The 144179-nt window shown below is 40.0% G+C and overlaps 1 protein-coding gene and 1 pseudogene across 1 annotated transcript; one reads left to right on the top strand and one right to left on the bottom strand.

Annotated features, from left to right (window-relative positions):
* Positions 1-5870: 5870 nt before the first annotated feature.
* Positions 5871-50996, bottom strand: LOC124722822 (annotated as a pseudogene).
* A 752-nt stretch (positions 50997-51748) lies between these two features.
* Positions 51749-113210, top strand: LOC124722823 (molybdenum cofactor biosynthesis protein 1-like). Its single transcript, XM_047247947.1, has 8 exons — positions 51749-51877; positions 53059-53279; positions 53486-53501; positions 57476-57691; positions 81205-81429; positions 91765-91937; positions 100750-100835; positions 113155-113210. Exons 1-8 carry the CDS (start codon positions 51749-51751, stop codon positions 113208-113210), a joined length of 1122 nt encoding a protein of 373 aa, XP_047103903.1.
* Positions 113211-144179: the final 30969 nt, after the last annotated feature.

The following is a 144179-nucleotide window of genomic DNA, read 5'->3' on the forward strand; positions in this document are numbered from 1 at the left end:
CATCTCCCAGTACCTACTGCAACCTACATCCTTCTGAATCTGCTTAGTGTATTCATCTCTTGGTCTCCCTCTACGATTTTTACCCTCCATGCTGCCCTCCAATGGTAAATTTGTGATCCGTTGATGCCTCAAAACATGTCCTACCAACCGATCTCTTCTTCTAGTCAACTTGTAGAGCTGCAAGTCCTCGGGAAAAATTACGGCTGTAGTTTCCCCTTGCTTTCAGCCGTTCGCAGTACCAGCACAGCAAGACCATTTTGGTTAATGTTACAAGGCCAGATCAGTCAATCATCCAGACTGTTGCCCCTGCAACTACTGAAAAGGCTGCTGCCCCTCTTCAGGAACCACCTGTTTGTCTGGCCTCTCAACAGATACCCCTCCGTTGTGGTTGCACCTACGGTACGGCCATCTGTATCGCTGAGGCACGCAAGCCTCCCCACCAATGGCAAGGTCCATGGTTCATGGGGGGAGTTCCTTCGTAGTCAACAGTTAAGGAATGGGTGGCTGAATTGATATGTGGCATATGTCTCTGTAAGATGACTCATGAACAACTTCCTAGAATTACAATCAAATATGAAAATGCTGAGAAAGAACACAGTGTGATATTGCAAGATCAGTAATTAAAAAGATGTGCAAAACAGTTGATGCCGTGGCCATACCAGAAAGCGAGTGGCATGTCTGTTGAAGCCTGACTACAGCCTAATGTGAAAAACAATTTGGGACAATGTGACACACAATTGATTCTATGCACCAATCTGTTCCCTTGGAAGAGAGACGACCGAAATGAAATAGCAGTCGCACAAAAATAGCCAAGGTGACTTCATCGGAGAGAAAGAGTGGTCATTGTTTTCTAGGATGCAAAAGGGATTTGTATTTTAGATTAGCTTGCAAGACTGAAACAATACCTCACAAATACTATGCAAGTATTCTGACTCAACTGGATGAAAAAATATGGAGCCAAGACCCAGAGGGAAAAAAAAAAGTTTATCGTCAGTGAAATGCATATGGTCATAAAGGCACTTTCACAATAGGAAAACTGGGAGTTTCAAGTGTGAAGTCTTCAAATATCTATTTTATTCTCCAATTTTTTCACATTCTGACTTTAGCTTCTTCTTCTTTTCTTTTTGTATGAATGATTCACTTAAGACTACATGCGTCACAGCTCAAAACCGTTTTGTGAGTCAACAACTGGATATGTTTTCACTGCTCTGTCTCTTGTAACTCCATTGGACATGGAGGTAGCAAATGAGGATGCAGGATGTCCATGACATACTGCTGTGCTGTCAGAGTGACCTGAAGTCATATCCAATGCTGCCCCACATGCCCTGTCCCTATGTCGTTGTCATACTCACTGACAACTGTCATCGCGGGTCTTGCAGAATGTGACTCACTGCTGATCACATGACAGGTGCAGGTGTGAAAGGGTTACAATGTGCTTGGCGTACATTACAGCAATTCTCCCATGGGCTCGTCAGACACGGTCAACCGGAAGCTTGCTGACAAGCACGCTGCCCTTACGTTCCCAAGCAGTCCAACATGGGGCCACTACCACATCTGAATGTCTCACAAATCTGCATATTGCATAATTCAATCAGCCTGGCAAATGGAGACACACAATTAGGCCCCTTCAAATTTTGTTATGTGCTGATAATGCTGACTCACAGAAGTACAGGGCATCTGTGCCCTTCACAGGGATCACTCAACATCTTACACTCTTCACATCTCTTATAGCTCCTACCATTCATGGTAACAATCCGAGACACAAACAAAGCTAATGCAATCTGGTGGCCTTTGTATCCATTTCAGAGAGTTGCGACTCTCATAATTTACCACTGGTACGCACACTCGTGAAACTATGTTGCTTCAGGGACCTTCCCTTTTTTCTCTTCAAGCAGTTTAGTTCTTTGAATCCATTTTTCTTGTAGCTCAGAATAATTATTTTATTGTGTAGCAAACTTACAGACTAGCATTCTGGTCTGAGCTGTCAGAGTTGGCGGTCATGTGTGTGTGAGGTGTGCTTGCTTGTGTGAATGAATGGTGTGTATTTCTATTTCTTTTTCTGATAAAGGTTGTGGCCAAAAGCTTATGTGTAAGTGTCTTAACTGTGCCTGTCTGCATTTTAACGTGCCATCTTTATGGTAATTAGCACTCTATCGTTTCCTACACTACTGATATTCCAACCTGGAGTTTCCATTGTTTGAACTTACGGTCTACTGTTTTATGTTGCAGTGCACTTCTACAAGTGTAATACACAAATGTTGCCTTAGGAAAGAGTCACAACAACATCCATGTCTACCGTTTGCTATTTTTTACGAAATAGCATGTCACACTCGAAATTTAACTTAGCCAATGAAATAAGTGTTCTGCAACATATTAAATTTGAAATGTTGTCTATGATGTTGAAGAGTGTAAGTTAAACTGATATCTGAGAATTTGTTGTTTTTGTGGCATTATCTGGAAAATGGCCTCTCTTGCAGCTCCAAGCATAAATGTCAAGTGAAGAAGAATAATTAGCACAGCACACTGGAACCAAGTAGGGATCCGGTTTACTGCTCGGCCACTAAATTAGCATATCGTGAGTGCACCTGAAGAGACGCTGTACACACTTGCATATACTACACACACAAGTACAAGCATCGATCAAGCTACTGTGAAACTGCACTCTGTGTGACTCATCACTACATCAGAATACTGTAAATGTGGTGATTCCAATTTCTTAAGGTCTCTTCCTGTTTGTTTTCATCAGTTGGATCTTATTTTTCAAGTATGTGGGAATCCAATGAGCTGCCTGTTTGGATACATTCTTTCTGTATGTCCCACAAGTTGGATTCTTTGGAGACACATTGTAACAAGAGTTTTTAGGATTTTGCCTGGAGATTTCACACTGGGTTCTGTGTGATGTATTCCATCTTTTATTCTTGGACCTAAGATTTTTACTACAATTTTACATTCTTGCTGTTTTCATGTCTTGTGTTGGACAAAGAGTCTCTCTCATGCATAAAGAAATTCTAATTTGATCACTGTTGTACAATGTTAGATTTTAGAGTTCCAGGAAAAATACTTTTAGTTAACTGAGAGACAGTTTGTATTTTCTGAAGTCTGGATTCTATGGCCTTCTTTTCATTATGATGTTCAGTGGTCTTTTTCACCTAACTATTTAAACTCTTTAACACCGAATACTATGTCATTTCCTATATAAGTTCACCCAGTGCCATTTTGGTATCAGCCAAGAATTTTTTCTCCAGGTGAAATTAGTAGTCCAATTTTCCTAGCTTGCTCCCTTAATATTTCAAATTGCTTTAGCACATCAGTGATGTTTTTGTCAATTAGTATTATGTCATCGGTATAGGTTACACAATATAATTCTATCTTTAAGTTTACGTTCTAGTCAGTGTAATAGTGCACCTCCTCTTCTCCATTATCTTACAATTTTCTTGGGGGTATAGTTGAATAGCAATGTGATATGCCATCCCATTTTCATATTCTTATGTCTGTCTTAAATTACACTGCTTGAAAAAAAGTGAGACACTCAGAAGGTGGGGAGAAAACAAATTGAAACATAGCGAATTTAGAGGGTATGTGATGTTATTTCAGTGATAACAAAACAGAGTCAAATTTACACGGAACTTATCAGTTTGAGCCCACTTATCAATACAGCAATGCACCCTGTCTGGCCTGGACAGTGCGGGAGGATGTCGTAAAGCTGCTGCATACCCTCCTGAGAAAGGTGATCCACAACTGTTGTAACTGGACATTGCAATCATGGATACAGGCAGTGGGATGGAGTTGACGTCCATGTTGGTCCCATAATGTTCTATCGGGGACAGATATGGGGATTTTGCTGGCCACAGGAGTATATCAACATCACGCAGACAATTTAAAGAGACACATACTACATGAGGACAAGCACTGGCCTGTTGAAAAATAGCACCACAATACTATTACACACTGCTGTACCATCAGAGTTCCCTCGGCCATTACAAGCCGTGACCTGAAGTCGTACCCAATGGCTCCCCACACCATGGGACTCCTTTGTGACCCCCTCCCCCCCCAAAATGTGGAAGAATGGGACCTCTCCCCATCTCCCCGGGTCACTGTCAAACTTCTCCACGATAGTCATTTGGAGAAGTGCAGGACTGGGACTCATTAGTGAACATAATGTGACACCATTCATTAGCAGTCCGTACTTCTCGATCATGGTACCACTTCACATGCAGTCATTTGCTTGGGTGTTAATGGCAGCCTATGCGCGGGACGGCAATTCCATAGTCTGGCTGCTCCTAGCTGCATGACACAGCATGTTGCAAGGAGTCTGTTACAGTGAACTCCTGTTTATCCGAAATGATTGGGACGGTGGCCGGTTCTGATAACGAAAATTTCAGATAAATCAAAGTCCCCCTGTTTTCATATGTGAACACTCCAAATTGCGTCAATATTGTGAAATACGATCGTAACACGTGCGTAGGGTATGTAAAATGTTACTGATACGGTTGCAATTAACCCTGCACTTTTTTACTGAAAAAATTGTGTTGACATGTTAAAAAGGCACCAAACTGTGATTGAAAACTCAAAGTTTTTAAATGCTGTATAACGAAGCTCGTTTATTTTGCATTCTTACAGAAAAAATCTCCCTTATTTGGCAGCAGGAAAAAAACAGGAGTTTTAATTTTATTACCTACTCTTTTTAATAAAAAATAAACTACTGAACAAAATTATGAAACAAATCTAGAGATTTCTCAAAGGAACGAAAAGTCTGTCTAGAGGAACTTTCAAGAAAAGTAAAAAAAAAAAACTTTTTAAGTTATGGACATAGAAGTTCTAGGATGCTTCATTAGAGTTTATTTTTTGGTAACGAAGTCACAAATGTTTTTTTTTTTTTTGTTTTTTGCTTGAGAAACTATTGCTGCAACAATACATCTCCAATGTTGAAATCAAACTATTTCAGGATAAATCGTCTCCTCCAGTTGGCTGATGTACTCCAGGGCAGTTTGGATCACTTTGTAACAGAATGTGTGAGGAATATTTTTCTCTGATTCATCATCAGAAACATAGTCTTCTGACGCTTTATGATCAGTCACAATTTGGACGATTTCATCCTCAGTCACATGAAAAAATGCCATTTTCCATCCACTCTTCAATGTCTCCGAAGTGTGTGTCTTTACAACCAGCTTCTCCAGTAAATTCACCAAAATTATGTCAGCTTGAGTTTCGGTGTTGCCTCCTCCTTCCCACCACTTAGGTTGCCTTACGATCTAAGAGTTTTTTCCAAGACCTAACAAGAGGAAGTGGAGGAATTAGATTCCAAGCTTCAGCAATCAATGAATGACACTTAAAACATCGATTTTTTAAGAGCTTCCACAAAATCATCTGCAGCATCAATCACATCTATTAAGTATTCCAGCATCTTGCGTCTGTAATGTTTTTCCATCGCCTCAAGAATACCTTGGTCCATCGGTTGACATAGAGATGTGACATTTTGTGGGAGAAATACAACTTTGATATCCCCATCTTGCAGATCACCAGGGTGAGAAGGAGCATTGTCCACAAGAAGTAGCGCTTTTCAAAGAAGTCCATTTCCTGCCATGTAATTTACTACAGCTGGAACAAACTCTGCCTGGAACCACTCTCTGAAGATGGCACTGTTCATACATGCCTTAAGACTGATTCGTGTACCTCAGTGGCAAAGCTGGTTGGTTGGTGTCTAAATGCTCTTGGTGTTTTGGATTTGCCAATTAAAGTAAGACACAGTTTATGATTGCCAGTGGCATTACTGCAAGCAAGGACAGTAAATATATCTTTGATTTTTTTGGATCCGGAAGCCATTTCTTCTTCTTTAGAGGCAAGGGTTTTCGTTAGCAGGATTTTGTAATTCAACCCAGTTTCATCACATTTGTAAAGTTGATTGCCAGTATAACATCCTTTGTCAATGATTGTGTGCAGTTTCTTCGTAAAATCAGCATAGCAACTTCATCCCCAGATAATGATTTGGCACTGATGGCAATTTCATGGATGCCATGCCGCTTCTTGAAACGATCCTGCCGGCCATTACTTCCGAGGAATTCTTGCTCCTTTCCTTCAATCAGCTCATCAGCTCATTTTGACAAAGTAGAGGACCTGAAACTGACACACCTTTGGCTCTTATTTATTCGTGCCACAAAAATAATGCCTCTTCTAACTGAGGATGTGCACCTTTTCTCATTGTTTTTCAAGATTTCACTGCGCTGCCCAATGTTTGGATGGAACAAAATTTTTCAATTCCTGATCGATTTGTCTTCCGATCAGTAATTGTACTCCTACTGTGCAGCCACTTCTGTGGGTGGCTCACCAGCATCAATTCTCTGCAAAGAGTGAAGCTCTTTTTCCAACAAGATCACATTCGTTTTATGTTTCATGCCCATAGTCACATTCAGTGTTCTTTTTACAGACACTCGACTGAGTCCTTTATGGTTTTTGGCCCCTTTTATCTCTGGACACTTTAAGGCACATAGTGGGAGCACAAAACCTCAAATCAGAAACACACAGATGCACAACTTGACAACACTCGAGATGCACTAGACAAACTTTTGACTTTTGAAACAAGGCTGTGGCAGCCATCAAATGAAAGCATTCAATACATCTATGCCATTTCCTCTGTTCTACCCAAACCCATGTCGCAACACAACAGGGTGTTGTACGTTCACTGTTAAACACTCAGCTTTGATGTACCGACAACAAGTGGAAAGTGTTAGGCGGCGCACTCTAATTGTCGGTTTCGACAGGGCTATGTTGCATTGCATAGAACAATACTGTATGTACTGTACTTACAAGGAGTTCCAATAGATGGCAGAGGCATGAAACCATGCAATACAAATAAGAAACACACTAGAGCTTCAACCAACACACGCACGAATTGACGATACTTGGACTTTTGACATGCACCAGTGCACTGATTAGCAGTAGATTGCCAAAAAACACCAGCAAATACTTGGCTCCAGGTGCACGCAAATTAAAACTTGTCAAGTGTCAATCTAGCTAGCCAAAAGTGTAGCTGCACGAGAGTTTACTGTACTTGTTCTCAGATGGCAGTCACAGACGTGAACAGGTTACAATGTACTCAGTACACTACACAGTGATGCTCCCTTGTAGTGGTCTGATGTAGTCAACTGGAACATTGATGATGAGTATGCCCTTACTTTCCAACATCAGGCCACTGTCAGATCCAAATACTCCAAAAATACAGATGTTGCAAGGTTTAACCAGGCGACCAAATGGACATCCACAATGAGGTTTCTTTCAAACTCTCATCAGATAATGCTGTCTCACACCAATATGCAGCACCTTCATATCCTCCAGAGTGATGATTCAACATCTGACGCTATTCGCATCCCTTATATACCACACAATGCTTGCTAAACAGCAATAAAAACAAAGAACACTAATGAATAATGAAGGAAAAGACAGCCTGTTACTTACCATAAAGAAGATACCTTAGGCTGCAGATGGGCAGAATTAAAAGACACTTACATAAAGCTTTCAGCCACAGCCTTCATCAGTAAGTAGTAATCTGTCTTTTCCAACATTGTTGATATTCCTACTGGAGTTTCCATTGTTTCAAGGACACTGATGCTTTTCTTTGAGTGTTTCCTTTATGATGTTTTCTGCATTTTAGCTTTTTTTTAAAAAAGAAAAAAAAAGAAAGAAAGAAAGAAAGAAAGAAAAAAAGATTTGTTGCTGGAAAACTTCTGAAGTCCAATAAAGGAGTTACAACAGCCATATATGGTTATCTGGTGGACCTTGCAGAACCAAATTCTAGGGCTGAAATGTACTGTTGACCAATGGGCATTAATCAGAATGAATACTAAATAAAAAATTAAATCCAATTTTACACAAAAAACACAGGTTCTATCACTGTTGTTTTTCATTCTATTTTGCTCTTATGTTTGCTATGACTTGTTAAGCAGAAATTTTCTTTCTATCTATAGAGTTACATTTGCTGTAATGTATCTTACCTGCATGTTGTTTCTTCTTTCTTCTCACTGCTGCCCCAGTCATGGCAAGCAAGTCATCCTCACTGCATTTGCTTCGTATTGCATCTCTGAAACAACAGTTAAAACACCCGTTAAACAGTACCAGGCAATTACCACACAGTGAAATGTTGGTACACTAAAAAGGAAGAAAAACTTTGCAGATATCTTCAACAGTAATCTTGTAGTCTGCAGTAGGCAACAGCAGGATAACAAACCCACTGGACAAAATGGGAAAGTCATGATAGAAGTTACTTTTATTTTTATAAATAAACAGGTATCTTACACAAATGCTCAAGAGTATACATAAGATCTCGGGCTGAGGAGGTGGAGCAGAAAGTGACATTAGTTTTGTTGAAGAGGGAGTAGTGGAACACAGCACAATTTCTTGCAAAATGAAGCCAAATTTATTGATAAACTGTTAATTAATTGCCAAGCTCACTAATGTGACCATTTTACAACAGGTACTTACTGCTTGGAGTATATGTGAATTTTCAGGCTTGCCTGATAGATCTGTTGCAAAAAGACTTTGGGTTCCCCACCAGATAACATTATGCAAGTCCCTCCCTCAATATTTCAGTGACACAACGTTTTGGCATCTTCAGGTGGTGGTGATTTCCACCATCACTGCTGCAAGATGCAACTGGCAATTTCCACGTGACAGCTTTGAAATTTATCATGTGGATGACTATGACCATCATATTTAGAATTCAGAGGATTTCATAGAATACCTGAAGATGCTTAAACTAGAACTTTCAGATCTTTTAGTTAGCTCAAATGTTATATCATTACTTACAAAAGTGCCCCTGCAGCCCTCATTAGAGGTTATTAGCAGCAAGTTTGAGAAAGAAATTGTGGTGCTGTTTAAACATGTGCATACCTCATCCTATTTCTTATGTAACACCAACTACTTTGATCAAGTGGACAGTGTTCCCATGGGAGATCCTCTATTTCCCTTAGTAAATATCCAACATTCCTCCTTCTGGCAGAATGCTGAAGAGACATTTGTGGTGTGGCCCACATAATACAGACACTACCTATGTTCCTGCAGCATTTGCACTCGCTCCATCTGAATATTCAGTTCACTGTGGAAGTACAAAAAGATAGCAGCTTACCATTCCTGGATGTCACGGTTAGAAGAAAAGCTGACAGAACACTGGGGCATAGTCTCTACTGAAAACTGATACACGCAGAGTTATATTTGCGGTCCAAAAGATGCCGTCACCCTGCACAATGTGGTAGTGTCTTACACTCCCTGGCACATAGAGCACACGTGATCTCAGATACCAACAGTCTGCCTGGTGAACTGTAACACCTAAGAACAGTGTTCCAGCAGAATGTTTATTCTTGTAAACAGATTTGAAATGTGTTCTGAGCAAAGCAAGTTCAGTGTAGGGATGTAAATGAAGATACTTAGACAAGCACTGCAAATGGCTTTTTTGCCATATTTCAGTGGCATGTTTTCAAAAATAGGAAGAATCGCTAAGAGAAACAGAATCAAGTGTGTTTTTCGTCTACCAGCAAAACTAAGGAATTGTTTGTGTTCAGTTAAAGACAATCTTGACCTTAGAAAACACAGATCATATATAAGATCTGATGCCATTATGGGAAATCTTATATAGGGCAGACACCTCACATTGTGCAAGAACACTGCGTTCAACAGCGCTGACAAAAGTGCCACCCAGTAAATTAGTGGTAGCAGAGCACTGCCTGAATACAGGGCACCACACGTTTCCCAAGAGGACTGAAATTTTATCCTCAGCATCATCACTCTAGGATTGTGTTTTTAAGAATGAGGCATGTATCCATACAATGGGCAATCTTACCAACAGGAATATGGAATTTTGATTAAGCACTGCCCAGAATCCAGCACTGACTGCCATGAAATTAAAACAGTAGAAACCAGATCCTCCGATGTATGACCTGATGCAGCACCTTGCAGAGAGTTAATTCAGCTTTTAACCACGCGAGTGTCCAGAAGTGCAGTCATTGCCCACAACACATAAGCAGAAGGCTACTATGAATGGAATTTCCATCCAACTGGGAGTGCCTGTCCACACATTCGTACTCCTGCTTCTAGCCTGACAAATTTCAATTCTGCTGTGCGAATATCACCAGCCACATCTTGCAGCAGTGATGACAGGACCCACCACTACCTGAAGATGATGAACAGTTGTGTTGGTGAAATATTGTGAGGCTTGCACAAAATTATTCAGTGGCAAATCTGAGAAGATTTGTATACTTTATTTTTCTGTGACGGAGGTAATGTGCAGCAAAATGTGATAACTTTCTGCATTTGCCTTTTTGTACATTTCAAAATACCCCAAAAATTGGTGAGAAACACTGAACATATGACGTAACCAGATGACATACCCCACAGCATGTGCAGCAGTTGGGGTTGAGTGTAAAGGAATGATTGAGCAGTGCAATACTTTCATTTGAGCAAACAGAGCAAATTTCGAAAACATTTTGTAAATATGATCTGTTGTAAATGTAGATGTTACAAAATTATTGTCCCTGCTGTAATCAAGCAAAAGCAGTTCTGATTTTGTGTTTTTTGCTTCTGTCCCTTCTCTTTTTGTTTACAGACATTAGTTAGTAAAGAAAACATAGGTCATTTAATGGCGATGATGCTATTCTGAAGTTTATACTCATCTACTTGTTATGCAATATGGTAGGTTTTCATTGTACTGTACTTTGCAAGAAATCAAGGAAACTACAAGACCGGTAAATAAAATAATAAACTTCAATATAAATACATAATTGTTTAACACAATGAAAAAATACTGCCTGCCAGATGCAAGACTCAAATCCTGAACACCATCACTAAAGTCGCACACGTGTGTCCGTAGCCACAATGATATGAATACTTGACTTGGGTTGGGATGATCAAGTGTGACAGACCGAGAGGCTCAACCACTGCAAGCATGGCAAGGTACATCATCTGGTGACATTTGTCATTCGCTTTTGACACATTTCCCAACATTTGTATCGTATCCAACATTTGTGATCCCATGTGTCTTGTATTAAATTACTTGTCTCAGGGTCATCTACAGTGCTTTGGAGGTTTTTAAATGTTAATACGCATCACCCTGTCTGTGTGTGTGTGTGTGTGTGTTTATATATAAGAAACAAATACTAACAAAGAGATAGAGGGCCTGACCAGTACTTACCTCAGCTCAGTACAGCCGATAGATACTCAAAACAGAACAGAAAATTGACGTATCCTAGCTTTCGGAACTTCGTTCCTTCATCAGGGAGGAGAGAGGGGAAAAAAGGGGAAGAAGGGAAAGTGGATTCAGTTATTCACAACCCAGGTTATGAAGCAACAGGGGAAAGGTAAACAGGGAGGGCAGCAAAGATGGAGGCATGGATGTCAGAGGGAAGCCAAAGATATTCTACTGTAATTACTGTGCCAGCTTCAAACCAAGGAGGATGAATACAGAAGTAAAGAGGCACATAGTATAAAGATAAACGCAACTATGTAGGATGAAAAGATGCATGAATGGCTAAAGAGGAAAGGGAAAGAGGAGAAGACTAAAGAGTAAATGGGAGTGAGGTTGGTTAACGTAGGTTCAGTCCAGGGGGATGGCGGGATGAAAGGATGTGTTGGAGTGCAAGTTCCCATCTCCGCAGTTCCGAGGTACTGGTGTTGGGCAGGAGAAGCCAAATGGCACATATGGTGTAGCAGGTTCCTAGGTCCCTAGAATTATGCTGGAGAGCATGCTCCGCTACTGGGTATTGGACATCTCCTAGGCGGACAGTTCGTCTGTGCCCATTCATGCGCTCAGCCAGTTTAGTTGTCGTCATACCAATGAAAAAGGCTGTGCAGTGCAGGCATGTCAGTTGATAAATGTCGTGTTGTCTCACATGTGGCCCTGCCTTGAGTTGTGTATGTTTTACCAGTAGCGGGGCTGGAGTAGTTGGTTGTGGGGGGATGCATGGGGCAGGTTTTGCATCATGGTCGGTTACAGGGGTAGGAACCGCTGGGTAGAGAAGGTGGTCTGGGAATATTGTAGGGTTTGACAAGGATATTACGGAGGTTAGGGGGTCGGCAAAAGGCAACTCTGGGTGGTGTGGGGAGAATATTGTCAAGGGATGATCTCATTTCAGGGCTTGACTTGAGAAATTCATATCCGTGGCGGAGTAATTAGTTGATGTATTCGAGGCCAGGATAATATTGGGTGACAAGGGGGATGCTTCTGTGTGGTCTGGGGGTAGTAACATTGTTGTTGGGTGGGGAGGAATGTATTGCTTGGGAGATCTGTTTGTGGACAAGGTCTGCAGGATAGTAGTGGGAGAGGAAAGCACTGATATATAATATAATACAGGGAAACATTCCAAATGGGAAAAATATATCTAAAAACAAAGATGATGTAACTTACCAAACGAAAGCGTTGGTATGTTGATAGATACACAAACAAACACACACACAAAATTCAAGCTTTCGCAACCCACAGTTGCTTCATCAGGAAAGAGGGAAGGAGAGGGAAAGGCGAAAGGATGTGGGTTTTAAGGGAGAGGGTAAGGAGTCATTCCAATCCTGGGAGTGGAAAGATTTACCTTAGGGGGGAAAAAGGACAGGTATACACTCGCACACACACACACACACACACACACACACACACACACACACACACACACACACACACACACACACACACATATCCATCCGCACATATACAGACACAAGCAGGGTATATGTGCGAATGGATATGTGTGTATGTGTGTGTGTGTGTGTGTGTGTGTGTGTGTGTGTGTGTGTGTGGCATACTGATCTGAACTATGCAGCCTTCAAATGGAAGTTTTTTTGATCACTCCTTATTTTGCTCCCTGCCACCTTGGCAATATGTACCGCAAATCATCAGACAGACGACCTTCCTGCATGCTTCGAGCATCCCCTGGTGCTGTTCCGAACCAATGCTAATCTTTGTAAGTGTGACGAGCAGTGTGCAGATTGCATGTTTGTATCCCACAAAGAGGTGACAGTTCCCAGTGGCATGAATGGTTACTGTTTATAGACTGTCACTGAGTTGGTGTGTCATTTGCTACATTGTGGCCCACCTGTTCGCTGCTAAAGCCATGCTAGTCAGTGGTAACCCCTGTCAATGATATCCTGTTGCCCATAGCAGTTCACTCTGCTGACTGTGGTAGTATTTTCCTTGAATAAATCTGCTTACAGTACACCTTTGACACTGTGGTACAAGAAAGCCCAATGACTACACACCCTTATAGAATAAGTGTCTCGAGCCATGGGTACCCACGATATGGCAGTGATAAAATCACCCTGTGATCAACTGTCACACTGCAGCTGTAAGCTGCACCTCCTTTTTCAGAATACTCAGGTTTATTAATTTGAAGTAAATCAGATCTTTTGAAGGAAGATTTAACAAAAAGAGCACATCCAGGAAAGGATGAAACCATGTCTAATTAACTGGAACACAAAATTAATAATTAGTGGTGACAAAGATCCTCTGCAGTAAAAAATAATGTCCACTGACTTCATGTATTAGTCTTCAAGTGACAGAATATATGTAACTGTGTCCTTCTTTAAATATTTACATATTAAACAATGGAAATTCCAGGTAGGAATATCAACAGTGCAGGGAAAGATAGATCACTATTTACCGTAAAGAAAACAAAGTTGCACACAGGCACAACACACAAGCAAGCCTACCGCGCGCGCACGCATGCACACACACACACACAGAGAAAAAAAAAAACTGCCAAGTCCAGCAGCTAGGGGCAAGCTGCTGGAGTTGACAGTCATATGTGTGTGACATGTGCTTGCCTGTGTGTATGAATGTGTGTGTTTCTCTGTATCTCTTTTGCTGATGAAGGCTGTGGCCGAAAGCTTTATGTAAGTGCCTCTTTAATTGTGCTTGTCTGCAATGTAACATGTCTCCTTTACAGTAAGCAGCAATCTATGTTTTCCTATATTTTTCATTTACACAGATGTAATTAACAAATCAGAGTCTATTTATTCCAGAGAAGTGACAGTTTGTTCATGACAGTTCAGCACAAATCTGATTTTTTATATACAGCAAGACTACCTATAAATTATTCTGTGTGCCAGTGTTCATGCTGACTATAGGGATTCACACTGATCATGTGTAATTTGACATCTGGTCCTGTAAACTTACTTCTGCTCAACGTGAAAAATTCTCCAATCCACGTTTTGTAATTAACCTTAACATATCAAATAATGCACCCTTCAATATAACTGCTTATTGTCCACTTCCCATCACTCTATTCCCACTGTCAACCCAGCTGACCTCTACTTCTAATCCAAAAACCATGGTTGACTCAATGTTTGCTATTGCAAGCTATTGCTATTGCAACACATAAGTGCCAGAGGCACCAGTAATGATATATAATTAAAAATACTAGAAAGTAAGGCTCACCGGTTAGTTCATGCTAAGACAAACACTACAAGTGTCTAAGACACTGCGCTCTCACACAACAAGTACGAGGTCTGAATACATTCCAGTTACGATACACTAAACTATTTCATTCACGTTGGAAATATACATACTCTCTCCCCAATAAACAGAATAGTTATAACTCAATTGTTCACAAGTGTATATTATGACTCTTGCCACAGCTATGCAGTCAGTATGCCACAGGTGTGCCATAGAAAGGGATCAGGTTCAATTCCTTGTAGAGCTGGGAAATTCTGCTCGGTGGACAGACCGGAATAGGGTACACTCTGCTTGTAGTTCCAGCTGAGGAGCTACTCAAGTGAGAAGTAGTGTCTTCAACTTCTGGAAGTTGATAACAGCCTGGAGAGTTGTGTACTGATCCCCTAACTCTCCATAGATATATAGTAGAGGACATCTCTCGAAGAGCATTGCGTGGTCTTTTGGGCCCAATGCAGAGTTCCTTTATCAATGTATATTGTATATCACCACTTGTACACACTCATCAGCACAGTACCATTTTGTCTCTTCACGTGGCAAATTTTTATTCCCTTGTTTCCAGATCAACATTTTTCCTCTTCTTCTTCTTCTTCTTTTTTTTTCTTACTATCATTTCTGGTACCACACATATTCCACACGGTTTATGCTTACTCCTTCAATGATACTGCCCATCCTTCTCTAGTGTGCGAGTTGTCCCTGCTTTCCTGCGTGTTTATTGGTTTAAACACCCTTGTTTCAAAAGAGAGTGACAGCTTAGATACAGTCTTGTCAACATTTTGTATTTTTATTTAGCAATTATTGTTTGAGCCTTATAGGCGAATGTCACAAGATATTGTCAACCACTGCATTCACTAGATTGGAATGGGGTTCATGGTAACTTATCAATTCATTTTTTAAGTTGCTGTTATCTTTTTCATCCTATCTTGGACTAGCTTTTCCATACTCCCACTCTATTGTACGTAGCCAAACAGTTATCTGCCCTTGCAAACTTGCTCCTTTACTACCAAGTTAACTAATACTGGGCAGCCTAACAGAAGTTCCAATATCCAGTCTTTCACCACAATTCACTTACACACACTTTTCACTCACTGATTTTCTTTTTTCAATGTCATAAATATTTTGCTTTCACAGACTGCTGTGCTTTGAACATAAAATTGTAGGAACATCTGCCTCACATGTCAGTTTCTTTTTTTTAATTATTTATTAAAGAATATGTTCCTTGCTTATTCCTATCTGCTTCTGATACATTTCCATTCTCACTTTTATTTTGTTTTGATCCATTTCTTTTTTCTTTGATAGACAAGTCAAACAACAATGGCAATATGTTGCAGCCCTCTGTGTTTCACCCTACTTACTATGAACTTACTTTTCTTAGCTTCCAATTTCATTAGTCATTTGGTTTTTAAGATACTTAAATTAGTTGTTTGACCGTGTATTTTTATATCTTATTTTACCTTGGGTTGATAAAGGATTTCTGGTATGCTCACAAAGAGAGAGCTGATTCTTCCCGCCCCCCACCCCCCTTACCTTGTCCTGAAACAAACTTATCGCCAAGTATCTTGCAGTATTTTACCTATTATTAATCTCTTAGTCTAGTCATCAATTTAAAAGTGTCAGTTGTTGGTCCCATTGTCTAATAATTTGTACATTTATACACATGAAGTTCCAATTTTTATTTGGAACATATAGACTCTGATAATCATGAATCACAGTTCAAATGGCTCTGGGCACTATGGGAATTAACATCTGAGCCAAGGCAGGATTCAAACCTGCGACCGTAGCAGTCGCGCGGTTCTGGACTGAAGTGCCTAGAACCGCTCGGCAACGGTGGCTGGCAAATCATAGTTACAATCACATGGACAGAAATACTGTGTTAACTTTATTAAAACCTAGGGTCATAGCTAAAAATGTCTTTACATAATTTCCAGTTCTGATTACTTTCCTTTAATTTAATCTCACAAATAGGTTAGTGTAACATGATGTTGACAGAGGCAAATTATATATACTCACAAATTATTTAGCTAGAGGTATCTGGTTTGTATGTCTGGGAGGGAGGAGGGTGCAAGCTGAAAACTTCAAGAAAAGATAACTCATTTCATACCTGCTGGATTTAACTGCAGTTTATCTCTTCCATATACCAACCACATACCTAATGTGCATGGCAAACAGTTTGAAAGTATTATTCTATACTCAGCATTTGGAACTATCAGTTCCTTCATGAGAGAGGAAAGAGGGATAAGTTCCTGAAGGTCTGAAAGGTCACTCGGACTCCACGACTAATGTGAGGACAAGAGGAACGAATGTGTCCATAAGAAGTTTTGGAATTTCACCTCCTGAAGGTAAAATACTGATCAGTCTGTCAGTCTTCTAGTAATTTTATGGTTTCCTCGCATGAATTTTCACTTGGACATGATTATTCTATGTTTCATCACTCACCTGAGAGATATCTCTGAATTCCCAAAGAGACACACCTCCAAATTGCCATCAGCTGTTATCCGTAAATGGTTGCATGTGCCACAGAAGTGTTCACTCATTGAGGTAATAAATCCTACGCATCCCTTGTAGCCCGGGACATGGTATGCCTGCAAAAAGAAATTGTAAGAAAATAGCTACTGCTGTTGTGAAAATACTATAAATGTGTAGCTCACCAAGTGGAGGAAGGAGAAAACGTGCATTAAGGGGAGTTTGAACACCCTATCCTGACAATGTTAAATTTAGTGACTTAACTTCCCCGTATTTCAGGAACAACTGTAGCCATTGACAAGAAACTTTTACAGGACATTAAACTATATGTTCTGAGTCTTACAATAATTGCATTTCAGCCACTGCTTTTGGAAATACAATTTTTTAATTACACAATTAAAATTTTGTGTACTTTTTTGTATGTTATTCTAAATCATTTTATTTATACATAACATTATGTTCTTCTTTTAGTTCAGAAGACTCAGGATACGTATGTTATTACTCCCTGAAAATTTGAATTCCCTACTCGAAGTAGTTTCTGAGATTTAGGGAAAAGTGCAAGAGAAAATGTAAATTTTCAGGAAGAGTTTTTAAAGTTTTAATAGACTGTAACTCAATATATGCTTAACATTTTATTTTTAGTCACTCAGAAGCACCCTGCACCATACTGTATATCATCCTCTTGATCTTTTTTAAGTTTTTTCTTGTTTTCTTCTTTCTGGACTCCGTAGTGGCCAACTGTGCTGCATACTCTGCTTTACCAGTGCAAACCTTGTCCATCCATTCAAATTCTCTGATGCAGTTTGCTCCAGAATTAATTCCCATATGTTGTAGCACTTTCACGCTACCAATGTTGCCATCATTAAAAGCAATAACAGCATGACTGACCCCCACTTTAGTGTCTTCATTACAAGAAAATCATTTTTTGGTCTACATCTACATCTACATCCATACTCCTCAAGCCACCTGGCGGTGTAGGGTACCTTGAGTACCTCTATTGGTTCTCCCTTCTATTCCAGTCTCGTATTGTTCGTGGAAAGAAGGATTGTCGGTATGCCTTTGTGCGGGCTCTAATCTCTCTCATTTTATCCTCATGGTCTCTTCGCGAGATATACGTAGGAGGGAGCAATATGCTGCTTGACTCCTCGGTGAAGGTATGTTCTCGAAACTTCAACAAAAGCCCGTACCGAGCTACTGAGCGTCTCTCCCGCAGAGTCTTCCACTGGAGTTTATCTAACATCTCCGTAATGCTTTCATGATTACTAAATGATCCTATAACGAAGCATGCTGCTCTCTGTTGGATCTTCTCTATCTCTTCTATCAACCCTATCTGATACGGACCCCACACTACTGAGCAGTATTCAAACAGTGGGCGAACAAGTGTACTGTAACCTAATTCCTTTGTTTTCGGATTGCATTTCCTTAGGATTCTTTCAATGAATCTCAGTCTGACATCTGATTTACCGACGATCAACTTTATATGATCATTCCATTTTAAATCACTCCTAATGCATACTCCCAGATAATTTATGGAATTAACTGCTTCCAATTGCTGACCTGCTATATTGTAGCTAAATGATATGGGATCTTTCTTTCTATGTATTCGCAGCACATTACACTTGTCTACATTGAGATTCAATTGCCATTCCCTGCACCATGCATCAATTCGCTGCAGATCATCCTGCATATCAGTACAATTTTCCATTGTTGCAACCTCTCGATATACCACAGCATCATCCGCAAAAAGCCTCAGTGAAGTTCCGATGTCATTCACAAGGTCATTTATGTATATTGTGAATAGCAACGGTCTTACGACACTCCCCTGCAGCACACCTGAAATCACTCTTACTTCGGAAGACTTCTCTCCATTGAGAATGACATGCTGCGTTCTGTTAACTAGCAACTCTTCAATCCAATCACATAATTGGTCTGATAGTCCATATGCTCTTACTTTGTTCATTAAATGATTGCGGGGAACTGTATCGAACGCCTTGTGGAAGTCAAGAAACACAGCATCTACGTGGGAACCCGTGTCTATGGCCCTCTGAGTCTCGTGGACGAATAACGCGAGCTGGGTTTCACACGATCGTCTTTTTCGAAACCCATGCTGATTCCTACAGAGTAGATTTCCAGTTTACAGAAAAGTCATAATACTCGAACATAATACATGTTCTAAAATTCTGCTACTGATCGACGTTAGAGATATAGGTCTATAGTTCTGCACATCTGTTTGACGTCCCTTCTTGAAAACAGGGATGACCTGTGCCCTTTTCCAATTCTTTGGAACGCTACGCTCTTGTAGAGACCTACGGTACACTGCTGCAAGAATGGGGGCAAGTTCCTTCACATACTCTGTGTAAAATTGAACTGGTATCCCATCAGGTCCAGCGGCCTTTCCTCTTTTGAGTGATTTTAATTGTTTATCTATCCCTCGGTCATCTATTTCAATATCTACCATTTTGTCATCTGTGCGACAATCTAGAGAAGGAACTACAGTGCAGTCTTCCTCTGTGAAACAGCTTTGGAAAAAGACATTTAGTATTTCGGCCTTTAGTCCATTATCCTCTGTTTCAGTACCTTTTTGGTCACAGAGTGTCTGGACATTTTGTTTTGATCCACCTACCGCTTTGACATAAGAGCAAAATTTCTTAGGATTTTCTGCCAAGTCAGTACATAGAACTTTACTTTCGAATTCATTTAACGCCTCTCGCATGGCCCTCCTCACATTACATTTCGCTTCGCGTAATTTTTGTTTGTCTGCAAGGTGTTGGCTATGTTTATGTTTGCTGTGAAGTTCCCTTTGCTTCCGCAGCAGTTTTCTAACTCGGTTGTTGTACCACGCTGGCTTCTTTCCATCTCTTACGATCTTACTTGGCACATACTCATCTAACGCATATTGTACGATGGTTTTGAACTTTGTCCACTGATCCTCTACACCATCTGTACTTAAAAAAAAACTTTTGTGTTGAGCCATCAGGTACTCTGAAATCTGATTTTTGTCACTTTTGCTAACCAGAAAAATCTTCGTACCTTTTTTAATATTTCTATTTACGGCTGAAATCATCGATGCAGTAACCGCTTTATGATCACTGATTCCCTGTTCTGCGTTAACTGTTTCAAATAGTTCGGGTCTGTTTGTCACTAGAAGGTCTAATATGTTATCGCCACGAGTCGGTTCTCTGTTTAACTGCTCAAGGTAGTTTTCAGATAAAGCTCTTAAAAAATTTCACTGGATTCTTTGTCCCTGCCACCCGTTATGAAAGTTTGAGTCTCCCAGTCTATATCCGGCAAATTAAAATTTCCACCCAGAACTATAACATGTTGGGAAAATCTACTCAAAATATTTTCCAAATTATCCTTCAGGTGCTCAGCCACAACAGCTGCTGAGCCAGGGGGCCTATAGAGACATCCAATTACCATGTCTGAGCCTGCTTTAACCGTGACCTTCACCCAAATTATTTCACATTTTGGATCTCCGTCAATTTCCTTCGATACTATTGCACTTCTTATCACTTTAAACATGCCTCCCCCTTCACTGTCCAGCCTGTCTCTCCGGTATACATTCCAATCTGAGTTTAGAATTTCATACTGTTTACATCTGGTTTCAGCGAACTTTCTGTCCCTAGTACTATGTGGGCATTGTGACCACTTATTAATGAGAACAGTTCTGGGACCTTTCTATAGACGCTCCTGCAGTTTACTATTAGCACATTAGTATTGTTATTCCCTGTTGCATTTTGTCTACTCCTACCTTGCCGCATCTCAGGAGGTGTCTTGTCGGCCCTAGGGAGGAAATTCTCTAACCTAAAAACCCACATGTGCACTCCACATATACTCTGCTACCCTTGTAGCCGCTTCCTGCATGTAGTGCACGCGTGACCTATTCAGGGGGACCCTACATTTTGCCACCCGATAGCGGAGGTCGAGAAATTTGCACCCCAGATCTCCGCAGAATCGTCTGAGTCCCTGGTTCAAGCCTTCCACTCGGCTCCAAACCAGAGGACCACCACTATCGGTTCTGGGAATGATACTACAAATAGCTAGCTCAGATTCCACCCCGCGAGGCTTTCCGCCTTCAACAACTCCGCTAACTGCCTGTACGAACTGAGGATGACCTCTGAACCCAGACGGCAGGAGTCATTGGTGCCGACATGAGCAACAATTTGCAGTCGGGTGCACCCAGTGCTCTGTATCACTGCCGGCACGGCCTCCTCCACATCTCAGATGAGACCCCCGGCTAGCAGACAGAGTGAACACTGTCCTTCTTCCCCGACCTTTTCACTATTTCCCTAAGGGGCTCCATCACCCGCCTAACGTTGGAGCTCCCAATAACTAATAAACCCCTCCCCCCATGTGCCTGCTCGGACCTTGCTGAAGGAGTGGCCACATGTCCACTCACAGGCAGAACGGGCGATGCCACACGGCCAGCCTCCACACTGACCCTCCGCCTCGTGCGCCGCAAACGCCGCTGAACCCGCCACTCCCCTGGGGAAGTGGGTGGCCCAATCGCGCCTGGTACCCGCAAAGATGTGTCGACAGCAGGGTCAGTGGGTGAAGCTTGTAACACCTGGGGTGTACCATGCAACGCACCAGACTCACCACTGCTTGAAGACGGCTAACCGCGGCCATCAACACGTTCAGCTGTTCGCGAACAGTGGCCAGCTCCTCCTGTGTCCGTACACAGCAGTCTCACATCCTATCCATCCTAAGAAATCAATTTACTGTAGAGAGTTAATCAACTTATAACTAGACTGCTAATTCACTAAAGGCGGCTGATAGTTGACTAAACTGTGGTTACTAGACACTTCCTGTAGAAAACAATGAAAATAGCACTACCTGTCTCTGGACTGTATTCAAAACAAACACTAGCACTACTGGCACTATGGCTGACTAAACGGACTCTCTCTGACTGTATTCAAAACAAACACAAAATCTATGGAACACTATTACTAGCACTCGACAATTAAAGCTTCCTAAAAGCAAAAACGCACGGAAGAAGAAGTGACAAGTAAGAAAAATAGAGTTAATACTTAAATTAGCGTAGCTCGCTGCACAGCAGATGTGACGCAGACGGCAGTTACGATGACACTGACACTATAAGATTATTGAACGACTCATTGGGATTTTGAGTCTGACAATGCAGACACTTCTTCAATAATTCAGGATTGGCAGGTCTCTGTAAACAGGTTTTATGATATCCACAACTGCTGCTGGGATAGAATGTTTATGGCTGTATGACCTGTTTGAGTACTGGGCATTGCGGTAATTGCACCATGAACCAGATCTAGGAGGGCAAAGATGGTGTACTGGTTTATTATCAGCTGACAGTCTCTGGAAGAAGGTAGCCCATACTGCCTGCTTCATTTTCAACAAATCCTCAGTATTATTTCTAATGGCAATCTCATAATACTGTTGTAGTTCATCAATCATGTTGTCTGTCAGCCTGCTTCATATGGTCTTACCACCTGAAAGTGTCTTGTCTCTCAAACTTTGTTTCAACTTCCTCAATCTGGTACCCATCCTCTTCTGGGCATGACCAACACATTCCATTTCTGTGACAAGCTTCTCACCATAAGGCTGAGTGGCTACTACACTGTTATATGCATTTGAGTCTGCATAACTTAAGAACTTAGTGTAACACACTCCCCTTTAGTTTACAGATCGATTATAAATTTCAACAGCTGCACGGGCCTCCGTACGACTAGTTGTCCTTCATAATTTCTGTCACAAATATGCCCTTCTTCATTCCCTGATTTATACTTATAACAATGTTTGGTTAAAGTCTGGAAATCTATTAGCTTTCCAGTATCCACACTGGTCACTGTAGCAACAGAATTCTTAGAACTGCAGCTGCACTTCTACCAAGTGCCCCAAAAGCTACTGATATGTCAATCATACCATCGTTTATTTCAGCAGCTTCATTTGCAGCACCCTTAATTGACTCACATGCAGCAGATCTCACAGCAGCTCCAATAAATCCTGCATACTTGTCCATTTTACAAAGTGGGCGTGGCATATACATCACGACACACATTGTTTCTGCTGCAGTGTGTCCTTTGCCAATAGCTCTCAATCCATAAAACCACCTAATATTTATTTTAAAATAATTATCTTTACACTTATCAGAACTCCAAAATGAATGAGTATATTTACAACTGGCAGAATTCATGATAAGTTTCCTGGCTAGTCCATTTGATACCTCAATGTCTTCATGTAAACTAACTGGCCCTCCACATACATACAGCACACACATTCACATAACACCCCTGTTAGGATGTGTAAATGTAGCAGAATATAACCTAACCTACCGTTTACATGAGTTTTGTTTTGAGATAACTGTGTTATCACTATGTTTTATTTTAATCTTCGAAGCACTAATGGGTGTTTCTCTAGATACTCATGAGTTTGCCAGTATTTCATTGTCTGTAACTTCACACACCACATGCTGAACACAATGTTTCTCTTTATTCAAAATTTTATTACCATGAAACCCACATTTCTTAAAAACACTTCATTTTGGAGTCATACTTTTTGAGAGATTTACCAGTCTATTCGTCACTTTTCCTCGGAAGAACGTTAGCACTTTGATATACAAAGCATGTTTATACTATGAAAAGATACGATACTATTTTTGACTGTGCTACCAATACAAACACATAATTTAACCTTTATAACACAGCAATCCACAGCTTTCTACAGGGTGGTCCATTGATAGTGACCGGGCCAAATATCTCACGAAATAAGCATCAAATGAAAAAACTACAAAGAACGAAATTCGTCTAGCTTGAAGGGAGAAACCAGATAGCGCTATGGTTGGTCTGCTAGATACCGCTGCCATAGGTCAAACTCATATCAACTGCATTTTTTAAAAATAGGAACCCCCATTTTTTATTAGATATTCATGTAGTACGTAAAGAAATATGAATGTTTTAGCTGGACCACTTTTTTCGCTTTGTGATAGATGGGGCTGTAATAGTCAAAAATGGTTCAAATGGCTCTGAGCACTATGGGACTTAACTTCTGAGGTCATCAGTCCCCTAGAACTTAGAACTACTTAAACCTAACTAACCTAAGGACATCACACACATCCATGCCCGAGGCAGGATTCGAACCTGCGACCGTAGCGGTCGCGCGTTTCCAGACTGTAGCACCTAGCATCGCTCGGCCACTCTGGCCAGCTGCTGTAATAGTCACAAACATATAAGTATGTGGTATCACACAACATTCCGCCAGTGCGGACGGTATTTGCTTCATGATACATTACCCGTGTTAAAATGTACCGTTTACCAATTGCGGAAAAGGTTGATATCGTGTTGATGTATGGCTATTGTGATCAAAATGCCCAAGGGGCGTGTGCTATGTATGCTGCTCGGTATCCTGGACGACATCATCGAAGTGTCCGGACCATTTGCTGGATAGTTACATTATTTAAGGAAACAGGAAGTGTCCAGCCACATGTGAAACATCAACCACGACCTGCAACAAATGATGATGCCCTAGTAGGTGTTTTAGCTGCTGGGGCAGCTTATCCACACATCAGTAGCAGACAAATTGCGCGAGAATTGGGAATCTCAAAAACGTCGGTGTTGAGAATGCTACATCAACATCGATTGCACCCGTACCATATTTCTATGCACCAGGAATTGCATGGCGATGACTTTGGATGTCATGTACAGTTCTGCCACTGGGCATAAGAGAAATTACGGGACGATGAAAGATTTTTTGCATGCGTTCTATTTAGCAATGAAGCATCATTCACCAACAGCGGTAACCTAAACCGCCATAATATTCACTATTGGGCAACGGAAAATCTACGATGGCAGTGACAAGTGGAACAGCAGCGACCTTGGCAGGTTAATGTATGGTGTGGCATTAAGGGAGGAAGGATAATTGGCCCCCATTTTATCGATGGAAATTTATATGGTGCAATGTATGCTGATTTCCTGCGTAATGTTCTACCAATGTTACTACTAGATGTTTCACTGCATGACAGAATGGCGATGTACCTCCAAAATGATGGATGTCCAGCACATAGTTTGTGTGCGGTTGAAGCAGTATTGAATAGCATATTTCATGACAGGTGGATTGGTCGTCAAAGCACCATACCATGGCCCGCACGTTCACCGGATCTGACGTCCCCGGATTTCTTTCTGTGGGGAAAGTTGAAGGATATTTGCTATCGTGATCCACCGACAATGCCTGACAACATGCGTCAGTGCATTGTCAATGCATGTGTGAACATTACGGAAGGCGAACTACTCGCTGTTGAGAGGAATGTTGTTACACGTATTGCCAAAGGCACTGAGGTTGACAGACATCATTTTGAGCATTTATTGCATTAATGTAGTATTCACAGGTAATCACGCCGTAACAGCATGCGTTCTTAGAAATGATAAGTTCACAAAGGTACATGTATCACATTGGAACAACCGAAATAAAATGTTCAAATGTACCTACATTCTGTATTTTAATTTAAAAAACCTACCTGTTACCAACTGTTCGTCTAAAATTATGAGCCATATGTTTGTGACTATTACAGCGCCATCTATCACAAAGCGAAAAAAGTGGTCCAACTAAAACATTCCTATTTCTTTACGTATTACACGAATATGTAATAAAAAATGGGGTTCCTATTTTAAAAAACACAGTTGATATCAGTTTGAGCTATGGCAGTGCCTTATAGCAGGCCAACCATTGCGCCAGCTGGTTTCTCCCTTCCAGCTAGACAAATTTCGTTCTTTGTAGTTTTTTCGTTTGACACTTATTTTGTGAGATATTTGGCCCGGTCATGATCAATGGACTACCCTGTATATAAAAAATTACCGATTTTATTAGGTCTTGAAATAATGCATGTAAAAATTTTAACATTTTCAACTGGTGTAGATTATATTTTAGAAAATAAAATAAAATACTTCCCACGCAAGTTTATAAGTAATATACATCTCATTTTATTTGGAAAATTGCAAATTTTATAATCAGATAAAAACCCGAAAAAGTGAAAAAGAATGTTTTACCCTTCTAACTCCCCTTAAAGTTACGGAACTGTGCAAGCTTTCGGAGCCAGTGGCTTCTTCTTCTGGCAGAAACAATGAAGGGGAAGGAAAAGGGAAGAAAGAAAAGGTTTGTCAAGGTTTAGGAAATGGGGAGAGTTGCAGAAAAGCTACAGAGAAACCCAGGCCAGGACAGACTTACTGAATGATATGAGAAATATATAACTAAACCAGTTCATCTCTCATACCACCAGCAGATGTGAAGTATTCTTGTGATTGGTAGTAAGTCATAAACATTAAATTATTTTCAATGTATGTTCATATGTAATACTGCACGTACCTTTGAGGTATCATTGGGCCCATTGGGAAGAGGATCGAAATTAGGCCACTGCTTTCTAATTATTTGGAGCATTTCACTAAATGAGACCATCTTCCCATCATTCCATTTGTTGCCGCTGAAAGGCATGTACTCGATAAATCTTACGTCAACATTACTCTCTTTTGTTAACTACACAAAACTGCACACTTCATCTTCATTAAAACCTCGCATTACAACACAATTTATCTGTGGAAGAAAGACACCATTAAAAACTTGGTATCAGATAAAGCATGGTTTAAACAGAGTTTGAAAGACTCTATAGATGAATATCTTAACAGTGTCTGTTAGGCCAGCTTAAATAAGAATGTCTGTTAGATTTCAGTTCTGAGAGCACTTTGTCATAACAGTCAAGATTATGTATTTTTGTTTGATAAATTTATTAATAGTGCATAACAATATTTCAGTCTGACGGCGTATCAATTCTGAAAAAAAAAGCTGTTCCAGTTTGTATTGTATTCACCTAGTTTGACAATCTCCTGACAAATGATCAGGGTATTCAAATGTTTTATATTTTTTATGTTATACTTTCTGGCATGTTACTCACCCATGAGAATCATCTCATGTTTTGGGTCTTGGAACAAAAGCTGAATCTAATCTAATCTAACCTACAAAATAATGGTTCTACAAGTCTGTTGTTATATTTGTATACCTCACTGATTCTGTTAAATTAATCTTTTTCTCTTTTTTTAGAGAATGTCTGAATTTATCTTAGCATGCCAAGCTGTTAACCTTCTTAACAATTTACAAAAATTAAACTGCATACATCTCCAATCTTTTTCCCCACTCCAAGGCACACATCTTTTGCTGAAGGTATTATTTTAACTATTACATTCAATTAAGAAGCTTTCTTGAAACTGTGCTGCCATTTGTGAAACAAAGTTAAAAGTGTTCTCAAGATAAAAGGTCTTCACAGAAGGAGCATTTAGTATCTGTGCAGGTGGTTAACGCTGACAGCCTTCATATAAACAAGCCCAAATGGTAGAACATCCTGCTTTACACATACATGCAATGGCAGAAAAAAGGAAAAGAGCACACCTTTCATTCAAGCATTGAATATATAAACTGATGAGACAAAACACTATGACCTCCTGTTTGATAATGTGTTTGTCCACTGTTGGAACACAATACAGCAGTGATTTTGTGTGGGACAAGTTCAACAAATTTCAGGTATGTTCCCAGCATTATGTGAGGTATGTTCCCAGCATTATGCAGCACCGCATGTCTAAGCACAGGTCATGTAATTCCCATAAATTGGAGATCAGTGGTTTCTGGGTGCAGAACTGGTATCTGATAGCATCGCAGATGTATTCCATCAGAATCAGAAGGGGTGAATTTGATTCTGGCCTCGTGACACTGAAAGTCATATTGTTGAAACATGTCGCCTTCATTAGGGACAGGGTGCGGACAGTGCACAATAATGTTCACACAGAACAAAGCTGTTATGGAGCCTTCAGTTACTACCACAGGACCCACAGAAGACCAGGTGAATGTCCTCCATAGCATAATATTGCTCCCACTGGCCTACGTCTGTAGCAAAGTGCACCTTTCAAGCACCAATTCACTCTGTTGACAGTGTATGTGCACAAAACCGCCAAGCAGGTGTAATGCGAAACATGAATGATTCAACCAGATGACACATTTCTATTGATTCACTGCCCAATCTCAATGCTCCTGAGCCACAGAAATTGTAATTCAACAGTGTTGTCAACATGGGAACATACAGGGGTTGTCTGCAGCAGAGCCCTATGTTTAACAATGTGCAATGGATGGTGTGCTCTGAAATACTCGTGCTTCCACCAGCACTGTGTCATCAGACCTGCCACAGAAATTAGCTTTCTCAGCCGAATGTCATCTTTTTTAAAGGAACCATCCCAGAATTTGTCTTAAATCATTTAGGGAAATCGAGGAAAACCCAAATTTTGGTGGCCCGATGGGACTCGGGTCCGTTGTCCTCTCGAAGGCAAGTCCACTGTCTGACCACTGTGGTGGCATGACCTAGTCTTAATTAAGCCAGAAAATCCTGGGAAATGCTGACATACTTATTGATTTAAGATATAACAATTTAAAACAATCCTTTCATGAATTTCACTACAATTTTCTGCTCTTTTGAAAAAAAATTTCTTTTGACTTATTTGATATTGTTTAGTATGTTTAAATAATGATGGCAGTCTCTATAAAAGGGCAGTTTGACTGTTAAGTTTAGTTATACTGTTTTAAACTACATCCTTCATCTATTTGTCCACACAGAAGTGCTATAGGATATAACTTGAAGACTATGGTGAGGTGGTGGGGGACAGTCATGTGTTGAGAAGGTGGTGCTGCCAGAAATGAAGTGTGACACTGCATACAGGGAGAATAAAAATACTCTATTCCATATTCATTTACAATCTAATTCTGTCCCCCATATGGTGTTACTTTTCTCCAATAAGAAAAAAGAAATTGTCAGTAACTGTCTTTATAAGGTCTTAAAAGGAAACAAACAATAGAAAATCTAGGCTGGAATAATGACCATATTATAAAAAAGATACATTGTTATTCACAGTATACAGGAGATATTAGGTCACAGACAAGTACAACAAAAAGACTACTAAACACGTAAGCTTTCGATCAGAAAGTCTTCTTCCAAAGTGGACAAAACACACACACACACACACACACACACACACACACACACACACACACACACACACATATGACCGTTGTTTCTCCCATGATGCGCAATTGCTCCCAGTCTGGCCCTAGCAGCCAGAGACAGTGGTCATGTATGTGTGATTTGCATTTGCGCGCATGTGTGTGTGTGAGTGTGTGTGTGTGTGTGTGTGTGTGTGTGTGTGTGTGTGTGTGTGTGTGTGTATGTGTGTATGTGCATTACTTCTGCAAACCTTTCAGAAAGGACACGGTATGCATTTCATTCAGCAAGATGAGTAATAAACAATATTAGCAATACTGCATCAAACTTGTTCACTTTCATCTTTGGATTAAACATTCGATTTCAGAGAGTACAGAATTTGGCAGAATCAAATTTTGGGGATATGTGGAACTGGGACAGTGGCATATTTTTCACCCATTCAACAAACTAAGCACTGCTGATTGCTACTTTTATTGTGTCTGCTGCTGCAATGCATATATGAAACTGTAAGTGCAGCATCTATGATGGAATAAAATGTTATACAAATGAAACAAACTCTCGTTCAGAACATTTTCTCTCATACACAGTCTATTATTTGGTTCTTGTTGATCATTATCAAAGAAAGCAGCAGTGTAAGTAACAAGAAATAGTAGTCTCTTGCCATTGTTTCGCTAATGAGACGATTTCTCTCTCTTTTCTTCTTTCACAAAGAAAAAGGAGCCACAATTGCACTTTGTGTGCCAGTTACTTTCCAATACATTGGCACCAGCTGATCTTATTTAAGAATACTCAACTTTCGTAGCCATACAGCACATCCTTTGCTTCCTGGCCTAAATCCAAGTTAACTCCCAGCCCCCCTGCCTCCCCCCCCCACACACACACACACGCCACTCCCCCCCCTCTCCCTCCCCCAAATCAGCTAGTTGTGTGCTGTTATCTCACGTCACACCCTAGTCTATGAGTGCCCAGCTGTCTGTCGCCTGACCCCTCTACCTGCACCCCTAGCTAGCCCACAGATGGCTCCCCACTCTCCCGCGAGCCACTAAATGCTTCCCTCCAAACCCCTCCCATCTCTCTCCATCTCTCACATTGCCTCAACCCACCCCATCCTACCCCACTCTAAAGCCCCACCTCACTCCAGAACACTCACCGTGGGCCAGTAAAGAGCTGGCAGTTGAGCGACCACAGCATAAGGAGACATGCATGCGCATGTGAGAATGTGTGTGTGTGTGTGTGTGTGTGTGTGTGAGTGTGCGGGCACGCGTGCGCGCGCGCGCATGTTTTCCCTACAGCTAGAAAAAGAAAGTGCATTCTGGAAGCTCGCCAAGCAACGTACCTTTGTTTGGAAGGTAGAAGGCGAGGTACTGGTGGAAGTAAAGCTGTGAGGATGGGTCGTGAGTCGTGCATGGATAGCTCAGATGGTAGAGCACTTGCCCACGAACGGCAAAGGTCCCAAGTTCGACTCTTGGTCCAGCACACGGTGTTTATCTGCCAGGAAGTTTCATATCACTGCACACTCCACTGCACAGTGAAAATCTCATTCTACATACCTTTTGTTCGTGTGCCTATCGATGAGACAGTGCTTCTGCCTTTTGGTGAGCCATCTCCTTTATTCCTAAATAATTTGTAATTTTCAACAGAAACCTTCCATACGTTATTATTGCATCCTACATTACAGTATGCAATTTCCACAATATGTGGTCATCTGTGAATATAATAGGGGTAACAACTGTAGGAGACCAAAAACTGACTGCAGTAAGCAAGTTCAAGTTACTGTACGCTGCAGTAGTTATGCGGAGGTGAAGAGGGTCACACAGGATAGGCTAGCATGGGCAACTCCATGAAACCAATCTTCAGATGGAAGATCACAACAATAAAAACATTTGATTCAGCATACACCAGACTCCAAACAGCGTACACAACCTGTATGCTCAGAAACACAGAAAATCATATTGGTTCCATCAGCAGGAAACTTCAGCCAGTAATTGATACGGAACACTGTGTCGATTTTGTTCATTAATAAAACCCAAAACTGGGGAGTAATAAGAGAGTATTGTTGTAACTTCTTATCAACCTGGTTACCAAAATACATATTAAGAAGAATGGTAAAGTGTTATTTTAAAGGGGTCACTCCAAAGCACCACAAAAGTATTTGAGCAATGTATAACATTAGAGAATCAGTGCGCAATATTGAAAGCCTATCTACATTATCTATATCTGCATGACTAGTCTGTAATTCACAATTAAATGCTGGCAGAGGGTTCAGAAAACCACCCTCAACCTATTTATCTACCATTCCACTCCCCTACAGCATTTGAGGAAAACCAAACACTTCAATATTTCCGTACAAGCTCTGATTTCTCTTATTTTATTACAAGATCATTTCTCTCTATATAAGAGGGCTCTAACAAAATGTTTTCACATTCGGAGGAGAAAGTTGATGATTGAAATTTTAAGAACCTGCTCCAGCAAAATGCTTTTGCTTTAATGACTGCTTTATGACACTGAGGAGAGCTACTACTAAGTTACTCACAGTTGCAGTTGTTCTTGATTTGAATACTGCAATATTTACTTTGTTGTCTTTGGTGAAGAAATTTCAGAAATCCGTGTTTAGTAACCCTGCTTTAGTAGCACTGTCATCAGTAACATTACCACAGCTATTGCGCAGTGAAGGTATCGGTTGCGTCTTGCCATTGGTGTACTACACATGCAACCAGAACCTCTTTGGATTTTCTTCCAGATTTCAAAACGAAGTTTCACTATGGGAACTATTAAACACATCTTGCACTGAAACCCACCCTAAGTTTCGAGCTTCAGTAAAACATCGCTAATCTTGGAGATTTTGCATTCTTTTAAACTTTTACATGCTTTTTTTCATTGCTTCTGCAGCTGAGTTTTGACATATTTTGTGCACCATCCTTTTAATTTATTTTGTATCCTTTCAATTTATTTGGTATATATCTCTTAATTGATGTCGATACTATTTCTCTGAATTTAAACCATGTCTGGTCTACTCTTACATAGTCAGACTTGAAGGAGTAGAGACTTAGTAGAGACCGTCTCCTTGGAAGGCATCAAGTTAATTTTTATCTGCTTTCTCATTAAATGCCCTATTGTGTAGGGCTGAAAATTAATAGAGATAAGGCAAACAGAATGTGCAAAGTAAGTGGTAATTACTCATCTCTTCCCCGATTACAGTGCAATAGAAGATACTACAAGATGTTGACAGATTTCCATATCTCGGTAGCTTTATATGTAATAATGAGGTCACAGATGCAGAAATCACCAGCAGAACTGGAAAATCAGTCCATATGGCAATTAGGTCTGTAATATGTCAACAAAGCTTTCACTGTACTCCTTTATCGTTTATATGTGTGAGACTTGGGAAATGTCAGTAAAATCAGCACACAGTCTCCATATTTTTCACCAACAATGCTACAGATGAATTCTGAAGATGTTAACCCAACCAAGTTACAAACGATGAAGTGCTGAGAATACAACGTCTAGACAGCCTGCACAAAATTATTGTTGAAAGAAGACTGAAGATTGCAGGTTATGTTCTACGCATGTAAGGTGGAAGAATCCCAAAATCAACACTGTTGTGGAAATCAATGGACAGATACAGATGTACAGGAAGTCCTTCTAACACCTGGAACTTTTGCAATGAATGGACTTGGAGGAAGGTGAGAACTTGGCAGCTGATCGAGTGAACTAGTGGAAACCAGTTCCTTGTATGGTACACACCAAATCTGAGTAGGTTAGTAAGTAAGTAAGTAAGTAAGTAAGTAAAGTAAGTACAACTAGGGATTTTGCAAAATTGTTGGATGATCGATATTATTGTCTAGATTTGACACTGTTGGACTTCTACCTTTTCCTTGATGTGTATTCTTCAAATTGTGAGTTTTATGAGAAAGCTGATAGGTACTTACCAATCAACATTCCCTCACACGAACTGACATTGTCTCTTTGTAAATTCTACTGTGCTAACAATTATCTACTGAGAATCCTCGCCTAGGTCTCCGCAGCTCAAATGAGCCAGTTTCTTTTAAATTTCTGTCTTTGGCTATAATTGTCTTCCAAGTATGGTGACACAACATCCTGTCGTGAAACTTTTGCCTCTTTACACTTGTTTACTTTTCTGGAAACTGCCTTTTTCTACACTGTGCACTAAATACATTATGTGAGTAACGCCCAATCTCCAAAAACCAATCGTGAACTGTAAACAGTTGTAAACTCTATCAGGGCACATAACAAACAATTAACATTTGTGTTTTAGTGTTCTAAGCTGTGAGGTCATCAATGGACAAATAATTTTAGTACCTATTCCTGGACAGCCGGAGTGGCCGTGCGGTTCTAGGTGCTACAGTCTGGAACCGAGTGACCGCTACGTTCACAGGTTCAAATTCTGCCTCCGGCATGGATGTGTGTGATGTCCTTAGGTTAGTTAGGTTTAATTAGTTCTAAGTTCTAGGCGACTGATGACCTCAGAAGTTAAGTCGCATAGTGCTCAGAGCCATTTGAACCTATTCCTGACGTGCTGTTGTTTGGAACAACAACTGACATGATCCAAAATATTACTTTCTTTTATTATAGCTTCACTTTTATTTTGTCTAATGATTACTACTTTCAGTATCAAATTCCATCATCAAGCCACTATATGATCAGAAAGCATAGTGTTTCGTTAAAATATTGTTTAATAAACAGATTACCATTATATCATCATTCCTTAAAGTAATGTCCAAAGTGGAAGGACAGATGATTAATTTTGAGTGTATACAAAAGTCAGAGTGCTGAACTGGATATGAAAGAAGGAAAACCAGAAGGGCAGTGAGAGACGGGTGCCTTCTATCACCTTACTTCCATAATATGTTCATCAAGGAAGTAATAACAACAACAAAGAGAAGATGACAAGAATCAAACGGTAATTTCTGGAATACTCCAAGGAAATGTGATAAGACCATTACATTTACAATGTATATAAATGATCCAGTAGAAATTGTCAGAGGCTCCTTAATATTGTTCACAGATACTACACTTGTCCATCAGAAAGTAGCAACAACAGAAGACAGTATCAATTTGCACAATGACCTGCAGAGGATTGGTGAATGATGCAGGCTCTGGCAGTTGACCCTGCACATAAATAAATGTAACATATCACACACACACACACACACACACACACACACACACACACACACACACACACAGGAAAAGAAATACAATACTGTACAACTACACTATTAATGACAAATTGCTGGAAACAGAATCTACCATAAAATATCTAGAAGTAACTATCCAGAGCAACCTTAAAGTGGAATGACCACATAAAACAGCAATAGAAAAGCAGATGCCAGACTAAGATTCACAGGAAGAATCTTAAGTGAATGTAAATTACCCCTGTGTCCTTACCCAGTAGGACTGACAGAAGAGAGAAAGAAGATCCAACGAAGTCTGGAGTGTTTTGTCACAGGATCATTTAGTCACTGTGAGATCATTACAGAGATGCTCAGCAACTCCAGTGGTAGATGCCATAAGAGAGCAGTTGTCCATCACGGAAAGATTTACTACCCAAATTTCGAGAGAGTAGTTTCCGAGAAGAGTCTGACAACATAATAGTTTCTCTCATATACAATTCACGAAATGATCACGAAAAGAAAATTTGAGAAGTTAGAGATAATACAGAAGTGGAACAAGGCAGAGGGGATCAGTTGGTGGCATGAGACGTACCCCCTGCCGCACACAGTTAGGTGGTTTTTGGAGCATGATGTCGATATGGAAACTTAATTGCATGCATATGCACTGCAGATTGACAACATCGCAATAGTAAATCAGAGTAGGAACTAAATAAAATGTTTCAGGCCTTAAATCAAGAAGTGGTAAAACTAAAGCTAAAAATGAATACAAAGAAGACAAAAGTTATGGCTACAGACAAGAAAGGAGGTGGAGGTAGGACTGACACAAGAACAGGCAATGAGCAACATTTCTGAAGGCAAGATCGTAGGTAAGAAAACAAGGGGATGACTGAGAACATCCTACTTAAACAATATGATCAATGAATGGGATTTTCTTCACACATGGAGATGAAGACAACTGCTGAAGAGAGAAAGCTGTGGCTGCAGAGACAAGGTTTAACCTTTTGGAAGAGTAAGGACAAACTAATACAAAATATGAGTCTGCATGGTAGCTACATATGGAATAAATGACAACTTCTTGTGTGCAGTCATCAAGTCACTTACCCCAGTAGGTGTCTTATCTACCGTAGCAGCAGCATGGTTCCGGACTGAAGTGCCTAGAACCGCTTGGCCACAGTGGTCAGCTTTTATTCTGCAAAGAAATTTTTGATAATAAGATGAACTGATGCTGGTACTTGCTACTGAAACCAGTAGTACTTAGACACAACAAAAATGTGACTACAGAATTAAGAATAATTTTTCCAAACAATCGAGTATTTTTTCAAAACAACACCACAATAGAGGAAACTTATTTTAAACTAAAGACACAAAAGAAAAAAAGAGAAACTGTAAAGATCTTGAGTCTCATAAGACTCTCTTGGGAGGAAAATATAAGATATTTAATTGGTAAACTTGCAAGGCATACTTTTTTATGTTGTATAAACTATGAAACTGTTAGCATCGTCAGCTAAAATTTACTTCTTCTGTCTTAATATACCTTCCTTCACTTACAGCTGCAGTGTGGAGACTGGGGTGAGGGTGGGAGCAGTGATGGGGGCGAGGGTGAGGGCGTACTGCTTTAAAATGGTGATTCTTGTATTGATATTCTTAACAACAGATTTATATCTTTTGCTTATGAAAGTCTGCATGCGATGACAGCTGCACTAGTAATACCTTCACAGGGTCGTATTCAAGTTGCAAGGCTAGATCTATGCCAGCCATGACACGCTCCCAGCCTTTCCTCCTCGTGATCTGGTTGTAGCGTTGGGACTGCGGGGTGTCTAAGCTGATGTTCAGACTGTCAAGCCCTGCCCTCTGCAAGGCAACCAGCTGTCTTGTCAACATGAGGCCATCGGTTGTCATTAAGACACTTTCGAGATCTTTTATTTTCTTCAAGGCACCTGTGAAACAGCAAATTATTCTAAAGAAACTGAAACAAATAATTTGTAACATTGCTGCTGCATATGAAACAAACCTCCAGTTGATAAATTGAAAATACAAATTCCTTAAAAGTTAACTGTACATTTGCCCTAATACAAAGAGATAAGAAGGGTTAATAAACTGAATTGAAGAATGCAAGTTAAGATAGCAATGAAAAATTAATTAGAGGCATGAGATCACCTACTGCAACAGGGAAATGGGAATCAATATGAACCATTACCCAGCTACTGTCAACTGATTCCATGTCTCCATGCACACTGTATAAACCACTGTTGGTTGTACGACAAAGTACATTGTTGAACCACACATTATGGTTTTTCCCCATTCAATGCTCATGTGGAGTGTGGGAAGAATGATTCTTTAAATGGTTCTGTGCATGCTGTAATTAATCTTGCCTTCATGGTCCCTATAGGAGTGATACATATGCGGTTATTGTATAATCCCTAAATACCTCACTTAATTCAGGTTCCTGAAATTTCATAAGTTGGGTTTTGTCATATATTTGGCGTCTATCTTCACTTGTCTGCATTTCCAATTTGTAGTAGCTTCTTGATGCTCTTCCATGCATCAAATAAATCTATGATCAATCATGCTACACTATTTTGTATACATTCAATGTCTGCCATTAGCCTTATTTGTTATGGGTCATACTTAAGCAATATTCTAGAATGGGCCACACAAGTATTTTGTAAGCAATGTCCTCTATAGACTGATTACATTTTCCAGTATCTTACCAATGAATTGAAGTCTGCATTCTGCTTTGCCTACAAGTGAGTCTATGTCACCATTTCATTTCATCCAGATATTTGTATGAGTTGACCAATTAAAACTGTGATTATTTGATAATGTAGTCATACAATACTGTCTTTTATTTGTTTTGTGATGTGCTCCAATTTACATTTCTGAAAACTTAAACTCAGTTGCCTATCTTTGGACCAATTTGAAATGTTATGATCTGACTCAAATTTGTGCAGATTTTTTTCAGGCAATAATTCATTATAGACAACTCTATCATCCAGGAAAAGTATGAGGCTCCTTATAATATCGTCTTCCAGAACATTAAGGTACAACATTAATGTAATGGTATAAATTACTATAAATGTATAAATAAGTTTATAAGTGTGTAAAATACATTGAACTATTTGTTACAACAAAACATTGTACTAGTATACTCAGCAAGATGTTAAATCAGCAGATAGCTACATTTTATGTTCAACATTTTGTGTACAGCGTATATGCTGGAAAGGATTTATACCCAAATTATATAAATCTGAAGAAATGGTAGGGTGTCTCTGGAAAAATAATCCATAAAAACTCATACAGTCCAATTTGCTATTATGTTACTGTTACTGAAATATAATACAAAGTAACTGAATTCGATGAACATTCTCAGAGTGCAATATGCCTCAGAGTGAATGCACAGTAATGTCAACATTATTTTTCAAGGCTATGTTTGTGAAAATGGATGAAAGCAAACCACACATTTTGTTCTCAATCTGCGGAAGCATTATGCACTGTGAAACACTGTACTGCTGTTCTACATAAAAGCTGTCTCATTGCCAACATCTTTCCCCTGCTGGCTGTTCTACACTTCTCATCACTGATTCAACAAGTTGTAAGATATTTTATGCTGTATGACACCACAGTCCAATCTGGTTAGGATAGCATAAAAATAATATATGAATTTCAGTATTGAAACTGGAACAGCAGAACAGCTCTCATCACACTGGATATCAAATCGAGGTTGGATTACAGCCATGGGTACATCATTTCATGCTACTCAACTGTATGTCATATGTCAGAGTTCATCAACTGTAGTGGCTGGCGACTGGTGGCATAGCCATCTCTTGTCAGTTGCACCGCTGTCAGTTCACCTCTCTCTAGAGCTGCATTAAGGGCTAGACAGTCTGTGCTGCTCCAGATGCCATCACATTGTCTGTGTGGATACTTGTCTCACTGTATACAAGCCCACTTCCTACCTAAATGTACACAACTTCACTGCAGGATCACGTACGCATGAGTGAACACTTGTCTGCCCTCTCAGGTGCTAGTTGGGTGGCACTACTGAGGCCCTGCAAGGCATTTAGCATGGCCCTCCTGAACCTACCAATTCTATGTTCGCACAAAATGAGATTCTGAGCAATGCAAGCAGCAATATAGTGAAACAATAAACCAGAGCCTCAGCAGACCATGAGCCTGCCACTGCCAAATCTGGAATGCTGATAAACATTTCTCCTTCTTCCATTATGCTTAACACGAACTTCGTGTAAACAACCAACACTGAAATAGAATTTCTAATTGAGAAACCTGCTCCATAAGCTTTTTCTTGCATACAGAATATGCATGGGAGTGCTGAAAAGTAATGCCTCTGAATTTTTTATTCTGTTCTCAATATCGGTCGAGGTATGACACGTCACGCATATTACTTGGTCAACTTTCCCACTTCACTGACTCGTGGCACACCCCCCTCCTGCAAACAAATGGAGTCGCAATAGGCAGCCCACTCTGACCAGAGATTGTGAATATGTTTACGGTGCACTTCGAGGAAGAGGCGCTGATGTCATCCAAATGGAAATCCATCTTCTTCTTCTTCTTCTTCTTCTTCTTCTGTTATGTGGATAACACACTTGTCATCTGGCCTCATGGAAGAGACAAACTTCTTGACTTCTTTGTACATCTGAACTCCACACGCCACAAAATCAAATTCACTATGGAGACCAAAGAAGAAGGAAGACTACCATTCCTGCACATCATAGTCAGGAGAATAATGGACAGCACCCTGTGCCACAGCGTGTATCTGACTCTATAAAACACATAAACTCAGTTCTCCCTATGGCACTGTGAATAATTTCAATAACAAAAAGTGAGATGAATGTTGCAGCGTACATTTAATTTCCACTTTGGCTTTGCATTCAAGATCAGTCTTACCTGAGAGTGCAACATTACATCTTTGGTTAATTTAATTATATGTTCATTAGATTTTGGTTATAAGGCACGTTTTGCTGCCTAATGTTTCATCTCCAAATACTGGAAACAATCCATGGAGGAAGAGGAGTATGTAAGACATTGGTGGACCAGGTTGGAAGAATCTGTGAATTTCAATACTCTGTAGAAGACCTCAATCATTTGAAAATAACTTTCAGACCTTGTGGCTATTCTAACAGATATACATAAGGCACTACATTCTAAAATATTTGCATCTTTCACTGAAAAACAAGCAACTAGAGGAAAAGTTCTCTTGCCATTTGTAAAAACAGTTGCAGATAGCGACCTCCGAGTGCTATGAAGAGAAGGTATTGACGCAGTGCTTAAACCAAACTGAAGACCACAACAGCAGCCATACTCAAGTAAATTGCTATGCAGTAGTTTCAGTGAATTTGACAATGATGTGGCTGCTTTCATGGTGGCCCAGTCATATTGTGGGGTAGGGAATGCCAGTGACAGGGCTGGAATTGTAGGTGACAGATGGATTTTTGGCAAAGCCTTGTATCAATACCTCCTTAATTATTGAGCTGAAAAACTGTAAAAAACATTCATACAGCAAAATCACACAAAAAAATTTCCTATTTCTGCAGGTATTGTGCCTTCTGTTTCTTTTTCATTACAAAAACATATTGATTCAAGTTTATAAAGTCACAACTATGTCTGTGATTAGTGTAACACACATTCTGGAACATGTTCCAGGAATGTCATGAAACAGACAGCTTTAAATACTTAAAGCTCATCTTTCAAGACTTGCATGCTAACAACAACACCATCTATCCAATCTGTTTTTATTTCACTTTCATGTAAAGATATCTCCACAAAGGATATCATCTGCCATGTAGGCAGTGCAAGAGGAAATTCCACACTCACATTTGGGTAATCAAGTGGATTCTGTGTCTTGTCAGAACCAAGTACAATCAACCCAATTTCATCTTTACCACTGGTAAATATCTGGAAACATATTAAATGGTAAAAATAAGTTTTGTTTATAACAAGTTGTATACCAATAAAAACATCACACACAGATACTCTTTATAAAATTATTTAATTGGATAGATAAAAAATCTACTCACCAAGCAGTGGCAGAACACACACATAAAAGACTGTTGTGATAGGCAAGCGTTTGGAGCCAGTGACTCCTTCTTCAGGCTGAAGGGTTGCAGGGGAAGCAAGAAGGGTGAAGGAAAAGGGCTGGAGAGGTCTAAGAAAAGGGGTAGATTTTGAGAAAGTTACCCACAACCGTGGGTCATGGGTGACTTACCGTACAGGATGAGAAGGAAAGACTAATTGTTGGGGACTGCATCGGGCAAGATTCGGAAACCTGAGAGCTTAAAGGTGGAAGACAGGGTAATATGCAAGACAGAGATTACTACTAAAACTGTACATGAGTTAATAAGAGTGAGAAGCTAAGTGTATTGTATGCAACAGCTGTGGGAGGGGGCAGTGAAAATAGATGGAAAAGACAATGAAAGATGTAGAAAGCTAAAACAGAGTGAAGCAAAGAGTAATTACAGTGAAGAAAAGCTGAGACAGGAGAAATTAACGTAAATTAAGGCAAGGTGGGTGGTGAGAACCAAGGACACGTTGTAGTGCTAGTTTTCACCTGCAGAGTTCTGAGAAACTGGTGTCTGGCGGAAGAATCCAGGTGGCATGTGTGGTGAAACAAGTGCCGAGGTCACGTATGCCATGTTGTAGAGCATGCTCTGCAACAGGATATTGCGAGTTTCCAGTATATACACTATGCCTGTGCCCATTTATCCTAACTGATAATTTGGTGGTAGTCATGCAGATGTAGAAAGCTGAACAGTGTTTACATAATAGCTGGTATATGACATGTGTCGTTTCTATTTTTCGCCTGATCCGCAGTTCTGGGTGACTTTCCCAAAATCTACAACTTTTCCTGGAACTCTCCAGGCCTTTTCCTTTACCCTTCTTCCTTCCCCTTCAACGCTTCTGTCTGGAGGAGCCACAGGCTCCGAAAGCTTGCCAATCACAACAGTCTTTTATGTGTATGTTCTGCTGCCGCTTGGTGAGTAGATTTTTTATCTATTCAATTAAATAATTTTATCAATAATTTATTGTTTATGTTGTTATAGTTACTCTTTATAACCTACTTAAAATACATCACGTACCCTCCTCTCCACAATTCTTCGAACACATAGTTTTGCCTTTTGTAAAAAATCACTGCGTTTCTGTATAACATACTTGGAGTCAAAGTGTCCAACATCTATTACAATTATAAACAGAAGAAAGAAAGTCATTGTATTTATTGGCAGTATTAAGCAATCAAATATTTTGAAAGAGTTCCAGTGGTATAAATTTACAATATCTTACAAATAAATATATACGTTTATTCTTTAAATCAATTCTTAGCAATAACATAATAGTATAAATTGCAGAATCAATATAGCCAATTTTAATGTAATGACTGCAATACAAATACAAAATAACAGCGGTAAGTTATAACAAATGAGAGAGAGAGAGAGAGAGAGAGAGAGAGAGAGAGAGAGAGAGAGAGAGAGAGAGAGAGGCATTTAGACAATGTTTCATTACAGTGTGAAACTTATTAGAATTAAAATGAAGCCATAGTGAGTTATTACATTCCAAAAATAATAATTATTGTGTTCTTTCACCCCAAAATAATACTTTCATTAGGTAATATATACTTTTAATTTCAGAAATTTTTATAACAGCTCTGGACTTCACTGCCTCGATGAATTTATTACATGTGTCAATGAATGAGGGTTGATAACACTGCTTTAGTCATTCAATTGTTCGTCATGTGATATTCGCAATGTTCTTAATAACTTCTTATGTAAAGTTCCATCATCAAAAAGATAATCTACGTAAGTTTTAAAAGTCGCGAATCTTTAAACAACAACTTGAAAATGGGTATATCAGTATTTTGTATACTTTCTAGCATTGCTAGATTTACTTTTAAATTTTAAAGTATATGGGCAGATTGAGCGACTTTCCATCCAGAAAATTTGCTGTTGGCAAGGCCTCACTACAAAGATAAATGGTCTTTCCGGAGTCAAATGCAAAAAAAATTCATAAATACCAGCATTGTAAGTGATACAAACAGGTATTAAGCAATGGGCATAAATATCGTTCTGCTTGACGAGAAAAAAAAGTAGGTAGATGAAAGAGTAAATTGGGTGCAAGGATTGAACATAAACTCACCCAAATTGCAAAGGTTTAAAAAAAAAAAAACAAAAAAAAAAAAAAAACCAAAAAAAAAAGAAACAAGAGGGTCACTGCCCAAGAATTGAGAACTGCCCCCCCCCCCCCCCCCCTTTCTTTTACAGGCTTGCTTTCACTTTTCAGATGAGACCATGTCCTGCATATGTGAAGAAAATAGTCAATATGTAAAGAGAATTACAGATAAAGAGTTTTCTAGAATGAGATTTTCACTCTGCAGCATAGTGTGCACTGATATGAAACTTCCTGGCAGATTAAAACTGTGTGCTGGACCAAGACTCAAACTTGGTGATCGTAACCCCAGACCTGTGTTGCCGTTTTGGGAGGTAGATCTCGTATCTGGAAAGAGGAGATGACAGTTAGGGTACTATGGGCGAGCAGCTGCCATCAATTTTTGATGGTGCAGAACCCACAATAGTGGAACTGCTGCCTAGTCCAAAGGCACCTGTTACCAGTCTTACCCCACAATAGTGTATCGAATCCAGACGTAATGTTGAAGCTGATAAAAAGTCATATGAGAGATTCCTGTAATCTAGGTGTGACTGCACCAATGCTGCATACAGCCATATCAAAGTAGAGTGGACCACACCGCGGTCGGTGTCGCTGAGGCATAGAAGAGCATTCAGGTGCGACCTACATGTCTGCTTTAGTTGACAAAGATGGGGAAGCCATGTCAACTAGGCATCAAAGACCGGTCCTAAAAAACACAATGACAGAAATGCATAACGTAGGTCATGGTAGCCAAAAAATGGATGCTATGAGTGAAAGCCCAGGATTGTGCTTGGTGTATTGCTCCCTGCATTCTGCCTCCAGCAATAGCCGTCGCGGACGAACAAAAAGGATGGGGACACCATATGTCATGCAGCTGCCGCCAGATCACTGATAGCCACAAAAAGGAGAGCGACACTCAAAACAGAACCTTGTGCAAGCCCCTTCTCCTGCAGGGGGGGATGCTACAGGAGGCACCAACCTGTACCCAAAAAGTGTGACATGGAAGAAAGTTCTGGATAAAAATCAGGAGTGGGCCACGGAGGCCCCACTCCTTTAAGGTGGCAAGGACGTTATGGCACCATGTGGTATCATAAGATATATACGCAGATCAATGAAAACTGCAACAAGGAACTGATGTTGAGCAAAAGCTGTTCAGATAGCACACTTCAAGTGGACTAAATTATCTTCAGTAGAGCGCCCTTGGCGAAAAGCACCCTGGATCGAAGCCAAAGATCCGGGGATTCAAGGACACAATACAGCCTTCGACTAACCATATGTTCAAGTAACTTGCAGGACACTGAGTAAACAATCTGGACGACAGCTGTCTGTTTGAAGAGGCAATTTATCTGATTTCAAAATTGGAATAACGGCATTTTCTCGCTACTGGGAAGAGAATTCTGCATTGCACCAGGGATGGTTAAAGAAAGGCCAGGTACATTGACAGAAAAATTTGCAACACCAAAAAATAATTAATGTAGAGTAATGAAATACCAGGAATATATTTGTTGAGACAACGTATGTAAAGTGATTAATGTTGCAAGATCAGAGATCAATGTGAGTGTGAGATAAGCCACTGCAAATGTAAATGTAAATGCTGGTACGCTGTTGTACACGTGTCATGTGTCAGTTTGTGGGATGGAGTTCCATGCCTGTTGCACTTGGTTGGCCAATATAAGGACAGTTAATGATGTTTGTGGATGGGATGAAGCTGTCATCAGATGATGTCCAATATGTGCTTGATTGGAGGTAGAGCTGGTTATCGAGCAAGCCAAGGCAATATGTTGACACACTATAGCATGTTGGCTTACAACAGCAGTATGTGAGCAAGTGTTATCCTGTAGGAAAACACCTCCTGGAATGCTGTTTGTGAATGGCAGCACAACAGGTCAAATAACCAGACGGACATACAAATTTGCAGTCAGCGTTCGTGGGATTCAGACAGACAGTTTTGTCAGTGGAAAAGCGAAAGCCATTGTCGATGCTCCAGGAGTAAGACAATCAAGACATTGCTGAAGATGCCACTAAGTGAGACAGGTTCATAGAGAACTGCAATAGATGGCAAAATCGTCAAAAAAAGGGAGCCGGAGATGCCCAGTGGGAGACAGGCCATTATAGGGTTAATGGCGACAGCAAAGAGAATGACACTCAGAATGGAACCCTGAGACACACCATTTTCCTGGATAAAGGTGTCCGACAAGGCAGACCCTTCATGCACCTCGAAAACTCGGTCTTTTAAAAATGTCTGAAGGAAACAGGGTAGGTGGCCATGGAAGCCCCACATTTGAAGAGTATGGAGGGTACTAGCTCTCTAGCAGGTGTCATAGGCCTTCTCCAAATCGAAAAACACGGCAACAGTCTGGGATTTCTGCAGAAAACCATTCTTGACATGGGTGGGCAAAATAAGGAGACAGTCAACTGCAGAATGCCGTGTTGAAAGCCACACTGTGCACCCATCAAAAATTGTGAGACTCGAGCCACCATATCATCCGGGCATGAATCATATGTCCCATCACCTTGCGAACACACTGGTAAGAGAGATGGAGTGGTAGCTAGAAGGGAGAGTGCGTGTGTGTGTGTGTGTGTGTGTGTGTGTGTGTGTGTGTGTGTGTGTGCGTGTGTGTGTGTGTGTTTTTGTGTGTGTGTGTGTGTGGGTGTCAGGGAGAGAGAGAGAGAGAGAGAGAGAGAGAGAGAGAGAGAGAGAGAGAGAGAGAGAGCTAATTTTGGCAAGAGCTGGATTTCCATCAATAAACTGAGTTGAAGTCTGCTGTTGTGGTCTTCATCCAACTACTCCTTTGGTGCATCTCACCAGCCTATTCCAGCCTTTGTAAGCCTCTTCATCTCTGCATAGTATTTCAACCTAAATCCACTTAGAATGGTGAACCACCATTCAGAGAATAACTTTTTAACAACACAGTTTGACTTCTGTAAAGGTTTCTATACTGAGAATCCAACATAATATCTCACAAATTCAATTCCAGTAGAATTAAATAGTGGAAATTATCCCCTCTGTCGTCTTGCCAAAGCCTTTGACTGTTTAGATTAAAAAATTCTGTGAGGGGGAGCTAAAATAGTATGGCATTAAAAGTCTTCCCCTTGCATGGATTGAGTTGTACTTTAACTACAGAGAATGGAAGGTCACATTAACAAATGATAAGACAGGAATAAGATTAAACTCAAAAAGGGAGAACATAAAATATGGTGTGGCACACAGTGGTTGCTGCCAAGTCCACAAAAATGATTTACTTGGGGCACTGGAGGGCTTTGGAAAAACTCTAATGTTTTGCAGTGTCACAAACTTATTGATGCAAGATCGAAACTCATCCATACCAGAAACATCCAGGAGAATAACAGAACAGGCTTGTACTGATCCACAGGTACCAGCTTAATGCCTAAAAACTTGTATTGTGCAGTTCTAAAGAAATAAAAGTGACTTACAGAGACGAATATCAAAAGTAGGGATAAATGGGCAGTTAGGCTCCCGTGTTCTAAGTTCCTGGGTATGCAGATACCACTCACGTGTGAGACCAGCATGTGAGTCAGCTAACTGAGAAGCTCAGTTCCGCCCATTTTGTGCTTAGAAATCTCTTACTGTATCAAACTGGACAAAGGATTGCTAACACACTTTCACTCAGTTTACTCATATGGCATAATCTTCTGAGGTACTTCAGCTAAGCGGAAAAAAATATTTATTCTACATGTTGTAAAAGCTTCTTCAGGGACCCATGGATTCTCACACTTACATGCCTATAGAAGTTATATTCCCTAATGGTATTTGTGATTAATAACAAGAGTTAGTTTAAGATAAACTCAGCAATTCAGAACTGCAATACTAGAAGCAAAAATAATTTCCATATATAAAACCTAAAATCAGGGTTGCCACAAGTTTCTCCAAGTGAAATTCCCTGATATTTCTCTGATTCCACAGACACGTTTTAGAATTTTTCCCCGACAAATTTTGAGGTCTCAAGGGGAGGTAAAGACATAAGTCGACAAAAGAATGTAAGGGCTTTGTATTTCTCCCCCATTTTGTTTTAGGGCGCAAAAACACCTAGGGTCATATGTGTCCATGCCAAAACTGTGAAACACAAAGATGAAGAGAGGAGTTAAAAATGATTACATGTCAACGTTTAATGACAGAAGAGAGGACAGCTACAAACAGGGACGTGGAGAAAGGTCTATGAAGTACGCAATAGGGAAATGGAGGCCCAGAACTAAAAATTAAATGGCCTTCACCATATTGCTACAACTGATAAAAAGTAAAACACGGTCGACAGTCCACGCATTGTTCACTAAAACGGCCAATAACTCAGATGGCAAACCCAAACGGGAATGTAAACGGTAAAAAAAAAGGGCATCCCCTCAGGAAACAGCAGACAGTTAAAAGTTGGGTGCACTGTGCACAAAGTAGTAGGGGAGCACCACTTAACAAATGGTGATGACTAAAAAGGCAGTGCCCAATATGCAACCTAGTTAAAATGACCTCCTCGCCACAGGAGGACTGAGAGGTGGTTGTCCAAGCCACTGGGAGAGGCTTAATAACCCAGAGCTTATTCCTATGAATGGAGGACCAGTGGCGATGCCAAAGTGACATCACCTCCTGACAGAAAGCAACAAGAGATCATCAGAGGGAATGCAAGAATTATTGGGCTGAAGTACGAGGAATGCAGCTTTGGCAGCAGTATCAGCAACCTCTTGGACCGATATGACCTGGAACCCACATAAACATCACAGTGGCTCCATAAAAAGTGAGCAAGTGGAAGCTTTCCTGGAACCGGTGCACTAAGGGATGGACAGTCTACAGTGCACAGAGGCTTTGAAGGGTGCCAAGAGAGTCTGAGCAGTGACACAGTTGAAAAGAGTATGTCACCAGATGTACTCCATGATCTGATACAGGGTGAAGAGCTCTGCTGTAAATACTGAGCAATGTGCTGGAAGTCAGTACCAAAAAATGTTGGTTGACGTTGAAGGCACACCCGACACCATGGTCAGTCCAAGAGCCACCAGTGTACACAAAGATACTATTGCAAAATTCCATGCATAGGTCATGAAACTGAAGGCAATAGACCGAGCCTGGTGCAGTGCCTTTAGAAAGTGAATGAAGGTCAAGGTGAAGATGGGCTGCCACACAAAGCCAAGATTGTGAAGGGTTCACACCCATCGAAAAAGCTGCAGGGAGCATGAAGTGGGAGGACCAAGATAGTTTTGTATAAAGCAGGAGCCTCAGGAATTTTGTAGTGTCAATGAATGGAAGAGCAACAGGCCCAAGATGTAAAAATGGTGGGAGAAACCAGCTGTGCTGCCAGAAATTCATACAAATGTTTTTGTCAGTAGAAAAACGAAAGCCACTGTCGATGCTCCGTGAGTAAAGACAATCGAGACATTGCTGAAGACACCACTCAATGAGACAGGTTCATGGAGAGCAGCAGTAGATAGCAAAATTGTCAACAAAAAGAGAGCTGGAGATGCCCGGCAGGAGACAGGCCATTGTAGGGATAATGGCGACAGCAAAGACGACGACACTCAGGACAGAACCCTGAGGTACACCATTTTCCTGGCTAAAGGTGTCCGAGGAGGCAGACCCCATACGTACTTCAAAAACTCGTCTTTTAAAAATTCCTCAAGGAGATGGGGCAGTTGGCCCCATGTGTAGAGAGCACAAATGATACTAGTCCTCCAACAAATGTTGTAGGCTTTCTCCAAATTGAAAAACACAGCCAGTCTGGGATTTCCACAGAAAACCATTCATGACATGGGTAAACAAAGTGGGTGATAGCCAGAAGGAAGTTGTTTGTCCTTACCGGGCTGAGGTGTGGGTATGACAGTGGCTTCACGACAGTGGCAGGAAAACATGCCCTCTGCCCAGGTCCGGTTGTACGTATTAAGCAAAAAGTGCTTGCCCACAAGAGAAATGTGCTGCAACATTTGAAAGTTAACAGTGTCTGGTCCAGGGCAGAGGATTGAGATGAAGTGAGAGCGTGACCTAGCTTCCTCATAGTGAAGGCAGCACAGTAACACTCACGATTCTGAGAAATCCAGCTCTTGCCGAAATTAGCTCTCTCTCTCTCTCTCTCTCTCTCTCTCTCTCTCTCTCTCTCTCTCTCTCTCTCTCTCCGACACCCACACACACACACACACACACACACACACACACACACACACACACACACACACACACACAAACACACACACACACACGCACACACACACACACACACACACACACACACACACACACACACACACACTCTTCCTTCTAGCTACCACTCCATCTCTCTTACCAGTGTGTTCGTAAGGTGATGGGACATATGATTCATGCCCAGATGATATGGTGGCTCGAGTCTCACAATTTTTGATGGATGCACAGTGTGGCTTTCAACACGGCATTCTGCAGTTGACCGTCTCATTATTTTGCCCACCCATGTCAAGAATGGTTTTCTGCAGAAATCCCATACTGTCGCCGTGTTTTTCGATTTGGAGAAGGCCTATGACACCTGCTAGGGAGCTAGTACCCTCCATACTCTTCACATGTGGGGCTTCCGTGGCCACCTACCCTGTTTCCTTCAGACATTTTTAAAAGACCGAGTTTTCGAGGTGCATGAAGGGTCTGCCTTGTCGGACACCTTTATCCAGGAAAATGGTGTGTCTCAGGGTTCCATTCTGAGTGTCATTCTCTTTGCTATCGCCATTAACCCTATAATGGCCTGTCTCCCACTGGGCATCTCCGGCTCCCTTTTTTTGACGATTTTGCCTTCTATTGCAGTTCTCTATGAACCTGTCTCACTTAGTGGCATCTTCAGCAATGTCTTGATTGTCTTTACTCCTGGAGCATCGACAATGGCTTTCGCTTTTCCACTGACAAAACTGTCTGTCTGAATCCCACGAATGCTGACTGCAAATTTGTATGTCCGTCTGGTTATTTGACCTGTTGTGCTGCCATTCACAAACAGCATTCCAGGAGGTGTTTTCCTACAGGATAACACTTCCTCACATACTGCTGTTGTAAGCCAACATGCTATAGTGTGTCAACATATTGCCTTGGCTTGCTCGATAACCAGCTCTACCTCCAATCGAGCACATATTGGACATCATCTGATGACAGCTTCAACCCATCCACAAACATCATTAACTGTCCTTATAGTGGCCAACCAAGTGCAACAGGCATGGAACTCCATCCCACAAACTGACACATGACACGTGTACAACAGCGTACCAGCATTTACATTTACATTTGCAGTGGCTTATCTCACACTCACATTGATCTCTGATCTTGCAACATTAATCACTTTACATACGTTGTCTCAACAAATATATTCCTGGTATTTCATTACTCTACATTAATTATTTTTTGGTGTTGCAAATTTTTCTGTCAATGTACCTGGCCTTTCTTTAACCATCCCTGGTGCAATGCAGAATTCTCTTCCCAGTAGCGAGAAAATGCCGTTATTCCAATTTTGAAATCAGATAAATTGCCTCTTCAAACAGACAGCTGTCGTCCAGATTGTTTACTCAGTGTCCTGCAAGTTACTTGAACATATGGTTAGTCGAAGGCTGTATTGTGTCCTTGAATCCCCGGATCTTTGGCTTCGATCCAGGGTGCTTTTCGCCAAGGGCGCTCTACTGAAGATAATTTAGTCCACTTGAAGTGTGCTATCTGAACAGCTTTTGCTCAACGTCAGTTCCTTGTTGCAGTTTTCATTGATCTGCGTATATATCTTATGATACCACATGGTGCCATAACGTCCTTGCCACCTTAAAGGAGTGGGGCCTCCATGGCCCACTCCTGATTTTTATCCAGAACTTTCTTCCATGTCACACTTTTTGGGTACAGGTTGGTGCCTCCTGTAGCATCCCCCCCTGCAGGAGAAGGGGCTTGCACAAGGTTCTGTTTTGAGTGTCGCTCTCCTTTTTGTGGCTATCAGTGATCTGGCGGCAGCTGCATGACATATGGTGTCCCCATCTTTTTTGTTCGTCCGGGACGGCTATTGCTGGAGGCAGAATGCAGGGAGCAATGCACCAAGCACAATCCTGGGCTTTCACTCGTAGCATCCATTTTTTGGCTGCCATGACCTACATTATGCATTTCTGTCATTGTGTTTTTTAGGACCGGTCTTTGATGCCTAGTTGACATGGCTTCCCTGTCTTTGTCAACTAAAGCAGACATGTAGGTCGCACCTGAATGCTCTTCTATGCCTCAGCGACACCGACCGCGGTGTGGTCCACTCTACTTTGATATGGCTGTATGCAGCATTGGTGCAGTCACACCTAGATTACAGGAATCTCTCATATGACTTTTTATCAGCTTCGACATTACGTCTGGATTCGATACACTATTGTGGGGTAAGACTGGTAACAGGTGCCTTTGGACTAGGCAGCAGTTCCACTATTGTGGGTTCTGCACCATCAAAAATTGATGGCAGCTGCTCGCCCATAGTACCCTAACTGTCATCTCCTCTTTCCAGATACGAGATCTACCTCCCAAAACGGCAACACAGGTCTGGGGTTACGATCACCAAGTTTGAGTCTTGGTCCAGCACACAGTTTTAATCTGCCAGGAAGTTTCATATCAGTGCACACTACGCTGCAGAGTGAAAATCTCATTCTAGAAAACTTTTTATCTGTAATTCTCTTTACATATTGACTATTTTCTTCACATATGGGGGACATGATCTCAACTGAAAAGTGAACACCCAATTTACTCTTTCATCTACCTAGTTTTCTTCTCGTCAAGCAGAACGATATTTATGCCCGTTGCTTAATACCTGTTTGTATCACTTACAATGCTGGTATTTATGTATTTTTTAGCATTTGACTCCGGAAAGACCATTTTTCCTCGTAGTGAGGTCTTGCCAACAGCAAATTTTCTGGATGGAAAGTCGCTCAATCTGCTCATATACTTTAAAATTTAAAAGTAATTCTAGCAATGCTAGAATCTACAAAATACTGATATACCCATTTTCAAGTTGTTGTTTAAAGATTTGTGAGTTTTAAAACTTACGTAGATTATCTTTTTGATGATAGAACTTTACATAAGAAGTTATTAAGAACATTGCGAATATCACATGACGAACAATTGAATGACTGAAGCAGTGTTATCAACCCTCATTCATTGACACATGTAATAAATTCGTCGAAGCAGTGAAGTTCAGAGCTGTTGTAAAAAATTCTGAAATTAAAAGTATATATTACCTAATGAAAGTATTATTTTGGGGTGAAAGAACACAATAATTATTATTTTTGGAATGTAATAATTCACTATGGCTTCATTTTAATTCTAATAAGTTTCACACTGTAATGAAACATTGTCTAAATGCCTCTCTCTCTCTCTCTCTCTCTCTCTCTCTCTCTCTCTCTCTCTCTCTCTCTCTCATTTGTTATAACTTACCGCTGTTATTTTGTATTTGTATTGCAGTCATTACATTAAAATTGGCTATATTGATTCTGCAATTTATACTATTATGTTATTGCTAAGAATTGATTTAAAGAATAAACGTATATATTTATTTGTAAGATATTGTAAATTTATACCACTGGAACTCTTTCAAAATATTTGATTGCTTAATACTGCCAATAAATACAATGACTTTCTTTCTTCTGTTTATAATTGTAATAGATGTTGGACACTTTGACTCCAAGTATGTTATACAGAAACGCAGTGATTTTTTACAAAAGGCAAAACTATGTGTTCGAAGAATTGTGGAGAGGAGGGTACGTGATGTATTTTAAGTAGGTTATAAAGAGTAACTATAACAACATAAACAATAAATTATTGATAAAATTATTTAATTGAATAGATAAAAAATCTACTCACCAAGCGGCAGCAGAACATACACATAAAAGACTGTTGTGATTGGCAAGCTTTCGGAGCCTGTGGCTCCTCCAGACAGAAGCGTTGAAGGGGAAGGAAGAAGGGTAAAGGAAAAGGCCTGGAGAGTTCCAGGAAAAGGTGTAGATTTTGGGAAAGTCACCCAGAACTGCGGATCAGGCGAAAAATAGAAACGACACATGTCATATACCAGCTATTATGTAAACACTGTTCAGCTTTCTACATCTGCATGACTACCACCAAATTATCAGTTAGGATAAATGGGCACAGGCATAGTGTATATACTGGAAACTCGCAATATCCTGTTGCAGAGCATGCTCTACAACATGGCATACGTGACCTCGGCACTTGTCTCACCACACATGCCACCTGGATTCTTCCGCCAGACACCAATTTCTCAGAACTCCGCAGGTGGGAACTAGCACTACAACGTGTCCTTGGTTCTCACCACCCACCTTGCCTTAATTTACGTTAATTTCTCCTGTCTCAGCTTTTCTTCACTGTAATTACTCTTTGCTTCACTCCGTTTTAGCTTTCTACATCTTTCATTGTCTTTTCCATCTATTTTCACTGCCCCCTCCCACAGCTGTTGCATACAATACACTTAGCTTCTCACTCTTATTAACTCATGTACAGTTTTAGTAGTAATCTCTGTCTTGCATATTACCCTGTCTTCCACCTTTAAGCTCTCAGGTTTCCGAATCTTGCCCGATGCAGTCCCCAACAATTAGTCTTTCCTTCTCATCCTGTACGGTAAGTCACCCATGACCCACGGTTGTGGGTAACTTTCTCAAAATCTACCCCTTTTCTTAGACCTCTCCAGCCCTTTTCCTTCACCCTTCTTGCTTCCCCTGCAACCCTTCAGCCTGAAGAAGGAGTCACTGGCTCCAAACGCTTGCCTATCACAACAGTCTTTTATGTGTGTGTTCTGCCACTGCTTGGTGAGTAGATTTTTTATCTATCCAATTAAATAATTTTATAAAGAGTATCTGTGTGTGATGTTTTTATTGGTATACAACTTGTTATAAACAAAACTTATTTTTACCATTTAATATGTTTCCAGATATTTACCAGTGGTAAAGATGAAATTGGGTTGATTGTACTTGGTTCTGACAAGACGCAGAATCCACTTGATTACCCAAATGTGAGTGTGGAATTTCCTCTTGCACTGCCTACATGGCAGATGATATCCTTTGTGGAGAAATCTTTACATGAAAGTGAAATAAAAACAGATTGGATAGATGGTGTTGTTGTTAGCATGCAAGTCTTGAAAGATGAGCTAGAGTAAGTATTTAAAGCTGTCTGTTTCATGACATTCCTGGAACATGTTCCAGAATGTGTGTTACACAAATCACAGACATAGTTGTGACTTTATAAACTTGAATCAATATGTTTTTGTAATGAAAAAGAAACAGAAGGCACAATACCTGCAGAAATAGGAAATTTTTTTGTGTGATTTTGCTGTATGAATGTTTTTTACAGTTTTTCAGCTCAATAATTAAGGAGGTATTGACACAAGGCTTTGCCAAAAATCCATCTGTCACCTGCAATTCCAGCCCTGTCACTGGCATTCCCTACCCCACAATATGACTGGGCCACCATGAAAGCAGCCACATCATTGTCAAATTCACTGAAACTACTGCATAGCAATTTACTTGAGTATGGCTGCTGTTGTGGTCTTCAGTTTGGTTTAAGCACTGCATCAATACCTTCTCTTCATAGCACTTGGAGGTCGCGATCTGCAACTGTTTTTACAAATGGCAAGAGAACTTTTCCTCTAGTTGCTTGTTTTTCAGGGAAAGATGCAAATATTTTAGAATGTAGTGCCTTATGTATATCTGTTAGAATAGCCACAAGGTCTGAAAGTTATTTTCAAATGATTGAGCTCTTCTACAGAGTATTGAAATTCACAGATTCTTCCAACCTGGTCCACCAATGTCTTACATACTCCTCTTCCTCCATGGATTGTTTCCAGCATTTGGAGATGAAACATTAGGCAGCAAAACGTGCCTTATAACCAAAATCTAATGAACATATAATTAAATTAACCAAAGATGTAATGTTGCACTCTCAGGTAAGACTGATCTTGAATGCAAAGCCAAAGTGGAAATTAAATGTACGCTGCAACATTCATCTCACTTTTTGTTATTGAAATTATTCACAGTGCCATAGGGAGAACTGAGTTTATGTGTTTTATAGAGTCAGATACACGCTGTGGCACAGGGTGCTGTCCATTATTCTCCTGACTATGATGTGCAGGAATGATAGTCTTCCTTCTTCTTTGGTCTCCATAGTGAATTTGATTTTGTGGCGTGTGGAGTTCAGATGTACAAAGAAGTCAAGAAGTTTGTCTCTTCCATGAGGCCAGATGATAAGTGTGTTATCCACATAACAGAAGAAGAAGAAGAAGAAGAAGATGGATTTCCATTTGGATGACATCAGGGCCTCTTCCTCGAAGTGCACCGTAAACATATTCACAATCTCTGGTCAGAGTGGGCTGCCTATTGTGACTCCATCTGTTTGCGGGAGGGGGATGTGCCACGAGTCAGTGAAGTGGGAAAGTTGACCAAGTAATATGCGTGACGTGTCATACCTCGACCGATATTGAGAACAGAATAAAAAATTCAGAGGCATTACTTTTCAGCACTCCCATGCATATTCTGTATGCAAGAAAAGCTTATGGAGCAGGTTTCTCATTCAGAAATTCTATTTCAGTGTTGGTTGTTTACATGAAGACCGTGTTAAGCATAATGGAAGAAGGAGAAATGTTTATAAGCATTCCAGATTTGGCAGTGGCAGGCTCATGGTCTGCTGAGGCTCTGGTTTATTGTTTCACTATATTGCTGCTTGCATTGCTCAGAATCTCATTTTGTGCGAACATAGAATTGGTAGGTTCAGGAGGGCCATGCTAAATGCCTTGCAGGGCCTCAGTAGTGCCACCCAACTAGCACCTGAGAGGGCAGACAAGTGTTCGCTCATGCATACGTGATCCTGCAGTGAAGTTGTGTACATTTAGTCAGGAAGTGGGCTTGTATACAGTGAGACAAGTATCTACACAGACAATGTGATGGCATCTGGAGCAGCACAGACTGTCAAGCCCTTAATGCAGCTCTAGAGAGAGGTGAACTGACAGCGGTGCAACTGACAACAATGCCAGATACAGGAATGGCACTGTGTCATCGTATCAGATGAGTCTCGGTTCTGCAACATCATCACAATTGATGTACTCGTGTGTGGAGGCTCTGATGCCAACAGACCTGGCCAGATTGTACCTGTCATTCTCATGTGGGTCCAGCATGTGATGTTATGGTATGGGGTGCAACTGGATACATGTCACAACCTCTGGTTCACATAGCCAGTAATTTGGACAGCAGCCATTGCATTTGTGTTTTGTTAAGGCCTATCGCTGTGCCCTATTCTCAAGGGCTCCGTGATGTTATCTTTTAACAAGATAATGCAAGACTACACATCACCTGAGCTGTACTGAGCTACCTCGATACAGAGAGTGTTCCACTGTTGCCGTATCCAGCATTTTCTTCAAATCTGTCACCTGTGGAGAACGTCTGTTCACTGGATGCCAAGAGATGGCTATGCCACCAGTCGCCAGCCACTACAGTTGATGAACTCTGACATATGACATACAGTTGAGTAGCATGAAATGATGTACCCATGGCTGTAATCCAACCTCAATTTGATATCCAGTGTGATGAGAGCTGTTCTGCTGTTCCAGTTTCAATACTGAAATTCATATATTATTTTTATGCTATCCTAACCAGATTGGACTGTGGTGTCATACAGCATAAAATATCTTACAACATGTTGAATCAGTGATGAGAAGTGTAGAACAGCCAGCAGGGGAAAGATGTTGGCAATGAGACAGCTTTTATGTAGAACAGCAGTACAGTGTTTCACAGTGCATAATGCTTCCGCAGATTGAGAACAAAATGTGTGGTTTGCTTTCATTTATTTTCACAAACATAGCCTTGAAAAATAATGTTGACATTACTGTGCATTTCACTCTGAGGCATATTGCACTCTGAGAATGTTCACCGAATTCAGTTACTTTGTATTATATTTCAGTAACAGTGACATAATAGCAAATTGGACTGTATGAGTTTTTATGGATTTTTTTTCCAGAAACACCCTACCATTTCTTCATATTTATTTAATTTGGGTATAAATCCTTTCCAGCATATATGCTGTACACAAAATGTTGAACATAAAATGTAGCTATCTGCTGATTTAACATCTTGCTGAGTATACCAGTACAATGTTTTGTTGTAACAAGTAGTTCAATGTATTTTACACACTTATAAAATTATTTATACAGTTATAGTAATTTATACCATTACATTAATGTTGTACCTTAATGTTCTGGAAGACGATATTATAAGGAGCCTCATACTTTTCCTGGATGATAGAGTTGTCTATAATGAATTATTGCCTGAAAAAAATCTGCACCAATTTGAGTCAGATCATAACATTTCAAATTGGTCCAAAGATAGGCAACTGAGTTTAAGTTTTCAGAAATGTAAATTGGAGCACATCACAAAACAAATAAAAGACAGTACTGTATGACTACATTATCAAATAATCACAGTTTTAATTGGTCAACTCATACAAATATCTGGATGAAATGAAATGGTGACATAGACTCACTTGTAGGCAAAGCAGAATGCAGACTTCAATTCATTGGTAAGATACTGGAAAATGTAATCAGTCTATAGAGGACATTGCTTACAAAATACTTGTGTGGCCCATTCTAGAATATTGCTTAAGTATGACCCATAACAAATAAGGCTAATGGCAGACATTGAATGTATACAAAATAGTGTAGCATGATTGATCATAGATTTATTTGATGCATGGGAGAGCATCAAGAAGCTACTACAAATTGGAAATGCAGACAAGTGAAGATAGACGCCAAATATATGACAAAACCCAACTTATGAAATTTCAGGAACCTGTATTAAGTGAGGTATTTAGGGATTATACAATAACCGCATATGTATCACTCCTATAGGGACCATGAAGGCAAGATTAATTACAACATGCACAGAACCATTTAAAGAATCATTCTTCCCACACTCCACATGAGCATTGAATGGGGAAAAACCATAATGTGTGGTACAACAATGTACTTTGTCGTACAACCCACAGTGGTTTATACAGTGTGCATGGAGACATGGAATCAGTTGACAGTAGCTGGGTAATGGTTCATATTGATTCCCATTTCCCTGTTGCAGTAGGTGATCTCATGCCTCTAATTATTTTTTCATTGCTATCTTAACTTGCATTCTTCAATTCAGTTTATTAACCCTTCTTATCTCTTTGTATTAGGGCAAATGTACAGTTAACTTTTAAGGAATTTGTATTTTCAATTTATCAACTGGAGGTTTGTTTCATATGCAGCAGCAATGTTACAAATTATTTGTTTCAGTTTCTTTAGAATAATTTGCTGTTTCACAGGTGCCTTGAAGAAAATAAAAGATCTCGAAAGTGTCTTAATGACAACCGATGGGCTCATGTTGACAAGACAGCTGGTTGCCTTGCAGAGAGCAGGGCTTGACGGTCTGAACATCAGCTTAGACACCCTGCAGTCCCAACGCTACAACCAGATCACGAGGAGGAAAGGCTGGGAGCGTGTCATGGCTGGCATAGATCTAGCCTTGCAACTTGAATACGACCCTGTGAAGGTATTACTAGTGCAGCTGTCATCGCATGCAGACTTTCATAAGCAAAAGATATAAATCTGTTGTTAAGAATATCAATACAAGAATCACCATTTTAAAGCAGTACGCCCTCACCCTCGCCCCCATCACTGCTCCCACCCTCACCCCTGTCTCCACACTGCAGCTGTAAGTGAAGGAAGGTATATTAAGACAGAAGAAGTAAATTTTAGCTGACGATGCTAACAGTTTCATAGTTTATACAACATAAAAAAGTATGCCTTGCAAATTTACCAATTAAATATCTTATATTTTCCTCCCAAGAGAGTCTTATGAGACTCAAGATCTTTACAGTTTCTCTTTTTTTCTTTTGTGTCTTTAGTTTAAAATGAATTTCCTCTATTGTGGTGTTGTTTTGAAAAAATACTCGATTGTTTGGAAAAATTATTCTTAATTCTGTAGTCACACTTTTGTTGTGTGTAAGTACTACTGGTTTCAGTAGCAAGTACCAGCATCATTTCATCTTATTATCAAAAATTTCTTTGCAGAATAAAAGCTGACCACTGTGGCCAAGCGGTTCTAGGCACTTCAGTCCGGAACCGTGCTGCTGCTACGGTCGCGGGTTCGAATCCTGTCTCAGGCAGGGATGTCCTTAGGTTAGTTAGGTTTAAGTAGTTCTAAGTCTGGGGGACTGATGACCTCAGACGTTAAGTCCCATACTGCTTAGAGCCATTTGAACCATTTTGCAAAATAAAAAGCTTCTGTACAACTGCAAACTAGACATACAATTTTCAGGGTGCAGTTCACATCTATTGAAAGCACAACAGTGACCTTTACTTTTAGTAGATAAGACACCTACTGGGGTAAGTGACATGATGACTGCACACAAGAAGTTGTCATTTATTCCATATGTAGCTACCATGCAGACTCATATTTTGTATTAGTTTGTCCTTACTCTTCCAAAAGGTTAAACCTTGTCTCTGCAGCCACAGCTTCCTCTCTTCAGCAGTTGTCTTCATCTCCATGTGTGAAGAAAATCCCATTCATTGATCATATTGTTTAAGTAGGATGTTCTCAGTCATCCCCTTGTTTTCTTACCTACGATCTTGCCTTCAGAAATGTTTTTTAAAAGATTATCGTCTCCAGTTAAGTGTCCAGTGTATTTTGCTTTGCCCTGGCCTATAACTTTCAGTGGTTCTTTCTTCTCTCCTATTTCCTTTAATTTTTCTGTCAATGCAGCTAGTTCTTGTACTTCTCCTCCAGAACCACATTTCAGCAGGTTTGAGGTGAGCTTCCTTTGGCTTTTCTAATGTACAGATTTTGCATCTGTGTGTCAGAACACTCCACACAAAGGTCTTTACAAATATTTTCTTAATGTGGAAGCTGATATGTTTATTCAGTTGCAGCTTCTTCTTATTTTGGAAGGAACTCTTCACCTGTGCTTTTCTTTTCTTGAATGCCTTGAAATATTGATTGTTTTCTTGCAAAATGCTACTGAGATAGTGAATTTCAGTTCCTTTCTTGAGTTGCTCATTGCCTGTTCTTGTGTCAGTCCTACCTCCACCTCCTTTCTTGTCTGTAGCCATTACTTTTGTCTTCTTTGTATTCATTTTTAGCTTTAGTTTTACCACTTCTTGATTTAAGGCCTGAAACATTTTATTTAGTTCCTAATCTGATTTACTATTGTGATGTCGTCAATCTGCAGTGTATATGCATGCAATTAAGTTCCCATATCGACATCATACTCCAAAAACCACTTAACTGTGTGTGGCAGGGTGTACGTCTCATGCCACCAACTGATCCCCTCTGCCTTGTTCCACTTGTGAACAGTGCTTGGGAAGAATGACTGTCAGTACGCTTCTGTATTATCTCTTAACTTCTCTAATTTTCTTCTCGTGATCATTTCGTGAATTGTATATGAGAGAAACTATTATGTTGTCAGACTCTTCTCGGAAACTACTCTCTCGAAATTTGGGTAGTAAATCTTTCCGTGATGCACAACTGCTCTCTTATGGCATCTACCACTGGAGTTGCTGAGCATATCTGTAATGATGTCGCAGCGAATAAATGATCCTGTGACAAAACACTCCGCACTTCATTGGATCTTCTTTCTCTCTTCTGTCAGTCCTACTGGGTAAGGACACAGAGGTAATTTACATTCACTTAAGATTCTTCCTGTGAATCTTAGTCTGGCATCTGCTTTTCTATTGCTGTTTTATGTGGTCATTCCTCTTTAAGGTTGCTCTGGATAGTTACTTCTAGATATTTTATGGTAGATTCTGTTTCCAGCAATTTGTCATTAATAGTGTAGTTGTACAGTATTGACAGTATTGGATTTCTTTTCCTGTGTGTGTGTGTGTGTGTGTGTGTGTGTGTGTGTGTGTGTGTGATATGTTACATTTATTTATGTGCAGGGTCAACTGCCAGAGCCTGCATCATTCACCAATCCTCTGCAGGTCATTGTGCAAATTGATACTGTCTTCTGTTGTTGCTACTTTCTGATGGACAAGTGTAGTACCTGTGAACAATATTAAGGAGCCTCTGACACTTTCTACTGGATCATGTATATACATTGTAAATGTAATGGTCCTATCGCATTTCCTTGGAGTATTCCAGAAATTACCTTTTGATTCTTGTCATCTTTTCTTTGTTGTTGTTATTACTTCCTTGATGAACATATTAAGGAAGTAAGGTGATAGAAGGCACCCGTCTCTCACTGCCCTTCTGGTTTTTCTTCTTTCATATCCGGTTCAGTACTCTGACTTTTGTATATACTCAAAATTAATCATCTGGCCTTCCACTTTGGACATTACTTTAAGGAATGATGATATAATGGTAATCTGTTTATTAAACAATATTTTAACGATACACTATGCTTTCTGATCATATAGTGGCTTGATGATGGAATTTGATACTGAAATTAGTAATCATTAGACAAAATAAAAGTGAAGCTATAATAAAAGAAAGTAATATTTTGGATCATGTCAGTTGTTGTTCCAAACAACAGCACGTCAGGAATAGGTTCAAATGGCTCTGAGCACTATGCGACTTAGCTTCTGAGGTCATCAGTCGCCTAGAACTTAGAACTAATTAAACCTAACTAACCTAAGGACATCACACACATCCATGCCCGAGGCAGGATTCGAACCTGTGAACGTAGCGGTCATTTGGTTCCAGACTGTAGCGCCTAGAACCGCACGGCCACTCCGGCTGTCCAGGAATAGGTACTAAATTATTTGTCCGCTGATGACCTCACAGCTTAGAACACTAAAACACAAATGTTAATTGTTATGTGCCCTGGTAGAGTTTACAACTGTTTACAGTTCACGATTGGCTGTTGGAGATTGGGCGTTAATCACATAGTGTATTTAGTGCACAGTGCAGAAAAAGGCAGAGTCCAGAAAAGTAAACAAGTGTAAAGGCAAAAGTTTCATGACAGGATGTTGTGTCACCATACTTGGAAGACAATTATAGCCAAAGACAGAAATTTAAAAGAAACTGGCTCATTTGAGCTGCGGAGACCTAGTCGAGGATTCTCAGTAGATAATTGTTAGCACAGTAGAATTTACAAAGAGACAATGTCAGTTCGTGTGAGGGAATGCTGATTGGTAAGTACCTATCACCTTTCTCATAAAACTCACAATTTGAAGAATACACATCAAGGAAAAGGTTGAAGTCCAAGAGTGTCAAATATAGACAATAATATGGATCATCCAACAGTTTTGCAAAATCCCCAGTTGTACTTACTTTACTTACTTACTTACTTACTTACTAACTTACTCAGATTTGCTGTGTACCATACAAGGAACTGGTTTCCACTAGTTCACTCGATCAGCTGCCACGTTCTCACCTTCCTCCAAGTTTGTGTCCATGCATTGACGATTCATTGCAAAAGTTCCAAGTGTTAAAAGGTCTTCCTGTACGTCTGTATCTGTCCATTGATTTCCACAACAGTGTTGATTTTGGGATTCTTCCACCTTACATGTGTAGAACATAACCTGCAATCTTCAGTCTTCTTTCAACAATAATTTTGTGCAGGCTGTCTAGATGTCGTATTCTCAGCACTTCATCGTTTGTAACTTGGTTGGGTTAACATCTTCAGAATTCATCTCTAGCATTGTTGGTGAAAAATATGGAGACTGTGTGCTGATTTTACTGACATTTTCCAAGTCTCACACATATAAACGATAAAGGAATACAGTCAAAGATTTGTTGACATATTACAGACCTAATTGCCATATGGACTGATTTTCCAGTTCTGCTGGTGATTTCTGCATCTGTGACCTCATCATTACATATAAAGCTACCGAGATATGGAAATCTGTCAACATCTTGTAGTATCTTCTATTGCACTGTAATCGGGGAAGAGACGAGTAATTACCACTTACTTTGCACATTCTGTTTGCCTTATCTCTATTAATTTTCAGCCCTACACAATAGGGCATTTAATGAGAAAGCAGATAAAAATTAACTTGATGCCTTCCAAGGAGACGGTCTCTACTAAATCTCTACTCCTTCAAGTCTGACTATGCAAGTGTAGACCAGACATGGTTTAAATTCAGAGAAATAGTATCGACATCAATTAAGAGATATATACCAAATAAATTGGAAGGATACCAAATAAATTAAAAGGGTGGTGCACAAAATATGTCAAAACTCAGCTGCAGAAGATATGAAAAAAAGCATGTCAAAGTTTAAAAGAATGCAAAATCTCCAAGATTAGCGATGTTTTACTGAAGCTCGAAACTTAGGGTGGGTTTCAGTGCAAGATGTGTTTAATAGTTCCCATAGTGAAACTTCGTTTTGAAATCTGGAAGAAAATCCAAAGAGGTTCTGGTTGCATGTGTAGTACACCAATGGCAAGACACAACCAATACCTTCACTGCGCAATAGCTGTGGTAATGTTACTGATGACAGTGCTACTAAAGCAGGGTTACTAAACACGGATTTCTGAAATTTCTTCACCAAAGACAACAAAGTAAATATTGCAGTATTCAAATCAAGAACAACTGCAACTGTGAGTAACTTAGTAGTAGCTCTCCTCAGTGTCATAAAGCAGTTATGTTTCTTTCAGAGAATGCTGATACAATAGCTCCATTAGAAATCATATATAGCCACTCATTTGATAAAGATCCATACCTAGAGACTGAAAAGTTGCTCAGGTCACACCAATGCTCAAGAAAGAAAAGAGGAGTAACCTACTAAATAACAGACTCATATCACTAATGTTGATTTGCATTAGGATTTTGGAACATATATTGTGTTTGAATATTATGAATTATCTCAAAGATAATGATTCATTGATAAATAGCCAAGATAGATTCAGAAATATCGACCTTTTAAAACACAGCTAGCTCTTTAGTCACACAAAGTAATAAGTGCTGTCGACTGAGGATCTCAAATTGATTCCATATTTGTAGATTTCCAGAAGACTTTTTGAAACAGTTCCTCACAAGCATTTTCTAATCATATTGTGTGCCTAGGGAGTATTGTCTCAGTTGTGCAACTGGATGTGTGGTTTCCTGTCAGAAAAATTGATGGAAAATCGTCAAGTAAAACAGAAGTGATATCTGACATTCCTCAAGGAAGTGTTACAGACCACCTGCTGTTGCCGATCTACATTAACAATTTAAGAGAGAATCTGAGCAGTCCTCTTAGATGATGCTATCATTTACAGTCTTGCAAATCATTTACTGTCTTGTAAAGTGATCAGATGATCAAAATGAACTGCAAAATGATTTAGGCTACCTATCCATATGATGCAAAAAGTGGTAACTGACCTTAAATAATAAAAATTGTTATGTCATCCGCTTGAGTAGTAAAAGGCATCTACTAAATTTTGGTTACATGATAATTCACGCAGATCTAAAGGCTGTGAAGTCTACTGAATACTTAGGAATTACATTTACAAATAACTTAAATTGGAATGCTCACATAGATAATGCGGTGGGAAAGCAAACAAAAGACTGTGATTTAATAGTAAAACATTTAGAAGATTAGGATTACTAAAGAGACTATCTACAACTATACTTGTCTGTCCTCTTTTGGAGTATTCTGCATGGTGTGGGATCCTTACCAGATAGGACTGACAGAGGACATCATTTAAAAGTTCAAAGAAGGGCAGCTCATTTTGTATTATTGGGAAACAGGAAAGTGCATGCCACAGATATCGCATGTGAATTGGGGTGGCAGTCATTAAAGCAAAAGCATTTTGCTGGAGCAGGTTCTTAAAATTTCAATCATCAACTTTCTCCTCCGAATGTGAAAATATTTTGTTAGAGCCCTCTTACATAGGGAGGAAGGTTTATCTGTTTAGCAAGAGTAATAGAAGGCAGATTTCAGACTACCTAACAGATCAAAACGAAAATTTCTGTTCCGACACTGACAATGTTGAGTGTTTATGGAAAAAGTTCAAGGCAATCGTAAAATGCGTTTTAGACAGGTACGTGCCGAGTAAAACTGTGAGGGACGGGAAAAACCCACCGTGGTACAACAACAAAGTTAGGAAACTACTGCGAAAGCAAAGAGAGCTCCACTCCAAGTTTAAACGCAGCCAAAACCTCTCAGACAAACAGAATCTAAACGATGTCAAAGTTAGCGTAAGGAGGGCTATGCGTGAAGCGTTCATTGAATTCGAAAGTAAAATTCTATGTACCGACTTGACAGAAAATCCTAGGAAGTTCTGGTCTTACGTTAAATCAGTAAGTGGCTCGAAACAGCATATCCAGACACTACGGGATGATGATGGCATTGAAACAGAGGATGACACGCGTGAAGCTGAAATACTAAACACCTTTTTCCAAAGCTGTTTCACAGAGGAAGACCGCACTGCGGTTCCTTCTCTAAATCCTCGCACAAACGAAAAAATGGCTGACATCGAAATAAGTGTCCAAGGAATAGAAAAGCAACTGGAATCACTCAATAGAGGAAAGTCCACTGGACCTGACGGGATACCAATTCGATTCTACACAGAGTACGCGAAAGAACTTGCCCCCCTTCTAACAGCCGTGTACCGCAAGTCTCTAGAGGAACGGAAGGTTCCAAATGATTGGAAAAGAGCACAGATAGTCCCAGTCTTCAAGAAGGGTCGTCGAGCAGATGCGCAAAACTATAGACCTATATCTCTTACGTCGATCTCTTGTAGAATTTTAGAACATGTTTTTTGCTCGCGTATCATGTCATTTCTGGAAACCCAGAATCTACTATGTAGGAATCAACATGGATTCCGGAAACAGCGATCGTGTGAGACCCAACTCGCCTTATTTGTTCATGAGACCCAGAAAATATTAGATACAGGCTCCCAGGTAGATGCTATTTTTCTTGACTTCCGGAAGGCGTTCGATACAGTTCCGCACTGTCGCCTGATAAGCAAAGTAAGAGCCTACGGAATATCAGACCAGCTGTGTGGCTGGATTGAGAAGTTTTTGGCAAACAGAACACAGCATGTTGTTATCAATGGAGAGACGTCTACAGACGTTAAAGTAACCTCTGGCGTGCCACAGGGGAGTGTTATGGGACCATTGCTTTTCACAATATATATAAATGACTTAGTAGATAGTGTCGGAAGTTCCATGCGGCTTTTCGCGGATGATGCTGTAGTATACATGGAAGCTGCTGCATTAGAAAATTGTAGCGAAATACAGGAAGATCTGCAGCGGATAGGCACTTGGTGCAGGGAGTGGCAACTGACCCTTAACATAGACAAATGTAATGTATTGCGAATACATAGAAAGAAGGATCCTTTATTGTATGATTATATGATAGCGGAACAAACACTGGTAGCAGTTACTTCTGTAAAATATCTGGGAGTATGCGTACGGAACGATTTGAAGTGGAATGATCATATAAAACTAATTGTTGGTAAGGCGGGTACCAGGTTGAGATTCATTGGGAGAGTGCTTAGAAAATGTAGTCCATCAACAAAGGAGGTGGCTTACAAAACACTCGTTCGACCTATACTTGAGTATTGCTCATCAGTGTGGGATCCGTACCAGGTCGGGTTGACGGAGGAGATAGAGAAGATCCAAAGAAGAGCGGCGCGTTTCGTCACTGGGTTATTTGGTAACCGTGATAGCGTTACGGAGATGTTTAATAAACTCAAGTGGCAGACTCTGCAAGAGAGGCGCTCTGCATCGCGGTGTAGCTTGCTCGCCAGGTTTCGAGGGGGTGCGTTTCTGGATGAGGTATCGAATATATTGCTTCCCCCTACTTATACATCCCGAGGAGATCACGAATGTAAAATTAGAGAGATTAGAGCGCGCACGGAGGCTTTCAGACAGTCGTTCTTCCCGCGAACCATACGCGACTGGAACAGGAAAGGGAGGTAATGACAGTGGCACGTAAAGTGCCCTCCGCCACACACCGTTGGGTGGCTTGCGGAGTATCAATGTAGATGTAGATGTAGATGTAGAGGGAGAAATGATCATTGTAATAAAATAAGAGGAATCAGAGCTTGTACGGAAATATTGAAGTGTTTGGTTTTCCTCAAATGCTGTAGGGGGGTGGAATGGTAGATAAATAGGTTGAGGGTGGTTCTCTGAACCCTCTGCCAGCATTTGATTGTGAATTACAGACTAGTCATGCAGATATAGATAGTGTATATAGGCTTTCAATATTGTGCACTGATTCTCTAATTTTATACATTGCTCAAATACTTTCGTGGCACTTTGGAGTGACCCCTTCAAAATAACACTTTACCAGTCTTCTTAATATGTATTTCGGTAACCAGGTTGATAAGAAGTTACAACAATACTCTCTTATTACTCCCCAGTTTTGGGTTATATTAATGAACAAGATCGCCGCAGTGTTCCATAACAATTACGGGCTGAAGTTTGCTGCTGATGGAGCCAATATGATTTTCTGTGTTTCTGAGCATACAGGTTGTGTACGCTGTTTGGAGTCTGGTGTATGCTGAATCAAATGTTTTTATTGTTGTGATCTTCCATCTGAAGATTGGTTTCATGGAGTTGCCCATGCTAGCTTACCCTGTGTGAACCTCTTCACCTCTGCGTAACTACTGCAGTGTACAATAACTTGAACTTGCTTACTGCAGTCAGTTTTTGGTCTCCTACAGTTGTTACCCCCATTATATTCACAGATGACCACATATTGTGGAAATTGCATATTGTAATGTAGGATGCAATAATAACGTACGGAAAGTTTCTGTTGAAAATTACGAATTATTTAGGAATAAAGGAGATGGCTCACCAAAAGGCAGAAGCACTGTCTCATCGATAGGCACAAGAACAAAAGGTATGTAGAATGAGATTTTCACCGTGCAGTGGAGTGTGCACTGATATGAAACTTCCTGGCAGATTAAAACTGTGTGCCGGACCAAGAGTCAAACTTGGGACCTTTGCCTTTTGTGGGCAAGTGCTCTACCATCTGAGCTATCCATGCACGACTCACGACCCGTCCTCACAGCTTTACTTCCACCAGTACCTCGCCTTCTACCTTCCAAACTAAAAGGTACGTTGCTTGGCGAGCTTCCAGAATGCACTTTCTTTTTCTAGCTGTAGGGAAAACATGCGCGCGCGCACACGCACACACACACGCACACACACACACATACACACACACACACACACTCACATGCGCATGTCTCCTTATGCTGTGGTCGCTCAACTGCCAGCTCTTTACTGGCCCACGGTGAGTGTTCTGGAGTGAGGTGGGGCTTTAGAGTAGGGTAGGATGGGGTGGGTTGAGGCAATGTGAGAGATGGAGAGAGATGGGAGGGGTTTGGAGGGAAGCATTTGGTGGCTCGTGGGAGAGTGGGGAGCCATCTGTGGGCTAGCTAGGGGTGCAGGTAGAGGGGTCAGGCGACAGACAGCTGGGCACTCATAGACTAGGGTGTGACGTGAGATAACAGCACACAACTAGCTGATTTGGGTGGGGGCGAGAGGGGGGGGAGCGGCGTGTGTGTGTGTGGGGGGGGGGGGGGGGGGGGCGGGGGGCTGGGAGTTAACTTGGATTTAGGCCAGGAAGCAAAGGATGTGCTGTAAGTATGGCTACGAAAGTTGAGTATTCTTAAATAAGATCAGCTGGTGCCAATGTATTGGAAAGTAACTGGCACACAAAGTGCAATTGTGGCTTCTTTTTCTTTATGAATTTTGAATAGTCTGCAGAGCAAATTGAATTAGGAGGATCAGGCATTTGTGTGGGTCTAGGAAAGTAAATTGTAGAGCCAGATAAAAGGCGCGCAAGACAGGAGGGGTACTACTACTCATCACTGCTGTATCGTGCTACTAGTACGTGTCAGCGTGAGTGCACCGAGAGTGGTGTTGCCGTACATGCGTCTTTAAATTGGTCACCGACTGATCATTGCAGGCTGGCTGCTGTATTCCGTCTCTGGGAGCCAAGCGTGCGGCGCGGTCCCTGCCGTGCCATCTGCTGATGACTCGCACATATATAAGTGTGGAACAGTGCTGACTGACTCTCTGTGTGATTCTAGTTTGTAATGTGCACATCAGTGTTCTGTGTCTTGTTGAGTCCTTAGAGGCATATTGTTTGGAGGTTATTATTAAAGCCATATTTGTGCGACTTGGATCACACTTCAGTATTTATTTATTTATTTAATTATTTATTTATTTCTTGTTCCATAGATCCAGTTAGTGAGTCAATCACAAGGATATAGAACGTGTCAAATTGTACAGGTTTCAATTTAAACTTACAATAAATACAAGGGCAATTCAATGGCAAATTGTACATAGTTTAAGTAAGACATACTATAAATACAGTAACAGATACACTGTCAGCTAGACAACATAACAACCGTTTGACAGAAAAAGGAGTTTCAAATAAAGGTTAAAGATAAGAGCACAAAGTTAAATCAGATATTAGGCCTACAAGAGTAAATACATGTACAGCCAATCTGTTGTTGCAAAAAGTGTGCTAATGCCCAAATGCACAATAAAATCAATTGAACTACTTCTAGACACAATAAGTTTAGTGATGGTATACATTTTATTTCAGGTATTCATCCACAGTATAATAAGATTTCTCTGTCAGGTAATCTTTGAGAACTAGTTTAAATTTTGGCAGTTCTGTATGAACACATTTGATATGTAGTGGTAGAGCATTGAACAACTTAATGCTGGAGTAGTAAACTCCTTTTTGTACCAGAGTGAGACGTTTCATTTCTAAATGTAGATTGTTTTTGTTTCTGGTGTTATAACCATGGAATTTACTGTTGTCTTGGTAGATGGAATAATTTTTGCACACAAAGGTCAGCAAGGAAAAATTAAACTGTGAGGCAGTTGTTAGGATATCTATCTTCTGAAACAAGTGCCTGCAAGAGTGTCTTTGATGGACCCCACACATTATTCTGATTGCTTTTTTTTGGATGGTGAAAACTTTTTTTGCAAGTAGTTGGTTCCCCCAGAATATGATAGCATATGACATCAATGAGTGGAAGTTGCCAAAGTAGGCAACCTTAATAGAGTCAACTTCAGCCACTGAAGAAATTACCCGTAATGAAAATGTTGCCGAGCTAAGTTTTTTACATAGATGAAGAATGTGAACTGACCAATTACATTTACTGTCTATGTAAGCACCCAGGAATTTTGTGTCTTCAACTTTCTGTATTGGTTGATCTCTACATTTTATGTCAATTTCATCGGGATTACTTTGTGATGTATGGAACCTCATATAATGAGTTTTATCTGCATTGAGTGAGAGACCATTTGAGGAGAACCAATTTAAGATGTCATTAAAAACAGTATTTGTAGTTTTTTCAAGATCATCATCAATCAAATCGTCAATTAGAATTGTGGTATCATCGGCAAACAGGGTAAATTTGCTGTTTGTCTCAGAACAAAGAGGAAGATCATTAATAAAGATGAGGAAAAGCAGTGGGCGCAAAACGGAGCCTTGAGGCACACCACACGTTATCGTGCCCCATTCAGACGAGGCAGGTTCTCCAGAAGAGCCATTTAGCATTACAGTCTGCTTCCGATCCTGTAGATATGATTGTAGCCGCAAGCCAACAGTACCACCTAAACCATAGTATTCTGCCTTTTTCCAAAGAATTTGGTGGTTTACACAGTCAAAGGCTTTCATAAGATCGCAAAAAATACCCACTGGAGACATTTTTTTGTTAATGGCTTCCAGAACTTGGTTGCTGAAAGAGAATATTGCCTGTTCACTACAAAGACCGGCACGAAAACCAAACTGATTTTTGCTTAAGATACTATGGTAGTTGAGATGGTCTACAATCCTCCTGTGCATGAGTTTTTCTAGAATTTTCGAGAAGGTAGTTAATAGGGATATTGGGCGATAGTTTGTAACAATGCTTTTATCCCCTTTTTTAAAGAGAGGAATCACTACAGCCAACTTAAGTCTGTCAGGGACAATCCCATCTTGTAGGGATGCATTGTATATGTTGCATAAGACGGGACTAACAAATTTATAACAGTGTTTCAGAATTTTACTAGAAATATTGTCCACACCAGCAGAATTTTTATTTTTTAATGATCTAATTACTCTTATGACTTCGCTTACAGTAACTGGAGATAAGGATAACTGTGGGATTCTGTTGCTAATAGCTTTCTGTAGGAGGGACAATGATTCTTCCATGGAACCATTACAGCCTGTCTTCTCTGCTGCTCTCAAAAAGTGGTTATTAAATATTTCTGCAACCAACTCAGGTTTCTTAATGATACTGTCCCCTGTTTTAATCTCTACCTGAGACATGTTCCCTGTTGTCCTGCCAGTTTCCCTCTTTATTACATTCCATATAGTTTTAATTTTATTTTCTGAGCTTTCAATTTCTGATTTTATGCACATATTTTTAGATTTATTTATAACCTTCTTGAGAATGCTACAGTAAAGTTTGTAGTGTTGTCGTTTCTTTGGATCATTACAAGTCCTGAGAGAACTTTATAACATCCTCTTTGTTCTACAAGATGTTGTTATCCCTGTAGTGATCCAAGACTTCTTGGCATTGCCTATATGACTATTTCTAACTACTTTTTTGGGAAAGATGGACTCAAATACAGACATGAATTCATTTAAAAATGAATTGTACTTTTTGTTTACATCTGTTTCCCTATAAACTCGGCTCCAGTCTATCTATTTTAGGCTATCATTGAATTTTTTAAGGCCCTGTTCATTTATTATCCTAAAAGATTTCCAAGAATGCTCGGAACTGTTGCACACACTGATGTAATTGAGCCTAAGCAATTGACCACCATGATCAGAAAGGCCAAGGATTGGATGTACAGTGATCTCATTCCATGTAGACTTATCTATAAATATATTATCTATCAGACTTTTACTGTTAACAGTAACCCGAGTTGGGAAATCTACTATTGCCATCAGATTATAAGACTCCATTAAATGTACTAAATCAGCTTTACTATTGCTCTCATTTAGGAAATCAACATTAAAGTCACCAGAAATTATCAAGTTCTTGGGCTTTGAGTACAGTATGGATAATGAAGAATCTAAGTGCTTAAGAAATACATTCAAATTCCCTGAGGGAGATCTATACAGTGCTAACACTACAGCCGTGAAGTCATTTACAGTAATCTCAACACCACATACTTCAATTTGTTGCTCTATACAATGGCTCTTTAAATCTAATGCATTGTAAGATATGTTGTTTTTTACATAAATTACCACTCTACATTCTTCCATGATGGTTCTTGAGTAATGCACTGCCTGACACACAGTATTACTTGGTTAGTACATCACCACAAACATATGCACCGGGAATGTACATCCTTTGACAGTTTGCTATGTCTCTCTCTTCTAGGACTGACATGGTAGCTGCCTTGCATTTCTTAATGACTCTGACCTTGTCAACCACAAACCGAATCTTAGTACAGTCATGATTTCCCTGAAGAGATTACATGACAGCAGAGACTTGTAAAATTGTGTTACCCATTTCTCTAGCCAGTGAAGATTCATTCTATACCTTCAGATACAGTGTCATGTAGGAGTAGAACAGCAAGAAATACGGAGCTCCTCTAACAGTAATGACAGTTTATCACCTCCCAACACTACATGTGCCAATGTTTCAGTGCATTTTTGAATATGTTTGTTAACAGATTCATCAACACAACAAAAATTTACGATCTCAGTAGCATCTTATTTCTTAACTCATACTTTACTATTCATCAGAATCTTCATTGCTGCTCTTTGATTCGTCAGAGCTCCCTGCTGTACTTTGTTTTATTTCATAGTTAGAATTAGTTGAAATACCACCTACCGTATTTACTCAAATCTAAGCCGCACTCAAACCTGAAAAATGAGACTCGAAATAAAGGAAGGAAAAAAAAAATTCTTGAATCTAAGCTGCACCTGAAATTTGAGACTCGAAGTTCAAGGGGAGAGAAAAGTTTTAGGCCACACCTCCAAATCGAAACAAAGTCGGTCCATTGTAATATGAGACACAACTTAGGTCGAATCATTGACGATACAGCTACAGTAGTTTGGTTCGAGTCGTAAGCTTAGCAGTTAAGCTTTACCAGGTAGCCTTTGCTATGCGTCGGGCGCTCCGTCCGTATTTATACTGGTACCCTTCCTTTTTCACATGCATCGTCTGGTTTGAATCGATTGCTTATTTTGCTTTGATCTGATAAGTGCCGTTTTCCTTGTTATAGGCGTTTATGTCACTCTAAGCTGAAAATGCATTACTGTACTGTGTCATGCATTGTTTGTCGCATTCTGATAGTGCGTGTTTGCGGACTGTCATCGCTCGCGGCATGGCTTGCTTTTGTGCACGCTACCGCCGCCTACAATTTTTTTTTAAAAAAAAAAAAAAAAAAAAAAAAAAAAAAAAAGAGAGAGAGAGAGAGAGAGAGAGAAATCATCTCATTAGCGGAACAATGGCAAGAGACTACTATTTCTTGTTACTTACACTGCTGCTTTCTTTGATAATGATCAACAAGAACCAAATAATAGACTGCGTATGATAGAACATGTTCTGAACGAGAGTTAGGCGAAAATTTTTCTCCATTTGAAAATCTTTGCGGCCGCTTCTTTAGTACATCAAATTCTGCACAGAAATTAGAGTCATCTTAGATTTAAAAATCTAGTCAGTTGCCGTACTTCATTTCGGACTGTATCACTATTAGGCATAAGAATAATACGAATATAAACATGACACGATACGTATATTCTTCCGCGTTTGCTGTTGTCTCACTCTAGTTTCGTAGTTTATTAGGCAGACAGGATTTAAATAAGATAGCAGCAAACACGAAAGAATACGTGGCAAAATGTTTATATTTGTATTACTCTTATGATGAAGAGAATACTGCATGTGATTCACATTTCATCAGGTTCCTATTAGCAACCATCTCTTCTCACAGGTAGGAAAAAATTCAGAACGTAGAGTTGGCCATATTGACAAACATCCCAAACACTCTTGCCCGTCGGATTTTCGTAATACATTGAAGTTCTGCTACATTCGAAGATGAACAATACGGAATTTGTATTTACTTCGTTGGATAATGTATGAAAATTGTCTTCCACCTTTTTTTTAAATTTATTTACTGACGCAGAGGTTTTGGCGCCAGTATTTATCTTTGTGCCTACGAAGCATGCCTGTGTAGCGCTACATATATTCGACGGCAGAAGTTAGTTGTGGCAGCACCTACCGACATTTTTCAGAACTTCCACTTGCTTTGCACTCGAATCTAAGCCGCAGGTGGTTTTTTGGATTACAAAAACCGGAAAAAAAGAGCGGCTTAGATTTGAGTAAATACGGTACATCCTCTCCTTTGGATTCAACTTCTTAAGTATTATCTTTCAAGTCAACACCTGCTAATCTGTGAGACCGAAATGATGAGCCATACTACTCTATTTCACTGTGCCTGTTTGTTTCATTTGTATAACATTTTATTCCATCACAGATGCTGCACTTACAGTTTCATATATGCATTGCAGCAGCAGACACAATAAAAGTAGCAATCAGCAGTGCTTAGTTTGTTGAATGGGTAAAAAATATGCCATTGTCCCAGTTCCACATATCCCCAAAATTTGATTCTGCCAAATTCTGTACTCTCTGAAATCGAATGTTTAATCCAAAGATGAAAGTGAACAAGTTTGATGCAGTATTGCTAATATTGTTTATTACTCATCTTGCTGAATGAAATGCATACCATGTCCTTTCTGAAAGGTTTGCAGAATTAATGCACATACCAGTTTTCTAAAAACTTACATTGAGATTGTGCTCTCCTCCCTCTTGTACAAATTAGTAGAGCCCTTCGGATTACTCCACAATATGCCTCTTGGCAAGGTGGTAACGACAGTATTATCAAATGATAGATTGGCACTCACTGTATAGTGTAGATGTTGTGTTGCAGGCAGGGGAAAAAAAAAAAAAAATACACCACCTATTAAACACGTAAGCTTTTGGTGCAAACCCCCCCCCCCCCCTTCCCACACACACACACACACACATGCGCGCAAATGCAGATCACACATACATGACCACTGTCTCTGGCTGCTAGGGCCAGACTGGGAGCAACTGCGCATCATGGGAGAAACAACGGTCGCGTGTGTGTGTGTGTGTGTGTGTGTGTGTGTGTGTGTGTGTGTGTGTGTGTGTGTGTGTTTTGTCCACTTTGGAAGAAGACTTTCTGATCGAAAGCTTATGTGCTTAGTAGTCTTTTTTGTTGTGCTTGTCTGTGACCTAACATCTCCTGTATACAGTGAATAGCAATGTATCTTTTTTATAATATGGTCATTATTCCAGCCTAGATTTTCTATTGTTTGTTTCCTTTTAAGACCTTATAAAGACAGTTACTGACAATTTCTTTTTTCTTATTGGAGAAAAGTAAAACCATATGGGGGCCAGACGTAGATTGTAAATGAATATGGAATAGAGTATTTTTATTTTCCCTGTATGCAGTGTCAATAACATCACCTCACACACTTAATTTCTGGCAGCACCTCCTTCTCAACACATGACTGTTCCCCACCACCTCACCATAGTCTTCAAGTAACATCCTATAGCACTTCTGGGTGGACAAATAGATGAAGGATGTAGTTTAAAACAGTATAACTAAACTTAAAAGTCAAACTGCCCTTTTATAGAGACTGCCATCATTATTTAAACATAATAAACAACATCAAAACAGTCAAAAGAATTTTTTTTTCAAAAGAGCAGAAAATTGTAGTGAAATTCATGAAAGGATTGTTTTAAATTGTTATATCTTAAATCAATAAGTATGTCAGCATTTCCCAGGATTTTCTGGCTTAATTAAGACTAGGTCATGCCACCACAGTGGTCAGACAGTGGACCTGCCTTCGAGAGGACAACGGACCCGAGTCCCATCGGGCCATCAAAATTTGGGTTTTCCTTGATTTCCCTAAAGGATTTAAGACAAATGCTGGGATGGTTCCTTTGAAAAAGATGACATTCGGCTGAGGAAGCTAATTTCTGTGGCACGTCTGATGACACAGTGCTGGTGGAAGCATGAGTATTTCAGAGCACACCATTCATTGCACATTGTTAAACATAGGGCTCTGCTGCTGACAACCCCCGTATGTTCCCATGTTGACAACACTGCTGAATTACAATTTCTGTGGCTCAGGAGCATTGAGATTGGGCAGTGAATCAATAGAAATGTGTCATCTGGTTGAATCATTCGTGTTTCGCATTACACCTGCTTGACGGTTTTGTGCACATACACCGTCAACAGAGTGAATTGGTGCTTGAAAGGTGCACTTTGCTACAGACTTAGGCCAGTGGGAGCAATATTATGCTATGGAGGACATTCACCTGGTCTTCTGTGGGTCCTGTGGTAGTAACTGAAGGCTCCATAACAGCTTTGTTCTGTGTGAACATTATTGTGCACTGTCCACACCCTGTCTCTAATGAAGGTGACATGTTTCAACAATATGGCTTTCAGTGTCACGAGGCCAGAATCAAATTCACCCCTTCTGAATCTGATGGAATACATCTGTGATGCTATCAGATACCAGTTCTGCACCCAGAAACCACTGATCTCCAATTTATGGGAATTACATGACCTGTGCTTACACATGCGGTGCTGCATAATGCTGGGAACATACCTCACATAATGCTGGGAACATACCTGAAATTTGTTGAACTTGTCCCACACAAAATCACTGCTGTATTGTGTTCCAACAGTGGACAAACACATTATCAAACAGGAGGTCATAGTGTTTTGTCTCATCAGTTTATATATTCAATGCTTGAATGAAAGGTGTGCTCTTTTCCTTCTTTCTGCCATTGCATGTATGTGTAAAGCAGGATGTTCTACCATTTGGGTTTGTTTATAAGAAGGCTGTCAGTATTACCACCTGCACAAATACTAAATGCTCCTTTTGTGAAGACCTTTTATCTTGAGAACACTTTTAACTTTGTTTCACAAATGGCAGCACAGTTTCAAGAAAGCTTCTTAATTTAATGTAATAGTTAAAATAATACCTTTAGCAAAAGATGTGTGCGTTGGAGTGGGGAAAAAGATTGGAGATGTATGTAGTTTAATTTTCGTAAATTGTTAAGAAGGTTAACAGCTTGGCATGCTAAGATAAATTCAGACATTCTCCAAAAGGAGAGAAAAAGATTAATTTAACAGAATCAGTGAGGTATACAAATATAACAACAGACTTGTAGAACCATTATTTTGTAGGTTAGATTAGATTAGATTCAGCATTTGTTCCAAGACCCAAAACATGAGATGATTCTCATGGGTGAGTAACATGCCAGAAAGTATAACATAAAAAATATGAAACATTTGAATACCCTGATCATTTGTCAGGACATGATGATGCGCAACGGTCGTGTGTGTGTGTGTGTGTGTGTGTGTGTGTGTGTGTGTGTGGGTTTTGTCCACTTTGGAAGAAGACTTTCTGATCGAAAGCTTATGTGTTTAGTACTCTTTTTTGTTATGCTTGTCTGTGACCTAACATCTCCTGTATACAGTGAATAGCAATGTATCTTTTTTATAATATGGTCATTATTCCAGCCTAGATTTTCTATTGTTTGTTTCCTTTTAAGACCTTATAAAGACAGTTACTGACAATTTCTTTTTTCTTATTGGAGAAAAGTAAAACCATATGGGGGCCAGACGAAGATTGTAAATGAATATGGAATAGAGTATTTTTATTTTCCCTGTATGCAGTGTCAATAACGTCACCTCACACACTTAATTTCTGGCAGCACCTCCTTCTCAACACATGACTGTCCCCCACCACCTCACCATAGTCTTCAAGTTATATCCTATAGCACTTCTGGGTGGACAAATAGATGAAGGATGTAGTTTAAAACAGTATAACTAAACTTAAAAGTCAAACTGCCCTTTTATAGAGACTGCCATCATTATTTAAACATAATAAACAACATCAAAACAGTCAAAAGAATTTTTTTTTCAAAAGAGCAGAAAATTGTAGTGAAATTCATGAAAGGATTGTTTTAAATTGTTATATCTTAAATCAATAAGTATGTCAGCATTTCCCAGGATTTTCTGGCTTAATTAAGACTAGGTCATGCCACCACAGTGGTCAGACAGTGGACTTGCCTTCGAGAGGACAACGGACCCGAGTCCCATCGGGCCATCAAAATTTGGGTTTTCCTTGATTTCCCTAAAGGATTTAAGACAAATGCTGGGATGGTTCCTTTGAAAAAGATGACATTCGGCTGAGGAAGCTAATTTCTGTGGCACGTCTGATGACACAGTGCTGGTGGAAGCACGAGTATTTCAGAGCACACCATTCATTGCACATTGTTAAACATAGGGCTCTGCTGCTGACAACCCCCGTATGTTCCCATGTTGACAACACTGCTGAATTACAATTTCTGTGGCTCAGGAGCATTGAGACTGGGCAGTGAATCAATAGAAATGTGTCATCTGGTTGAATCATTTGTGTTTCGCATTACACCTGCTTGACGGTTTTGTGCACATACACCGTCAACAGAGTGAATTGGTGCTTGAAAGGTGCACTTTGCTACAGACTTAGGCCAGTGGGAGCAATATTATGCTATGGAGGACATTCACCTGGTCTTCTGTGGGTCCTGTGGTAGTAACTGAAGGCTCCATAACAGCTTTGTTCTGTGTGAACATTATTGTGCACTGTCCACACCCTGTCTCTAATGAAGGTGACATGTTTCAACAATATGACTTTCAGTGTCACGAGGCCAGAATCAAATTCACCCCTTCTGAATCTGATGGAATACATCTGTGATGCTATCAGATACCAGTTCTGCACCCAGAAACCACTGATCTCCAATTTATGGGAATTACATGACCTGTGCTTAGACATGCGGTGCTGCATAATGCTGGGAACATACCTCACATAATGCTGGGAACATACCTGAAATTTGTTGAACTTGTCCCACACAAAATCACTGCTGTATTTGTTCCAACAGTGGACAAACACATTATCAAACAGGAGGTCATAGTGTTTTGTCTCATCAGTTTATATATTCAATGCTTGAATGAAAGGTGTGCTCTTTTCCTTTTTTCTGCCATTGCGTGTATGTGTAAAGCAGGATGTTCTACCATTTGGGTTTGTTTATATGAAGGCTGTCAGTATTACCACCTGCACAGATACTAAATGCTCCTTTTGTGAAGACCTTTTATCTTGAGAACACTTTTAACTTTGTTTCACAAATGGCAGCACAGTTTCAAGAAAGCTTCTTAATTTAATGTAATAGTTAAAATAATACCTTCAGCAAAAGATGTGTGCGTTGGAGTGGGGAAAAAGATTGGAGATGTATGTAGTTTAATTTTCGTAAATTGTTAAGAAGGTTAACAGCTTGGCATGCTAAGATAAATTCAGACATTCTCCAAAAGGAGAGAAAAAGATTAATTTAACAGAATCAGTGAGGTATACAAATATAACAACAGACTTGTAGAACCATTATTTTGTAGGTTAGATTAGATTAGATTCAGCATTTGTTCCAAGACCCAAAACATGAGATGATTCTCATGGGTGAGTAACATGCCAGAAAGTATAACATAAAAAATATGAAACATTTGAATACCCTGATCATTTGTCAGGACATGATGATGCGCAACGGTCGTGTGTGTGTGTGTGTGTGTGTGTGTGTGTGTGTGAGTGTGTGTGTGTGTGTGTTTTGTCCACTTTGGAAGAAGACTTTCTGATCGAAAGCTTATGTGTTTAGTAGTCTTTTTTGTTATGCTTGTCTGTGACCTAACATCTCCTGTATACAGTGAATAGCAATGTATCTTTTTTATAATATGGTCATTATTCCAGCCTAGATTTTCTATTGTTTGTTTCCTTTTAAGACCTTATAAAGACAGTTACTGACAATTTCTTTTTTCTTATTGGAGAAAAGTAAAACCATATGGGGGCCAGACGAAGATTGTAAATGAATATGGAATAGAGTATTTTTATTTTCCCTGTATGCAGTGTCAATAACGTCACCTCACACACTTAATTTCTGGCAGCACCTCCTTCTCAACACATGACTGTCCCCCACCACCTCACCATAGTCTTCAAGTTATATCCTATAGCACTTCTGGGTGGACAAATAGATGAAGGATGTAGTTTAAAACAGTATAACTAAACTTAAAAGTCAAACTGCCCTTTTATAGAGACTGCCATCATTATTTAAACATAATAAACAACATCAAAACAGTCAAAAGAATTTTTTTTTCAAAAGAGCAGAAAATTGTAGTGAAATTCATGAAAGGATTGTTTTAAATTGTTATATCTTAAATCAATAAGTATGTCAGCATTTCCCAGGATTTTCTGGCTTAATTAAGACTAGGTCATGCCACCACAGTGGTCAGACAGTGGACCTGCCTTCGAGAGGACAACGGACCCGAGTCCCATCGGGCCATCAAAATTTGGGTTTTCCTTGATTTCCCTAAAGGATTTAAGACAAATGCTGGGATGGTTCCTTTGAAAAAGATGACATTCGGCTGAGGAAGCTAATTTCTGTGGCACGTCTGATGACACAGTGCTGGTGGAAGCATGAGTATTTCAGAGCACACCATTCATTGCACATTGTTAAACATAGGGCTCTGCTGCTGACAACCCCCGTATGTTCCCATGTTGACAACACTGCTGAATTACAATTTCTGTGGCTCAGGAGCATTGAGACTGGGCAGTGAATCAATAGAAATGTGTCATCTGGTTGAATCATTCGTGTTTCGCATTACACCTGCTTGACGGTTTTGTGCACATACACCGTCAACAGAGTGAATTGGTGCTTGAAAGGTGCACTTTGCTACAGACTTAGGCCAGTGGGAGCAATATTATGCTATGGAGGACATTCACCTGGTCTTCTGTGGGTCCTGTGGTAGTAACTGAAGGCTCCATAACAGCTTTGTTCTGTGTGAACATTATTGTGCACTGTCCACACCCTGTCTCTAATGAAGGTGACATGTTTCAACAATATGACTTTCAGTGTCACGAGGCCAGAATCAAATTCACCCCTTCTGAATCTGATGGAATACATCTGTGATGCTATCAGATACCAGTTCTGCACCCAGAAACCACTGATCTCCAATTTATGGGAATTACATGACCTGTGCTCAGACATGCGGTGCTGCATAATGCTGGGAACATACCTCACATAATGCTGGGAACATACCTGAAATTTGTTGAACTTGTCCCACACAAAATCACTGCTGTATTTGTTCCAACAGTGGACAAACACATTATCAAACAGGAGGTCATAGTGTTTTGTCTCATCAGTTTATATATTCAATGCTTGAATGAAAGGTGTGCTCTTTTCCTTTTTTCTGCCATTGCGTGTATGTGTAAAGCAGGATGTTCTACCATTTGGGTTTGTTTATATGAAGGCTGTCAGTATTACCACCTGCACAGATACTAAATGCTCCTTTTGTGAAGACCTTTTATCTTGAGAACACTTTTAACTTTGTTTCACAAATGGCAGCACAGTTTCAAGAAAGCTTCTTAATTTAATGTAATAGTTAAAATAATACCTTCAGCAAAAGATGTGTGCGTTGGAGTGGGGAAAAAGATTGGAGATGTATGTAGTTTAATTTTCGTAAATTGTTAAGAAGGTTAACAGCTTGGCATGCTAAGATAAATTCAGACATTCTCCAAAAGGAGAGAAAAAGATTAATTTAACAGAATCAGTGAGGTATACAAATATAACAACAGACTTGTAGAACCATTATTTTGTAGGTTAGATTAGATTAGATTCAGCTTTTGTTCCAAGACCCAAAACATGAGATGATTCTCATGGGTGAGTAACATGCCAGAAAGTATAACATAAAAAATATGAAACATTTGAATACCCTGATCATTTGTCAGGAGATTGTCAAACTAGGTGAATACAATACAAACTGGAACAGCTTTTTTTTTCAGAATTGATATGCTGTCAGACTGAAATATTGTTATGCACTACTAATAAATCTATCAAACAAAAATACATAATCTTGACTGTTATGACAAAGTGCTCTCAGAACTGAAATCTAACAGACATTCTTATTTATGCTGGCCTAACAGCCACTGTTAAGATATTCATCTATAGAGTAGGATGAGTTGCCTATCAAAAAGTCTTTCAAACTCTGTTTAAACCATGCTTTATCTGATACCAAGTTTTTAATGGTGTCTTTCTTCCACAGATAAATTGTGTTGTAATGCGAGGTTTTAATGAAGATGAAGTGTGCAGTTTTGTGGAGTTAACAAAAGAGAAAAATGTTGATGTAAGATTTATTGAGTACATGCCTTTCAGCGGCAACAAATGGAATGATGGGAAGATGGTCTCATTTAATGAAATGCTCCAAATAATTAGAAAGCAGTGGCCTAATTTTGATCCTCTTCCCAATGGGCCCAATGATACCTCAAAGGTACATGCAGTATTACATATGAACATACATTGAAAATAATTTAATGTTTATGACTTACTACCAATCACAAGAATACTTCACATCTGCTGGTGGTATGAGAGATGGACTGGTTTAGTTACATATTTCTCATCCCATTCAGTAAGTCTGTTCTGGCCTGGGTTTCTCTGCAGCTTTTCTGCAACTCTCCCCATTTCCTAAACCTTGACAAGCCTTTTCTTTCTTCCCTTTTCCTTCCCCTTCATTGTTTCTGCCAGAAGAAGAAGCCACTGGCTCCGAGAGCTTGCACATTTCCATAACTTTAAGGGGAGTTAGAAGGGGAAAACATTCTTTTTCACTTTTTTGGGTTTTTATCTGATTATAAAATTTGCAATTTTCCAAATAAAATGATATGTATATTACTTATAAACTTGCGTGGGAAGTATTTTATTTTATTTTCTAAAATATAATCTACACCAGTTGAAAATGTTAAAATTTTTACATGCATTACTTCAAGACCTAATAAAATCGGTAATTTTTTATATACAGGGTAGACCATTGATCGTGACCAGGCCAAATTTCTCACGAAATAAGTGTCAAACGAAAAAACTACAAAGAACGAAATTTGTCTAGCTCGAAGGGGGAAACCAGCTGGCGCAATGGTTGGCCTGCTATAAGGCACTGCCATAGCTCAAACTGATATCAACTGTGTTTTTTAAAATAAGAACCCCATTTTTTATTACGAATTCGTGTAATACGTAATATCTTAGAAGAAAGATTAAGAAAAGGCAAACCGACATTTCTAGCATTTGTAGACTTAGAGAAAGCTTTTGACAATGTTGACTGGAATACTTTCTTTCAAATTCTAAAGGTGGCAGGGGTAAAATACAGGGAGTGAAAGGCTATTTACAATTTGTACAGAAACCAGATAACAGTTATAAGAGTCGAGGGACATGAAAGGGAAGCAGTGGTTGGGAAGGGAGTAAGACAGGGTTGTAGCCTCTCCCCGATGTTGTTCAATCTGTATATTGAGCAAGCAGTAAAGGAAACAAAAGAAAAATTCAGAGTAGGTATTAAAATTCATGGAGAAGAAATAAAAACTTTGAGGTTCGTTGATGACATTGTAATTCTGTCAGAGACAGCAAAGGACTTGGAAGAGCAGTTGAATGGAATGGACAGTGTCTTGAAAGGAGGATATAAGATGAACATCAACAAAAGCAAAACAAGGATAATGGAATGTAGTCTAATTAAGTCGGGTGATGCTGAGGGAATTAGATTAGGAAATGAGGCACTTAAAGTAGTAAAGGAGTTTTGCTATTTGGGAGCAAAATAACTGATGATGGTCGAAGTAGAGAGGATATAAAATGTAGGCTGGCAATGGCAAGGAAAGCGTTTCTGAAGAAGAGAAATTTGTTAACATCCAGTATTGATTTAAGCGTCAGGAAGTCATTTCTGAAAGTATTCGTATGGAGTGTAGCCATGTATGGAAGTGAAACATGGACGATAAATAGTTTGGACAAGAAGAGAATAGAAGCTTTCGAAATGTGGTGCTACAGAAGAATGCAGAAGATTAGATGGGTAGATCACATAACTAATGAGGAATTATTGAATAGGATTGGGGAGAAAAGAAGTTTGTGGCACAACTTGACCAGAAGAAGGGATCGGTTGGTAGGACATGTTCTGAGGCATCAAGGGATCACCAATTTAGTATTGGAGGGCAGCGTGGAGGGTAAAAATCATAGAGGGAGACCAAGAGATGAATACACTAAGCAGATTCAGAAGGATGTAGGTTGCAGTAGGTACTGGGAGATGAAAAAGCTTGCACAGGATAGAGTAGCATGGAGAGCTGCATCAAACCAGTCTCAGGGCTGAAGACCACAACAACAACAACGTAAAGAAATATGAATGTTTTAGTTGGACCACTTTTTTCGCTTTGTGATAGATGGCGCTGTAATAGTCACAAACATATGGCTCATAATTTTAGACGAACAGTTGGTAACAGGTAGGTTTTTTAAATTAAAATACAGAATGTAGGTACATTTGAACATTTTATTTCGGTTGTTCCAATGTGATACATGTACCTTTGTGAACTTATCATTTCTAAGAACGCATGCTGTTACGGCGTGATTACCTGTGAATACCACATTAATGCAATAAATGCTCAAAATGATGTCTGTCAACCTCAGTGCCTTTGGCAATACGTGTAACAACATTCCTCTCAACAGTGAGTAGTTCGCCTTCCGTAATGTTCACACATGCATTGACAATGCACTGACGCATGTTGTCAGGCATTGTCGGTGGATCACGATAGCAAATATCCTTCAACTTTCCCCACAGAAAGAAATCCGGGGACGTCAGATCCGGTGAACGTGCGGGCCATGGTATGGTGCTTTGACGACCAATCCACCTGTCATGAAATATGCTATTCAATACTGCTTCAACCGCACACAAACTATGTGCTGGACATCCATCATTTTGGAGGTACATCGCCATTCTGTCATGCAGTGAAACATCTAGTAGTAACATTGGTAGAACATTACGCAGGAAATCAGCATACATTGCACCATATAAATTTCCATCGATAAAATGGGGGCCAATTATCCTTCCTCCCTTAATGCCACACCATACATTAACCTGCCAAGGTCGCTGCTGTTCCACTTGTCACTGCCATCGTAGATTTTCCGTTGCCCAATAGTGAATATTATGGCGGTTTAGGTTACCGCTGTTGGTGAATGATGCTTCATTGCTAAATAGAACGCATGCAAAAAATCTTTCATCGTCCCGTAATTTCTCTTATGCCCAGTGGCAGAACTGTACATGACATCCAAAGTCATCGCCATGCAATTCCTGGTGCATAGAAATATGGTACGGGTGCAATCGATGTTGATGTAGCATTCTCAACACCGACGTTTTTGAGATTCCCAATTCTCGCGCAATTTGTCTGCTACTGATGTGTGGATAAGCTGCCCCAGCAGCTAAAACACCTACTAGGGCATCATCATTTGTTGCAGGTCGTGGTTGATGTTTCACATGTGGCTGGACACTTCCTGTTTCCTTAAATAATGTAACTATCCAGCAAATGGTCCGGACACTTCGATGATGTCGTCCAGGATACCGAGCAGCATACATAGCACACGCCCCTTGGGCATTTTGATCACAATAGCCATACATCAACACGATATCAACCTTTTCCGCAATTGGTAAACGGTACATTTTAACACGGGTAATGTATCACGAAGCAAATACCGTCCGCACTGGCGGAATGTTGTGTGATACCACATACTTATATGTTTGTGACTATTACAGCAGCTGGCCAGAGTGGCCGAGCGATGCTAGGCGCTACAGTCTGGAAACGCGCGACCGCTACGGTCGCAGGTTCGAATCCTGCCTCGGGCATGGATGTGTGTGATGTCCTTAGGTTAGTTAGGTTTAAGTAGTTCTAAGTTCTAGGGGACTGATGACCTCAGAAGTTAAGTCCCATAGTGCTCAGAGCCATTTGAACCATTTTTGACTATTACAGCCCCATCTATCACAAAGCGAAAAAAGTGGTCCAGCTAAAACATTCATATTTCTTTACGTACTACATGAATATCTAATAAAAAATGGGGGTTCCTATTTTTAAAAAATGCAGTTGATATGAGTTTGACCTATGGCAGCGGTATCTAGCAGACCAACCATAGCGCTATCTGGTTTCTCCCTTCAAGCTAGACGAATTTCGTTCTTTGTAGTTTTTTCATTTGATGCTTATTTCGTGAGATATTTGGCCCGGTCACTATCAATGGACCACCCTGTAGAAAGCTGTGGATTGCTGTGTTATAAAGGTTAAATTATGTGTTTGTATTGGTAGCACAGTCAAAAATAGTATCGTATCTTTTCATAGTATAAACATGCTTTGTATATCAAAGTGCTAACGTTCTTCCGAGGAAAAGTGACGAATAGACTGGTAAATCTCTCAAAAAGTATGACTCCAAAATGAAGTGTTTTTAAGAAATGTGGGTTTCATGGTAATAAAATTTTGAATAAAGAGAAACATTGTGTTCAGCATGTGGTGTGTGAAGTTACAGACAATGAAATACTGGCAAACTCATGAGTATCTAGAGAAACACCCATTAGTGCTTCGAAGATTAAAATAAAACATAGTGATAACACAGTTATCTCAAAACAAAACTCATGTAAACGGTAGGTTAGGTTATATTCTGCTACATTTACACATCCTAACAGGGGTGTTATGTGAATGTGTGTGCTGTATGTATGTGGAGGGCCAGTTAGTTTACATGAAGACATTGAGGTATCAAATGGACTAGCCAGGAAACTTATCATTAATTCTGCCAGTTGTAAATATACTCATTCATTTTGGAGTTCTGATAAGTGTAAAGATAATTATTTTAAAATAAATATTAGGTGGTTTTATGGATTGAGAGCTATTGGCAAAGGACACACTGCAGCAGAAACAATGTGTGTCGTGATGTATATGCCACGCCCACTTTGTAAAATGGACAAGTATGCAGGATTTATTGGAGCTGCTGTGAGATCTGCTGCATGTGAGTCAATTAAGGGTGCTGCAAATGAAGCTGCTGAAATAAACGATGGTATGATTGACATATCAGTAGCTTTTGGGGCACTTGGTAGAAGCGCAGCTGCAGTTCTAAGAATTCTGTTGCTACAGTGACCAGTGTGGATACTGGAAAGCTAATAGATTTCCAGACTTTAACCAAACATTGTTATAAGTATAAATCAGGGAATGAAGAAGGGCATATTTGTGACAGAAATTATGAAGGACAACTAGTCGTACGGAGGCCCGTGCAGCTGTTGAAATTTATAATCGATCTGTAAACTAAAGGGGAGTGTGTTACACTAAGTTCTTAAGTTATGCAGACTCAAATGCATATAACAGTGTAGTAGCCACTCAGCCTTATGGTGAGAAGCTTGTCACAGAAATGGAATGTGTTGGTCATGCCCAGAAGAGGATGGGTACCAGATTGAGGAAGTTGAAACAAAGTTTGAGAGACAAGACACTTTCAGGTGGTAAGACCATATGAAGCAGGCTGACAGACAACATGATTGATGAACTACAACAGTATTATGAGATTGCCATTAGAAATAATACTGAGGATTTGTTGAAAATGAAGCAGGCAGCATGGGCTACCTTCTTCCAGAGACTGTCAGCTGATAATAAACCAGTACACCATCTTTGCCCTCCTAGATCTGGTTCATGGTGCAATTACCGCAATGCCCAGTACTCAAACAGGTCATACAGCCATAAACATTCTATCCCAGCAGCAGTTGTGGATATCATAAAACCTGTTTACAGAGACCTGCCAATCCTGAATTATTGAAGAAGTGTCTGCATTGTCAGACTCAAAATCCCAATGAGTCGTTCAATAATCTTATAGTGTCAATGTCATCGTAACTGCCGTCTGCGTCACGTCTGCTGTGCAGCAAGCTACGCTAGTTTAAGTATTAACTCTATTTTTCTTACTTGTCACTTCTTCTTCCGTGTGTTTTTGCTTTTAGGAAGCTTTAATTGTCGAGTGCTAGTAATAGTGTTCCATAGATTTTGTGTTTGTTTTGAATACAGTCAGAGAGAGTCCGTTTAGTCAGCCATAGTGCCAGTAGTGCTAGTGTTTGTTTTGAATACAGTCCAGAGACAGGTAGTGCTATTTTCATTGTTTTCTACAGGAAGTATCTAGTAACCACAATTTAGTCAACTATCAGCCGCCTTTAGTGAATTAGCAGTCTAGTTATAAGTTGATTAACTCTCTACAGTAAATTGATTTCTTAGGATGGATAGGATGTGAGACTGCTGTGTACGGACACAGGAGGAGCTGGCCACTGTTCGCGAACAGCTGAACGTGTTGATGGCCGTGGTTAGCCGTCTTCTGGCTGCTGCCTCGGAGTGTAGTGGCAGTGGGGAGTCTGGTGCATTGCATGGTACACCCCAGGTGTTACATGCTTCACCCACTGACCCTGCTGTTGACACATCTTTGCGGGTACCGGGCGCGGTTGGGCCACTCTGTTCGCAAGGGGAGTGGCGGGTTCAGCGGCGTTTGCGGCGCACGAGGCGGAGGGTCAGTGTGGAGGCTGGCCGTGTGGCATCGCCCATTCTGCCTGTGAGTGGACATGTGGCCACTCCTTCAGCAAGGTCCGAGCAGGCACATGGGGGGAGGGGTTTATTAGTTATTGGGAGCTCCAACGTTAGGCGGGTGATGGAGCCCCTTAGGGAAATAGCGGAAAGGTCGGGGAAGAAGGTCGGTGTTCACTCTGTCTGCTTGCCGGGGGTCTCATCCGAGATGTGGAGGAGGCCATGCCGGCAGTGATAGAGAGCACTGGGTGCACCCGACTGCAAATTGTTGCTCATGTCGGCACCAATGACTCCTGCCGTCTGGATTCAGAGGTCATCCTCAGTTCTTACAGGCAGTTAGCAGAGTTGGTGAAGGCGGAAAGCCTCGCGGGGTGGAATCTGAGCTAACTATTTGCAGTATCGTACCCGGAAACGATAGTGGTCCTCTGGTTTGGAGCCGAGTGGAAGGCTTAAACCGAGGGCTCAGACCACTCTGCGGAGATCTGGGGTGCAAATTTCTCGACCTCCGCTATCAGGTGGAGAAATGTAGGGTCCCCCTGAATAGGTCACGTGTGCACTACATGCAGGAAGCAGCTACAAGTGTAGTGGAGTATGTGTGGAGTGCACATGTGGGTTTTTTAGGTTAGAGAATTCCCTCCCTAGGCCCGAAAAGACACCTCCTGAGATGCGGAAAGGTAGGAGTAGACAATATGCAACAGGGAATAACAATATTAATGTGCTAATAGTAAACTGCAGGAGCGTCTATAGAAAGGTCCCAGAACTGCTCTGATTAATAAACGGTCACAATGCCCACATAGTACTAGGGACAGAAAGTTGGCTGAAACCAAATGTAAACAGTAATGAAATTCTAAACTCAGATTGGAATGTATACCGCAGAGACAGGCTGGACAGTAAAGGGGGAGGCATGTTTAAAGCGATAAGAAATGCAATAGTATCGAAGGAAATTGATGGAGATCTGAAATGTGAAATAATTTGGGTGAAGGTCACGGTTAAAGCAGGATCAGACATGGTAATTGGATGTCTCTATAGGCCCCCTGGCTCAGCAGCTGATGTGGCTGAGCACCTGAAGGATAATTTGGAAAATATTTCGAGTAGATTTGCCCATTATGTTATAGTTCTGGGTGGAGATTTTATTTGCCGGATATAGACTGGGAGACTCAAACTTTCATAACGGGTGGCAGGGGCAAAGAATCCAGTGAAATTTTTTAAGAGCTTTATCTGAAAACTACCTTGAGCAGTTAAACAGAGAACCGACTCGTGGCGATAACATATTAGACCTTCTAGTGACAAACAGACCTGAACTATTTGAAACAGTTAATGCAGAACAGGGAATCAGCGATCATAAAGCAGTTACTGCATCGATGATTTCAGCCGTAAATAGAAATATTAAAAAAGGTACGAAGATTTTTCTGGTTAGCAAAAGTGACAAAAATCAGATTTCAGAGTACCTGACGGCTCAACACAAAAGTTTTGTTTTAAGTACAGATGGTGTTGAGGATCAGTGGACAAAGTTCAAAATCATCGTACAATATGTGTTAGATGAGTATGTGCCAAGCAAGATCGTAAGCGATGGAAAAGAGCCAGCGTGGTACAACAACCGAGTTAGAAAACTGCTGCGGAAGCAAAGGGAACTTCACAGCAAACATAAACATAGCCAACACCTTGCAGACAAACAAAAATTACGCAAAGCGAAATGTAATGTGAGGAGGGCCATGAGAGAGGTGTTAAATGAATTCGAAAGTAAAGTTCTATGTACTGACTTGGCAGAAAATTCTAAGAAATTTTGCTCTTATGTCAAAGCGGTAGGTGGATCAAAACAAAATGTCCAGACACTCTGTGACCAAAAAGGTACTGAAACAGAGGATGATGGACTAAAGGCCGAAATACTAAATGTCTTTTTCCAAAGCTGTTTCACAGAGGAAGATTGCACTGTAGTTCCTTCTCTAGATTGTCGCACAGATGACAAAATGGTAGATATTGGAATAGATGACCGAGGGATAGATAAACAATTAAAATCACTCAAAAGAGGAAAGGCCGCTGGACATGATGGGATACCAGTTCAATTTTACACAGAGTATGCGAAGGAACTTGCCCCCCTTCTTGCAGCTGTACCGTAGGTCTCTACAAGAGTGTAGCGTTCCAAAGAATTGGAAAAGGGCACAGGTCATCCCCGTTTTCAAGAAGGGACGTCGAACAGATGTGCAGAACTATAGACCTATATATCTAACGTCGATCAGTTGTAGAATTTTAGAACATGTATTATGTTCGAGTATTATGACTTTTCTGTAAACTAGAAATCTACTCTGTAGGAATCAGCATGGGTTTCGAAAAAGACGATCGGGTGAAACCCAGCTCGTGCTATTCGTCCACGGGACTCAGAGGGCCATAGACACGGGTTCCCAGGTAGATGCTGTGTTTCTTGACTTCCGCAAGGCGTTCGATACAGTTCCCCGCAATCGTTTAATGAACAAAGTAAGAGCATATGGACTATCAGACCAATTATGTGATTGGATTGAAGAGTTGCTAGATAACAGAATGCATCATGTCATTCTCAAGGGAGAGAAGTCTTCCGAAGTAAGAGTGATTTCAGGTGTGCTGCGGGGGATTGTCGTAGGACCGTTGCTATTCACAATATACATAAATGACCTTGTGAATGACATCGGAAGTTCACTGAGGCTTTTTGCGGATGATGCTGTGGTATATTGAGATGTTGCAACAGTGAAAAATTGTACTGCAATGCACGATGATCTGCAGCGAATTGATGAATGGTGCAGGGAATGGCAATTGAATCTCAATGTAGACAAGTGTGATGTGCTGCGAATACATAGAAAGAAAGATCCCATATTGTTTAGCTACAATATAGCAGGTCAGCAATTGGAAGCAGTTAATTCCATAAATTATCTGGGAGTATGCATTAGGAGTGATTTAAAATGGAATGATCATATAAAGTTGATCGTCGGTAAATCAGATGCCAGACTGAGATTCAGTGGAAGAATCCTAAGGAAATGCAATCCGAAAACAAAGGAATTAGGTTACAGTACACTTGTTCGCCCACTGTTTGAATACTGCTCAGCAGTGTGGGATCCATACCAGATAGGGTTGATAGAAGAGAGAGAGAAGATCCAACAGAGAGCAGCATGCTTCGTTATAGGATCATTTAGTAATCGTGAAAGTGTTACGGAGATGTTAGGTAAACTCCAGTGGAAGACTCTGCAGGAGAGACACTCAGTAGCTCGGTACGGGTTTTTGTTGAAGTTTTGAAAACATGCCTTCACCGAGGAGTCAAGCAGTATATTGCTCCCTCCTACGTATATCTCGCGAAGAGACCATGAGGATAAAATGAGAGAGATTAGAGCCCGCACAGAGGCATACCGACAATCCTTCTTTCCACGAACAATACGAGACTGGAATAGAAGGGAGAACCAATAGAGGTACTCAAGGTACCCTACACCGTCAGGTGGCTTGAGGAGTATGGATGTAGATGTAGATGTAGACCAAAAATTGTTTTTCTCGTAATGAAGGCACTAAAGTGGGGGTCAGTTATGCTGTTATTGCTTTTAATGATGGCAACATTGGTAGCGTGAAAGTGCTACAACATATGGGAATTAATTCTGGAGCAAACTGCATCAGAGAATTTGAATGGATGGACAAGGTTTGCATTGGTAAAGCAAAGTATGCAGCACAGTTGGCCACTACGGAGTCCAGAAAGAAGAAAACAAGAAAAAACTTAAAAAAGATCAAGAGGATGATATACAGTATGGTGCAGGGTGCTTCTGAGTGACTAAAAATAAAATGATAAGCATATATTGAGTTACAGTCTATTAAAACTTTAAAAACTCTTCCTGAAAATTTACATTTTCTCTTGCATTTTTCCCTAAATCTCAGAAACTACTTCGATTAGCGAATTCAAATTTTCAGGGAGTAATAACATACGTATCCTGAGTCTTCTTAACTAAAAGAAAAACATAATGTTATGTATAAATAAAATTATTTAGAATAACATACAAAAAAGTACACAAAACTTTAACTGTGTAATTAAAAAATTGTATTTCCAAAAGCAGTGGCGGAAATGCAATTATTGTAAGACTCAGAACATATAGTTTAATGTGCTGTAAAAGTTTCTTGTCAATGGCTACAGTTGTTCCTGAAATACGGGGAAGTTAAGTCACTAAATTTAACATTGTCAGGATAGGGCATTCAAACTCCCCTTAATGCACGTTTTCTCCTTCCTCCACTTGGTAAGCGACACATTTATAGTATTTTCACAACAGCAGTAGCTATTTTCTTACAATTTCTTTTTGACGGCATACCATGTCCCGGGCTTCAAGGGATGTGTGGGATTTATTACCTCAATGAGTGAACACTTCTGTGGCACGTGCAACCGTTTACGGATAACAGCTGATGGCAATTTGGAGGTGTGTCTCTTTGGGAATTCAGAGATATCTCTCAGGTGAGTGATGAAACATAGAATAATCGTGTCCAAGTGAAAATTCATCTGAGGAAACCATAAAATTACTAGAAGACTGACAGACTGATCAGTATTTTACCTTCAGGAGGTGAAATTCCAAAACTTCTTATAGACACATTCGTTCCTCTTGTCCTCACATTAGTCGTGGAGTCCGAGTGACCTTTCAGACCTTCAGAAACTTATCCCTCTTTCCTCTCTCATGAAGAAACTGATAGTTCCAAATGCTGAGTATAGAATAATACTTTTAAACTGTTTGCCATGCACATTAGGTATGTGGTTGGTATATGGAAGAGATAAACTGCAGTTAAATCCAGCAGGTATGAAATGAGTAATCTTTTCTTGAAGTTTTCAGCTTGCACCCTCCTCCCTCCCAGACATACAAACCAGATACCTCTAGCTAAATAATTTGTGAGTATATATAATTTGCCTCTGTCAACATCATGTTACACTAACCTATTTGTGAGATTAAATTAAAGGAAAGTAATCAGGACTGGAAATTATGTAAAGACATTTTTAGCTATGTCCCTAAGTTGTAATAAAGTTAACACAGTATTTCTGTCCATGTGATGGTAACTATGATTCGCCAGCCACCGTTGCCAAGCGGTTCTAGGCGCTTCAGTCCAGAACCGCGCGACTGCTACGGTCGCAGGTTTGAATCCTGCCTTGGCTCAGATGTTAAGTCCCATAGTGCCCAGAGCCATTTGAACTGTGATTCATGATTATCAGAGTCTATATGTTCCAAATAAAAATTGGAACTTCCTGTGTATAGATGTACAAATTATTAGACAATGGGACCAACAACTGACACTTTTAAATTGATGACTAGACTAAGAGATTAATAATAGGAAAAAAACTGCAAGATACTTTGGCGATAAGTTTGTTTCAGGACAAGGTACGAGGGGGGGGGGGGGGGGTGAGAAGAATCAGCTCTCTCTTTGTGAGCATAACAGAAATCCTTTATCAACCCAAGGTAAAATAAGATATAAAAATACAGGGTCAAACAATTAAGTATCTTAAAAACCAAATGACTAATAAAATTGAAAGCTAAGAAAAGTAAGTTCGTAGTAAGTAGGGTGAAACACAGGGGGCTGCAACATATTGCCATTGTTGTTTGACTTGTCTATCAAAGAAAAAAGAAATGGATCAAAACAAAATAAAAGTGAGAATGGAAATGTATCAGAAGCAGATAGGAATAAGCAAGGAACATATTCTTTAATAAATAAAAAAAAAAAAAAAAAAACTGACATGTGAGGCAGATGTTCCTACAATTTTATGTTCAAAGCACAGCAGTCTGTGAAAGCAAAATATTTATGACATTGAAAAAAGAAAATCAGTGAGTGAAAAGTGTGTGTAGGTGAATTGTGGTGAAAGACTGGATATTGGAACTTCTGTTAGGCTGCCCAGTATTAGTTAACTTGGTAGTAAAGGAGCAAGTTTGCAAGGGCAGATAACTGTTTGACTACGTAAAATAGAGTGGGAGTATGGAAAAGCTAGTCCAAGATAGGATGAAAAAGATAACAGCAACTTAAAAAATGAATTGGTAAGTTACCATGAACCCCATTCCAATCTAGTGAATGCAGTGGTTGACAATATCTTGTGACATTCGCCTATAAGGCTCAAACAATAATTGCTAAATAAAAATACAAAATGTTGACAAGACTGTATCTAAGCTGTCACTCTCTTTTGAAACAAGGGTGTTTAAACCAACAAACACGCAGGAAAGCAGGGACAACTCGCACACTAGAGAAGGATGGGCAGTATCATTGAAGGAGTGAGCATAAACCGTGTGGAATATGTGTGGTACAAGAAATGATAGTAAGAAAAAAAAAAGAAGAAGAAGAAGAAGAGGAAAAATGTTGATCTGGAAACAAGGGAATAAAAATTTGCCACGTGAAGAGACAATATGGTACTGTGCTGATGAGTGTGTACAAGTGGTGATATACAATATACATTGATAAAGGAACTCTGCATTGGGCCCAGAAGACCACACAATGCTCTTCGAGAGATGTCCTCTACTATATATCTATGGAGAGTTAAGGGGTCAGTATACAACTCTCCAGGCTGTTATCAACTTTCAGAAGTTGAAGACACTGCTCCTCACTTGAGTAGCTCCTCAGCTGGAACTACAAGCAGTGTGTACCCTATTCCAGTCTGTCCACCGAGCAGAATTTCCCGGCTCTACAAGGAATTGAACCTGATCCCTTTCTATGGCACGCCTGTGGCATACTGACTGCATAGCTGCGGCAAGAGTCATAATATACACTTGTGAACAATTGAGTTATAACTATTCTGTTTATTGGGGAGAGAGTATGTATATTGCCACCGTGAATGAAATAGTTTAGTGTATCGTAACTGGAATGTATTCAGACCTCGTACTTGTGTGAGAGCACAGTGTCTTAGACACTTGTAGTGTTTGTCTTAGCATGAACTAACCGGTGAGCCTTACTTTCTAGTATTTTTAATTATATATCATTACTGGTGCCTCTGGCACTTTTGTGTTGCAATAGCTTGCAATAGCAAACATTGAGTCAACCATGGTTTTTGGATTAGAAGTAGAGGTCAGCTGGGTTGACATTGGGAATAGAGTGATGGGAAGTGGACAATAAGCAGTTATATCGAAGGGTGCATTATTTGATATCTTAAGGTTAATTACAAAATGTGGAGTGGAGAATTTTTCACGTTGAGCAGAAGTAAGTTTACAGGACCAGATGTCAAATTACACATGATCAGTGTGAATCCCTATAGTCAGCATGAACACTGGCACACAGAATAATTTATAGGTAGCCTTGCTGTATATAAAAAATCAGATTTGTGCTGAACTGTCATGAACAAACTGTCACTTCTCTGGAATAAATAGACTCTGATTTGTTAATTACATCTGTGTAAATGAAAAATATAGGAAAAGGTAGAGTGCTGCTTACTGTAGAGGAGACATGTTACATTGTAGACAGGCACAATTAAAAAGGCACTTGCACAAAGGTTTCGGCCACAGCCTTTATCAGCAAAAGAGATACAGAGAAACACACACATTCATACACACAGGCAAGCACATGTCACACACATATGACTGCCAACTCCAGCAGCTTGCCTCTAGCTGCTGGACTTGGCAGTTTTTTTTTCTCTGTGTGTGTGTGCGTGCGTGCGTGCACACGCGGTGTGCTTGCTTGTGTGTTGTGCCTGTGTGCAACTTTGTGTTCTTTACGGTAAATAGTGATCTATTTTTCCCTGCACTGTTGATATTCCCACCTGGAATTTCCATTGTTTAATCAGTGTAAATAGGAAGGACACAGTTACATATATTCTGTCACTTGAAGACTAATACATGAAGTCAGTGGACATTATTTTTTATTGCAGAGGATCTTTGTCACCACTAATTATTAATTTTGTGTGCCAGTTAATTAGACATGGTTTCATCCTTTCCTGGATGTGCCCGTTTTGTTAAATCTTCCTTCAAAAGATCTGATTTACTTCAAGTTAATAAACCTGAGTATTCTGAAAAAGGAGGTGCAGCTTACAGCTGCAGTGTGACAGTTGATCACAGGGTGATTTTATCACTGCCATATCCTGGGTACCCATGGCTCGAGACACTTATTCTATAAGGGTGTGTAGTCATTGGGCTTTCTTGTACCACAGTGTCAAAGGTGTAATGTGAGCAGATTTATTCAAGGAAAATACTACCACAATCAGCAGAGTGAACTGCTATGGGCAACAGGATATCATTGACTGGGGTTACCACTGACTAGCATGGCTTTAGCAGTGAACAGGTGGGCCACAATGTAGCAAATGACTCACCCACTCAGTGACAGTCAATAAACAGTAACCATTCATGCCACTGGGAACTGTCACCTCTTTGTGGGATACAAAGATGCAATCTGCACACTGCTCGTCGCAGTTACAAAGATTAGCATTGGTTCGGAACAGCACCAGGGGATGCTCGAACCATGCAGGAAGGTCGTCTGTCTGATGATTTGCGGTACATATTGCCAAGGTGGCAGGGTGCAAAATAAGGAGTGATCAAAAAACTTCCATTTGAAGGCTGCTTAGTTCAGATCAGTATGCCACACACACACACACACACACACACACACACACACACACACACACACATATCCATCCGCACATATACCCTGCTTGTGTCTGTATATGTGCGGATGGATATATATGTGTGTGTGTGTGTGTGTGTGTGTGTGTGTGTGTGTGTGTGCGTGTGCGAGTGTATACCTGTCCTTCCCACCCCCTACCCCCCCCTAAGGTAAGTCTTTCCACCCCCAGGTTTGGAATGACTCCTTAACCTCTCTCTTAAAACCCACATCCTTTCGTCTTTCCCTCTCCTTCCCTCTTTCCTGATGAAGCAACTGTGGGTTGCGAAAGCTTGAATTTTGTGTGTGTGTTTGTTTGTGTGTCTATCAACATACCAATGCTTTCGTTTGGTATGTTACATCATCTTTGTTTTTAGATATGTTTTTCCCATTTGGAATGTTTCCCTGTATTATATTATATATCAGTGCTTTCCTCTCCCACAACTATCCTGCAGACCTTGTCCACAAACAGATCTCCCAAGCAATACATTCCTCCCCACCCAACAACAATGTTACTACCCCCAGACCACACAGAAGCATCCCCCTTGTCACCCAATATTATCCTGGCCCAAATACATCAACTAATTACTCCGCCACGGATATGAATTTTCAAGTCAAGCCCTGAAATGAGATCATCCCTTGACAATATTCTCCCCACACCACACAGAGTTGCCTTTTGCCGACCCCCTAACCTCTGTAACTTCCTTGTCAAACCCTACAATATTCCCAGACCACCTTCTCTACCCAGCGGTTCCTACCCCTGTAACCGACCCCGATGCAAAACCTGCCCCTTGCATCACCCCACAACCAACTACTCCAGCCCCGCTACTGGTAAAACATACACAACTCAAGGCAGGCCCACATGTGAGACAACACGTCATTTATCAGCTGACATGCCTGCACTGCACAGCCTTTTACATTGGTATGACGACAACTAAACTGGCTGAGCGCATGAATGGGCACAGACGAACTGTCCGCCTAGGAGATGTCCAATACCCAGTAGCGGAGCAAGCCCTCCAGCATAATTCTAGGGACCTAGGAACCTGCTACACCATATGTGCCATTTGGCTTCTCCCACCCAACACCAGTACCTCGGAACTGCGGAGATGGGAACTTGCACTCCAACACATCCTTTCATCCCGCCATCCCCCTAGACTGAACCTATGTTAACCAACCTCACTCCCATTTTGCTCTTTAGTCTTCTCCTCTTTCCCTTTCCTCTTTAGCCATTCATGCATCTTTTCATCCAACATAGTTGCGTTTATCTTTATACTATGTACCTCTTTACTTCTGTATTCATCCTCCTTGGTTTGAAGCTGGCACAGTAATTACAGTAGAATATCTTTGGCTTCCCTCTGACATCCATGCCTCCATCTTTGCTACCCTCCCTATTTACCTTTCACCTGTTGCTTCATAACCTGGATTGTGAATAACTGAATCCACTTTCCCTTCTTCCCCTTTTTTCCCCTCTCTCCTCCCTGATGAAGGAACGAAGTTCCGAAAGCTAGGATACGTCAATTTTCTGTTCTGTTTTGCGTATCTATCGGCTGTACTGAGCTGAGGTAAGTACTGGCCAGGCCCTCTATCTCTTTGTTAGCATTTGTTTCATATATATAAAAACACACACACACACACACACACACACACACACACACACACACACACACACACACACACACACACACACAGACAGGGTGATGCCTATTATCATTTAAAAACCTCCAAAGCACTGTAGATGACCCTGAGACAAGTAATTTAATACAAGACACATGGGATCACAAATGTTGGATACGATACAAATGTTGGGAAATGTGTCAAAAGCGAATGACAAATGTCACCAGATGATGTACCTTGCCATGCTTGCAGTGGTTGAGCCTCTCGGCCTGTCACACTTTATCATCCCAACCCAAGTCAAGTATTCATATCATTGTGGCTACGGACACACTTGTGCGACTTTAGTGATGGCATTCAGGATTTGAGTCTTGCATCTGGCAGGCAGTATTCTTTCATTGTGTTAAACAATTATGTATTTATATTGAAGTTTATTATTTTATTTACCGGCCTTGCAGTTTCCTTGATTTCTTGCAAAGTACAGTACAATGAAAACCTACCATATTGCCTAACAAGTAGATGAGTATGAACTTCAGAATAGCATCATTGCCATTAAATGACCTATGTTTTCTTTACTAACTAATGTCTGTAAACAAAAAGAGAAGGGACAGAAACAAAAAACACAAAATCAGAACTGCTTTTGCTTGATTACAGCAGGGACAATAATTTTGTAACATCTACATTTACAACAGATCATATTTACAAAATGTTTTCGAAATTTGCTCTGTTTGCTCAAATGAAAGTATTGCAGTGCTCAATCATTCCTTTACACTCAGCCCCAACTGCTGCACATGCTGTGGGGTATGTCATCTGGTTACGTCATATGTTCAGTGTTTCTCACCAATTTTTGGGGTATTTTGAAATGTACAAAAAGGCAAATGCAGAAAGTTATCACATTTTGCTGCACATTACCTGTGTCACAGAAAAATAATGTATACAAATCTTCTCAGATTTGCCACTGAATAACTTTGTGCAAGCCTCACAAGATTTCACCAACACAACTGTTCGTCATCTTCAGGTAGTGGTGGGTCCTGTCATCACTGCTGCAAGATGTGACTGGTGATATTCGCACAGCAGAATTGAAATTTGTCAGGCTAGAAGCAGGAGTACGAATGTGTGGACAGGCACTCCCAGTTGGATGGAAATGCCATTCATAGTAGCCTTCTGCTTATGAGTTGTGGGCAATGACTGCACTTCTGGATACTCGTGTGGTTAAAAGCTGAATTAACTCTCTGCAAGGTGCTGCATCAGGTCATACATCGGAGGATCTGGTTTCTACTGTGTTAATTTCATAGCAGTCAGTGCTGGATTCTGGGCAGTCCTTAGTCAAAATTCCATATTCCTGTTGGTAAGATTGCCCACCGTATGGATACATGCCTCATTCTTAAAAACACAATCCTAGAGTGATGATGCTGAGGATAAAATTTCAGTCCTCTTGGGAAACGTGTGGTGCCCTGTATTCAGGCAGTGCTCTGCTACCACTAATTTACTGGGTGGCATTTTTGTCAGCGCTGTTGAACACAGTGTTCTTGCACAATGTGAGGTGTCTGCCCTATATAAGATTTCCCATAATGGCATCAGATCTTATATATGATCTGTGTTTTCTAAGGTCAAGATTGTCTTTAACTGAACCCAAACAATTCCTTAGTTTTGCTGGTAGACGAAAAACACACTTGATTCTGTTTCTCTTAGCGATTCTTTCTATTTTTGAAAACATGCCACTGAAATATGGGAAGAAAGCCATTTGCAGTGCTTGTCTAAGTATCTTCATTTACATCCCTACACTGAACTTGCTTTGCTCAGAACACATTGCAAATCTGTTTACAAGAATAAACATTCTGCTGGAACACTGTTCTTAGGTGTTACAGTTCACCAGGCAGACTGTCGGTATCTGAGATCACGTGTGCTCTATGTGCCAGGGAGTGTAAGACACTACCACATTGTGCAGGGTGATGGCAACTTTTGGACCACAAATATAACTCTGCATGTATCAGTTTGCAGTAGAGACTATGCCCCAGTGTTCTGTCAGCTTTTCTTCTAACCGTGACATCCAGGAATGGTAAGCTGCTATCTTATTGTACTTCCACAGTGAACTGAATATTCAGATGGAGCGAGTGCAAATGCTGCAGGAACATAGGTAGTGTCTGTATTATGTGGGCCACACCACAAATGTCTCTTCAGCATTCTGCCAGAAGGAGGAATGTTGGATATTTACTAAGGGAAATAGAGGATCTCCCATGGGAGCACTGTCCACTTGATCAAAGTAGTTGGTGTTACATAAGAAATAGGATGAGGTATGCACATGTTTAAACAGCACCACAATTTCTTTCTCAAACTTGCTGCTAATAACCTCTAATGAGGGCTGCAGGGGCACTTTTGTAAGTAATGATATAACATTTGAGCTAACTAAAAGATCTGAAAGTTCTAGTTTAAGCATCTTCAGGTATTCTATGAAATCCTCTGAATTCTAAATATGATGGTCATAGTCATCCACATGATAAATTTCAAAGCTGTCACGTGGAAATTGCCAGTTGCATCTTGCAGCAGTGATAGTGGAAATCACCACCACCAGAAGATGCCAAAATGTTGTGTCACTGAAATATTGAGGGAGGGACTTGCATAATGTTATCTGGTGGGGAACCCAAAGTGTTTTTGCAACAGATCTATCAGGCAAGCCTGAAAATTCACATATACTCCAAGCAGTAAGTACCTGTTGTAAAATGGTCACATTAGTGAGCTTGGCAATTAATTAACAGTTTATCAATAAATTTGGCGTCATTTTGCAAGAAATTGTGCTATGTTCCACTACTCCCTCTTCAACAAAACTAATGTCAGTTTCTGCTCCACCTCTTAAGCCCGAGATCCTATGTATACTCTTGAGCATTTGTGTAAGATACCTGTTTATTTATAAAAATAAAAGTAACTTCTATCATGACTTTCCCATTCTTGTCCAGTGGGTTTGTTATCCTGCTGTTGCCTACTGCAAACTACAGGATTACTGTTGAAGATTTCTGCAAAGTTTTTCTTCCTTTTTAGTGTACCAACATTTCACTGTGTGGTAATTGCCTGGTACTGTTTAATGGGTGTTTTAACTGTTGTTTCAGAGATGCAATACGAAGCAAATGCAGTGAGGATGACTTGCTTGCCATGATTGGGGCAGGAGTGAGTAGAAAGAAGAAACAACATGCAGGTAAGATACATTACAGCAAATGTAACTCTATAGATAGAAAGAAAATTTCTGCTTAACAAGTCATAGCAAACATAAGAGCAAAATAGAACGAAAAACAACAGTGATAGAACCTGTGTTTTTTGTGTAAAATTGGATTTAATTTTTTATTTAGTATTCATTCTGATTAATGCCCATTGGTCAACAGTACATTTCAGCCCTAGAATTTGGTTCTGCGAGGTCCACCAGATAACCATATATGGCTGTTGTAACTCCTTTATTGGACTTCAGAAGTTTTCCAGCAACAAATCTTTTTTTTTTCTTCTTTCTTTCTTTCTTTTTTTTTCTTTTTTTAAAAAGAGCTAAAATGCAGAAAACATCATAAAGGAAACACTCACAGAAAAGCATCAGTGTCCTTGAAACAATGGAAACTCCAGTAGGAATATCAACAATGTTGGAAAAGACAGATTACTACTTACTGATGAAGGCTGTGGCTGAAAGCTTTATGTAAGTGTCTTTTAATTCTGCCCATCTGCAGCCTAAGGTATCTTCTTTATGGTAAGTAACAGGCTGTCTTTTCCTTCATTATTCATTAGTGTTCTTTGTTTTTATTGCTGTTTAGCAAGCATCGTGTGGTATATAAGGGATGTGAATAGCGTCAGATGTTGAATCATCACTCTGGAGGATATGAAGGTGCTGCATATTGGTGTGAGACAGCATTATCTGATGAGAGTTTGAAAGAAACCTCATTGTGGATGTCCATTTGGTCGCCTGGTTAAACCTTGCAACATTTGTATTTTTGGAGTATTTGGATATGACAGTGGCCTGATGTTGGAAAGTAAGGGCATACTCATAATCAATGTTCCAGTTGACTACATCAGACCACTACAAGGGAGCATCACTGTGTAGTGTACTGAGTACATTGTAACCTGTTCACGTCTGTGACTGCCATCTGAGAACAAGTACAGTAGACTCTCGTGCAGCTACACTTTTGGCTAGTTAGATTGACACTTGACAAGTTTCAATTTGCATGCACCTGGAGCCAAGCATTTGCTGGTGTTTTTTTGGCAATCTACTGCTAATCAGTGCACTGGTGCGTGTCAAAAGTCCAAGTATTGTCAATTCGTGCGTGTGTTGGTTGAAGCTCTAGTGTGTTTCTTATTCGTATTGCATGGTTTCATGCCACTGCCATCTATTGGAACTCCTTGTAAGTACAGTACATACAGTATTGTTCTATGCAGCGCAACATAGCCATGTCGAAACTGACAATTAGAGTGCGCCGCCTAACACTTTCCACTTGTTGTCGGTACATCAAAGCTGAGTGTTTAACAGTGAACGTACAACACCCTGTTGTGTTGCCACGTGGGCTTGAGTAGAACAGAGGAAATGGCATAGATGTATCGAATGCTTTCATTTGATGGCTGCCACAGCCTGGTTTCAAAAGTCAAAAGTTTGTCTAGTGCATCTCGAGTGTTGTCAAGTTGTGCATCTGTGTGTTTCTGATTTGAGGTTTTGTGCTCCCACTATGTGCCTTAAAGTGTCCAGAGATAAAAGGGGCCAAAAACCATAAAGGACTCAGTCGAGTGTCTGTAAAAAGAACACTGAACGTGACTACGGGCACGAAACATAAAACGAATGTGATCTTGTTGGAAAAAGAGCTTCACACTTTGCAGAGAATTGATGCTGGTGAGCCACCCACAAAAGTTGCTGCAGAGTAGGAGTACAATTACTGATCGGGAGACAAATCGATCAGGAATTGAAAAATTTTGTTCCATCCAAGCATTGGGCAGTGCAGTGAAATCTTGAAAAACAGTGAGAAAAGGTGCACATCCTCAGTTAGAAGAGGCATTATTTTTGTGGCACGAATAAATAAGAGCCAAAGGTGTGTCAGTTTCAGGTCCTCTACTTTGTCAAAATGAGCTGATGAGTTGATTGAAGGAAAGAAGCAAGAATTCCTTGGAAATAATGGCCGGCAGGATCGTTTCAAGAAGCGGCATGGCATTCATGAAATTGCCATCAGTGCCAAATCATTATCTGGGGATGAAGCTGCTATGCTGATTTTAAGAAGAAACTGCACACAATCATTGACAAAGGAGGTTATACTGGCAATCAACTTTACAAATGTGATGAAACTGGGTTGAATTACAAAATGCTGCCAACGAAAACCCTTGCCTCTAAAGAAGAAGAAATGGCTTCCGGATACAAAAATATCAAAGAAAGATTTACTGTCCTCGCTTGCAGTAATGCCACTGGCAATCATAAACTGTGTCTTACTTTAATTGGCAAATCCAAAACACCAAGAGCATTTAGACACCAACCAACCAGCTTTGCCACTGAGGTACACGAATCAGTCTTAAGGCACGTATGAACAGTGCCATCATCAGAGAGTGGTTCCAGGCAGAGTTTGTTCCAGCTGTAGTAAATTACATGGCAGGAAATGGACTTCCTTGAAAAGCGCTACTTCTTGTGGACAATGCTCCTTATCACCCAGGTGATCTGCAAGATGGGGATATCAAAGTTGTATTTCTCCCACAAAATGTCACATCTCTATGTCAACCGATGGACCAAGGTATTCTTGAGGCGATGGAAAAACATTACAGACGCAAGATGCTGGAATACTTAATAGGTGTGATTGATGCTGCAGATGATTTTGTGGAAGTTCTTAAAAAATCGATGTTTTAAGTGTCATTCATTGATTGCTGACGTTTGGAGTCTAATTCCTCCACTTCCTCTTGTTAGGTCTTGGAAAAAACTCTTAGATCGTAAGGCAACCTAAGTGGTGGGAAGGAGGAGGCAACACCGAAACTCAAGCTGACATAATTTTGGTGAATTTACTGGAGAAGCTGGTTGTAAAGACACACACTTCGAAGACATTGAAGAGTGGATGGAAAATGGCATTTTTTCATGTGCCTGAGGATGAAATCGTCCAAATTGTGACCGATCATAAAGTGTCAGAAGACTATGTTTCTGATGATGAATCAGAGAAAAATATTCCTCACACATTCTGTTACGAGGTGATCCAAACTGCCCTGGAGTACATCAGCCAATAGGAGGAGACGATTTATCCTGAAATAGTTTGATTTCAACGTTGGAGATGTATTGTTGCAAAAATAGTTTCTCAAGCAAAAAAACAAAAAAAAAAAAAAAAGACATTTGTGACTTCGTTACCAAAAAATAAACTCTAATGAAGCATCCTAGAACTTCTATGTCCATAACTTAAAAAGTTTTTTTTTTTACTTTTCTTGAAAGTTCCTCTAGACAGACTTTTCGTTCCTTTGAGTTATCTCTAGATTTGTTTCATAATTTTGTTCAGTAGTTTATTTTTTATTCAAAAGAGTAGGTAATAAAATTAAAACTCCTGTTTTTCCTACTGCCAAATAAGGGAGATTTTTTTCTGTAAGAATGCAAAATAAACGAGCTTTGTTATACAGCATTTAAAAACTTTGAGTTTTCAATCATAGTTTGGTGCCTTTTTAACATGTTAACACAATTTTTTCAGTAAAAAAGTGCAGGGTTATTTGCAACCGTATCAGTAACGTTTTACATACCCTACGCACGTTTTACGATTGTATTTCGCAATATTGATGCAATTTGGAGTGTTCACATGTGAAAAAAGGGGACTTTGATTTATCTGAAATTTTCGTTATTGGAACCGGCCACCATCCTGATCATTTCGGATAAACAGGAGTTCACTGTAATAGACTCCTTGCACATGCTGTGTCATACAGCTAGGAGCAGCCAGACTATGGAATTGCCGTCCTGCGTATAGGCTGCCATTAACACCCAAGCAAATGACTGCATGTGAAGTGGTGCCACGATCGAGAAGTACAGACTGCTAATGAATGGCGTCACATTATGTTCACTAATGAGTCTCCCAGTCCTGCACTGCTCCAAATGACTATCGTGGAGAAGTTTGACCGTGACCAGGGGAGATGGGGAGAGGTCCCATTCTTCCACATTTGGGGGGGGGGGGGGTCACAAAGCAGTCCCATGGTGTGGGGAGCCATTGGGTATGACTTCAGGTCACGGCTTGTAATGGCCGAGGGAACTCTGATCGTACAGCAGTGTGTAATAGTATTGTGGTGCTATTTTTCAACAGGTCACTGCTTGTCCACGTGTAGTATGTGTCTCTTTAAATTGTCTGCGTGATGTTGATATACTCCTGTGGCCAGCAAAATCCCCATATCTGTCCCCGATAGAACATTATGGGACCAACATGGACGTCAACTCCATCCCACTGCCTGTATCCACGATTGCAATGTCCAGTTACAACAGTTGTGGATCACCTTTCTGAGGAGGGTATGCAGCAGCTTTACGACATCCTCCCGCACTGTCCAGACCAGACAGGGTGCATTGCTGTATTGATAAGTGGGCTCAAACTGATAAGTTCTGTGTAAATTTGACTCTGTTTTGTTATGACTGAAATAACATTACATACGCTCTAAATTCGCTATGTTTCAATTTGTTTTCTCCCCACCTTCTGAGTGTCTCACTTTTTTTCAAGCAGTGTAATTTAAGACAGACATAAGAATATGAAAATGGGATGGCATATTACATTGCTATTCAACTATGCCCCTAAGAAAATTGTAAGATAATGGAGAAGAGCAGGTGCACTATTACACTGACTAGAACGTAAACTTAAAGATAGAATTATATTGTGTAACCTACACCGATGACATAATACTAATTGACAAAAACATCACTGATGTGCTAAAGCAATTTGAAATATTAAGGGAGCAAGCTAGGAAAATTAGACTACTAATTTCACATGGAGAAAAAATTCTTGGCTGATACCAAAATGGCACTGGGTGAAGTTATATAGGCAATGACATAGTATTCGGTGTTAAAGAGTTTAAATAGTTAGGTGAAAAAGACCACTGAACATCATAATGAAAAGAAGGCCATAGAATCCAGACTTCAGAAAATACAAACTGTCTCTCAGTTAACTAAAAGTATTTTTCGTGGAACTCTAAAATCTAACATTGTACAACAGTGATCAAATTAGAATTTCTTTATGCATGAGAGAGACTCTTTGTCCAACACAAGACATGAAAACAGCAAGAATGTAAAATTGTAGTAAAAATCTTAGGTCCAAGAATAAAAGATGGAATACATCACACAGAACCCAGTGTGAAATCTCCAGGCAAAATCCTAAAAACTCTTGTTACAATGTGTCTCCAAAGAATCCAACTTGTGGGACATACAGAAAGAATGTATCCAAACAGGCAGCTCATTGGATTCCCACATACTTGAAAAATAAGATCCAACTGATGAAAACAAACAGGAAGAGACCTTAAGAAATTGGAATCACCACATTTACAGTATTCTGATGTAGTGATGAGTCACACAGAGTGCGGTTTCACAGTAGCTTGATCGATGCTTGTACTTGTGTGTGTAGTATATGCAAGTGTGTACAGCGTCTCTTCTGGTGTACACACAATATGCTAATTTAGTGGCCGAGCAGTAAACCGGATCCCTACTCGGTTCCAGTGTGCTGTGCTAATTATTCTTCTTCACTTGACATTTATGCTTGGAGCTGCAAGAGAGGCCATTTTCCAGATAATGCCACAAAAACAACAAATTCTTAGATATCAGTTTAACTTACACTCTTCAACATCATAGACAACATTTCACATTAATATGTTGCAGAACACTAGATTAGTGTTAAAATTGCCAGAGTAAACATTGTTCTCCATGTGACAGATTGTCACCCGACGTCCAAAATCGATAAATTTTATATCTCTGCACAGACAAGCAGCTGGTTGCTCATTGTCATCTGTGGTGCTAATCAATGGGTTGAGCTCGTTGCTGGCACAGCGCCACCACAGAGTAAGTGGCCCCTCATCCCAGCAGGTGGCGTTGTTTTAACACCCGTATAGCTCCCCAGACTTACCGCGTCTGTGGATAACTCCGTCTCTGCACAGAACTTCACACATTTCCCACACAGTGGGCCCTCGTGTCTTTTACACACAATAAATCTTCAAACTTATTTCATTGGCTAAGTTAAATTTCGAGTGTGACATGCTATTTCATAAAAAATAGCAAACGGTAGACATGGATGTTATTGTGACTCTTTCCTAAGGCAACATTTGTGTATTACACTTGTAGAAGTGCACTGCAACATAAAACAGTAGACCGTAAGTTCAAACAATGGAAACTCCAGGTTGGAATATCAGCAGTGTAGGAAAAGAAGAAGAAGCTAATTACCATAAAGATGGCACGTTAAAATGCAGACAGGCACAGTTAAGACACTTACACATAAGCTTTTGGCCACAACCTTCATCAGAAAAAGAAATAGAAATACAAACCATTCATTCACACAAGCAAGCACACCTCACACACACATGACCGCCAACTCTGACAGCTCAGACCAGAATGCTAGTCTGTAAGTATTGCTACACAATAAAATAATTATTCTGAGCTACAAGAAAAATGGATTCAAAGAACTAAACTGCTTGAAGAAAAAAAAAGGGAAGCTCCCTGAAGCAACATAGTTTCACGAGTGTGCATACCAGTGGTAAATTATGAGAGTCGCAACTCTCTGAAATGGATACAAAGGCCACCAGATTGTATTAGCTTTGTTTGTGTCTCGGATTGTTACCATGAATGGTAGGAGCTATAAGAGATGTGAAGAGTGTAAGATGTTGAGTGATCCCTGTGAAGGGCACAGATGCCCTGTACTTCTGTGAGTCAGCATTATCAGCACGTAACAAAATTTGAAGGGGCCTAATTGTGTGTCTCCATTTGCCAGGCTGATTGAATTATGCAATATGCAAATTTGTGAGACATTCAGATGTGGTAGTGTCCCCATGTTGGACTGCTTGGGAACGTAAGGGCAGCGTGCTTGTCAGCAAGCTTCCGGTTGACCGTGTCTGACGAGCCCATGGGAGAATTGCTGTAATGTACGCCAAGCACATTGTAACCCTTTGACACCTGCACCTGTCATGTGATCAGCAGTGAGTCACATTCTGCAAGACCCACGATGACAGTTGTCAGTGAGTATGACAACGACATAGGGAGAGGGCGTGTGGGGCAGCATCGGATATGACTTCAGGTCACTCGGACAGCACAGCAGTATGTCATGGACATCCTACATCCTCATTTGCTACCTCCATGTCCAACGGAGTTACAAGAGACAGAGCAGTGAAAACATATCCAGTTGTTGACTCACAAAACGGTTTTGAGGTGTGACGCATGTAGTCTTAAGTGAATCATTCATACAAAAAGAAAAGAAGAAGAAGCTAAAGTCAGAATGTGAAAAAATTGGAGAATGGAATAGATATTTGAAGACTTCACACTTGAAACTCCCAGTTTTCCTATTGTGAAAGTGCCTTTGTGACCATATGCATTTCACTGACGATAAACCTTTTTTTCCCCCCCTGGGTCTTGGCTCCATATTTTTTCATCCTGTTGAGTCAGAATACTTGCATAGTATTTGTGAGGTATTGTTTCAGTCTTGCAAGCTAATCTAAAATACAAATCCCTTTTGCATCCTAGAAAACAATGACCACTCTTTCTCTCCGATGAAGTCACCTTGGCTATTTTTGTGCAACTGCTGTTTCATTTCAGTCATCTCTCATCCACGGGAACAGATTGGTGCATAGAATCAGTTGTGTGTCAGATTGTCCCAAATTGTTTTTCACATTAGGTTGTAGTCAGGCTTCAACAGACATGCCACTCACTTTCTGGTACGGCCACGGCATCAACTGTTTTGCACATCTTTTTAATTACTGATCTTGCAATATCACACCGTGTTCTTTCTCAGCATTTTCATATTTGATTGTAATTCTAGGAAGTTGTTCATGAGTCATCTTACAGAGACATATGCCACATATGAATTCAGCCACCCATTCCTTAACTGTTGACTATGAAGGAACTCCCCCCACGAACCATGGACCTTGCCGTTGGTGGGGAGGCTTGCGTGCCTCAGCGATACAGATGGCCGTACCGTAGGTGCAACCACAACAAAGGGGTATCTGTTGAGAGGCCAGACAAACAAGTCTTTCCTGAAGAGGCGCAGCAGCCTTTTCAGTAGTTGCAGGGGCAACAGTCTGGATGATTGACTGATCTGGCCTTGTAACATTAACCAAAATGGCCTTGCTGTGCTGGTACTGCGAACGGCTGAAAGCAAGGGGAAACTACAGCCGTAATTTTTCCCGAGTACATGCAGCTCTACAACTTGACTAGAAGAAGAGATCGGTTGGTAGGACATGTTTTGAGGCATCAAGGGATCACAAATTTAGCATTGGAGGGCAGCGTGGAGGGTAAAAATCGTAGAGGGAGACCAAGAGATGAATACACTAAGCAGATTCAGAAGGATGTAGGTTGCAGTAGGTACTGGGAGATGAAGAAGCTTGCACAGGATAGAGTAGCATGGAGAGCTGCATCAAACCAGTCTCAGGACTGAAGACCACAACAACAACAACATGAAGGAACTGACTCCTAATTAGTAAGATGATGCCTGTAGAAAAGTACAACAAAACAGTAATCTCAAAAAAGGACAGGATAGACAGTACATTCTGTAGGACATATTAAAAATGATTGGTAAAAGAGACTTGGTGTGTTAAATGCAGCTTTTGATTACATGATAATTGAATTGGATAGATAAACAATATACTCGCTAAGTGGTGGCAGAACACACACATAAAAGAAGATTATAATTAGGCGAGCTTTCAGAGCCAGTAGCTCATTCTTGAGGCAGAAGGGTTGAAGTGGAAGGAAGAGGGGTGAAGGATAGGTCTAGGAAAAAGGGTAGATTTTGAGAAAGTTACCCAGAACTGCAGATCAGGGGAGACTTTCCAGATGGGATGAGAAGGAAAGACTGATTCCACATCTACATACATACTCCACTAGCCACCATATGGTGCATGGCAGAAGGTACCCTGTCTCACTACAATAGTCTGAATAAAATTACTTGATAGTTGACATCAATCACTTGCTGCAACAATGTTGCCACATTGGCTACCAGCTACCGTTTGGTTACAGGTGACAACAAACAAGCGGCTCACTTCACAAATTATGTTAAATGTTTAACACAGAGCAATTTTTCTAGTGGCTGGTGCAAGGTATGTCAGAAATGTTGGATACTCTGTTGACTATTGATTTAAAGTGACCAGTGACTGAACTGGGGCAGACGACCCGTTTTGTATCCCTGACTGTAAACTTGTGTCCTAACCCAGCCGAGAAAATTGTGGTCAACAGTCTGCAGCAGTACTAATATCATGATCGCTTTGTTCATGGCAATTAAAGCTAACCCTTAAGGGTAAACTCAAGACAACAAAAACTCAATTTCAGGGCTGAAAGCAAATTGAAATTTCTCCATGTCATTTGTTACCTGTAACTATCCTTACACTAGCTGCACATGCTGACATGTTAGAAACCAGTGAACAGCCCGTGTGGGCACTTGTTCGTGGATTATAGATGACTGAGGCAGATTCCAAATGAAGAAATAATGACAGGAAGAAAAATAAGACCAAATAGAACAGTCAAAACAATGATGAAAAATGATGCAGCAAAGTATTAAAAATAAAAAAAATACATTTAAACCAATTAATTGAATGAAAATAATAATCACACTCTTTTGGTTAGATTTAGAAATAAAAATTTTGCTACATTGATGAGATTCAAACCTATGACATGCTACACATTAGATTAATCTGCTAACCATTGTGCTATGCCACAGCACTGCATGAAGTATTTATATATGTGAATGTAGTGACCCAGTTGCAACTATGAATTGCAGCCTTAAAAATTTCAGTTTCACGCAGTGTAGTGAAAAGCTTATCTAATGTAAGATGATCTCTGTGAATATGATAACTATATGTATGATACTGAATTACACCTTGTGCTGAGTTATTCGGTAGTGTTTGGTTAGTGCTATGAATGAAATGTGTGTCTTTCATTAGCATTGTTAATGTGTGTTGTTTTTGGTGTAGTTATCGCGTGTCATGAAATACATAATAAAAGTGTCGGGCTCATAATTCGGGATACAAATACATCAAGAAAGAATGCTGAACCAGGAATTGGAAGTGACTGGCCAATTTTGGTGGAGTTTGGCAACAGCAGACAGTTCAAATGTGACGCTGACTACTCTTATTGGCGTTGAAGTGCCAACTATCAAGTAATTTTAATTCGACTGTAGTCAGTTCCTTTCCCGTTCCATCTGCCAATCGAGTGAGGAAAAAGTGAATGTCTATATGCCTCTCTACGAGTCCTAATTTGTTGTCTCTTATCTTCGTGGTCCTTATGCATAATGTATGTTGGTGCAAGCAGAATTGTTCTGCAGTCAGCACAGTGTTCCTCAAAATCCCTCCAGGGATTCCCATTTGAGTTCCAGAAACATCTCCATAATACTTGTATGTTGTTGTTTCAACCTACTGTTAACAAATCTAGTATCCTGCCTCTGAATTACCTCAATGTCTGCTTTAATTCGACCCCTTGCGGATCCCAGACACTCAAACTGTACTCAAGAAGAGATCACACTAGCATCCTATATGTGATGTCCATCACAGCTGAGCCACACTGCAGTAAAATCCACCCAACAAACGAAAGATGATTATTCGCCTTCCCTACCATGACCCTCACAAGTTTGTTCCATTTCATATCACATTGCAACGTTACGTCCAGATATTGAAACAATATGACTTCTTCATTCATGACACTACTAATGCTGGATTCTGGCATTATGGATTTGTTTTTCCAACTCATCTGCAGTAACTTATATTTTTCTACATTTAGGGTTAGCTGTCATTTATCACACCAACTGGGAACTTTGCCCAAGTCATCTTTTATCCTCCAAAATCACTCAACAATGACACCTTCCATACACCACAACATCATCAGCAAACAACCACAGATTACTGTCCACTTTGTCCATCAGATCAGTTATGCACATAGAAAATATGAGTAATAGCGCTCCTATCACACATCTCTGGAACGATCCTAATGATACCCTAGTCACTGATGGACACTCACCGTCAGGATAATGTAGTGGGTTCTATTACTTCAGAAGTCTTTGAGCCACTCACATGTCTGGGAACCTATTCCATGTGCTTGTACCTTTGTTAAGAGTCTGCAGTGAGACACTATGTCAAATGCTTCTCGGAAATCAAGAAATATGGAATCTGGGTTTGTGAATTTTGTGATGTCAAAGTTAGAGGAGCAATGCATCTGCATTAAATTTTGCGTGAAACTCAAGAAAACCTTTACAGAGACACACCAAATGATGCAGGGAGCCTATAGCGATGAGTGCTTAAGCCATACTTGGTGTTATGTATTATTCACACGTTTTAAAAATGGCTTTACAAAAGTCAAAAATGATCCTTGTTCAGGACGCTCTTAGATGTCCCCTGATGACGCTTGTGTCAGGAACGTCAACGAAATTGTGTGTTCCAGTCAAAGATTCACTGTCCGAGAGATTGTAGAAGAATGTAACATTTCAATTGGATCATGTTATGAAATGACACAGCATCTTGGAATGCATTGTGTTGCCGCCAAGTTCATTCCACGGCTCATGAGTCAAGACCAAAAAAACTTTTTGGATCTCACAAATGAGAATGAGATGTTCCTTGCGAGAATAGTATGACCCCTGCAGACTTCTTTTTATTTCCAAAGTTGAAAAGGATGAAGTTTTGCAATGGTAGATGAGATAAAAGAAAATTCGCAAACGGCAGTTTATGCAACCCAGCAAGAGGTGTGTCAAGACTGCTCCTGGAAGTGGAAATGATATTGGGAGCAGTGTATCAATTGTGGAGGAGAGTATTTCAAAGGAGACAATCCATAGTAACTAAAAGATAAGCATAGAAAATTTTGTGGACTAAGTTCTGGAATTTTTTGAACAGACGTCATATGACAAAAGGGCATGCTGAGTTGCCCATGAGCGATGCTTTGTACTGATTTGTGGACATAAACTTATTGGTCTCTATGAAACTGATTAGATTCAAACCCAGAATATGTTCATGAATTCTGCAGCAAACTGATGTTACGGGAATTGGTCTGTAATTTCGCGAGTCTGTTCTTTCGCCCTTTCCCTGTTGCTTCATAACCTGGGTTGTGAGTAACTGAATCCACTTTCCCTTCTTCCCTTTTTTCCCCTCTCTCCTCCCTGATGAAGGAACAAAGTTCAGAAAGCTAGGAATGTAAATTTTCAGTTCTGTTTTATGTGTATCTATCGGCTGTACTGAGCTGAGGTAAGTACTGGCCAGCCCCTCTATCTCTTTGTTAGTATTTGTTTCACATCTTATATGAGATTTTCCATTAATCATTTATGTTTGTATAAGCATTTATTAAATTTAAAAAGTTGGATTTCATATGTTAATACAAAAGATAATGTTTTGCATTGCAGGCATGATGAACCTGTCAAAGATGAAGAATCGGCCAATGATTCTTATTGGAGGATAACAATACGTATAACTTAAACTTGAGATTCTTGAAAATAAAGCTAGTCAGTATTTCTTAACAGTACTGATTGACGAGCAAAGTCTTAGTGGACATTTGTATAAAATTGTCATAGGTGTTATACAAGAAGAGTAAATAGTTTCAATAGGAATGTGGTGAGACATTTAACAAATGTCATGACCACACATTAATAGGACCTTATAACACTACCATTATGATATTAGTATGCTTTTACGTAAATAACAGAAACCTTGTCTCTATGTTGCCACATATAACCCTCTTACTAAAATTTAGTTTAGTTTCCAAATAAAATACACTATGGAAGGATAGTCCTGTTTATAGGAAAAGATAATCAATAGAGTTATCCTTCTTACAGGATTTACCGTGTGTTGCGTCTAATGGATAAGTAAATTGGACTATTCACTCCTTTTCCTAAGATCTTACCCAGTGGCTAGATAGAAACACAGTATGAATATATACTGAATATATACTGAAGCTAGGACAACTCATTTCCAAGTTCATTTAGTGGTTTAAAACATGTACTTAATGGTCACCAACCTATCCTGGCAATGAAATAGTGAAGTATTGGAGAAGCAGAAATTTGAATTTTGCCTACTTTCTTGCTACTGTTTGGTTTGGCTCTTCAAATAAATTACACCACTTAAACAATTTTGGGCTACATCTTTATACATTATGTTTTTAAAAAAGAAAAAGCCCAGTAGATAACTTCAAGGAAGGTAAAAAAAATTAGCCGGGGTGGGGGGGACAACCTTTAGAAAAGCATTTTCCATAATCAAGAAACTTAAATACTTAGACACTAAAGCACACACTTTTTAACTGAACATTTCACTTAAAGAAAACCTCTTTCTTGGTGGAATTTACTTTCAAAAGCTATTATTCTTTGAACTAATTCTGTATAGCCATCTAACAGGTTCTAGTAATTTGGCTTCACTCTGATTAAATTTTATGTAAGCAAACTATAACACTTTGCAATAGTTATGAAAAAATTTTTAATATTTACACTAAAGCAATTTAAATGGTGCCTCTTTATATTAACTTGGCACTTCAAAAGTCTGTAAAACAGGACACTCGGATTAATCAAACACCAGGAAGGAACCCTATACAGATGTATGATTAGGATGAAATAACAGGGTGAGCCAGTTTCCGTAAAGTTCAAGAATGATTATTAAAACACAGTTTAAATTAATGGTTCATGCTGTACAAAGGTAAAAATAGAAAAAAATCTTATCTGGTGGCTGCAGGCTTGGGTGTGGCGAACAGCTATGACGGCTACACTACCCACACTACGGCCTGCAAGTTTCTTGCTGTATGGGCTCAATTTCTCTTCTTGGCTTCATTCAGTTTTACATACAGTAGCTCAACAACTCGCAGCTATGCTGTAAGCTGTTTGCAGTCTTCAACCGAGGCATTTTTATGGAAATTTACAGGCAAAGCTTCTGCTCCACAAAGGAGTTACATCAATCACTGCTGCCTACAAAATGTGTGACTTACTTCCCGCACTTGCTCAAGGTAGCACGCCAATTCGCCTTTCGCACCTTTTCCACTCCCCACAACCATTTTCGTTTCAAACAAAAGCACACTGGCTTTTACATAACACCTATTTCTTACATTGTTCCTAAGCATGACCATTTCTTAAATTGTCAAATTTACATCAACATGAACAATTTATACACACAAATATTTTTAAATACAAAATGTTATCAAAACATTATTTAGACCCTTGGTATCCTTTGTAGAGGACTTGGGCAGGTTTGTCCCATCCTAGTACACATTATTTTGTTACATCCATTCAGATATTCCATTTAGCTACATCTACAATAATTCCCAATGTTCTGCCTTTTGAGGTGTCCAGTGCGGGTTGCTCTCCACTTCCTGGGTGTATTGTATCGAGTTAGTTTTTTCAAATTTCCATGTGGGTTTATCAATGTATTTTGTAACTGATATTTCAGCACCAATGATAACTTTTGTGAGCCAATGTACACTCCTTGAAAAATGTTTCAGTACTACTATTGAGTGATTCAGTGGTAATTTGTTCTCATCAGTGGAAAAGATGGATGGGTCAGGTTTTGTATCAGTTTCCATCTGCCTGCCCAAAACGTTTTAAATTCCTTGGCATCAAACTTAGATAATTTCTTGTGTGTTGATCCATTCGAACAATGGTTCTCTATTTTTGTCTCTATTTATGTATCTCCGGGTTGTGTTTTGGAATTAAAATCTTAAACATATACGTGCTGTCTAGTTGCTGTGTGTAAGACTAGTGTCAGACACTTTCCGTTAGGTGATTTGTGGACTGATGTAATAACCAGGCCTTTAAGTTTTATCCTAATTACTTCTACATCACTAATTTTCTGACAGCTTAAGCCAGCATAATCCAAGAGCTGTTTCTTTTTTCATTTATTGTGGATGTACCTAACAATTGAGAGGAGTATTGATATTGCTTTATATTGCATAATCTTGCATGTAGCTGCTGAATTATCACCTAAATGCATTTACTATAGAGCTATAATACTGATGGCATGCTCATCATCTAATTTGCTTTGGTAACTGCATTTGTCACTTGTTAATCCTACGTTAATTTGCATAATATGGACACCTTGCCTGATAATTTTTGACTGTAAGCTCTGAGAAGTGCTGGACCATCTTTTGTGTAGAGCTTTTGCTGGCTGCTCCTGCAGTCACACTGCCTTGGTGCACCATCTCGGGGGTTGTCTACATGCCACACAACAGTCTTTTTGGTGTCCAGTGTGAATGATTCACTGGTAAATATCCTGTCCCATACACTTTTGTTTGTAGACAATACTTCTGTGTTAGCTGAAAATAGAAACCCTGAGCCAGGAAGCAGTAGTCTCAGTACCTCAGAGAATTAGTTTCAGGTAAAGTATATGGATCTAACATATCTAAAATGCACATGGTTTAGTTTGGAAACCACACAAACACCCAAATGTACACACCCGCACTAGCTGCAGGGGGGGGGGGGGGGGCAGAGTGATTGGAGAAGACAGTACATGGTCTGAATGGGAAAAGATTGGTGTGTACAGAAGAGAAAAGGTAAAGTGATACAGTGGGAAACAAATTAGCAGAGGTTTAGGTCAGGTGGATGGCACTAGATGTGCTGGAGAGACAATTTCCACCTGTGTAGTTCAGAGAAACTTGCACTGGAAGGGAATATCCAAATGGTATGTCTAGTGAAGCAGTTGTTGAAGTGGTGTACAGCCTCTTGGCAACTGGAATGTCAAGTCTGTGGTTTGCCACAGTTTGGTGCTAGACATTACTGTGAGTGAACAGTTGGTTACTTGTCATCCCTACATGGAAAATTGTAAGGTAATTGCAGCATAGCTGATTTTTAACAGGTTGCTTTTGCACATGATCGTGCCTTTTATATGGTGGGAGATGCCTGCAACTGGACTGCTGTAGGAGGTGGTGGGTGGATTTGTGGGACAGGTCTTGCACCTGGGTCACTCACAGGATTAGGGGCGGACAAGGATGTTCTCTAGATTGTGCGGGCAGTGGAACACTACTTTGCAGGAAGTGGGTAGTATCTTGAGTACAGTATACCCCATCTGAGATAGTCAAAGCCCCAGTGAAGAATGTGGTTGAGCTTTTCAAGGCCTGGGTGATTAGATGAGTGCTGACCATTGTCTGGTTAACAGGGTTACAGGTGTGAGATGAGGAGATGGCACGGGAGATCTATTTATGAATGAGACGGGTAGGATACTGTGGCTCTGGTAGTGCTATTGCCATATTTAGACAACTCCTGCTTTCCACTGGGGATAGTGAGTCCACGTGCGACAAGGCTGTATGGAAGAGACTTTTTGACATGGAATGGGTGACAGCTGTCAAAGTGGAGGGAGGTACTGTTGGTGGTTGGTCCACTTGACATGTGTTTATGGATATCGACGTCTAGTGATATGGCGCATTGAGTTGAGAATAATCGGGTTAAGATGATTTGGGAGTAGGTTTTTAGGTTATGGAAGAAGCAGTCTATACCATGAGTCCAGATCATGAAAATGTCTCAATTGCTCTGAATCAGACAAGGGGTTTTAGGTGTTGACTGGATAGGAAGGACTTCTGATGGCCGATAAAAAAGTTGGTATAGGATGGCACCATGCAAGTACCCATGGCAGTACTACAGATTTGTTTGTACAGGGATAATTGCTTAAAACCTGCACCACAAACATTGCAGAAATGGAAAGTGCTATTGATGTGTGGTTTTCACACGATGGATTGGTAGTTGGGGGCTTATGCTAGTAACCAACCAACAGATTGTAGTGATATTAGAAAGTGCATTTTTTGTGCAAACATACACTTTTTTAAATGAAACTATGCCTATTGGTATTAACTAAAAGTAGGGTAAATTAGTCTATCAGGGGTGTTTGTTGCAGGAGTCTAGTGTGAGCCATTCACGAGATATCATATTTTGAAAAGTTCCCACGCCAACACTTGTACATTAGCTGAGGTAGCACACACCAAAGAACAGTCCAAGTCCATACACTAGTTATGTGGATTGTGACCAGTAATGAGACAATTGACCATCACAGGCTGTGTTCAAAATGACCACTGGCAGCAACAGTATATGCTCCCATTCTGGTATGGAAAGACTGCTGCACACATACCAGTATTTCAGCAGGGACAATCCGACAGGCTGCAGTAATACATCATTGCATATCATCAGATGTAGTTGGTATGCCCTTGTAGACAGTATTTCAGCTTTCCCCATAGAAAAAAAGTCTGCAGGCATGAAATTTGGTGAATGGGTCAACCGAGATACAGGTCCTCTGCATCCAATCTAATGATTTGTAAACAGTTTGTGAAGCCATGTTGTACTCCGTGCACTGTGGGTTGTACAGCCATCGTATTGGTACCACAAGTTGCTCCTAGTCTGCAGAGGAATCTCTTCTAGCATCCGTGGAAGATGATTTGTTAGGAGGCTGTGATACTTGTGCACATTCAGTGTTCTTTCTAAGAAAAATGGGCCTATGAGCTGATGGTTCACTGCCCCACACCACACGTTTACACTCCAAGGATGCTGACATTCCACCTGCCACAGCCAAAGAGAATTGTTAACAGACCAATTGTGCTTATTTCAGCACTTTAGCAGGCCACGATTGTTAAAATTTCCTTCACCACTAAACAAGATACATGATACATCTGGAGTATCCTGTCTTAATGCCCATGTATGGAAGTTAACACAATTCTCTTGATCAATTCCATGCAGCTCTTTATAGAAAGGGATAAACCTATGTCAATGGAGAATGCATAGGACACTTGCCCGATTAATGCCATTTCCACATGCGATTGTGCAAGAGGTAACATGTGGATCAACTACTTGTTTCGTCTGTTATGTTGCTAAGATTTAGGCTATGACTTCCATATAACTGGTTGAAGAGGTTGATAAATGATTGCCGAGATGCTTGACATTTATTGGTATTTATTGCCGCATATACTGTAGAAGAATGAACTGCATTCTTCGTACACTCTCCATACACCATGAGCATGTCACCTTTTCCTGCGTTGGTAAATCCCATCGTCCACTGACGACCTACTGATTGGACTGTCACGCACTTACTGACTTGCAAGTCACAATGAACTCGAGGAACACACACGCAAACACACTGCAAGGAAACAACATCATACCTAGCAACTACCCACACACACAAACACACTGTAAGCAAACAACATCATACCTAGCAACTACCCACACACACAAACACACTGTAAGCAAACAACATCATACCTAGTAACTACCCAGATTGAGTGGCACAAACTAGTATTGGTGTGGAAACTTTTAAAAATACTGTATCTCATTGACAACTTGTACTAGAATCCTGCAACAAACCCCACTGACATTCTGATTTACCATATTTTTAGTTTGTTAATGTCAGTAAGCACAGTTTCATTTAAAAAGTGTACATCTGCACAAGAAAGGATTTTTACAATCTGATGATTGGGTAACAATAATGAGTCCCTGACTACCAATCCATTCTGTCAAAGCCGCAAATCAATAGCACTTCATACTTGTGATGCAAGCTTTAGGCATTTCACCCTGTGACTTGGTCTTCAAAAGTGAAATAATTGTGGGTCAGGATGTGATTGGGTAAGGGGATTAGGAAAGAGGTGATGGGTTTGGTATCAGGAGGATGTTTGGAAAGTGAGGCCATGGGCATGGGGGATGTTGCATCCGTAGTAACCAGCAAGGAGTCATGTGGTAGCAAAACAGGAACTGCAGAAAGGCGGTGAAGGAAGTGAGCATTGTCTTCACTGTAGGATGGGAGGTTACAGACAATGGTTTGCATGTGATGTTCAGTGGGAGGATTGTACCCAGCCACAGTTGGACAAGTGGAGAGACCTGTGTAGTTGGGTTTGTGTAGTTTTTATGGGGTGGACTTAAGGTCTTGGAGAGCTGCTGGCGTCTTGGAATTCTAGGATGTGATCATGGTTGTAAGGTTTGTATGCAGAGGTGTTAGAAAGTTGGTGAAGACTCTCAGCCACATAGTCACTATGATTCATGAACACTGTGATGAAGCTTTTATCTGTGGAAAGATGATAAGGCACGGATTAATTTACAGGATATGGGTAGCTGTGTGTTACATAGGAGTGATGTTGGTCTCATTAGGGAGGATTTAGGAAAGGAAAGTAAGGCCGGGTTAGAAGTGACGAATTCCTGAACGATAACCAAGAGATGACTGGCTGGAAGGGGAGGTTCAGGGTGGGAGGGAGGCTGGAACTGTTTTAAGCAAGGTTCTATGTGAGGTTTTTGTTGGCTGTTATTAGTGGGATGCATCATCATCATCATTTAAGACTGATTATGCCTTTCAGCGTTCAGCCTGGAGCGTAGTCTTGATCTATTTCTACAGTTTTTATACCCCTTCCCTTCCAACACACACACACATTAGCCACCAAGGAAGAGCCTACAGCTTTGATTCAACACCCCCCCCCCCCTTCCAGTCATACCCTCATACCTCCCTAATGCACATTGAAGAAATTTCCACTACAGAGATTAGGTAAGGAAAGAAGGTCCTTTACAAGTCCAGCACACTTGAATTTAGGTTTTGGGCTAAAGGTGAGGCCTTTAGAAAGTACCAAGACCTCTGCAGGGCTAAGAGTTGTGGCAGAAAGGTTGACAACAGTTTTACAGGATTGGTGTTTAGGATGTATATATCTCATGGAGGATGGAGGAATTCGTTGCGATTGTGGAAGATGGAGTAATGAACAAAGCATAGTTAGGGAGGTATGATGGTATGACTGGGGGGGGGTTTGAATCAAAGCTGTAGGCTCTTCCTTGGTGGCTAGTGTGTGTGTGTGTGTGTGTGTGTGTGTGTGTGTGTGTGTGTGTGTGCGTGTGTGTGTGTGTGTGTGTTGGAAGGGAAGGGGTATAAAAACTGTAGAAGTAGATCAAGACTTCACGACAACTAACAGGTTTAAATGGGTGGGTGTTGTAATAGATATGTGGAGGTGGAGGTGATGAGGCTTGCACAGGATAGATTAGTATTGAGAGCTGCAGCAAACCAATCTTCAGACTACCACAGCAACAACAAAAAGGTCATAAGATGGAAACAATTTTGCGTTGTAGTATCTCCCTCTGTTTCCACTCCATGTAGTTTTCACTTGTGGTAATGTGGCGTGTGTACAGAGATTTATCGGGTGTTATTATTTTTTATTGTACTGTATTAACAGGATTTATCAAGAGTGGTGATAACATCAATTTGTGACAATAAATCTTTGTCATGTGCAATCTATAATACTGTTGTTCCATTTGTAATAAACAATTTCTTTGATGCTGTTTTCCCAAATAAGCCTAAATTTTACTGTTATTCACATGGACAGAGGCAGAGTAAGACATGGGAGATAACTTCAGCTGATCTTCGAAGATCAGTTTCTTGAGACAGAGATAGTGTCATTATTATTATTGTTATTGTTATTGTTATTATTATTATTATTATATTGAATTATTGTTAATTAATACCCCCTTAAGGAGAGCAGTAAAGCACCATCAATTTTGAAGGGTTTTTTCCTGTCTCTTTCGTTTGTCTTTCAAAAACTTCTCATATATTCATTGTGATTCTTCTTCCTCTCTTCTGTACCGTTCTTCCTCATTTTCTTCTCTTTCAACATCTGCTGATATTTCTGTTTTCCAGTTTTTTACTCTGTATTTTTTCCCGTCTGTGATGTCTTCTGTGGAGATGTTTAGTTTCTTGAGGTCCTCCATGGTTTCGTATACCCAGTTGGTTTTCCCTTTATTAGTCATAACGATATAAAAAATATTCTTGGTAAGTCTGTTTTTGTGCATAATTTGTATGTGTCTCTAGAACCTTGTCCTTCTTTACCTGGTGTTGTTTTTAATCCTCTGTTTGTATTTGTACAGTTCTTTTGTCAATATGTTTATTCAGATCCCCTCTCTCTGAACTGGCCTGTAGATCTTTCCTTCTGTTTTTCCATCTCGTTGATTTTTGTTCTTCCCTTCATTGCTGTTGTTCTGAGGTGTACAAGGCCTGTGGTAACTACTGTACTACAGTGTCTTAATTTGGCATTGATGGAAAAACTTCTTTTGTTATAATTGTTCGATATAAGTCTGAATACCTTATGTAGTTTTGTGATTCTTTTTTCATTGGATGTTGAGTTCAGTCCCATTTTCTGTGTAATCTCTTCCAGGCACTGGAAACTTCCTTCATGTGATATCTTTCCATACTTTGTTACCAGTGGGTGTCTGTCTCTTTACATTGTGTCAATGTACAAGTTTTTTTAATGTGAGATTTGTAGTCCCGTTTTGACTGAGATTTGATAAAGAGTTTGTAGAGCTTTTTTGTCTTCTTTTCTGTTATTTGCTCTACAACATGGCATACATGACCTCGGCACTTGTTTCACCACACATGCCACCTGGATTCTTCCGCCAGACACCAGTTTCTCAGAACTCCGCAGGTGGGAACCAGCACTACAACGTGTCCTTGGTTCTCACCACCCACCTCGCCTTAATTTACGTTAATTTCTCCTGTCTCAGCATTTCTTCACTGTAATTACTCTTTGCTTCACTCCGTTTTAGCTTTCTACATCTTTCATTGTCTTTCCCGTCTATTTTCACTGCCCCCTCCCACAGCTGTTGCATACAATACACTTAGCTTCTCACTCTTATTAACTCATGTACAGTTTTAGTAGTAATATCTGTCTTGCATATTACCCTGTCTTCCACCTTTAAGCTCTCAGGTTTCTGAATCTTGCCCAATGCAGTCCCCAACAATTAGTCTTTCCTTCTCATCCTGTACGGTAAGTCACCCATGACCCACGGTTCTGGGTAACTTTCTCAAAATCTACTCCTTTTCTTAGATCTCTCCAGTCCTTTTCTTTCACCCTTCTTGCTTCCCCTGCAACCCTTCAGCCTGAAGAAGGAGTCACTGGCTCCAAATGCTTGCCTATCACAACAGTCTTTTATGTGTGTGTTCTGCCACTGCTTGGTGAGTTGATTTTTTATCTATCCAATTAAATAATTTTATAAAGAGTATCTGTGTGTGATGTTTTTATTGGTATACAACTTGTTATAAACAAAACTTATTTTTACCATTTAATATGTTTCCAGATATTTACCAGTGGTAAAGATGAAATTGGGTTGATTGTGCTTGGTTCTGACAAGACACAGAATCCACTTGATTACCCAAATATGAGTGTGGAATTCCTCTTGCACTGCCTACATGGCAGATGATATCCTTTGTGGAGAAATCTTTGCATGAAAGTGAAATAAAAACAGATTGGATAGATGGTGTTTTTGTTGGCATGCAAGTCTTGAAAGATGACCTAGAGTAAGTATTTAAAGCTGTCTGTTTTATGACATTCCTGGAACATGTTCCAGAATGTGTGATACACAAATCACAGTGACATAGTTGTGACTTTATAAACTTGAATCAATATGTTTTTGTAATGAAAAAGAAACAGAAGGCACAATACCTGCAGAAATAGGAAATTTTTTGTGTGATTTTGCTGTATGAATGTTTTTTACAGTTTTTCAGCTCAATAATTAAGGAGGTATTGACAAAAGGCTTTGCCAAAAATCCATCTGTCACCTACAATTCCAGCCCTGTCACTGGCATTCCCTACCCCACAATATGACTGGGCCACCATGAAAGCAGCCACATCATTGTCAAATTCACTGAAACTACTGCATAACAATTTGCTTGAGTATGGTTGTTGTTGTGGTCTTCAGTTTGGTTTAAGCACTGCGTCAATACCTTCTCTTCATAGCACTCGGAGGTCGCGATCTGCGACTGTTTTTACAAATGGCAAGAGAACTTTTCCTCTAGTTGCTTGTTTTTCAGTGAAAGATGCAAATATTTTAGAATGTAGTGCCCTATGTATATCTGTTAGAATAGCCACAAGGTCTGAAAGTTATTTTCAAATGATTGAGCTCTTCTACAGAGTATTGAAATTCACAGATTCTTCCAACCTGGTCCACCAATGTCTTACATACTCCTCTTCCTCCATGGATTGTTTCCAGCATTTGGAGATGAAACATTAGGCAGCAAAACATGCCTTATAACCAAAATCTAATGAACATATAATTGAATTAACCAAAGATGTAATGTTGCACTCTCAGGTAAGACTGATCTTGAATGCAAAGCCAAAGTGGAAATTAAATGTACGCTGCAACATTCATCTCACTTTTTGTTATTGAAATTATTCACAGTGCCATAGGGAGAACTGAGTTTATGTGTTTTATAGAGTCAGATACAGGCTGTGGCACAGGGTGCTGTCCATTATTCTCCTGACTATGATGTCCAGGAATGGTAGTCTTCTTTCTTCTTTGGTCTCCATAGTGAATTTGATTTTGTGGCGTGTGGAGTTCAGATGTACAAAGAAGTCAAGAAGTTTGTCTCTTCCATGAGGCCAGATGACAAGTGTGTTATCCACATAACAGAAGAAGAAGAAGAAGAAGAAGAAGAAGATGGATTTCCATTTGGATGACATCAGCGCCTCTTCCTCGAAGTGCACCGTAAACATATTCACAATCTCTGGTCAGAGTGGGCTGCCTATTGCGACTCCATCTGTTTGTGGGAGGGGGGTGTGCCACGAGTCAGTGAAGTGGGAAAGTTGACCAAGTAATATGCGTGACGTGTCATACCTCGACCGATATTGAGAACAGAATAAATAATTCAGAGGCATTACTTTTCAGCACTCCCATGCATATTCTGTATGCAAGAAAAAGCTTATGGAGCAGGTTTCTCATTCAGAAATTCTATTTCAGTGTTGGTTGTTTACACGAAGTCTGTGTTAAGCATAATGGAAGAAGGAGAAATGTTTATCAGCATTCCAGATTTGGCAGTGGCAGGCTCATGGTCTGCTGAGGCTCTGGTTTATTGTTTCATTATATTGCTGCTTGCATTGCTCAGAATCTCATTTTGTGCGAACATAGAATTGGTAGGTTCAGGAGGGCCATGCTAAATGCCTTGCAGGGCCTCAGTAGTGCCACCCAACTAGCACCTGAGAGGGCAGACAAGTGTTCACTCATGCGTACGTGATCCTGCAGTGAAGTTGTGTACATTTAGGTAGGAAGTGGGCTTGTATACAGTGAGACAAGTATCCACACAGACAATGTGATGGCATCTGGTGCAGCACAGACTGTCAAGCCCTTAATGCAGCTCTAGAGAGAGGTGAACTGACAGCGGTGCAACTGACAACAATGCCAGACACAGGAATGGCACTGTGTCATCGTATCAGATGAGTCTCGGTTCTGCAACATCGTCACAATTGATGTACTTGTGTGTGGGGCTCTGATGCCAACAGACCTGGCCAGACAAGTATCCACACAGACAATGTGATGGCATCTGGTGCAGCACAGACTGTCAAGCCCTTAATGCAGCTCTAGAGAGAGGTGAACTGACAGCGGTGCAACTGACAACAATGCCAGACACAGGAATGGCACTGTGTCATCGTTTAAGTCCAGCATGTGATGTTATGGTATGGGGTGCAACTGGATACATGTCACAACCTCTGGTTCACATAGCCAGTAATTTGGACAGCAGCCATTGCATTTGTGTTTTGTTAAGGCCTATCGCTGTGCCCTATTCTCAAGGGCTCCGTGATGTTATCTTTTAACAAGATAATGCAAGACTACACATCACCTGAGCTGTACTGAGCTACCTCGATACAGAGAGTGTTCCACTGTTGCCGTATCCAGCATTTTCTTCAAATCTGTCACCTGTGTAGAACGTCTGTTCACTGGATGCCAAGAGATGGCTATGCCACCAGTCGCTAGCCACCAGTCGCCAGCCACTACAGTTGATGAACTCTGACATATGACATACAGTTGAGTAGCATGAAATGATGTACCCATGGCTGTAATCCAACCTCGATTTGATATCCAGTGTGATGAGAGCTGTTCTGCTGTTCCAGTTTCAATACTGAAATTCATATATTATTTTTATGCTATCCTAACCAGATTGGACTGTGGTGTCATACAGCATAAAATATCTTACAACATGTTGAATCAGTGATGAGAAGTGTAGAACAGCCAGCAGGGGAAAGATGTTGGCAATGAGACAGCTTTTATGTAGAACAGCAGTACAGTGTTTCACAGTGCATAATGCTTCCGCAGATTGAGAACAAAATGTGTGGTTTGCTTTCATCCATTTTCACAAACATAGCCTTGAAAAATAATGTTGACATTACTGTGCATTCACTCTGAGGCATATTGCACTCTGAGAATGTTCATCGAATTCAGTTACTTTGTATTATATTTCAGTAACAGTGACATAATAGCAAATTGGACTGTATGAGTTTTTATGGATTTTTTTTCCAGAGACACCCTACCATTTCTTCAGATTTATTTAATTTGGGTATAAATCCTTTCCAGCATATATGCTGTACACAAAATGTTGAACATAAAATGTAGCTATCTGCTGATTTAACATCTTGCTGAGTATACCAGTACAATGTTTTGTTGTAACAAATAGTTCAATGTATTTTACACACTTATAAAATTATTTATACAGTTATAGTAATTTATACCATTACATTAATGTTGTACCTTAATGTTCTGGAAGACGATATTATAAGGAGCCTCATACTTTTCCTGGATGATAGAGTTGTCTATAATGAATTATTGCCTGAAAAAAATCTGCACAAATTTGAGTCAGATCATAACATTTCAAATTGGTCCAAAGATAGGCAACTGAGTTTAAGTTTTCAGAAATGTAAATTGGAGCACATCACAAAACAAATAAAAGACAGTATTGTATGACTACATTATCAAATAATCACAGTTTTAATTGGTCAACTCATACAAATATCTGGATGAAATGAAATGGTGACATAGACTCACTTGTAGGCAAAGCAGAATGCAGACTTCAATTCATTGGTAAGATACTGGAAAATGTAATCAGTCTATAGAGGACATTGCTTACAAAATACTTGTGTGGCCCATTCTAGAATATTGCTTAAGTATGACCCATAACAAATAAGGCTAATGGCAGACATTGAATGTATACAAAATAGTGTAGCATGATTGATTATAGATTTATTTGATGCATGGGAGAGCATCAAGAAGGTACTACAAATTGGAAATGCCAGACAAGTGAAGATAGATGCCAAATATATGACAAAACCCAACTTATGAAATTTCAGGAACCTGTATTAAGTGTGGTATTTAGGGATTATACAATAACCGCATATGTATCACTCCTATAGGGACCATGAAGGCAAGATTAATTACAACATGCACAGAACCATTTAAAGAATCATTCTTCCCACACTCCACATGAGCATTGAATGGGGAAAAACCATAATGTGTGGTACAACAATGTACTTTGTCGTACAACCCACAGTGGTTTATACAGTGTGCATGGAGACATGGAATCAGTTGACAGTAGCTGGGTAATGGTTCATATTGATTCCCATTTCCCTGTTGCAGTAGGTGATCTCATGTCTCTAATTATTTTTTCATTGCTATCTTAACTTGCATTCTTCAATTCAGTTTATTAACCCTTCTTATCTCTTTGTATTAGGGCAAATGTACAGTTAACTTTTAAGGAATTTGTATTTTCAATTTATCAACTGAAGTTTTGTTTTATATGCAGCAGCAATGTTACAAATTATTTGTTTCAGTTTCTTTAGAATAAATTGCTGTTTCACAGGTGCCCTGAAGAAAATAAAAGATCTCGAAAGTGTCTTAATGACAACCGATGGCTTCATGTTGACAAGACAGCTGGTTGCCTTGCAGAGGGCAGGGCTTGACGGTCTGAACATCGGCTTAGACACCCTGCAGTCCCAATGCTACAACCAGATCACGAGGAGGAAAGGCTGGGAGCATGTCATGGCTGGCATAGATCTAACCTTGCAACTTGAATACGACCCTGTGAAGGTATTACTAGTGCAGCTGTCATCGCATGCAGACTTTCATAAGCAAAAGATATAAATCTGTTGTTAAGAATATCAATACAAGAATCACCATTTTAAAGCTGTACGCCCTCACCCTCGCCCCCATCACCGCTCCCACCCTCACCCCTGTCTCCACACTGCAGCTGTAAGTGAAGGAAGGTATATTAAGACAGAAGAAGTAAATTTTAGCTGACGATGCTAACAGTTTCATAGTTTATACAACATAAAAAAGTATGCCTTGCAAGTTTACCAATTAAATATCTTATATTTTCCTCCCAAGAGAGTCTTATGAGACTCAAGATCTTTACAGTTTCTCTTTTTTTCTTTTGTGTCTTTAGTTTAAAATAAGTTTCCTCTATTGTGGTGTTGTTTTGAAAAAATACTCGATTGTTTGGAAAAATTATTCTTAATTCTGTAGTCACACTTTTGTTGTGTCTAAGTATTACTGGTTTCAGTAGCAAGTACCAGCATCAGTTCATCTTATTATCAAAAATTTCTTTGCAAAATAAAAGCTGACCACTGTGGCCAAGCGGTTCTAGGTACTTCAGTCTGGAACCGTGCTGCTGCTACGGTCGCGGGTTCGAATCCTGCCTTAGGCAGGGATGTCCTTAGGTTAGTTAGGTTTAAGTAGTTCTAAGTCTGGGGGACTGATGACCTCAGACGTTAAGTCCCATACTGCTTAGAGCCATTTGAACCATTTTGCAAAATAAAAAGCTTCTGTACAACTGCAAACTAGACATACCATTTTCAGGGTGCAGTTCACATCTATTGAAAGCACAACAGTGACCTTTACTTTTAGTAGATAAGACACCTACTGGGGTAAGTGACTTGATGAGTGCACACAAGAAGTTGTCATTTATTCCATATGTAGCTACCATGCAGACTCATATTTTGTATTAGTTTGTCCTTACTCTTCCAAAAGGTTAAACCTTGTCTCTGCAGCCACAGCTTCCTCTCTTCGGAAGTTGTCTTCATCTCCATGTGTGAAGAAAATCCCATTCATTGATCATATTGTTTAAGTAGGATGTTCTCAGTCATCCCCTTGTTTTCTTACCTACGATCTTGCCTTCAGAAATGTTTTTTAAAAGATTATCATCTCCAGTTAAGTGTCCAGTGTATTTTGCTTTGCCCTGGCCTATAACTTTCAGTGGTTCTTTCTTCTCTCCTATTTCCTTTAATTTTTCTGTCAATACAGCTAGTTCTTGTACTTCTCCTCCAGAACCACATTTCAGCAGGTTTGAGGTGAGCTTCCTTTGGCTTTTCTAATGTACAGATTTTGCATCTGTGTGTCAGAACACTCCACACAAAGGTCTTTACAAATATTTTCTTAATGTGGAAGCTGATATGTTTATTCAGTTGCAGCTTCTTCTTATTTTGGAAGGAACTCTTCACCTGTGCTTTTCTTTTCTTGAATGCCTTGAAATATTGATAGTTTTCTTGCAAAATGCTACTGAGATAGTGAATTTCAGTTCCTTTCTTGAGTTGCTCATTGCCTGTTCTTGTGTCAGTCCTACCTCCACCTCCTTTCTTGTCTGTAGCCATAACTTTTGTCTTCTTTGTATTCATTTTTAGCTTTAGTTTTACCACTTCTTGATTTAAGGCCTGAAACATTTTATTTAGTTCCTACTCTGATTTACTATTGCGATGTCGTCAATCTGCAGTGTATATGCATGCAATTAAGTTTCCATATCGACATCATGCTCCAAAAACCACTTAACTGTGTGTGGCAGGGGGTACGTCTCATGCCACCAACTGATCCCCTCTGCCTCGTTCCACTTGTGAACAGTGCTTGGGAAGAGTGACTGTCAGTACGCTTCTGTATTATCTCTAACTTCTCAAATTTTCTTCTCATGATCATTTCGTGAATTGTATATGAGAGAAACTATTATGTTGTCAGACTCTTCTCGGAAACTACTCTCTCGAAATTTGGGTAGTAAATCTTTCCGTGATGCACAACTGCTCTCTTATTGCATCTACCACTGGAGTTGCTGAGCATATCTGTAATGATGTCACAGTGACTAAATGATCCTGTGACAAAACACTCCGCACTTCATTGGATCTTCTTTCTCTCTTCTGTCAGTCCTACTGGGTAAGGGCACAGGTAATTTACATTCACTTAAGATTCTTCCTGTGAATCTTAGTCTGGCATCTGCTTTTCTATTGCTGTTTTATGTGGTCATTCCACTTTAAGGTTGCTCTGGATAGTTACTTCTAGATATTTTATGGTAGATTCTGTTTCCAGCAATTTGTCATTAATAGTGTAGTTGTACAGTATTGGCAGTATTGGATTTCTTTTCCTGTGTGTGTGTGTGTGTGTGTGTGTGTGTGTGTGTGTGTGTGTGTGTGTGTGTGTGTGTGTGTGTGTGTGATATGTTACAGTTATTTATGTGCAGGGTCAACTGCCAGAGCCTGCATCATTCACCAATCCTCTGCAGGTCATTGTGCAAATTGATACTGTCTTCTGTTGTTGCTACTTTCTGATGGACAAGCGTAGTACCTGTGAACAATATTAAGAAGCCTCTGACACTTTCTACTGGATCATTTATATACATTGAAAATGTAATGGTCCTATCGCATTTCCTTGGAGTATTCCAGAAATTACCTTTTGATTCTTGTCATCTTTTCTTTGTTGTTGTTATTACTTCCTTGATGAACATATTATGGAAGTAAGGTGATAGAAGGCACCCGTCTCTCACTGCCCTTCTGGTTTTCCTTCTTTCATATCCAGTTCAGCACTCTAACTTTTGTATACACTCAAAATTAATCATCTGTCCTTCCACTTTGGACATTACTTTAAGGAATGATGATATAATGGTAATCTGTTTATTAAACAATATTTTAAAGATACACTATGCTTTCTGATCATATAGTGGCTTGATGATGGAATTTGATACTGAAATTAGTAATCATTAGACAAAATAAAAGTGAAGCTATAATAAAAGAAAGTAATATTTTGGATCATGTCAGTTGTTGTTCCAAACAACAGCACGTCAGGAATAGGTTCAAATGGCTCTGAGCACTATGCGACTTAACTTCTGAGGTCATCAGTCGCCTAGAACTTAGAACTAATTAAACCTAACTAACCTAAGGACATCACACACATCCATGCCCGAGGCAGGATTCGAACCTGCGAACGTAGCGGTCATTCGGTTCCAGACTGTAGCGCCTATAACCGCACGGCCATTCCGGCTGTCCAGGAATAGGTACTAAATTATTTGTCCGCTGATGACCTCACAGCTTAGAACACTAAAACACAAATGTTAATTGTTTGTTATGTGCCCTGGTAGAGTTTACAACTGTTTACAGTTCACGATTAGCTGTTGGAGATTGGGCGTTAATCACATAGTGTATTTAGTGCACAGTGCAGAAAAAGGCAGTGTCCAGAAAAGTAAACAAGTGTAAAGGCAAAAGTTTCATGACAGGATGTTGTGTCACCATACTTGGAAGACAATTATAGCCAAAGACAGAAATTTAAAAGAAACTGGCTCATTTGAGCTGCGGAGACCTAGTCGAGGATTCTTAGTAGATAATTGTTAGCACAGTAGAATTTACAAAGAGACAATGTCAGTTCATGTGAGGGAAGGTTGATTGGTAAGTACCTATCAGCTTTCTCATAAAACTCACAATTTGAAGAATACACATCAAGGAAAAGGTAGAAGTCCAACAGTGTCAAATATAGACAATAATATGGATCATCCAACAATTTTGCAAAATCCCCAGTTGTACTTACTTTACTTACTTACTTACTAACTTACTCAGATTTGCTGTGTACCATACAAGGAACTGGTTTCCACTAGTTCACTCGATCAGCTGCCACGTTCTCACCTTCCTCCAAGTTTGTGTCCATGCATTGAAGATTCATTGCAAAAGTTCCAAGTGTTAGAAGGACTTCCTGTACATCTGTATCTGTCCATTGATTTCCACAACAGTGTTGATTTTGGGATTCTTCCACCTTACATGCGTAGAACATAACCTGCAATCTTCAGTCTTCTTTCAACAATAATTTTGTGCAGGCTGTTTAGACGTCGTATTCTCAGCACTTCATCGTTTGTAACTTGGTTGGGTTAACATCTTCAGAATTCATCTCTAGCATTGTTGGTGAAAAATATGGAGACTGTGTGCTGATTTTACTGACATTTTCCAAGTCTCACACATATAAACGATAAAGGAGTACAGTGAAAGCTTTGTTGACATATTACAGACCTAATTGCCATATGGACTGATTTTCCAGTTCTGCTGGTGATTTCTGCATCTGTGGCCTCATTATTACATATAAAGCTACCGAGATATGGAAATCTGTCAACATCTTGTAGTATCTTCTATTGCACTGTAATCGGGGAAGAGACGAGTAATTTCCACTTACTTTGCACATTCTGTTTGCCTTATCTCTATTAATTTTCAGCCCTACACAATAGGGCATTTAATGAGAAAGCAGATAAAAATTAACTTGATGCCTTCCAAGGAGACGGTCTCTACTAAGTCTCTACTCCTTCAAGTCTGACTATGTAAGTGTAGACCAGACATGGTTTAAATTCAGATAAATAGTATCGACATCAATTATGAGATATATACCAAATAAATTGAAAGGATACCAAATAAATTAAAAGGGTGGTGCACAAAATATGTCAAAACTCAGCTGCGGAAGCAATGAAAAAAAGCATGTCAAAATTTAAAAGAATGCAAAATCTCCAAGATTAGCGATGTTTTACTGAAGCTCGAAACTTAGGGTGGGTTTCAGTGCAAGATGTGTTTAATAGTTCCCATAGTGAAGCTTTGTTTTGAAATCTGGAAGAAAATCCAAAGAGGTTCTGGTTGCATGTGTAGTACACCAATGGCAAGACACAACCAATACCTTCACTGCGCAATAGCTGTGGTAATGTTACTGATGACAGTGCTACTAAAGCAGGGTTACTAAACACGGATTTCTGAAATTTCTTCACCAAAGACAACAAAGTAAATACTGCAGTATTCAAATCAAGAACAACTGCAACTGTGAGTAACTTAGTAGTAGCTCTCCTCAGTGTAATAAAGCAGTTATGTTTCTTTCAGAGAATGCTGATACAATAGCTCCATTAGAAATCATATATAGCCGCTCATTTGATAAAGATCCATACCTAGAGACTGAAAAGTTGCTCAGGTCACACCAATGCTCAAGAAAGAAAAGAGGAGTAATCTACTAAATAATGGACTCATATCACTAATGTTGATTTGCATTAGGATTTTGGAACATATATTGTGTTTGAATATTATGAATTATCTCAAAGATAATGATTCATTGATAAATAGCCAAGATAGATTCAGAAATATCGACCTTTTAAAACACAGCTAGCTCTTTAGCCACACAAAGTAATAAGTGCTGTCGACTGGGGATCTCAAATTGATTCCATATTTGTAGATTTCCAGAAGACTTTTTGAAACAGTTCCTCACAAGCATTTTCTAATCATATGGCGTATTGTCTCAGTTGTGCAACTGGATGTGTGGTTTCCTGTCAGAAAGGTCACAGTTCATAGTAATTGATGGAAAATCGTCAAGTAAAACAGAAGTGATATCTGACATTCCTCAAGGAAGTGTTATAGACCACCTGCTGTTGCTGATCTACATTAACAATTTAAGAGAGAATCTGAGCAGTCCTCTTAGATGATGCTATCATTTACAGTCTTGCAAATCATTTACTGTCTTGTAAAGTGATCAGATGATCAAAATGAACTGCAAAATGATTTAGGCTACCTATCCATATGATGCAAAAAGTGGTAACTGACCTTAAATAATAAAAATTGTTATGTCATCCGCATGAGTAGTAAAAGGCATCTACTAAATTTTGGTTACATGATAATTCACGCAGATCTAAAGGCTGTGAAGTCTACTGAATACTTAGGAATTACATTTACAGATAACTTAAATTGGAATGCTCATATAGATAATGCGGTGGGAAAGCAAACAAAAGACTGTGATTTAATAGTAAAACATTTAGAAGATTAGGATTACTAAAGAGACTATCTACAACTATACTTGTCTGTCCTCTTTTGGAGCATTCTGCATGGTGTGGGATCCTTACCAGATAGGACTGACAGAGGACATCATTTAAAAGTTCAAAGAAGGGCAGCTCATTTTGTATTATTGGGAAACAGGAAAGTGCATGCCACAGATATCGCATGTGAATTGGGGTGGCAGTCATTAAAGCAAAAGCATTTTGCTGGAGCAGGTTCTTAAAATTTCAATCATCAACTTTCTCCTCCGAATGTGAAAATATTTTGTTAGAGCCCTCTTATATAGAGAGAAATGATCTTGTAATAAAATAAGAGAAATCAGAGCTTGTACGGAAATATTGAAGTGTTTGGTTTTCCTCAAATGCTGTAGGGGAGTGGAATGGTAGATAAATAGGTTGAGGGTGGTTCTGTGAACCCTCTGCCAGCATTTAATTGTGAATTACAGACTAGTCATGCAGATATAGATAATGTAGATAGGCTTTCAATATTGCGCACTGATTCTCTAATGTTATACATTGCTCAAATACTTTCGTGGTGCTTTGGAGTGACCCCTTTAAAATAACACTTTACCAGTCTTCTTAATATGTATTTTGGTAACCAGGTTGATAAGAAGTTACAACAATACTCTCTTATTACTCCCCAGTTTTGGGTTTTATTAATGAACAAAATCGACACAGTGTTCCATATCAATTACTGGCTGAAGTTTCCTGCTGATGGAACCAATATGATTTTCTGTGTTTCTGAGCATACAGGTTGTGTACGCTGTTTGGAGTCTGGTGTATGCTGAATCAAATGTTTTTATTGTTGTGATCTTCCATCTGAAGATTGGTTTCATGGAGTTGCCCATGCTAGCCTATCCTGTGTGACCCTCTTCACCTCTGCATAACTACTGCAGCGTACAGTAACTTGAACTTGCTTACTGCAGTCAGTTTTTGGTCTCCTACAGTTGTTACCCCCATTATATTCACAGATGACCACATATTGTGGAAATTGCATACTGTAATGTAGGATGCAATAATAACGTATGGAAGGTTTCTGTTGAAAATTACAAATTATTTAGGAATAAAGGAGATGGCTCACCAAAAGGCAGAAGCACTGTCTCATCGATAGACACACGAACAAAAGGTATGTAGAATGAGATTTTCACTGTGCAGTGGAGTGTGCACTGATATGAAACTTCCTGGCAGATAAACACTGTGTGCCGGACCAAGAGTCGAACTTGGGACCTTTGCCGTTCGTGGGCAAGTGCTCTACCATCTGAGCTATCCATGCACGACTCACGACCCGTCCTCACAGCTTTACTTCCACCAGTACCTCGCCTTCTACCTTCCAAACAAAGGTACGTTGCTTGGCGAGCTTCCAGAATGCACTTTCTTTTTCTAGCTGTAGGGAAAACATGCGTGCGCGCGCACGCGCGTGCGCGCGCACGCGTGCGCGCACACTCACACACACACACATTCTCACATGCACATGCATGTCTCCTTATGCTGTGGTCGCTCAACTGCCAGCTCTTTACTGGCCCACGGTGAGTGTTCTGGAGTGAGGTGGGGCCTTAGAGTGGGGTAGGATGGGGTGGGTTGAGGCAATGTGAGAGATGGAGAGAGATGGGAGGGGTTTGGAGGGAAGCATTTAGTGGCTCGTGGGAGAGTGGGGAGCCATCTGTGGGCTAGTTAGGGGTGCAGGTAGAGGGGTCAGGCGACAGACAGCTGGGCACTCATAGACTAGGGTGTGACGTGAGATAACAGCACACAACTAGCTGATTTGGGGGGGGGAGAGGGGGGGGGAGTGGCGTGTGTGTGGGGGGGGGGGGGGAGGCAGGGGGGCTGGGAGTTAACTTGGATTTAGGCCAGGAAGCAAAGGATGTGCTGTATGGCTACGAAAGTTGAGTATTCTTAAATAAGATCAGCTGGTGCCAATGTATTGGAAAGTAACTGGCACACAAAGTGCAATTGTGGCTCCTTTTTCTTTGTGAAAGAAGAAAAGAGAGAGAAATCGTCTCATTAGCGAAACAATGGCAAGAGACTACTATTTCTTGTTACTTACACTGCTGCTTTCTTTGATAATGATCAACAAGAACCAAATAATAGACTGTGTATGAGAGAACATGTTCTGAACGAGAGTTTGTTTCATTTGTATAACATTTTATTCCATCATAGATGCTGCACTTACAGTTTCATATATGCATTGCAGCAGCAGACACAATAAAAGTAGCAATCAGCAGTGCTTAGTTTGTTGAATGGGCGAAAAATATGCCACTGTCCCAGTTCCACATATCCCCAAAATTTGATTCTGCCAAATTCTGTACTCTCTGAAATCGAATGTTTAATCCAAAGATGAAAGTGAACAAGTTTGATGCAGTATTGCTAATATTGTTTATTACTCATCTTGCTGAATGAAATGCATACCGTGTCCTTTCTGAAAGGTTTGCAGAAGTAATGCACATACACAGATACACACACACACACACACACACACACACACACACACACACACACACACACACACACACACACACACATGCGCGCAAATGCAAATCACACATACATGACCACTGTCTCTGGCTGCTAGGGCCAGACTGGGAGCAACTGCGCATCATGGGAGAAACAACGGTCATGTGTGTGTGTGTGTGTGTGTGTGTGTGTGTGTGTGTTTTGTCCACTTTGGAAGAAGACTTTCTGATCGAAAGCTTACGTGTTTAGTAGTCTTTTTGTTGTGCTTGTCTGTGACCTAACATCTCCTGTATACAGTGAATAGCAATGTATCTTTTTTATAATATGGTCATTATTCCAGCCTAGATTTTCTATTGTTTGTTTCCTTTTAAGACCTTATAAAGACAGTTACTGACAATTTCTTTTTTCTTATTGGAGAAAAGTAAAACCATATGGGGGCCAGAATTAGATTGTAAATGAATATGGAATAGAGTATTTTTATTCTCCCTGTATGCAGTGTCACACTTCATTTCTGGCAGCGCCACCTTCTCAACACATGACTGTCCCCCACCACCTCACCATAGTCTTCAAGTTATATCCTATAGCACTTCTGTGTGGACAAATAGATGAAGGATGTAGTTTAAAACAGTATAACTAAACTTAAAAGTCAAACTGCCCTTTTATAGAGACTGCCATTATTATTTAAACATACTAAATAATATCAAAACAGTCAAAAGAAATTTTTTTTCAAAAGAGCAGAAAATTGTAGTGAAATTCATGAAAGGATTGTTTTAAATTGTTATATCTTAAATCAATAAGTATGTCAGCATTTCCCAGGATTTTCTGGCTTAATTAAGACTAGGTCATGCCACCACAGTGGTCAGACAGTGGACTTGCCTTCGAGAGGACAACGGACCCGAGTCCCATCAGGCCACCAAAATTTGGCTTTTCCTCGATTTCCCCAAATGATTTAAGACAAATTCTGGGATGGTTCCTTTAAAAAAGATGACATTTGGCTGAGAAAGCTAATTTCTGTGGCAGGTCTGATGACACAGTGCTGGTGGAAGCACGAGTATTTCAGAGCACACCATTCATTGCACATTGTTAAACATAGGGCTCTGCTGCAGACAACCCCTGTATGTTCCCATGTTGACAACACTGTTGAATTACAATTTCTGTGGCTCAGGAGCATTGAGATTGGGCAGTGAATCAATAGAAATGTGTCATCTGGTTGAATCATTCATGTTTTGCATTACACCTGCTTGGCGGTTTTGTGCACATACACTGTCAACAGAGTGAATTGGTGCTTGAAAGGTGCACTTTGCTACAGACGTAGGCCAGTGGGAGCAATATTATGCTATGGAGGACATTCACCTAGTCTTCTGTGGGTCCTGTGGTAGTAACTGAAGGCTCCATAACAGCTTTGTTCTGTGTGAACATTATTGTGCACTGTCCGCACCCTGTCCCTAATGAAGGTGACATGTTTCAACAATATGACTTTCAGTGTCACGAGGCCAGAATCAAATTCACCCCTTCTGAATCTGATGGAATACATCTGCGATGCTATCAGATACCAGTTCTGCACCCAGAAACCACTGATCTCCAATTTATGGGAATTACATGACCTGTGCTTAGACATGCGGTGCTGCATAATGCTGGGAACATACCTCACATAATGCTGGGAACATACCTGAAATTTGTTGAACTTGTCCCACACAAAATCACTGCTGTATTGTGTTCCAACAGTGGACAAACACATTATCAAACAGGAGGTCATAGTGTTTTGTCTCATCAGTTTATATATTCAATGCTTGAATGAAAGGTGTGCTCTTTTCCTTTTTTCTACCATTGCGTGTGTGTGTAAATAAGGATGTCCTACCATTTGGGCTTGTTTATATGAAGGCTGTCAGTGTTACCACCTGCACTGATACTGAATGCTCTTTTTGTGAAGACCTTTTATCTTGAGAACACTTTTAAAGTTGTTTCACAAATGGCAGCACAGTTTCAAGAAAGCTTCATAATTTAATGTAATAGTTAAAATAATACCTTCAGCAAAAGATGTGTGCGTTGGAGTGGGGAAAAAGATTGGAGATGTATGTAGTTTAATTTTCGTAAATTGTTAAGAAGGTTAACAGCTTGGCATGCTAAGATAAATTCCCACATTCTCTAAAAAGAGAGAAAAAGATTAATTTAACAGAATCAGTGAGGTATACAAATATAACAACAGACTTGTAGAACCATTATTTTGTAGGTTAGATTAGATTAGATTCAGCTTTTGTTCCAAGACCCAGAACATGAGATGATTCTCATGGGTGAGTAACATGCCAGAAAGTATAACATAAAAAATATAAAACATTTGAATACCCTGATCATTTGTCAGGAGATTGTCAAACTAGGTGAATACAATACAAACTGGAACAGTTAATATTTTCAGAATTGATACGCTGTCAGACTGAAACATTGTTATGCACTATTAATAAATTTATCAAACAAAAAGTACATAATCTTGACTGTTATGACAAAGTGCTCTCAGAACTGAAATCTAACAGACATTCTTATTTAAGCTGGCCTAACAGCCACTGTTAAGATATTCATCTATAGAGTAGGATGAGTTGCCTATCGAAAAGTCTTTCAAACTCTGTTTAAACCAAGCTTTATCTGATACCAAGTTTTTAATGGTGTCTTTCTTCCACAGATGAATTGTGTTGTAATGTGAGATTTTAATGAAGATGAAGTGTGCAGTTTTGTGGAGTTAACAAAAGAGTAAAATGTTGATGTAAGATTTATCGAGTACATGCCTTTCAGCGGCAACAAATGGAATGATGGGAAGATGGTCTCATTTAGTGAAGTGCTCCAAATAATTAGAAAGCAGTGGCCTGATTTTGATCCTCTTCCCAATGGGCCCAATGATACCTCAAAGGTACGTGGCTTACTACCAATCACAAGAATACTTCACATCTGCTGGTGGTATGAGAGATGGACTGGTTTAGTTACATATTTCTCATCCCATTCAGTAAGTCTGTCCTGGCCTGGGTTTCTCTGCAGCTTTTCTGCAACTCTCCCCATTTCCTAAACCTTGACAATCCTTTTCTTACTTCCCTTTTCCTTCCCCTTCATTGTTTCTGCCAGAAGAAGAAGCCACTGGCTCCGAAAGCTAGCACATTTCCGTAACTTTAAGGGGAGTTAGAAGGGGAAAACATTCTTGTTTTTTTTTTTGGGTTTTTATCTGATTATAAAATTTGCAATTTTCCAAATAAAATGAAATGTATATTACTTATAAACTTGCGTGGGAAGTATTTTATTTTATTTTCTAAAATATAATCTACACCAGTTGAAAATGTTAAAATTTTTACATGCATTACTTCAAGACCTAATAAAATCGGTAATTTTTTATATACAGGGTAGTCCATTGATCGTGACCGGGCCAAATATCTCACGAAATAAGTGTCAAATGAAAAAACTACAAAGAACGAAATTTGTCTAGCTCGAAAGGGGAAACCAGCTGGCGCAATGGTTGGCCTGCTATAAGGCGCTGCCATAGATCAAACTGATACCAACTGTGTTTTTTTAAATAGGAACTCCATTTTTTATTACTTATTCGTGTAATACGTAAAGAAATATGAATGTTTTACGTGGACCACTTTCTTCGCTTTGTGATAGATGGCGCTGTAATAGTCACAAACATATGTCTCATAATTTTAGACGAACAGTTGGTAACAGGTAGGTTTTTTAAATTAAAATACAGAATGTAGGTACATTTGAACATTTTATTTCGGTTGTTCCAATGTGATACATGTACCTTTGTGAACTTATCATTTCTAAGAACGCATGCTGTTACGGCGTGATTACCTGTAAATACCACATTAATGCAATAAATGCTCAAAATGATGTCTGTCAACCTCAATGCCTTTGGCAATACATCTAATGACATTCCTCTCAACAGTGAGTAGTTCGCCTTCCGTAATGTTCGCACATGCATTGACAATGCACTGACGCATGTTGTCAGGCATTGTCGGTGGATCATGATAGCAAATATCCTTCAACTTTCCCCACAGAAAGAAATCTGGGGACGTCAGATCCGGTGAATGTGCGAGCCATGGTATGGTGCTTTGATGACCAATCCACCTGTCATGAAATATGCTATTCAATACTGCTTCAACCGCACGCAAACTATGTGCCGGACATCCATCATGTTGGAAGTACATCGCCATTCTGTCATGCAGTGAAACATCTTGTAGTAACATTGGTAGAACATTACGCAGGAAATCAGCATACATTGCACCATTTAGATTGCCATCGATAAAATGGGGGCCAATTATCCTTCCTCCCTTAATGCCACACCATACATTAACCTGCCAAGGTCGCTGCTGTTCCACTTGTTGCTGCCATCGTAGATTTTCCGTTGGCCAATAGTGCATAATATGGCGGTTTAGGTTACTGCTGTTGGTGAATGATGCTTCATCGCTAAATAGAACGCATGCAAAAAATCTTTCATCGTCCCGTAATTTCTCTTGTGCCCTGTGGCAGATCTGTACATGACGTTCAATGTCATCGCCATGCAATTCCTGGTGCATAGAAATATGGTACGGGTGCAATCGATGTTGATGTAGCATTCTCAACACTGACGTTTTTGAGATTCCCAAGTCTTGCGCAATTTGTCTGCTACTGATGTGTGGATTAGCTGCCCCAGCAGCTAAAACACCTACTAGGGCATCATCATTTGTTGCAGGTCATGGTTGGTGTTTCACATGAGGCTGGACACTTCCTGTTTCCTTAAATAATGTAACTATCCGGCGAATGGTCCGGACACTTCGATGATGTCATCCAGGATACCGAGCAGCATACATAGCACACGCCCCTTGGGCATTTTGATCACAATAGCCATACATCAACACGATATCGACCTTTTCCACAATTGGTAAACAGTCCATTTTAACACGGGTAATGTATCATGAAGCAAATACCGTCCGCACTGGCGGAATGTTATGTGATACCACATACTTACATGTTTGTGACTATTACAGCAGCTGGCTGGAGTGGCCGAGCGGTGCTAGGCACTACAGTCTGGAAATGCGCGACCGCTACGGTCGCAGGTTCGAATCCTGCCTCGGGCATGGATGTGTGTGATGTCCTTAGGTTAGTTAGGTTTAAGTAGTTCTAAGTTCTAGGGGACTGATGACCTCAGAAGTTAAGTCCCATAGTGCTCAGAGCCATTTGAACCATTTTTGACTATTACAACCCCATCTATCACAAAGCGAAAAAAGTGGTCCAGCTAAAACATTCATATTTCTTTACGTACTACATGAATATCTAATAAAAAAATGGGGATTCCTATTTTTAAAAAATGCAGTTGATATGAGTTTGACCTATGGCAGTGCCATCTTGCAGGCCAACCATAGCGCCATCTGGTTTCTCCCTTCAAGCTAGACGAATTTCGTTCTTTGTAGTTTTTTCATTTGATGCTTATTTCGTGAGATATTTGGCCCGGTCACTATCAATGGACCACCCTGTAGAAAGCTGTGGATTGCTGTGTTATGAAGGTTAAGTTATGTGTTTGTATTGGTAGCAGTGTCAAAAATAGGATCGTATCTTTTCATAGTATAAACATGCTTTGTATATCGAAGTGCTAACGTTTTTCCGAGGAAAAGTGAGGAATAGACTGGTAAATTTCTCAAAAAGTATGACTCCAAAATGAAGTGGTTTTAAGAAATGTGGGTTTCATGGTAATAAATTTTTGAATAAAGAGAAACATTGTGTTCAGCATGTGGTGTGTGAAGTTACAGACAATGAAATACTGGCAAACTCATGAGTATCTAGAGAAACACCCATTAGTGCTTCGAAGATTAAAATGAAACATAGTGATAACACAGTTATCTCAAAACAAAACTCATGTAAACGGTAGGTTAGGTTATATTCTGATACATTTACACATCCTGATACATTTACACATCGGCCAGAGTGGCCGAGCGATGCTAGGCGCTACAGTCTGGAAACGCGCGACCGCTACGGTCGCAGGTTCGAATCCTGCCTCGGGCATGGATGTGTGTGATGTCCTTAGGTTAGTTAGGTTTAAGTAGTTCTAAGTTCTAGGGGACTGATGACCTCAGAAGTTAAGTCCCATAGTGCTCAGAGCCATTTGAACCATTTTTGACTATTACAGCCCCATCTATCACAAAGCGAAAAAAGTGGTCCAGCTAAAACATTCATATTTCTTTACGTACTACATGAATATCTAATAAAAAATGGGGGTTCCTATTTTTAAAAAATGCAGTTGATATGAGTTTGACCTATGGCAGCGGTATCTAGCAGACCAACCATAGCGCTATCTGGTTTCTCCCTTCAAGCTAGACGAATTTCGTTCTTTGTAGTTTTTTCATTTGATGCTTATTTCGTGAGATATTTGGCCCGGTCACTATCAATGGACCACCCTGTAGAAAGCTGTGGATTGCTGTGTTATAAAGGTTAAATTATGTGTTTGTATTGGTAGCACTGTCAAAAATAGTATCGTATCTTTTCATAGTATAAACATGCTTTGTATATCGAAGTGCTAACGTTTTTCCGAGGAAAAGTGACGAATAGACTGGTAAATCTCTCAAAAAGTATGACTCCAAAATGAAGTGTTTTTAAGAAATGTGGGTTTCATGGTAATAAATTTTTGAATAAAGAGAAACATTGTGTTCAGCATGTGGTGTGTGAAGTTACAGACAATGAAATACTGGCAAACTCATGAGTATCTAGAGAAACACCCATTAGTGCTTCGAAGATTAAAATGAAACATAGTGATAACACAGTTATCTCAAAACAAAACTCATGTAAACGGTAGGTTAGGTTATATTCTGCTACATTTACACATCCTAACAGGGATGTTATGTGAATGTGTGTGCTGTATGTATGTGGAGGGCCAGTTAGTTTACATGAAGACATTGAGGTATCAAATGGACAAGCCAGGAAACTTATCATTAATTCTGCCAGTTGCAAATATACTCATTCATTTTGGAATTCTGATAAGTGTAAAGATAATTATTTTGAAATAAATGTTAGGTGGTTTTATGGATTGAGAGCTATTGGCAAAGGACACACTGCAGCAGAAACAATGTGTGTCATGATGTATATGCCACGCCCACTTTGTAAAATGGACAAGTATGCAGGATTTATTGGAGCTGCTGTGAAATCTGCTGCATGTGAGTCAATTAAGGGTGCTGCAAATGAAGCTGCTGAAATAAACGATGGTATGATTGACATATCAGTAGCTTTTGGGGCACTTGGTAGAAGGGCAGCTGCAGTTCTAAGAATTCTGTTGCTACAGTGACCAGTGTGGATACTGGAAAGCTAATAGATTTCCAGATTTTAACCAAACATTGTTATAAGTATAAATCAGGGAATGAAGAAGGGCATATCTGTGACAGAAATTATGAAGGACAACTAGTCGTACGGAGGCCTGTGCAGCTGTTGAAATTTATAATCGATCTGTAAACTAAAGGCGAGTGTGTTACACTAAGTTCTTAGGTTAGGCAGACTCAAATGCATATAACAGTGTAGTAGCCACTCAGCCTTATGGTGAGAAGCTTATCACAGAAATGGAACGTGTTGGTCATGTCCAGAAGAGGATGGGTACCAGATTGAGGAAGTTGAAACAAAGTTTGAGAGACAAGAAACTTTCAGGTGGTAAGACCATAAGAAGCAGGCTGACAGACAAAATGATTGATGAACTACAACAGTATTATGAGATTGCCATTAGAAATAATACTGAGGATTTGTTGAAAATGAAGCAGGCAGTATGGGCTACCTTCTTCCAGAGACTGTCAGCTGATAATAAACCAGTACACCATCTTTGCCCTCCTGGATCTGGTTCATGGTGCAATTACCGCAATGCCCAGTACTCAAACAGGTCATACAGCCATAAACATTCTATCCCAGCAGCAGTTGTGGATATCATAAAACCTGTTTACAGAGACCTGGCAATCCTGAATTATTGAAGAAGTGTCTGCATTGTCAGACTCAAAATCCCAACGAGTCGTTCAATAATCTTATAGTGTCAGTGTCATCGTAACTGCCGTCTGCGTCACGTCTGCTGTGCAGTGAGCTACGCTAGTTTAAGTTTTAACTCTATTTTTCTTACTTGTCACTTCTTCTTCTGTGTGTTTTTGCTTTTAGGAAGCTTTAATTGTCGAGTGCT

The sequence above is a fragment of the Schistocerca piceifrons genome, chromosome X (assembly GCF_021461385.2).
Source record: "Schistocerca piceifrons isolate TAMUIC-IGC-003096 chromosome X, iqSchPice1.1, whole genome shotgun sequence".
NCBI lineage: Eukaryota > Metazoa > Arthropoda > Insecta > Orthoptera > Acrididae > Schistocerca > Schistocerca piceifrons.

Excerpts from the sequence above, each read along its gene's own strand:
- LOC124722823 (XM_047247947.1), top strand. The coding sequence starts at position 51,749 with ATGACTTTCTTTCTTCTGTTTATAATTGTAATAGATGTTGGACACTTT. Across the intron at positions 51,878-53,058 it reads GAAGAATTGTGGAGAGGAGG|ATATTTACCAGTGGTAAAGA; the intron begins GTACGTGATGTA and ends ATATGTTTCCAG. Across the intron at positions 81,430-91,764 it reads GGCCCAATGATACCTCAAAG|CTATTTTCTTACAATTTCTT; the intron begins GTACATGCAGTA and ends CAACAGCAGTAG.